This window comes from Punica granatum, chromosome 7 (genome assembly GCF_007655135.1).
Source record: "Punica granatum isolate Tunisia-2019 chromosome 7, ASM765513v2, whole genome shotgun sequence".
NCBI classification, from domain to species: domain Eukaryota; kingdom Viridiplantae; phylum Streptophyta; class Magnoliopsida; order Myrtales; family Lythraceae; genus Punica; species Punica granatum.
This window is the reverse complement of record NC_045133.1, coordinates 15,884,184-16,027,620: the sequence shown is the minus strand read 5'-3', so window position 1 is coordinate 16,027,620 and position 143,437 is coordinate 15,884,184. Positions and strand designations below refer to the sequence as shown.

Genomic DNA, 143,437 nt, shown 5'->3' with positions numbered 1-143,437 from the left:
ATAGAAACTTCTATCAATTCATTGCGTATAAGCCTTAAGGTAAAGTGTCCCTGTCTTTCTTTTGTTGGTTATTTTTAACCTGGAAGGATGATGATAATCGTTTCCTTGGGTTAACCTAAGAAGTCCTTTCTCTTAGGCTGTTCATGCATAATTTTATGCCATGAAATTTAGTGTACATGTAGCTAGTCTATCCGCTTCAGATTGCTTATTTGATGATGATGGACTTATTTGCACGATAGTGGACTTTTTTTCTCTCTGTTTTTTCTTGGAATAAGTATAAAAAAGTGTCACGATAATGGACTTAATACTGCAGTATCATTCAGATTGATGATGTTGCTGTGCTCTACCATAGTTTTTCAATTATGTAGGTTCTCAACTGATTTTCCTGTCGCTTACCAAATTTATGTCGACTATATTGTGAAGTAGAACCGATTAGGACTTTTAAGCGACTGAACCTTGTTTGGCCTGTGAAGCAGTGTTATGACCGATAGGATATTCCTCGTGCACAAAAAATTGCTTTTGTGGATTTGCAGTGGAATTTGTGCAAGAGGTTGCTAGAACAGTTATAAATTGTTATATTTGATAATTATCTACTCTCCTTGAGAGAACTGGAACAAAGTTTTACAGACAGAAATCTGATCACAGGGGGATATGAATGTACATGTGATGCAGCTAATAGATGCTAGAGTCTCTTGAGAGAATCTCAATTCATTCCCATATTCTCGTATTAAGTGATCCTCGGGGGTATCTAACTGGACTGTGAACGAACCTTAAAATATGAAGGGCTCAATTTTTATGTGGGCCCAGCTCACTCCTTTCTCCCTTACATGAGCTTTCAGTGATCTTCCATCGAAAGCAAAAGGATTTTTTTTTTATTGTTTTATCTTTGGGCACCACAAATGGTTCTGCTTTGGTTTGAATTGCAGACATAAATTTTTCACAGCACATGCTATGATATGTCCACAAACTTGAATCGTTTTCCCTTTTCATTCTGGAAAGAGAACAGCTATCTCAAATCATTGCAGTTTTTCTTTTTCTTCATATCTCTTAAATTGTTTTTCCTCTGTACAGGTAAGGCAGGCAGATGAACTTGAAAACATATTAACCAAAAAGTTTCTAAGATTCTTGTCTATGAGAGCAGAGGCATTTCAAGTGTTGAGGAGGAAGCCAGTCCCGGTATTTACACTGTCATCTAAATATGTTTTAATTGACTTTACGATTTTTAAGGAGAACATCTGTTGAGAGATGACTAGGTCTACATTAGTAGAACTTATAATTATCATTTAGTCCTTGGAAATAATTTAACTGTAAGATGGAACTTGATTTGTTCGAGCTATTTGCTTCTGGTGCAGGGTTACGACATAAGCTTCCTTATTACAAATTACCACTGCGAGGACATGCAGAAGAGCAAGCTGATAGATTTTATAGTGCAATTTATGGAGGCAAGTTTTCTTCACCGTCTCCTTCTGTATGGATTGGCTCACTTCTCTACTAGGGATATATGTTTCCAGGCTTCCCACTGTACTGCTTCAAGCCTTCAACGATACTCCGTGCTTGTGCTTTCGGATCTGTAGCTTTCTATGTTCTCGCTGCTGTTGGATTAACATTTGTCTTTTCCTATTGTGTGTGCACACTTTTTCCCCCCAAATTGCAGGATATCGATAAGGAGATAAGCGAGCTGAAAATGTCGGTGAATACACGTGGTAGACTGGTGGCTGCAGAGTTTCTGAAGCAATTCATCTAATGCTTTAAGGCCCTTAATTTTCATCAGTCAACATCGACTCGGTTGAGTTGATTGCCAGAGTTTTATACTCGGCTGTATAATCCCTCTCAGAGGAATAACTTCCGCCCTTTGTGTATATATACAAGAATGAACGGTGGTTGGAACTGCACCAACCGAGGATCTGAAAGCCCAAATTTCCCAGTTGACTGCTCTTTCAAATGAGTAGTCGACCGTTGGGCGGGTTCAAAATTCTAACCGACCATGGAATTGTATGGATTTCAATCCTTTTAATCCTACCATCCATCTCTTTGTAATAGCAAAGCTAAACACATCCAATTCCAGGGTGTAGTCAAGCCTCGAGCAGATAAGGGTAAACTAAGGTAGGTCAGGTTACATGTAGGGAAACCGAAACTATATCTCATAATGGAAGTCCTAAATCAATATATCTCCACGCGGAATTGTTCTGTTAGGCTTTCCACCGTTGTGGAAAATTTCTCGCAGCAGTGATTCTTAGACCCTTCAAACATTATTACTATGCTCTCTATGAGATAATAGGTGCAGAACACCATTTTATTCCTGAAGATTACAAATAGTCTACAAGAATTACATAAGTAACTTTCCTTAATCAGCAAGGTAAATATTCGAAACATCGAAACCCAGATCTGATACCTGATTTGATTCTGGTAAAAGCTCTTCGTCGTAAACGATTCTTGTTGTGGGAATTGCCCAAAGATCGAGTATGGGCCGAACTTTCCGGGAAAGTTGATCAAATGAGTGGCTTGATAAAGAATTTGGCCGTCTAAACAGGTTGCTTAAAGATGGGGCCAACTGCGACTATCACCTGGACAAAATGAACAATGTGAAAGCAGTTTATGGCGATTTTATCGTTCCTGCAGATGTTATCACTCTTGCAAATATCTAGTTGATAAATTTGCCTCCTAAAATGAGGGAGCTTTTGTCCATGCAATGAGAGTTTTCCAAGTAAGCATCATCAGCGACAGCATATCTTCTCAATTCATTATCGACCAACTTTTCACATCTCTACTAATTAATATTCACGTAAACTAGTTGATCCCCGCGCGTTAATTTTTTATCTTTTTTTACAAAATAGATAATCGACGCATGTAACTTACAAATGAAATAGATAAAAATATCTAAAAAGGGGCAGCCATAGAAGTAAAACTATGATCATAATAAAGAAACACGTATTCTAAACATGTAAAGCGAACAATATGCTTATATAGACACTCTAATCTTGTAATATATGCAAGCATTTAGGAAAAAGACATAGAAAATAGAAAGACGGTGGATAAAATAAATTTTGTTTGGTATTTATAGAGAATATAGCACATTAAACTTGAAGCATATCGCATATTTCGATGAGTTCTTTCCTTATTATTAAGGAAATATTTAATTTTTCAAAAATGATTTATTATATATTATTACAGGCAAATAATCTAGACAAATATTTAACATTCATTAAATATAACATCAATAAAAATATAGTATAAATTCATTTAACAAAAAATGAAATGTCAATTCACATAGAGTTTAAGGTTATCAAATGGGATGATTCGAGCAATCGAGAACATCTTACTAGGGGCTGATGGTTCTCAAATAGAGCTTACACGATTATGCTCTTCCGCTATTATATATAGATTATTCTAAATACCATCAATTATTTTTAGACTAAATACGCAATTTGCTCCCTGACCTTTTACGTTTATATCAATCCAATCCCTGACTTATTTCTTACATCAATTTGGTCCCGAATTTTTCAATTTGCATCAAACAGGTTCTTGTTACATCACTTAAGTCCCCTCGCCACATCAATTACATCCTCCACTGAAGGAAAGTTCATCAATTAGGTTATCGTTGCATCGGTTTGGTCCTTTTTTGACACAAAAAACATCAAGTAGGTTCTTTTGCCACATCAATCAGGTCATTCTATCCAAATTAGCCTTTCGATGTTAACTTGGGTGAACTTAGTGATGAAGAAAAAAACTTGCTTTGCTCCAAAATTCCTGTTCTCATGAAGACATTAGGAATTCCTGCTTTTTTTCTGAATTAAGTTCATTAATTGGTGTAGAAACCTAATTCCCATATAACCTGGATTTATCACCCCTGTCTCATCTCTGTAGGTAGTTGGCCAAAATACAAATGCACCGTCATGTTAGACCACTGTGGCTGAAGAATCAATGTGATATTACTGGATATCTGGGTGTATGTCAAATTGAATAATTTTGCTGATCTAGACTGGCTCCAACCTCAGCTGTGACATTGGAGGTACTTGTTGCCGTCTACTGTGATGGCTGCAGCCATGGCCAGTATTATATCTGATTTTCCTAGTTGCTGCAGTCAACTGTAATCGGAAAATGAATGATAGAACTTAAAACTGCGTTGTACTTTCCAGTATTATATTTGACCTTCCTAGTTGACTGAAAATGAATGTTCCTTGACCTGAGGAGCTCTGCTAGCGAAGTTTCAAAACGTACAGCCAGAAAAACTATTCCCCGGAATCACTGGAGTCTCGAGATTAAAAAGGTATTTTTTTGTTCTTGGAAGTATTTTTCTCATTTTTTTTTCCTGTGTTTCTGCAGGTTTTAAGTCGCAAATCTATACATTACTGCTTGGTGGACTCTAGCTACGAAGCTTCTCTTGTCGACTGGTCCCTTCCTTATGCTCAGCATTACATTTATCACACACTTCCAGAGGCATATCATTGGTTGAGGATGTCAAGATTTTCCAATGTGTGTCGGTTGCAAATTGTTGTTGTGGAGACCCTATTTTATTGGAATGTAGTAAAGAATTTGGATGTTGAATCCGAGAAGCGAACTGAGATCAGCTCACTTCTACAGGCATGATCTTCCCTCCATAATTTATTGTTCGATCTCTTAACTGAGTCAGTCTTTGATGCCTCAAGATTTAAAGCCAGTTTGATATTATGGATCAATAGTCCTTATGTAGCACAACAATTAAGCAACAATTGCGTAGTTCTGAGAACTGGACTGGACATCTAACTGTCGCGCTGCGCATTCGTGGATTCCACTGTGCTTTAGGTAAAAGCAGAAGCATGATCCTGCAAGAGTTATTAATCTTGAGTTTCAGATAAAAAAATTGATTCTTGTCGCTATTATTGTGGTCATCATCCTTCTGACAAGTGATTTTTCAAATTCTCCTGTATAACTTTTCTAGATTTTTAATGAGCAACTTGAAATTATGTTATGAAACATTAGAAGTTTATAAAATTCCAAAAAATTCTCTAATATTATTATTAAAAAATCTATACCATAAAGTGATTTACCTATCTATGTTGATATGTAGTCTCTACTCATCCAAATATATATAGTCCGAAATCAATATTGGGTTTTTAACATATTATGTTGGCTAAGTACATACTCTTTGCTGCTGCAAAAATCATCTCTTTTGGCTATTTCATAACCTAATAATTACCTGCATAAATTACGAAAAAAGGGAACTAGTTTTCTGATAATTTTTATATTGCTACCTAGTCATTTTATGGACACTAGATTTATTTGCATTCCTAGTAAATTTGTTCCTGCACGATCCTTCAGAAAGTGAGGATCCTGCAGCGATCCTGAGTTGCTGATTTATTGAATAAATCAGTATAAATAAGGACAAAAGGACTAGTCCAACACAAGACTAGTTTAAACCGGCGCATCTAACCAAGAACCTCTCTGTCTAATGGTTTCATATACCGATTTCGTTTTCACAAGGACCAGCTTAACTACCAATTTTAAATTAAAGTTCTTTGCAAGGCTGAGTGTTAGTTTCCAGTCTTGTTCGCATGTGCATCTGTTAATTGACATTGTTATTATGGTCCTATGTTCTTAGTAAAATTCCAGGAAATAAGCTTAGACTCTTTGATTAACAGAGCAACACGTTGTTTGTGACTCGGCAATGTGACACTCATGCCTTGTTCATGGAGCTCTCCCGGCTGTTCTTCACGGGGCTTCCGAGCTACACCTGGCGAATTTCCTGCACGTGATCATGACATTGATGGAATCAGGTTCCACAGAACAGCAGGTTGAGCTTTTCATCATGAACATCCAAAAGATACCTCAGCTTCCACTTGAAGAACCCTTTGGTCCATGCCTACTTCGGCTTCATTTGATGAGGATGATTGGTCACTTGTTACCAGCTACCCTTCATTAAAAATGAAACGGCAAAGTCCGTTTATCGCCAAGCAGAAGACAGCAGGGGTTCCTAGCTCAGATTGGCCGCCTTCAAATTGGATGAGTGAATCAGGTTTGGATATTATATATCCAAGTTCCTGTTCCCCTTCACTAAATGTTTCTAACAAAGCTGAGGATATTTCTGGCAATCTCATGGAATCAAGTACCACCATTGTTTCCGAAATCCCCAAGTTAAGTTTGTGTTTCTTTGAGGTGAAACAATAGCTTAAGATGGGCAAGCTTGAGGGAGAACTACCAGTTCAAATCGGGAGACAAGGAGAGCGCATTGCTTTCAAGCACTTATGCGAAAAGTACTGTAGGAAATCAGTGAAATGGGTCAATGAAGATTCTGAGACAGGAAATCCTTATGATATCACAGTAGCAGCCGAGGGAGGAATTCAGTATATTGAAGTTAAGGCCACTCGATCAATTGATAAAGACTGGTTCTTTATCTCGGTCCAAGAGTGGGAATTCGCTGCTCATGAAGGAGGATCTTTCAGCATCGCACGTGTGTTTTTACTCTAGAATGGTCCGAGAATCAGGATCTTCAACGACCCCGTTGAGATGTGCCGATTAGGGAGGTTGCAGTTGGCCGTTTTGGTGCCTAAAGAACAGCAACGGGGACAGGAGTTGGAGTCAGTGATGTAATTATTTTGCTCTGGTTGATTGTGTAAAGGCCTGAAGAGCACTCATTATTATCTTGAACGAGGTTTCTCACGCGTGTTGGTCGAAGTTTTATGCTCGTATGTACACAGGTTTCATTATTTACAAGCTTCAGAATTATTAACATCAATTTTTATCCGCTGATGATCTCTTGAAGATTAGTTTTCTTTTCCCTTATTTTTTGGTTGCCAGCTTCTCAAAACATAAAACTTTGTTTTTGTCCTTGGAGTTTCACTTTTGTGTCAGTTTGCACTGTGAAGTTTGAGATTGTTCTCACTTTTCATTTTGCGCTCCGTTGGCCTCAAAGGTTTTCAAATCCGATATCAGGTGGATACATGAGCTCTTCCTTAACTATTAGGCCAAATCCTTTGGTATTTCTCACTTTTCCTTTGTAATACTAAACCTATCAAAACTTTAATACCTAATGAGTGTGCGGGCATTTGCAGTTTTTATTTTCGGTTATATATTGTAAATGAAGTTGGCTGAATTTTATAATAACGATGGTGATATATATAATACACATAAAAATGTTAAGAATGGTTTACGTGGATGAATTTTTATTATGAAATTTGAAGGCATGATGCAAAATCATAATATCTTTTATTTTCTAATATAAATACATATTTTGTATTATAACCGAGAAGCCAAAGCAGCGAAGCATCCATCTAGATCACTATTAGTATCTCGTTTGTGCATCATCCTTCTCCGTTCTTATATATAAGGTTTTCTTTTACATATTATTATAGCTTATAGATTATGGATTAAAAAGGAGTATATGTTGGACATTTCAAAAATTACAAGTAACGGAGTATTTCATGTTGATAGTGTATATACGTGTATTGTTACAGGAAAAGCCTATGAGTTTAGTTAAGGAAAGAGGCAAGGGATAAGAAAAGAAAAGTCATGTTGGTGAGAATGCAATCCATCTCCTCTTATTTTTAAGTCGAGGCGATAAACACCGCATCCCGATTTACACCCTTAAAGAGCCATTGTTTCTCTCTATTCTTCCTTATGTTCAGTAGGTGGATTATCGCTTAATAGAATTACATATCAATATTCTGGAATTGACCATTAATAGATCATTTTATATGTTTGCTCGTGGCTATGGGTTTCACTTCTCAATGACAATGATCCATCTCCACCAAACTATAACAAAAGGAGTGAAGGTCGATTTTGACTTTTCCATTGGATAAACTCGAATGAGCTACTAAACTTAGGTGGCGTCTGATAATTAATTAAGAAATGAAGTGTATAAGAAAATGAGAGGGTTGATGAGGATGATGAGATGTGTTTTAAGGAGTTAAAGATATCAATAAGTGAAAAATGACTTATTCCATTGAGTCAAACTTTTTTTATTGAACCCAGTAATTTTTGACTTAATGATTAAGTAGTTTAGACATTCGTCTCTCATCTTTTCCTCTTTCTCCCATTCATTTTCCTAACTTGTAACTAACTTTTAAGCATTTATTTGATTAAGTTGAAAGACACCCACCCTAAAATTTCTTGCTCTTAGTAAAAATTTGTGAGAAGCTAAAAAGACAAGTAAGACCATGCTTTCCATGTTTCCACTAAGAAATACCCCTTGGTTGGAGCAACCACTCCTCCACTCATGGTGTGTTCATCTTCACGCAAATACGTACTGTCAAAAAGAAAAAAAAATGGATACGTTAATATTTATTAATAATATTTCAATCTTAGAAACCTAAGAAACACGTGTATTTATCCTTATGAGGGCATAGCGGTAGAAAGGGCGGAAATCATCTGTCTTTATTGTTTTTGATCTCCAAAATTTGTTTGATCTCGGAAACCCGTGTCACATAAGAAACAAATCATGCATTATCTTTTCATATTCCGTTTGATCTCTAACAAATGACAATCCAAATCCAATTATCTCGATCACATGTGCGAATATAAATGAAAACACAATATGAGTATTTGAAGGCATATCACAGAATGTTGAGAAAGATAAAAGGATGAAAATGATTCGATCCGTATTCTTATGCAATTTAGTGAAGGATGAAATAATGAAACTGTAAAGGGCATGGGATTCCGAGAAATCCAACGTAGACAAAGATGTGATCTTGCAAATGAGTTGCAGATTATTGTAAGTTAAACTGGTCAAATTTCTTCCTGGTTTATTCACCAAAAAAAGTACTTCTCATTTATCTTATTGGTTTCCACTAATATATATTGCCTGAAAAAGAAAGGAAGAGAAAATTGGAATATTGACAACGGAATCCTTTAGAGAAGGTCCTAGTTGGATATATAGCCTCAAGTGAGAAATCATCAGTCTAATGTCATGCTAGCATATTCTCAGGCTTGTAGGCATCAAAATCTTTCCGTTTAGTTTTCACTCTACTCAATTCAACTCTATTCTTTCATAAATTCAGTAATATAATCATTATTGTTTTGTCTTTTCCTTTCATTTAATAATAATTTCTCATTTATATGTTTTGATAATTTTTATAATCAATTTTTTAATAATAAATTTCACATTTACTTTCACATATATATATACATATATATATATATATATTATCACACATCAATATATTTATTGACACCTGCAATCATTACATGAAATCAAATTGAGTTGGACCATTATCCAACTCGAAAACCAAACACAAGCTATAATATTCCATATATATAAATTATATATTTGCCATCAAAGGAGAGTCTCACCTGCAGCAACTCATTACTCACTGAATATGTATATATTGGAAGGTATCATAGCGGCTGGGATAGTTTTTGTTTTTGCGAATTCACTTCATTGCGTTGCAGTTGCCACCCTTAATTCTCTTCCTTAAAATTAACCTGATCTGAAATGGAGAAGTTGAGGATTGGAATTGCTTAAGGCAAAGATAATTAAAGGGACAAAGATCGACGGAAAGCCATGTCTAAAGAAGGAAGAGAGAGATTGGATTCACAACAGAGGAAGACATGACTAGAGTGATATAAAGAAAATCATATATAGAGATATGGGGATAGAGAAGCCCGTATGTGACAAAAGAGGAAGAAATTCAAGTTGTACATATAAATAGCGAGAGAAAGGGAGAGATCAATGTACATAACATCTAAATTCATTGTAAGAAGTCTATGTATTAATAATGGGACTCCAAAAACCAGAAGCAATTATGAAAACTTCTTTGGAAAAGATCCAAAAAAAGTTACAAGTATATTACGAAGATGTATTTACGAAGTGTCAAATATAAAAATGGACAAATGCATGAATCTTCATATCAAGAGTTAAATTCTTTAAGCAGTTCAAAGACTATGAGCTAAGGGCTTTTAAATAATGATTTCTCATAAGAACTTATTAACTTTTATAATAGATTAGGTGCAAGCCTGCGCGTTGTGCGGGTATGTAAAAATATTTATTGATTGGGTTTTGGCCCCATATCTTGTGAAAAAAAATTAATTTATTGAAAAATCTTCTAAGTTATGGATTTTTTTTAATATAAATTTTATTCAAGAAATTTTTTATCTTTAAAGAGATAGTCTACTTAGGAAGTATCAAGGAGAAAGAATGGACAAATACATGATCTATCACGATGAATTAAATACTCCGAGAAGTCGAAAAGACAATCAACCGTGAGCTAAAGGTTTTCAAATAACGACTTCTCGTAGGCATTTGTCGGCTTTTATATCTTATAATAAACAAGACAAATGGCCCATCCGTATACATTGATTAGAATTATTAAAAAGTTGAAATGCTCGATAATGCATAATAGGAACAACAAATACAATTATAATAACTTGTGACCTCAATTCAAAAGGTATTAATTCTTATTATTGGGTAGAGAGTTTTTTCCTTCCCTTTCTCATGAAGATTGAGATTAGGGTATTGAGTGTTCTCCATGTCTCCCTAGACTTGTACATTGATGAGATTATATAATTATCTCTCTCTCTATATATATAAACTTGACTACAAGCTAATAAATGGGGATAAATTCGTAAAATAAGTAATATGGGCAAAATATGAAATGATTGAAGTTTAATGTAAAAATGTATACAATTAATTCATGTAAACATGATTACATCTTTTTCAATATGTATACAATTAATTATAAATATCTTAATTATATACAATAAGTAGGTAAGTATCTACTCAATTAATTAATATAAGTTTCTTTTATATTGAAAATTTTCAGTATGATAAATAAGTGTAATATAAATAAATAATTTTACTTATAATAAAGTCATTATTTTGCCTAATAATGTAATTAAGAGATAACATATACTTATAAATTAATATTATTAAACTTACTTCATTCTTAATTTATTTTAATTGACTAAGCTATATTAAAAACTTTTAGGAGTACTATAGTGCTAACCCTATTAAACTTGATTAAGTAAATATTCCATCGAAGTGATTGGATCATTTCATTTAAAATTATTCGAATTTATGAAATTTGATTTATGTAATGTGAGACGTATAAAGTACAAGTAAATACTCAAATTATGAAATTTTAAACATTCTACAATTAAAAGAATTTATATCTCAACGTTAGAAAAGAAAATTTATATAATTCATATAAAATAAAACTGAAGATTTAGAATTTTTAGAATTTTAAAATTATTTTCAATGCGATAAGAGTGATAATTGAAATGATGTATATGAATTCATCGAATAGATTCTTTGCTTACGAATTGAATATATATTCAACATCATATTAAAATATTTATCGTATTAAAGTAATAATATAAAAAATAAATTTTTAACCTAAATACTACATTTTACTTTTTTATTAATTAATTGATCAAAATTGCACATTCAGATAATTATACTCTAATTTTGTTTCACTTTTATGATATATATAGTGGAACTACTCAAAGTTCTTAATCAAATATATGCCTTGCATGTACCTTTTATTTTACTTATATATAATAATAAATTGAAAACTAATTAAAGCATATTTAATGTACCAATTCTCCTTTACTATATGTATTATATGTTAGGAAGAATATTGAATTAAAGGAATTCAATCAAGATATAACGCGGTAAAACTCTCAAATCGATGAAAACATCAACGGAGAAAATAGAGAGATTTCACTAGATTGATAAACATAGAGTCATACTCATATTTCTCAATTCTTGTTACAAGACCTAATATGAGAAGTGCCTCACAATCCTCTAAATTCCACAATTTTCTCACCCTAATAAACAGAGTCAACCCAAAAATACTCAAAAAAAAAACACGTGATTCCCACGTGTTTTCCACGACTCATTCCTCTCGTGTAAATATGGATATAATACATGACCCTAATGTTTCTTTGAATATATTCAAAATATTCTTGAGTATTCTTGAAAAACACCCTCGTTTAAACATATTGAGCCAATTACAAAGATGAGACTTGTCCCACATTGATTTAATGTGCAATTGATGTGGGGTTCATTGTCGCGAGAAACTTGCCATTACTGTGACAATTTGAAAATTGTTGTGGCGAATATCATGATTGTTGCGGAAATATGTCCTTCAAGCTCTTTTTTTCGTTTCACCCGATTTCATTCTCATTTTGGGGTCTTAAGGGCTTTCGAGGTTCCCGTTGAATACTAGACACACCTTAACAAATCAAAAAATAACTAAATACTAAGGATTAAAAGCGGACTTTTTCTTAATTGAAAATTGAAGAAAACGATGAATATATTAAGATACACGGCGAAAAAAAAAAGTTATTAAACTTAGAGTAGTAGGAGGAGGTAAAAAGAAAAAAAAAAGAGTAAAAGGAGAAGCCATGAAAATAAATAATAATAATAATAATAACAATAATTGACTAAAACATAAAATAATTAAAGATAGCGAATTAAAATAGAAAAAAGATAAGAAATGGAAAAAAAAAAAAAACAGCAATAGAAAATGAACTACATCAACCAAAAAGAAACAGAAGGGTGTGATGGGAATGAGGTCATCGCAATCGGAGGCTCACTTGCTCAGGGCAGACCGTGAATCCGGAAACTACCTCCCGTCGGCCGATTGGCCCATCCGCATCGACGTTGCTGATGAAATCAGCTGAAGGTGCGTGTAATGGCTTCTCCTCTGTAACTGAAGGTGCTTGCTGCTGCTGCTGCAGCAGAAATTCCAAATTTTGAGCCCATGCATTATCTGCTGATTCTAGCTAGCCCTAATCCGGCAACCAGCACGTTTTTACTATCAATGTATAGATTCCCTCTACTGGAAGCGGGAAGTGTTTGTTGTTCGTGCATGATCTTGATCTTCAACCCAATTTTTGTCTGTCTAGCTGCTAGTTAGGCAGAAGAACATGTAAAATACAAAAGTCTCGGTTTCCTCATGAGTTAGCTTACCACTCCTGAATTAGCAATCTTCTATGTATGCGTGCGTCGATGATGATGCTAATAAACATCACTGCCCCGGTTTCTCGATCGATCTCTGCAGCTTCTAATATGCAATTAGGATCGGAATCTAACGGGATGAGGTCACAGGAAGAGGTACTTTTTCTTGCTGTCTTTAAGTTACCCCCTTTGTTCTTTCACCACCAGTAAATGATAACATTGCAGTCCAGGCACACATAATGTAATGTGTTCTCAAACTCCTCCTGTATTTGGGCAGGCTGAAGCAGGATGTCCTTTGAAGGTTCATGAGAAGAGATCTCTACCAGATTGCACTAATAATGCGGGTTCTGGCTGTGAAGATCAACTCAGGGATCGTGTTGAACAGCAATTTGAATCCCCTGCCAGTAAGAAGCTGCTCGTTCAGCCAAAGTCTGATAAATCTCAAATAGAAGTAGGGGGTCGACTTGCCGGGGAGAATATGGATCAAAGCAAGGATGCCGCTGATTGTGCAAGTCAGTTATGTAATTTGCCTGATGATCTTCTTCTCCGAATCCTCTGTTTCCTTCCACTAAAGGATGCTGTGAAGACGAGTGTCTTATGTAAAAGGTGGGGCCACCTGTGGGCCTTGGTTCCTGACCTTCGGTTCAGCTGTTATTTCTTCCCTATGCACCAGAGGCCGCTCTTCATGGAGTTGGTGAGAAGAGCCTGTGCTCTTCGCAGAGGATCTTTTATCAGATCGTTTTCTCTCTCATATTACGAAATGTCGGATGTTGTATCCGAGATCAAGGAAATGATTACTTCTTTTGTAACAACATGCGGCATGCAGGATCTCCGTCTGGATCTCCTCAACTGTGGAAATGCTTATACGTTACCTTCCTCCATATTTAGCTGTGGAACCTTGGAAATGCTTCGGGTGCGATCGCGTTGCATCATCAAAATCCCTTATCCAATTTCTCTTTCCAACCTCAAGGTCTTGATTCTCCAGGATGTTATATTTGAGGACGATGATTCGGTGGAGAAGTTGTTCTCCTCTCCATTACTTGAAACTCTAGAAATCTCGTACTGCAATTGGATGAAATGCAAAAGCATAAACATCTTTGCCCCCAAGCTTCAACATTTAACTATCTATAGTGATATTGAGCCAGGAGATGATATTTCAAATGAACGCCAAGTACAGATCGATGCAGCTGGTCTGAAATCCTTTCACTGTGAGGGTATGATCAATGATGAATATTGCATATTGGGAGACACAACACGGCTAGTCGAGGCCAAGCTGCTTTATGCTCCATCTGATATAAGAGAGGAAGTTATTGCTGATATTGTTGTGGCCCGTAATGTTAAGCTCCTGTGGTTCGTCTCTAACGTGAAGGAGTTAACTCTACACATTGAACTTATCAAGGCATGCTTGCTTTCGTACATTTTCATCTCAATTATCGTGATTTAACTTTGCTTCCTCTCTGAGATTCACTTATTTTTTGCTTCATCCGAAGGTCCTTGCCAACAGGGATGATGTGCCCCTTTTCGGGAGTTTGATCAAGTTACGAATGGTTGGTGAAATAGATTCTGTGGCTGTTGAGGGTCTTTTTGCAGTACTTAGAGGATCTCCTCGACTTCGAAGTCTCTACTTTACACGGGTAATTAATAGAAGTGATTTTGGGCAAATATTTATGCTCTAGTTTGCTGCAAACATATAAGGTCCTGATAAATGGTTGCACTGTCGTAATGATTAGGAATTCTTCTATTATCCAGTGAACGGAAGGCATGGATTGCTAGACCCAATGCCTTCGTGTTTCCTGTCGGATCTCAAAGAGATCTCAGTCATGATTGCCGGCAGTGTTTATAATCAGAAGCAGCTTTTCATGGTAGGGCTTTTCCTTGAGACAGTAGTGGCATTGGAGGAAATGACTATCCGATTCTTGGAGGATCATGTGGATTGTGAGGTTCTGCTGGAGGATTTAAGCAAGTTCCCGTTAGCTTCTGAAAAATGTCGAATCACATTCCAACCGCAACAATGGTGTTGAGATTGGATATCCTGGAGAGTTGATTTAGGCCATTTCAATGTTTGACTCGATAATATATACATACATACATATATATATATACATACACACATATACATATACATATATGTGTGTGTGTATATGAGGATATTTCATCTTTTTGTTGTCAAAACTGTGTCCTATTGTAATTCTGGTCTCCTCTCTAGCAATTTCATGGATCAGGCTAACGTTTGATTGTTACTTTGATGTGATCTTTTTTTTTTTTGCCCTTAAAGACACTGTTGAGAAAATACACAATGAAATTGGCAAAGAAATTTCGAAAATCACATTGGAGGAGGTTTTTGGAGAAGATGGATTCAAATCAAACTATCGAGGCTGATATTTGCTTTCCTTTGGGGAATTAAGAACGGATAAAACAAAATTCTAGAGGGATGTGAACGAAGGAGGATTTGAAACTTGGTGGAAGGAAACTAGTTTAAAAAAAACTTAGGACAGCTCGTGATATCCAATCCAATTTCCTCCCAATAGGTTTGGTAGAAGATCCCCGGGAAGCCATCCGGTTTGAATTCAAAAAAATGAAATGAAAAAAAAAAGTAAAATCTCACTATCTAATGGTATTAATTATAAATAAACATCTACACTAGTAAAAACACTGGGAATACGGAGGGAATTATCGAAGGATTGCGTCCCTCGGTAATCCCTCAAAAAATTTATTGAGGGATTTTTGAGGGATTACCGGGGAAAAACTCCTCGGTAATTCCATTGATAAAATAAAAAAAATAATTAAAAAAATAAATTATTGAGGGATTATTGGGAGAAAATCCCTTGGTAAAATTAAATAAATATTTTTAAAATAATTTACCGAGGGAAAAATCCCTCAGTAATTCCTCGATAATATTACTGAGGGATTTTTTCTTAGGTAAAATTAAAAGAGAAATTATTTTCTTAAAAAATAATTTATCGAGGAAAAATTCCTGGGTAAATAAAAAAGTATAAATTTTTCTAATCAAAAGTTAAAAAAATAAAATATTCGAATGAGAAAATTAATATTTGTTTTACGATAATAATTGTAGAGATACATATCACATATAAATTATATTTCTTGAACATAATATTATATTGTAAGTTAAAAATAAAATTAATTTAATTTAGGATTGAAAGTGTTTAAATATTTATAGTAAATATGAAATTAATTAATTTGAATATTTAAAATTATGAGTTTTTGAAAAAATGTATATAGATATTAGTATACAAATATAATATTTACACTCGGAGCGCGAGTCATAAATAGATGTATTTTATAGTTACTTACAATTTTAATATTGTACATGAATTTTTTTTAAAAAATAAAATAAATAGTATTAGAAATAAAACCTCAAAATAGATAGTAGCGGAATGCATGTTCGAAAAACCTCAAAAGAATCAATATTATCCTCATCTTGGGCCTCTCCCAGGAAAACTTTGCAGCATCAACCGGCCTTCTCCTTCGCTCCAAATCCTCAAGTCTTGTTGTGATCTGCATACTGACTCCAGAGGAAATATCCTCTATGCCTGGGCTTTTCTTTCAAGCATCTCTGACCCTTCCCTAGCTGAAGCGGAGGCAGCACATAATTAAGCAATCAGATGTGCACAATCCTTGCAACTCAACCACTTGCAGCTTTTTGGAGATGCAAAGGATATCATCGACAGCCTCAACTCAACTCCTCTTTGGCACCTCTACCAGCAGGGTCTTCTCTTATGTTCGTAAATACGACTCATCTAGCGTTATGACTTGGTCCGCTATGTATATTCCCAGAGCCAAAAACTTTCTTGCTCATAACCTGGCCAAATGGGCATCCTTTTGTAACTTTGATGGGCCCATCGCCATCTCCTCAATCCCCCAATTTGTCTATGTAAGGGATCATGAGATGTAGTTTGGGCACATTAAGCTTTTGTTCATCTCATATTGAAATGTCTTTCCTAGCAGAAAAAAAAATATAAACTTATTTAGAGTTAGTTTTACTAAATTTGGGTGTGTGTAATATTCATAAAAGATCCTCTATTTTACCAAAATTTAATTATTCAAGTTTATTGGTAACCATGTCAGTGAAATAACTTTTTGATAAGGATAAGCTCAATATCTTAAAAATAAAATTAACATAACTACCAAGGTGGGTTGGTTCAAGCGGTTCGAAACTTATTCCGTTTAAATAAAGTCTCGAGTTCGATCCTTTATGAATGTAAAAAATCCATGCTATGAGAGTTTTATCCTTTAATGGGCCAACTTGGTTCGACTGGGTTAGTCGGGGCTCAATTAGGCTTTCGGATATCAAAGTCACACCGAAAAAAATTAACATAACTTATTTTTAAAATTAAAATATTACAGATGTCCGCGCAACGTGTGAATCACATGATTAGTTTTTCCCTTATTTTACACTGCGACGTCTTTTGGGCAGACACTCTCTCAACAAATTCTTAATGGTCTTTGCGATCTCTCGAACGATGCTACTAAGCTATGAGTTCCATAGGGGTAAATTTACATACACAACCGAACGACATGGATTAAAGTCAATTAACAAGAATCACAGGGAGCAACCTTAGTCTCAACGCTAAAATGAGGGGCAAAATTGAAATTAATCCATTTTCCAGTATCCCATTCTTTGACCCAAGACGGTTAAAGAAAAAAAAAACAAAGAAAGTCAAACCCAATGATTCTCCCCGCAATATCCGGGACAAGCTTTGTCTCCTCCTCCGAGTCCGAAGAAGAAGCAGAGATATTAGATTCTTCAAATCTTCTTCAATGGCGACGCACGCAATCTTGGGAAGATTCCTCCTCTGACCTCAAAGCGTTGATGGGTTCTTGCTGCCGTTGAAGATTGGATTGGATTGTGGTTCGTGTACGCTAAGCTGACTTGGTCTTGAGATTTTTAGGGCTTCTTGAATTGGTGATTGATTGAAGCGATGGAGCCGGCGGCCGCTGGCGGGGGTGGCGGCGGGCCGGCGCCGTTCCTGCTGAAGACGTACGAGATGGTAGACGATTCGGCGACGGACGAGATAGTGTCGTGGAGCCCTCGCAAGAACAGCTTCGTCGTGTGGAACCCTCCCGAGTTCGCCCGTGTCCTCCTCCCCACCTATTTCAAGCACAACAACTTCTCCAGCTTCATTCGCCAGCTCAACACTTATGTGAGTGATCATCTCTGCTCCTCTCTGCTCGTAATCCTCCATTGATTCTGTGCCCCTTATAGTCTTTGAAGTCATCTGGGCTTTCAAGTTGTGATTTTCCGGTTAAGTGCTCTTAGCTTCAATCTGCTGGGTGCAAGATGATTAATGATTATGGCCGAATTGCTATGTTAGAGAACCCAATGACGCAATCAGATGGGATCTTTATGGTCCAAAATGAATTTGACTTAGCAGACAAGGTACACCGAAGAAAGCAATGGTAACTCCATGCGAATGTGCAAAAGGTAGAGATTTAATGAACAAGAACCAGAGGATGCGATAGCAAGTGGTTTTTCCTCTTTAGCAGATGATTCTTCACACGAATCTATGCATATCCTAGAGGTGAGAGGAATAATCTAGCAAGAATACAAGCGAAAGGATAGGAATGGAGTTGGAAGGAGATTATTTGCTGTTATGATAGCTGGAACAGTTGCGTGACATATTCCTTTTTCGTCATATTAGAATTATGATATGTGGATGTTGGTTAAGAGCAATATAATGGAAGAAGATTATGAATGGAGTCAAGGGAAAATTGTTTGATATCTCCGAGAGCTGAAAGCATTACGACATCTTCCTTTTTCGTGTTGGGTCAAGCGCAATAAACTTGTAACATCTCATGAAGTCATCATGGTACCTTTTAAATTTGTCAATCCCATGAAAAACACTTCGTATAAGACACTTATCCAATGTTTTGTTGTGCGTTACTAACACTGGAACATGAGGTTTTAAAAGAGCCAGACATGCAGTCAGAACCCCATTTGAGCTTCGACTCTCTTGTCTGACTAGGTTTCTGTTTAACTGCTACTGTCTCTATCTTGCTCGCTCAACTTCGCTATCTCAGCTGGAAGTTGAAAAAGGTGCGATCCAACCATACCTTCAGTGACTCAGTTGTATTTTATTTGTCAATAAGTTGGAATTCAAGGGGTAGCATCTCATTGGATTAGGTTAAACATGTTTGATTATAATTTGGTATTACCTGTCAGATAGCTGCATGTGATAAAACTCCCTGGATGTGGTCTATGTGGCCATAGAGCCTTTCTTCCAGTATTTCAGGGTACGATAGATTGCTTTTTAGGAATCATCTTTAGGACACTGTTTACCAGGTGCAGTTTTCTTTGTGCATTTCTCGGTTAGTCTGTAACTTCACTGTTAAATTTGTTCCGGTAATTGTTTATACATTTTTCAATCCTTGAAATGTGGTTTGTGAGGCTTGCCTGAAATGGATTTACCATCAAGTACTTGCTAAATTGTTGAAGTACAGATCTGCATCATTAAGGACTTGCTTGTTAGGGGATAAAATCTACCATCTTCTGTGATGTCTTGTTTAATTGAAATGAAATCATGGCCCATAAGCATGAGCATCCAAATTGGAGTTCCCAGAGATGAGTTTTCTATAACAAGAAGGGAATCATAGAAACCACTGATAGCAGTAGGTGTCAGAACAAGAACTGGTCTGTCAAGCTCTTTATTTATTAATTTGTCAAAATCCTTTCTAACGTTCCTGCATTCCTTGTGATTTTTTCCTCATTTTTAGGCCATTATACCATCACCTTCTCTTTCCTAGTATGAAACCTGATGCATGCTTTATGTTTGTCTCTCCATTGGATTTATTTTTCCTCCTTTTGTCACCTATTCCCCTGAATTCCGGCATCTCCTTCTATACATGCGCAGCTCACATTATTGTTTTTCCTAGGGAGCTCCTTTAGGGGAAAATGGTAGATTGTCTAGGGCCTCCACCTCCCTTTGGTGTCCAGTCTCTCCTCCACCTCATACCACACAATGACTGCAACCCTCTCTTTAGTCAAAATTGCACCCCTAAGGACAAGTTATGGATCGTCAATCATGTCTTGAGTCAATGGTGAAACTTGAATAGGAATTTTCTCCTCATATTTGTATGTGTTAAAATCTTTGATGCGGGACTGGAAAGTGGATGTGATGTTTCCATGTTGATGGAGTTTAGGAGGGATATTAGCTTCTTCTGCTATTTTTTAAAGCTTGTAATTTTGCAGTTCTTAATCCTTAGGGTCTTTCTGTTTCAATTGAACTTGGAAATGAGTGGCTCGTTTATGTTATCAAGTAGCCAAGAAAGAAAAGAATTTATTCGATTATCTCAAATGGAAAAGAATGCACTCTTCTGCATCCGAACTGAAGCATTCAATGTTGGTTCTGGTTTTCTGTTATAATACCCATTTTACTTGCTAACCTGCCCAATGCATACTACATGTGAATGCACTCCATTTCCCAAAACTATGCAACGCCTCTTGAGCGAAACAAATGCTGTTGGGAATTCACGCTGATTCTTAATAAACATTTGGGGTCAGGGATTTCGGAAGATTGATCCTGAGAGGTGGGAGTTTGCAAATGAAGACTTTGTTAAAGATCAGAAGCATCTTCTCAAGAACATCCACCGCAGGAAGCCCATTCACAGCCACAGTCAACCTCAGGGCACCACCTTGGACTCAGAAAGAGCTACCTGCGATGAGGAAATAGACAGACTAACGCATGAGAAATCCACCCTTCAGGCAAAGCTCTCGAAGTTAAAAAATCAGCAGTCCATGGGAAAGGTACAGATTGAAGAATTGACTGATCGAGTGGGGAAAATGGAGCAGAGGCAGGATGAGCTGCTGGCTTTCATAGAGAAAGCTATCCAAAATCCGACGTTTATTGAACATCTTGCTCGCAGAATCGAGTCTTTTGACTTGTCTGCTTATAATAAGAAGAGAAGACTACCTCGGATTGAAAATACTCTGCAGCCTGCGGTGGAGAATAGTGTTGACAATCTCAGTAGCTCGAGACCTGAATCCGGGAATATTTACCACCAAGATTTCACGGACAAGCTGAGGCTTGAACTTTCACCAGCAGTGTCAGATATTAACTTGGTCTCTCATAGCACGCAGAGTTCCAATGAGGGGGGAAGCCCTCAGAGGATAATTTTGGAAGGGGACCCAAGAGAAACCCAAACTCCCCAGAGACAAGGAGGCATTCTATTCACGCCCGAGCCACTAGAACTGTCTGACACAGGGACTTCTTTCACATTCAAGATGGACTCATCTTTACATCAGAAATCACCGATTGGTGAAGGCCCGAGAAACTTGAGTCCTCGTGAGGAGGGCGAGAATAGCATTTCATGCCATTTGAATCTTACACTGGCATCTTCCCCGCTACAAGTTGAGAAGCCCACCCCTGTGAAAGAATCAGGTCTTGGTGTTTCTTCAAAGAGTCGGAATCATGCTGGAAACGAGTGTCCGAAGAATAATAACCAAGGTTCAGGTCCTCCTCGGGGTAGAGTAAATGATGTCTTCTGGGAGCAGTTCCTGACAGAAAGGCCAGGATCCTTGGACAACGAGGAGGCAAGCTCTAATTACCGGACAAACCCGTATGATGAACAAGATGATCGAAGGTCAGGACAAGGAGTATCGAAGAATGCTAAGAATATGGAGCGGCTCTCTCTCTAGAAAACCAAAATTGATGGGTGGTGGAGCGAGTTATTCACAAGCTCATCTGAGGTTGGTCCGACCTTTTTCTCTCTCTTTTTTTACCTTGGGCTGCCTATATTTCAACCTGACAATACATGCCATCTAGGAAATTTTTGGATGGGTGAAAAACCATGTTTTGAATAAAATATGAAGAGAATGTATAGACTGTTATATGTAACATAGGGTGCTAGCTGATTGCACTGATGAGTTAAGACTGGCTTTCTTCCCCGAGACCCTTTTAAAACGAAGGTTCATCATGTACGGTACAAACGTAAATTATGAAACTCTGAATGAATGTGCTATTCAAATATTTGCTCAGCATATAAGATTTATCGTGAATGAATTTCCTGGGAAACTCACTTTCGTACTTATTTACTTAATGATGACTGTTCTGTTTGTTTTGCATTTGCATAGCTTCTGGTTTTTCTTAGAGATGATTCCTTTTATGGGAGCAGTATTATATGTTGTGGTTTTATCTTGTTTGCAGTTTTGATTATTGTTTGTGTTTGTTGGTGTCGATAGAAGCAAATTTTGACTGAATGGAAACAATGGTTTTGGTTTGGTTTTAGTGGATTATCCGGGAAAATTTTACTGTCCATTGCATCTATGGTTAATGAACCCCCGAGGCCATTAGATCAATACGGGGGCCTAACCCTCCACGGGTACTAATCCAACGGCCATTTGTGCCTCATGAATACGGAACTTAGCATTTTGTGAATCATTGGCGTTGTGACTTAGCAATTTTAAAGGTTGATAATTGATTTTTATAATTTAAAATTGCACAAAAAACAATTGCAGCACACTGGTTGGTGAATAGGCTTATTATTACATGTGTTATTGACATGTAATAATAACTTCATGAACCTTTCTCACTTCGACATCTTAAAGGAGGATCACTCAGGATTTTCTCATTTGGTTTCATTATAACTAGTCGTGTAATCCTTGCTTTGCATGGGCATTATTCCTCTATGAGGAAGTTTTGTCTGCCGGTGAGGCTGCCATCCCTCAAATCAGTGATTTTTTTTTTTTTGAGATTTGATTTTTAGGGTGGTCGTTGGTTCGCGAGGTCGTTTGAGACCATAAAGGCTACCAGGACTTGCCATGTCGGGTAGTGGCACAGGCGAGAACCGCCGCTCTCTCTCTCTCTCTCTCTCTATATCTCTCGTTCCTCTCTGTTTCTATCCGATCATCTCCGTCCAGCATTGCTGTAGTTGCTAACTGGCTAGCATCGCTGCCGTTGGGACTCCAAAACATTGAATGCCTTTAGCGCCTCTAGCGATATAAGTGGCTTCTATACATACCGAAATGGTCCTTCTTAGTCGTAGTCATGGCCGAATATGTTGGCAGGCAATGCTTGTGAGGAGTTGTGTGAGGTGGCGGTGAGAACTAAATCTTGATAGAGCCCTGACTGCACCTCCCGGAAAAGAGGTTCTCCACTGAGCATTACAAATCATACAATCCTGTTTTTTTTTTTAAAAAAAATTTGCTCCTGACCTCTGTACAATGAACCCTTCCATGTAAGTCTTGGGCCACTACATCCGAGGTCCATCAGTCCGCAAGCCTCCATATTATTGCAGAAGCGAGTAGCCTCCGTTGGATTAAAGGGAGCTCCCCCGTGTTTCTCGTCTTCAGAACATATATAATTGAAATCCTCGGCAACAAGCCAAGGCTCCGAAATTGAAGTAGACAGAGAATGAAGAAAACTCCAAGGCTCTTTTCTTATAGAATATATAGGGCTGCCATATACAGAAGTGAACAGCCACGACTTGCACCACCACCACGACGGTTTAGTGGTTAAGTATCAAGCGCTCCACTTGAACATCACGAGTTCGAACCTCATTGAGGACGTAGAGCTCGCTACTATGTGGGTGTATTATGGGATGGCGGTGGTTGGCTCGCTACTATGTGGGTGTATTATGGGATGGCGGTGGTTGGCCTATAATTCTTGATCCAGTGGGACTTGGACTTAATTTATTAGTGTGTTAGTGGGGTTGCAGTGATCAAGTTGGGTTAAAGTCTTAGCGAGCTATGACGAAAGGAACATTCGGTGGCGGTTAGGTTTCCTTAGTTGGGACAACCACAGCGGGCTAATAATCCGACCTAACCTTTTTATTCAGCAAAAAAAAAAAAAAAACAGCCACGACTTGCATCCTATAGTAACACATAGATGAAAGGCTTGAGGATGCTAAGCACAGACATTATCCGTAACCTGGTCCTCTCTCCACCAGACCTGGATACCTCCTGAAAATCCTTGAGCCTCAATAAGAATTTCCTGGAAGTTACGAAATAAGCGATGAACTTTATCAACACGTCTCCCCCGCTTATTCGTGACTCGACGATAACAATCACATCAGGATTCTCTGTTCGAATCAACTCCCTCATAGAATGAGGAAAATCATCAGCACCCGCACTCCTGCAATTCTATGAAAGTAAACGCATAAAAACAATGTGTAGAAAAAGGGGGCAAAGCCTCAAATAATCCCACGGGCAGGACCCGTCTCGCCCACTCCAATAGAGCCGCACACTAGAAACCGCCACAACTCCATCCATGCCGGAAGAATGATTATTTCCACAATCGGCACCAGCTATTGAGTCAGTAGCCTCCGTCTTCCCATCCTCTACCATCATGTCTTGTGCCTCCTTCACCATCGTTTCATTAGAAGCATCATTAGGGTCAGGATCAATCGGGGGCGATAACATGGTAGCCGACGCCACTGCAGTATTTTCCGATAAATCGCTAGTATCTCCCCCTCCTTTGTTTGCAACAGTAGGAATTAGAGTAGGCGAACTAGTTCACTTCTGTCCTTCTTCTAAAGTAAGCTTCAGTTGGGCATGAAAAGGCTGCGAGATGGGCATGGTCTGCAGACCCGCAGCATTCACTTGGCAGGATTGGCAGATGGGTTTCACATGCTTCTTAGGCTAGTTTGCAGGAATTTTACTCGGGCCAGCACTAGAAGCTTCCCCCAATCCACCAGCTTGGAAAATCATTGCCGGAGTAGCTGATCGGGGTCGGCCCAGAGTTACTAGACGGACCAATGTCCACACCTTTACCCTTAGACTTCGCTACATCCAACCTTTCCTCAAACGCTTCCTAGTGGTATCTTTCTCCACATCCTTTACCGCATTATTTCCCATAATTTCCATAACATCTTCCCCCTCAATTGAGTCTCCCATATCCTCTAGGATTGAAAACCGCGATCCACCATCAAATTTCTTACCACGATTAACTCCACCCTTACCTTCCTTCCCATTCAGGATCTGCCGACGATCACGGGATCTCCTACCCAGCTTGGTAACGAGCATCCATGGCCCAAACTTTCCTGAACGAGTTTTATCTCCTCCCCCCGCCATGGAAGCAGGTTGCTGATCCTTGGCCAAGGTATCCGACTAATTCTGGGCGTGTGAAACTTCATTAGTGTGCTGACCAGTCTCCACATTAGCTTTAGTTTGTTCATGAAATAGCGTACAATCTTCCTTTTTATGACCATAACGGCCACAATGGAAGCAGACTAAATGAATACCTTCATAAACCACATCGAAGTTAAAGCCCATTACATCGAAATTCAATCGAAGCGGCTTCAACAAATCAATCTCCATGCACAACCTAGCAAAGTTACCTTATGTATGCTCATCCGTGTCAATGTCAATTCTGATAGTTTGCACGATAACGTTGCCAATCTCCCGAAGACATACCTCAGTATAATACTCCAAGGGAAATTCCAGGATCCTCACCCAAACTGCTGCCTTGTCGTGGCCTTCGATGGGAAAAAATGCAGTGTCCATGCTCTTACAGAGAGATAATGGCCAAGCACCGTCCGGGGACCAACCCGAAGAACAACCTCTCTGTCTTCATCAAGATCAAAGTTTGCAATATGAAATTCATTCCCCACACTGATCAGCTTAAAGTGGCCCTTAGGTTTCCATAACTGCACCAAACGGCGACGTAGATAGAGATACTCCACCCGTCTGCCGAGGACTTTCACGATAAGTGACTTTCGCCAAGGGGCACGAAATTGACGAAGTTGTTCTTCTGTGAAACGAATCTCCTAACGTTGGTCAGCTTCAGGCATACCTGTAGGAACCTCTTCCTCAAGATCATCATCTAGCCATTCTTTTTCATCCACCAAGATATCTTTAGCCTGCTGGCCAACAACCATGTCTTTGAAGGAAAACTTCCTCTTCCCCCCATCCTTAACAACCTCCATATCAGTACTGTCATCCTTTGCATCACACGGAGTCAGATCCCCCTCCGATCACGCTGAATCCGAACCTTCTTTGTTCTCTTCGTGCTCCGGTGCCTTTGATCAACCTCTTCCGACGTCGATGGGACATCGTCCTCCGTGGACGCAGCCACAAACGCCAACATGGAAGGTCCGATCCCAATCCTTTCTCTCGCTCTCTCTCTCTCTCTTTTCCGAAGTCTTGATTTTGGGGGTGAAGGCCTCGCTGACGGCCAACACCCTTGACGAGGTCACTAAAGATTGCAAAGGCCTTCAGCAACCTCTTCGAGGAATTTGTGTTCGTTGGTGAGGCCGCCATCCCTAAAATCGATGGAAAAGATAACGGCGGGATAGATTTGAAACAAAATGTAAACTGACAAAAATAAAACATATGATAGATTTGACAAAACGCGTAAACCATGGGCCATTTTAGGTAAAAACCCCAGACAATTAAAAACAAGGACTTGATCTACTATGAGTATGCTTAGTATAAAGGGGTTTTTACCTAAAATGGCCCAAGGTTTGTCCGTTTTGTCAAATCTATCATATGTTTTTTTTTTCAAATCTATCACACGGTTTACTTTTTGCATCAAATCTATCCCAGCATTATCTTTTCCGTCAACATCTAACGGCCGTGCTGACGTGGCACGTGGAGAGATAGTGGGTCACACTTGCCACATAGGCGCCACGTCAGCACGGCCGTTAGATATCGACAGAAAAGATAACGCCGGGATAGATTTGATGCAAAAAGTAAACAATGGGATAGATTTGACAAAAAAACATAGGATAGATTTGATAAAACGGGCAAACCATAGGTCATTTTAGGTAAATACCCCTGGTATAAATGTTAGCAAAAATATTATAAATCAATTCCCCGGCAACGGCGCCAAAAACTTAGTCTCCCGCAAGTATACGGGTTGTGCAAGTAATAAAGAGATGAGTCGAGTATCGTTCTGACGTGGAATTGATCTAATAATTTTGCTAATCACTAAGATTATCACACTCCAGTAATAGTCAAGTGAATCGATTAAGGAGATATAAAGTTAAAAGCCAACAAACTAACAAGATACTATCTAATTCAACTATCGGAAATCATTGATGAGGAAACCTAGGGTCTCGATTTCTCTTGATGTTGTCTTAACTTCACTCACACTGTCCTTATCATATTCTTGAATGATTGGATATACTATCCAGAGATTCGAAGTTCTCTCCTAGGTATCTTCCGAATGGCCTAGGGGATATATCTATTATACAAAGTCTCTATATTTTTATGAGAATCAAAGTCTAAATAAATTCATTAAGTTTCAATCCCAACCATGGGTGCCTAAGGCGAGCACGTAAATTTTTATTGATACTCGCGAAACAACCTGACTATCAACTAATCACAGTCAAACAAAGGCTACTTAAATCCCCATCTAAACCATACCTTACTCCATTGAGTTCAGATTATTCAGTCAATGTCAATGATGGCCAAGTCCGAGCAACCACGAGCATTAAGAACGAGAGGAAATAAGCACATATATTCATTCAACAATACAATCGAGAGTAGGAGTGTTCAGGTTCCGGTATCCCTTTTTTTCACGATACCCGGACCCTACCCGATAAGGGACAAGTTCCAAGATTTTGGCACCGGACACTATCATGTTGAATCTTGGAATCGAAACCTACTCGGATACCTGTATTATATCACAAGTTCCAAGTATCCTGTTGGAACCTGTAAATTTTTTTGTCTCGCTGAATAAAACCTAAAATGTCTCATTTATAATTAGTAATCACACAAACAAAATGTCGACATATATTTAAATTAATCCACAATATATCTACAATAAAGAATAATATGTCTCATCAATCCATCCACAAAACTAAGCATCCGTAATATGATCTCCCACAACAAAGCATAATATGTTCTTACAAGACGTCCATGAACCAAACATTGAAAACGAAATTAGCAAAACACAAACATAATCTTCAAGAATAAACCCTGTAGTTGCTCCATACATTAATCCACCATAATCTTTATCGTGACGCCTCTGAGTTTTACAAAAAGAAAGCCACATGAAAATAAAAAGTTAAAAGAGTGCAAGTGAAAATTAGATGAAAATAATAACCGCGAAATAAAGATAAAATTACATTTCTTATACTTTTTCGCATCCTCCAAATACTGCTAAATGGTGATCGGAGTTGGAGAAGAACGCAACCAATCAGAACACAACCAATCTTGTGCGCATATCAAAGCTTCCACAAATTTTGGAGTGAGTGAGCTACAAAATTGATTGAGGACTCGACCAGATATGCTGAAAGCCGACTCTGAGGCTACCGTGGACACTAGAATGGCTAAGATGTCTTTTTCCATACAACTTAGTACCTTGCAGGTTGATTTCTTATCATTCCACCACCTCAATACATCAAAGGAATCACCTTTCGGTTCGGTGGAACTTCCAAGGTCAAGGTTGTCAGAATCGCGATTCTAACTAGAATCGATCGAGGGTCGTGAAATCGTAGAATCGAATCGTGAATCGTAAGATTCTACCTATAATTAAAAAAAAGATATATATATAAACGAGATCATAGTTCATAACTCAAAGTCTTGAAATAGAAATAAAAAACTAACAACATAACATAGGATGAACAAACATATCAAATGTCATATAAATCTTCATCGCCAACACCAACATCATCAATGCACAACAGAGCAGCAGTGGAGAGCTCGAAGCAGACAACGGCACATAGCAATGCTCAAAGGACAACTATTACAATCAGCAATTTCAACCAAGGGAGGATGAACGACGATTATCATGGGCAATTTGAGCGGGGAATGAAGGCAATTTCAACATGAGAAAGCAAGATTTGAGCAATGAGAGAAGCTAGGGTTGAAGTCTTTTATTTCTTCGAGACTTCGACAGAGCATAGAAGTCATGAGTTGATTCTCCATTCATTCGTGGATCAGTAGAAGAGGAAAAAAAATCCAGTCGGACTGCTCTGTGGGCCGAACAACTGTACTTGGTTTGGTCCAATTTTTTGTTTTGAACCTAATGTAGAATCGGTAGAATCACACCGATTCTATGATTCTACGACTTTGGTCGCGATTCTACCACGATTCTAAGATTTTGATTCTCGGGATGAAATCAGAATCACTAGTCCCCTGTGAATCGTAGAATCGTGCGATTCTATGATTCAACTCGCGAGTCTGACAACCATGACCAAGGTATTGCCCCAATTTAGACTTAGACCTCATTTCTTGAACATCTTCATCATCTTCACGCTAACCTTTCACTAGCTTCTTTAGATTCATAATTTTGGCACAACTATTAGCCTCAAGAGGTGAATGAGTGATAGACTCAGCCGTAGAAGTACAATGTTCACTCACTGAAGAAGAATAAACATTCTCATAGAATGAAAAAAGACACTCCATGGCATCCGTTATATGTTGAATCATCTTCTCTGCTCTACTAGAATCATCACAAATTCTCCGATAACATTACTTTAGAAACCTCAATTTATACTGAGGATCCAACACCACAACTATCAATACTATCATATTTGTTCGCTCCACACTTTCCATAGTATTTGTCGAATTTCTCCCTCATTTTTCTAGCCATAAATCGAAGACACGAATTGGAATCTCTTGCACACACAGTCAAAGTAGAAAGCATACTAACAATTTCAAGAAAATAACTATTAGACGTCACATAGAAACTCTCACACATTCTCTTGGTAGCTTTATAGAAGTTTCCCGAGAACAAACACAACATAGATGCATTGTCCCGATCTTCACTAATTGGAACTCCACCATCAAGTTCATGGATAAAAGCAATATCATCTTCAAGTCTAATAAAGGCATGCTTGAACTTAAGTGCAGTCTCCAACATCGGATAAGTAGAATTCCACCGAGTTGAGATATCAAGACAAATAGAGCCATTATAAGTTATTCCCTCCTCAACAATACAATGCTGGAACAACTGAGCTCTAGCTCGAAAGCTTCTTACATATTTCACTACACCTCGAATTCAATTAATATAATCACGAATCTCACTCAACCCATCTTTCACAATCAAATTCAACATACCTCATATGAAAAAAATTTCCATCTAAAGCAAGCACATTCTTCCACTTATCCTTCAAATAATCCACAACAACATCACTAGAGCTAGCATTATTCACTGTAATAGATAAAATACAATCTCTAATACCCCACTCATTGATGCATTTCTCAACCATTTTACCAATCTCCTTATCCTTATGGCTAAGTATAACAACAAAGTTAATAACTCTTTTGTGCAACTTCTAATCATCATCAATAAAATGAGCAGTGAAATACAAATAACTCAAATTCTGAATAGAAGTTCAAATATCCGTAGTGGGAGCAATCATTGATTTTAGAGATGTTAGCTTATCTTTTAGGCTCATTTGCTCACAAACATAGAGTTTCATGCAATCCCTAGTAACTATAAACCTCGAGACATGCTTAAACAAAGGCTGCAATGCTGCCACAAAACCCCTAAAGCCTTCTTTCTATATAACAGAAAATGGTTGCTCATCAACAATAACCATCCGAGCTAACATGTGCCTATAATAATCTTCATCATATTTTCAAGTGGTGATTGATTTGACACTTACTCCATCTACTCCAAATTAAGAAAATGATGATATCAACTTTAGCTTTTTTATCAAGATTTTGAGAATATTTGGAGCAAGTTTTCTAATGCCTCCACATTGATGAACTACCATAATCAACACAATAAGCAAGAGGCGAATTGCAGTAATTACAAATGGAAACATCATTTCCATTTTTCTCATCTTTGCCCTTATGAAAATGTTTCCAAACCTCAAACATTGACTTCTTAGAGCCCACTTTGGTCGATGATACCCCACGTGCAGACTCATTATCAGCGGTGATCTTGTTAGTCGAATTTTACATCAGCAATAAATATTTAAGCAAATAATCATGTTGATCATCAATTAATATATTAAAACCAACACATAAAAAAGATAAGCCAAAGTGTAATCTCTTCTACAATTTGACTTTAAGAATGTTGACTAAAACCAACACATAAAAGACAAGCCAAAGTGCAATCTCTTATGTAATTTGTTTCTTCTCTAATCACAAACTATGTCGTTGAGAAAATCCCTGCGTTGCAAGAAGTCGTGGCGATTTTAATGATGCATGGCTTCCTTGGCTTTCTTCAATGGCCCAAAAAATCCTATCAAGTTGCTCGCCAACCATCTTTTTTTTTCCCCCCTTTCAAATTATGCACTTCAAGGGAACTCCAACAGTAATAGTAACATTCAAAAGAAATTGCCGTACAAAATGAAAGATCTTCATAATATTAACTTTAACAACATACAGAGCACTAATCCCTTGTCTTTTATAGACTACTACTTATTCATAAGCTAAAAGAATATTCTCATCAATATATCTTCCATTAACAAAGGCATATTAAATAGGACAGATAAAATCAAGTACAAAAAGAATTTAATTTTTTCATAAAGAACCTTTACAATACCTTTATACACAACATTGCAAGAAGATATATGTTGAAATTCGACCATCCCTCTGGGATTAAGAGGCTTAGGAATCAAAGCAACATATGTACTATCAATGTTTCTTCCTTTTCAAAGAAGAGACTCTTGTTAGTCAATTACCTATCTACTGTCGATGAGGCAGTAGCGGCTTCCGATTGGAGGGGGCAACAGTGGCTCGCAACAGGAGGAGGTAGCGGCTACTTGTGGTAGGAGGAGGCGACAAGGCGTGACTGTCGGCAAGGTGGGAAAGAGAGAGAAGGAGAGAGACCGATTGACCGAGACTCAGTGATCGCCTAGGTTAGAGCTCAGATTAGAATTCGAGAAAGGGGGAATGGAGACAAGACTCAACGATCGCCTGGGTTGGAGCTCAGATCAGAATTCGAGAAAAGGGGAATGGAGAAGAGACATAGAGAAGAGAATGATCGGGCTTACTGGTTAGGTTTGGTTTCAGTAGTTTATTGTTTTAATTAGTGACTATTATTCGAGTTCGGGTATCGGTTCCGGTTTCGGTTATGGGTAAACCTATATGCAAGAACCGGAACTGATACTCGAACCCGGATAATAGTCACTAACTTAAAAAAAACTATTGAATGCAAGAACCGGAACTTGAACCGGTTTTCACGGGTTCCTTATTTTAATACCCGGACCCTACCTATTTTCAATACGAGTTACTTGGACCCTACCGTAACCGGTAGATTTCGACCGGTACCAGGTATACCTGGTATCCGTGCACACCCATAATCGAGAGTTTCATGGAGTTAGCTCAACATTAAGTTTCATCAAAACCCTAGCAATAACTTAGCTCATGATCATGGGTCCAAAATACCTCATTTCAAAAGTATTTAACATGCTAAATAAGAGAATAGAAGATTGGAAAGGAAAGAAGAAACTTCAAAAAGTCGATGTCCCGACTCGTTGCTCGGTTCCCTTCTTCCTTGGCTTGGCTCGACTGTTCTTCTATTATACTCTATTCAGCTTTGTTCAGGACTGTTCTTTGTTTTCTTCTCTTTCTCCCACGTTTCTCTTGTTCCAGCCCTCTTCTCCCTCTTTTTAAAGGCAGCTCCAACTTTCTTTGTGTGGAGATGAAGTTATCTACTTGTCTCTTCTTCTTCTCCAAGTTGTCAAGTTGAGGAAGACAAGTTTGAATATAACATTTTTTCCTCATTCCAAGTTGGTTTATGTATTAATTACTAACTCATTTCTTGTTTCTTCTCCTTAATTAAGGCTTCAACTTAGACAAGATATGCCCACTTGTGCTTGGAAGGGTCCCATTCTTGATAATTTTTGTCTTTAAAGTCGGTTCTTGGGAAGGAAGTTGACAGAGCACTCAAAGTTGCAATTGCTGAACCAAATAGTCGCAACTTCAAAACGTTTTGCTCTTGCCATCCAGACCTGAGTTGCAACTTCCCGATTGTTGGATTTGCAATTTCGGCAAGTGCAACCACAATCTATCCTTCCGATGCCCCTAACAAATACGAAAGCACTTCACCATGAGTACCAAAACTATTAAAATACGAGCTAAAAATTAAAAACTCTCTAAACCACTGGATGTGTTTGGCAAGTGAAAAATATTCAACTCAACTCAACTCATTTATAAAAAAGACCAAAACATGTACTTTTTGTTTGCCATGGTGGGCCCCATAATTGAATTTCCTTCCAAGGCCACGACAAATACTTTGTCGTGCAGTGTGAGGCCTTTTTATTTTGATTTTTTTCCCCTTTGCCTTTTGCCAATGAAGGTGCCGCAAGAAAGCAAAGGATATTTGCATTGCATCACATTTTTATGAAGTAAATTACCTGCGTTTAAGACATACAGATGTAGATGTATGAATTAATTAATTTCATTTAATACAAATTGGACACTTTCAATGTCAAAGTAGTGTAATAATTGTCATTAAATTCAAATACAAATTAAACAGTACATGTCATCGCCCTCCTTTCTCTGCGTGCCATAAGCAATTAGCGATACGGTCGCGTACATCATTCATTTTGCCGCTACTCATATCCACATCAATTATAATTCCTTGTTGTTGTGGTGGATTTCGAAATTCATCGTAATCTGCCCACGCATCACCGTACTCCATAAATAATCTGTCGTGGTAATCATTACGGCGTACGAAATTATGCAAAACAAAACATGCAAGGATAATATGTCCTTGTGTATGAGGTTAGAAGTTCGTTGTTAATCTCAGTATAGCCAATCTCCTCTTCAATATACCGAAACAACGTTCGATGTTATTACGCACTAACGCGTGGCGCTGATTGAACAGCTCTTTCTTTGTTATTAGTAGATGGTGCTGAGGAAAATCACTCCGGTGATACCGTTCCCCCTTGTACGAAGCCAAATGTCCCGGTATATTTGGAAACCCTACATCGACAACATAATATTATTCTGCAAAGAACATAATGAAAATTAAAGTTAATCATTTTAGGGTTGCAATTTCATGGAAAATTGTACATGTATAAGCAACCACTCACCACCATGCGGGTGCTAGAAAACCTTCCACTGTGATAGCTTCGAAAAATATTCTTCAATTGTGTGCGAAACTCTCACAACCCATAATCACATATGTAAACATCATATCGTGTGAGCATGCGGCCAGTACATTTTGCAATATCTTAGCATTCTGATCGCGATAAGGTATTATGTTCGCCTAAAGAACGCATGCAGCCACATGGGTTCCATCGATAACTCCGATACAATGCTGCGTGCAAATGCATAATTATATGTACCTTACATAGTATAATGAAATGAATTATGACAGTATGAAATTATCAGAAAAATACTTTAAGGAAATGCCACTTTTCATCATTTTCAATTTCCGACTGCACAACGACGTTTTTCTGTGTTATAAAAACGTGTGATAATTCTTGTATACCTCAAACAATTTTTTTGATTAATCGGGACACCGTCTCCTTCGAATGCTGGAATCTTACCGCCACTACTACAAATTGAGTACTGTGTGAAATAACCAATAAGAACATTCTGAGCTGCTCTTCGACAGTAATATCATTCCTAGTATCAGTTATGCTACAACGCAACCGAAGTGTGTCACTGTGATTTCTAAACACGTACGGTGTCATTTTGAAACTCTCGAAGCATCGAACTTCACTCCTTAGAACTTCAACAATGTACTGTCTTCCTTGAAGCACTAAATTTCTACACGGCCTGTTCCGTGGAACAAGATCTTCGGTCTGATCAAATTGTATCATCAAGTAGAAGAACGCATGTTGCTTACTTTGAAGCTTGTTATCAAGAGAGATATCATCATAGCGCGAAAACATGCTATTCTGTGACATACTGTTTACCAACTGTGCGCCTAGTAAAAATAAGTTCATGAACATAAAACACATTAATTATAACTATAGGACATTAACATTCAACGCGCACATAAAACATAACAGCGTCAACTTAAGCGAACACACATAGCAAATATAACAGTACGAGTTAGGTCATAACAAAGAAAAATCAACGGTGCCATTCGAAAATAAAATAAATAAATATAAAGATGGGTCCCTCGTTGATTTAAGATTGAGCCAGCTGCATTATCCATTCCAATCGGTCGTCCTCCGCGAATCACATAAAAAGCCTCCTCACTGCTGGATCAAGGAGGGCTACACCAACTTTCACATATAGGGGATGAAGGATTCTCGTTTTGAATTTAGCCAACTCCTCCATGGCTTCCTCGATGCTATTCTTTTCAAGCCTCTCAAGGCTCGTTACCGACTTGCTTTTCTTTGCCGACGGTGGGGTTTACTGTGACTTCTTTGAGAAACTCTCCCCGAACAGGTCCATACACTCCTACATTTGTGAGCTCTTAGATAGAGATCTTTTCGGCAATCGACGTCGAGACTCAATTGGAATGGGTTCTGCAATATGGACGGGTTCGTTACTCTCGTCGGAGCCATCTTCGAGGTTGACATGTTGTTTGTGCTTTCCCTTCGATCTATATAAGAATTCCTCATTCAGTCGTCGTTCTTCTTGTAAAGTCGACGAAAGATTGGTTGAGGAGATGCAAAGAGCATCGGAAGCCATTGAAGAACTGAAGTATTCCTTTTGCAAATAGTAGTGCTTGCAGCCCTTGCTTCGAAATGTCTTGTACGCCCTGTGCTTTTGCACGTTGAAATACGGATGAATCCAAGGGACACTTTCAATTCATTCAAAACAACCACAAAAGCCGAATGTAAAAATACAGGATAATGTACCTTCATAAATATAAACCTATCCCAAACATCTGGTCCGGCTGTGATGGTGTTTGTGTCTGCATCCTACCTGACGCCAGTATGCCTGACTAGTTCACTGAATCTGGTGAAATTTGTCTTCATTCTCTAATGCTTGTCCTTTACTTTCTGCACGCACAGTTGCTGATCGGGAAATAGGTTTATCATCTCAGCTGTCATCTCATCCTAAATATTTCCCTTCCATGACGTGGTGTGGGTTATTCTCAATTTCTCAAGCATTATATTGATGAAAGCAAACTCCATCTAATCATTCCAGTTGATGATATTCTCGCCCTTGGGAGCCATGGTGCATGCACTTGGTGGAGCATAACTTCCACACATAACAGACAAACAAAATGAATAAACATAACAAAAAAAGTTGCAGCTGCAACAAAATGCAATTACACAAAGAAAATACGATATAATGGATACTCAACTAAATCCATATATTAGCAGCAATCCACAACAACATAAAACATCGACAATTAGCCATCATTTTCTTGAATTACAAAGAAAATGCATATGCCTATCCCACAGAATGCACAGTAGGATGGCAATGGCCAGATGCCAAACATTGCTACACGGGCATGCCTTATACTCAGAGTTTTGCAGCCAGATAACAAGTAATCAAATTCAGTGAGTAGACAAGGAAGAAAAGCACCAATTGGCTGAAGCATAACACAGCAACACGGGCATTCTGTTAACTGATAAAAAAGAACAGGCTCACAACTTCGGCCTGTTTTGGAAGGAGAATAGACAAGGCTTATATTGATGAAAAACAGAACGATGAAATTGACACAGAAATGCCACCTTTCACTGAGGAAGCAATGACACCAGATAACCAAGGGAGGTCTCACTAAGCAAATAAGGAAGAAATTCAACCAAGTTTTGCAACCCAGAAGCTTTAATCAAGATAGAGGCCATACGATGTTACCTCACTGCCGATGCCTCTCCAAATCAATCTTTATGCGGTTCTTAAACCCTAACCCGGAAGGAGAACAATGCATTGGAGGGGCCCCCTGACAACGACCAAAGTCGGGAATCTCTGGCAGCCGGTGACAGATAGGACGTCCTTCGCGAATCACTCCTAAAAAGCTCGTGCTTTTCTCTGTTCTTCGCACTAGCTTTGCCCCCACTCTCCTCATGGACGAACAACACTCTATATATAACGCAATGATAATGTCAGTAATAAGTGAAATTGACAAATCCGAGTAAGTAACCGGGAAGTTTCCGACCTCGATTACAAAGAAATTGTGTCGATTTCGGCCAAAATTATGCCGTGAATGCCCTAAAGAAGATGACGGAATATGCAGGAATGAGGAGATGAATAGGGCTTCTGTTGTGTTTTCGGGCCCTTACCCAACTCTATGCTTAAGCACCGACAGCGAGAGCCGGGGGGGGGGGGCGCAATTATAACGACTAGTCAAACAAAGCCACCGGGGCCCCTTGATTCTTCAAAAGTTGTGGTCTTATTTGTCATTTTGCGGGTTAAATTGAGTTGAGTTGAACAATTTTCACTTGCCAAACAGACTCAACTCGACCTAAAGTCTATGGAAAATGCCAATAATATTGAAGACTAAGAAATGAATTCGTGCTCATTTAGGAGTATAATAACTCTAATCTAGACAGTTATCACTTATTTGCGATATATTTTTTAGATGGTATTACATATAGTTTATTTTTAAAAAGTTATGATTGATAAGTAATTCTCATATATTGGTAGAATGTGCTATATATATAAATAAATTTAGATGATAGATATACTAATATACGTAAATCTATTTACGGATTATTTATATATATATAGAGAGAGAGAGATGTTTGTGTAAGTATGTATCTTCTACTTAATTACATCAATTTTATTCAAGAATATATGAATATATGTAGTTGAGAGACATTTATGTGAGGATATATCTTCTACTTAATTACGTTAATAAAGTTAGAAAATTTAACATCAACAAAAAAAAAAAAATCAGTTTAGATGATATCATATACACAGGGTAATAAACCCGAATGTAAAGGAAATGTAGTCTACTTAATTACCTAAATTGATGTTGAACTATCTATATACAAAAAAATTTCTTTAATGAAAATATATACGAAGTTGAATGAGGTAAAACATGAAGTTAAATCTCTTCGAATTATTATTTAATTTTATAATTACTTTTGAAAACTATAATGAATTTCCTTTATGCTCAAAATTAATTTACTGATTTATATTTTCAATTTATGAATTTGTGACTTTTTGGACATTTACCCCATTCATTTTTTTTTGTGGAATTTAAATTTAAAAACCGTTGGTGGAGGCAATAGTATAGGAGATTATGGAGGCATGGTGGTAGTGAAGGCTATTTTTTTCCCCTATGTTCTTAATTTCCAATCCTAATTATTTGTTAATATCACATGCTTTTTTACTAATTATATGTATGAAAAATCAATTTGATCCCTGAAATTTTAAATTTTTATTTATTTATGATTTAATTATCCATAATAAGATTTTAGTAACCAATTTTTTTTTAATCTCAAAAAAATTTACCACAAACATTTTAGGTACTTAATAATAATATTATTTTATGAATGAGGATAAGAGGATATATTATCTTTTTTTGCTCGGGAGGAGAAATATATGTTATCTTGATCCATGTAATTGCATGATTTTGAAATTGTCATCCCAAATAGTCAATTACATCGCCTTTTTCATCCCGTGGCAACACATCAATTTCGTTAAATCTTAACTTTTGTCTCACTTTCATTACATCAATTTCATTCGTTAATGACCGTTAAATCTAGGTTTAGATAGTGAATTCAATGTAATAGTAACACCTCACTCTTTTTTTTCCCATTAATTGTAACATACCTCATTCTTTGTTCAATGTCACAACAATTTATAAAGTTATTGGGTCATTATGTTAACATCCAACAACTTTTTGTACCAATATATTACATTACATGATAGAATTTATATCGACTTGTTACGCATTTGAGGAAGAAGGGAAGAGGGAAAGAACTTTAAAAAATAAATCCAATTCTATTCTTTGGATTAAGAGAAATATAAGAATTGAGTGAAATTAAAAAAGAAAAAAATTCGATAATGAATAATAAGATCTTTTAAGATGCTTAAATTTTTTTTTTGTTCTTTCGTAACTATTTCAATCAAACTATTATGCCGTACCATTATCGAAGAAGGATCCTCGTCCATGGTGAATATTGAATAACCAAATTCTGCTTGCTGACTCCTCTTGATTCAACACACTTCCACTGTAGTGGCTCCTTATTTCAACTAGTCCCCATGTTCGTCAAATGGATCTTATGTTGGCTGCTCCCATTTCGAGTCAAGAGATAGATATTCGAGTCCCCCCACGCAGAGGAGAAGAGAGAGAGAGATGTCGTGGGGTGATTTAAAAACAACAACAACTTTTGGGTCATTCCGTGAATTTTGGAAAAATTGGGAGTGAGATGAGTGGAGTGGAAGTTAAGCCCAGATGAGATGAGCCCACAGCAGCTCTGAACCCTCCCAAAACCCTTCTCATGCCCTCTCCCTTATTCTGAATCTTCTTCTACCTGTTCCCATGTACGGACACCCCGACCAATTCCGCCCTCCCGGCGGCGGGGGTCGCCGTGGCCAACCGCCGTCTCTGACCCCTAACCCAAACTTCTACCACCATAACCCTGCCTTCCAGTACTTCCACCATAACCTCAGTCCCTCTTTGCAGCCCTGCGGTTACCCTGTACAGGACCCTAATTTCTTCGTCCAAAACCCTAATCTCCCCGTCCAGAACCTTAACTTCACGTTTGAAGGCCCTATATCGGCTCAAAACCCGAATTTTTCTCTCCGACCACGACTTGAGGCGTCCCCGCAAAGCCCCGGGTTGTCTCTTGAGAGGATCGAACGGGCGGTGGTCCGGGCCCGCTGGGACCTTCATGCTTCCGGGGAGAGCGTTTCGGCATGGAAAGTGTCCCAGGCGGTGGTTTCCGCCCTGCGGGTTGATTCGTGGAGCTCTCTGGGGTTTCAGATGCAGGAGATTCCCTCCCTTCACCGCCTCATGCTCATCGAAGGGAAGGTCAGTGATCACAAAACTAAAACTTTCACTTTCTTGCTTTGAAAATTTTTCAGTTTTTTAAGTTCACCTTGTTTCGACCACTCTCATAGCGAGTTCTGGACTACTAATTGGAAGGACTTAGCCTTTTGTTCTGGTTTATGTGTGCGAATCTTGGTCTTCCGTAGATTGTCGAAGCAAAATTTGGCTTAAAGTAGGTCGTTGAAATTTGAGGTAGTGCGCAAGTTTTCCTCAAGAAACTGCCTAAGATTTGGTAGATAACAATCTTAACTGGTGCTGGAAATGAGAACATATGTCATTGTTTAGTGATTAGGGCAATTTTGATATAGAGGTGCCTTCTTCCTTCCAATGCGGCATTGATTTTTTCTTAATTTGGGGGGACTTCTTGAAATGTAACAAAAGAGCAGGACTTGGTTATCGTTATTGTTACTTTCCTTCTTGTTTTTATATCAATAATATATATGCCGACTCTCCTGCGACAGGACACTCCTAAAACTGCTCTGTGTATGCTAGACAAAACATATGTGATCAAGCAGACTTTTGTCTCTTGAAAAGAAAGTGGTGAAATTATAGTAAATAAAGATGCATATGTCTAGTTGATATTTCTATTTGCATTTTGTTATTACAGAGGAATGCTGAGAGATTTAACACTTTGAATTGCAGCGTAGACAATATTATAAATTATTGCTAACCGAATAGAACTTTTTCATTCAATTGGGATCAGTGCACTATGGAGATGCTACTAATTTTTGCAGTGTGTTTTGTATCATTGTATTTGCATTGTTAAGGCTGTTCTTTTTGGTTCATTTTGCAAGGGATAAACAAACTTTTGGCTTACCTTTTGGTGCTATATGGTTCCACGCTTCTTCAATAAATAAAATTTTTAGTAAAATTTTGCAGATCCCTAATTTATGATTTTTATCTCATATAAATGGAGAATATCTGTAAACGGAAGGAATAGTGGTTAATGATTGATTTATATGGACATTTGGAACTTAAAGGGAACCGATATGGACCAATTTTTTTTTTTTGAATCAGTATGATGATAGGTCCATAGGCCTCGTCGATAGTTAATATTTGCATATTTTGTGTGACATTATTGCATATGACATTGTTCTAAATCCTTTTATGACTATTGGCTTTGTGAACAACAGATAAATGCATTTATCCATTGCTTTGTTGGGGTTTGGGGAATCACTACTTTGCATGACTTGCAAGCGGCGATTTGCAGAAATGAAGGTGTGGAGAATTTTGAAGATCTGGAGTTGGGTCCCTTATTGCGGCATCCACTTGTGTTGCATTACTTTTCTGTGAACACTGACAAAGTATTTAAGATAACTAGTGCCGAGATAATATCATACCTTTGTGAATTCCTGGATGCTTTCCCGAAGAATGATGTTAAGGTTGAGGAATTTCTGGATTTTATTGCCATGAAAAGATCCATGTCGAACAAAGAAATGCTTATGGTGCGAATTCAGAGTCTGGGGTATGTTACTTCCTACCTTTTCTCTTTCCAGTGCTTATGCATGTTGTTCGTAACTGCAATGCTTTTTCTGAGGGTAGTTATCTGATCCATGTGCTACTCTAAAGAACAAATATTCACACATTCTTGAACTTTTAACGAAAGTAGATGATGTCAGCACCTGTTTATCCAAAAACTTTTGGGAAATTCTCCCTGTAGAGACTCATTTGCTGGCTGCCATTCCCTATGAAATTTAAGAATGACGGGAGATTAGGGGAATACTGGATGCTGCACAAGGTTATAGAGTTTGTGACATGAAGCAATGCGAAATATTGGTGAATTTTTATTTCTAAACCGCTCGATAATCTATTATAGATAGCCATAATTCATTTTATCGCTTTGTGAAACCATCTCTGAAGTTCTAACCAAGAACAATAATGTTTTGCTCAGGATGGTTCATTCTTCTGCATTTTCAACGTATTTTTCTAATCATTTGCTCTGAGAATTACTCACATACTTGTTTTTGATGCTTGCTTTGTAAAACGAGCTTTTGATTAAATATTGGGGTACATAAGTGGTGGATGCGGGTTATAGATTTGTAATTGCCAATAGACCAACGAGGTTGTCGTGCCATGGGATTGATGTGCTTTGTGCTTGAACTCCTTGTGAACTAGTTAGCAATTCACATCGCTTTGAATTGGATTTAGAAGGTTTCAGTTGCTGTGATTTCATGATGGTGGTGCTGGTTGGTGGATGTGGCTATTGCCAAAAAAAAAAAAATCAAAATAACTGTTGTATTTGACTTGTAAGTGAGTAATTCTTCGGATGTTATACTGAAGAAAAATGCTTTCTGCTCAACAAGTCCTTCATTTTTAAATTTTTAGCACAAGGAGCTTTAGAATCGTTTTGTTGTGAAAACTGTGTATACTGTTAGCGATTTCCCTGTCTTTGCAGATGAAGCTTTTTTTACTGAAATGTTATGTCTTGAGAGCTGCTCCATCATTGCCTGCTGAATAAATTGGGGTTGTTCCCCCTGGGTAGAAGCAAATTTGAGAAGTAAATTTGCGAATGGGGGAAATCCTCTAGTCACAGACTCAAAGAGCTGAGTACCCCTTTGCTAGGCCGTTACTATTGTTTGCTTGCGGAAAAAGTGAAACAGTGAACTCAGAAATTTGTCTTGAAATACTGGAAAATCTATTGTGCTCTCCTCAATGTGTTCTATGCCTCCCTCTAGCCACGCTTCGTGTAATGTGTCAAATTGAATGTTCGGTTGATTTTACTTTCTCATTTTATTCTAAATTTTATAAACTCCCAAATTTCAGGATGCACATTTTTGCTATACGGGAAGCCAAGAGGTTGGAAGATAACCCTTTGAAGAAATTCTTGCAGTCAATGAAACAGAAAGCGAACAAAAAAATCCAGAAGCGGCCTCTTCTTTCTTCAGAGAAGAAGCTGTTGGATGAACGCTTTAGTGTTATATCTGAACGTATCAAATTATTCTCATCAGCTCATGAGGATTTTAGTGGCAAGCATACAAGGTTCCTTTCGTCTAGCTCAGAAGATGAAGATAGCGATGAAGATAGAGGCAAAGATATAAAAACTGAAGTCAAAGTGAATAGCAACATGAAGCATTCAGAGAAAAATGATCGGGTAAGTAGCTGTCCATATCCATCAGTAACTGAAGAGATGGAGAGGCTGGGTTTGAAATCGGAAGTGGGTACGCCCTCATCTGTCAGTGGCCTCAAAACTAAAAGTGAGGCCAAGCACAATTTGTCTTCTCTGCTTAAACCTCGTGGAAGAGGAAAGAAGAAAAAATCTGCAAATGCTAATTGCAGTATGTCTGCTCCTACTACAATTCCTCAAAAAGGAAAGAAAAGAAAAGCTGAAAATGCTATTCGTGGGAGTTGTACTCCTAAAAAGAAACCAAAGAAAGAGGACAAGCCTGCAGTGTATAGTGGCATGCTGGTCAGAGATGAAGATACCGTCAGTGAAGATGAACTCATACTTGATGCGAGTTCAATGAGAATGTTCATTGGAACCTGGAAAGAGACTTGTCGGGACCTGGATGTAGCTAAGGTATGCCTTTATTAATGTTACTTATACATTTATTGTCTGCTTTGAAGATGGCTATTTCGAAAGCTGTTATAATGCACATGCACGCGGATAAAGGTAATGATCTCCATCTTGTTATCAAAGATGCACTGGTGGCGGTATTTTATCCAACTGGGTGGTAGAGCTGCATGTGATGTGGGCATTTGTGGTTGTGCGGCTGATCTGGTTCTTCGTGATCGTTTTTGGTAAATAAAGATATTAGTTGGAGCATCACCTTAAAAGAACTTAATTAGGAACTCAGAAAAGCAGAGTCATTATGTGACAGAACTGAGAACTCCTAAATATTTAGCTTTTGCCTTCCAAATCTGCTTCTTTGTAAGGTCAAGCAATGTTAATAAAAGTCGATAAATAGAAAGTGCCGAACTAGCACTGCAGAACCAGTCTTGTCATCCAATAAATACCATTCCTACGGGAACTGGCACTTGTATCATAAGGTGTATTCTAGGAAATCAAACTGCTTATTGATTGAATTTCTAGATGCTTATACTGCTAAGCAATCTCAAACTGTTAGTTGTACTTTGAAAGTTTTATAGTGCTATACAGTGTTTATTTAGCACTCATTCTTCTGTTTATTTTAGGCCCTCATGAGGATGCTTCAGTCATATAACATCAGATCTCGAGAAAGGAGAAGACTTACATCTCTATTTGCTATGTATCCCTTTATAGGGTTACTAAATGTTGCTGTAAGTTCATTGTCTTTCTTCTTTTAGATGCTGGTATGGTATCTATTAGTGCTGCATGACTAAATAAACTGCGTTTTGTTCCAATTAATGCAATTGTCGAACTTTTGAGGAGCTATGGTTGCGGCTGCTGTAATTTTAGATGGGTATATAAGCATTTGTCCTATTAATTTTATGTGAAATGTCTAGCAGTGAAAATGAAAATTAAAAACAAAAATTTAAAATCTCGTCATCCAGTTGGTTTTTTTCTATATGCTTTTCTTGCGAGTTTTGATATTTGTCAAGTAAGATGTCAAGCCGTGTCGTGAAGTATTGGGTGACTATGGGGTTGGGCATTAATCTATACTATAGAGTCTTAGTAATAACCATATATTGGAGTATGTCTGATGCCAACATTTTAGAGAAATTATTTGCAGATAAGTCTCCACCTTTTGAGCTAGTAAGAGCACATAAGAGCTCAAATTGGCACCTTCAAGGTTAATGAGCAAGAACTCATTTCTAACTTGGTCCATCTGACTAGTGTGCTGAATCACTATAGTGGGTTCTGCTTCACTAATAGAAGTCAAGTATATTCTGTTTGGATTCCCAAACAATTGATTTTAACTTTCAATACACTACACAACAAAAACACACGTTTCCCAATTCAAATTTATAATCACACCTCATTTGTCATTTTCCACAATCAAAATCAAAATCAAAATCAAAATCAAAGTTATTTTGGCCCTGTTTGGACTCGGGAACAAAAACTTTAACTTTAACTCAACACACTACGCAAGAAAAACACACATTTCCCAAGTGAAATTTTTTTTTTGACTTTAACTTTAACTCAACACACTACACAATAAAAACACACGTTTCCCAAGTCAAATTTATAATCACATCTCATTTGTCCTTTTCCACAATCAAAATCAAAATCAAAATCAAAGTTACTTTAACTCTGAATCCAAACGCACCCTTTAACTCTGAATCCAAACGCACCATTAGGTTCTGTAACTAAAGGTGATTGCTGTAGGTTGTTTCTGTAAAGTAGCAGTGGTTCCTTCAGTTGTATGAGCTCACAAAAACCTTATCCTGGCCTCTTTCTCCTTTCAAATTCTCAAAGTGCTTAATATATTCAGGCATTCTCTTAGGCGTATTGGCATCTCTTCTTTACCTTTGACAGTCTGATTGTGACCTTTAGGTGATATCTATCAAAAATGGAATGTGGGACAACATCTATGATGCTTTACAAGCCATAGATCAAGGTGAAGTAGGGAACACAGTTAATGAGGCAAATACTGAGTATGAAACTATAGATGTACAACCAGATGAAAGAATCTCCACGGCAATTCAAACAGAAATTGCAGACCGGATGCCAAGTAAGTAAACCCAGTTGAGTTCATTTTATTTTGCTTGGTGTCTGCTTCCAAAACAAGACTCATCTGTTATTAGCTGAACTCTGCAGCTAGCTTGTCTGATTTGAGAATTCCATTTTTCCTCCTAATTTTGGCTTTGTATTAAATTTTGAAGGTGTTCCTGCCGAAGATATTATCAGCAAAATTGCTGCATTCTTCAAGGTTGATTATCAATCCTTAAGCAAGGGCAGATCACTTTTTGAAAAGAAATATACTATATTTAAGAAGCTTTATGACTGTGAGGCGTGGCTAGTGGAGCAATTATCAGTGAAAAATTTTAGCTCTCTTGGTTTCGGGGGATTCTCTACATTTATTGAGAAGCATTTCTCCTCATTTCCTAAACAGTTCTGTGACCTCTTGCACATGGAGAGTTGTAAAAATACCCCTTTGGAAGCTTGCATGCGCCAGCATCAATTGGTCATGTTAGTTTCGCAAGCATCATCCAGTTTATGGGAGGATGAAGCTGTAACGAAGCAAATGATTTTGACTCTTCTTCGAAAGCAATTTCCATTGCTTGATTTCAGAATAACAGAGAATGGTAGCATGGAGGATTTCTTAGATGCTGTGAAGGATTATAGGAACAACTTAATGTCTAAATGCGTAATTTATTCTGCTGCATTGTTTGGATCGAGTTGTAAGGGACAAGTTATTGCTGATGTTGTGAAGTTATCAGAGGACAAAGTGGGAACCAGTATTTCTTCTGAAATATTGGCACCGGTGACGAGTAAAGAAGCAGCTTCCGTCCTACTGAAAGCACCAATGCTGGCAGATCTTATATCATGGTCAAACTGGGACCAGGTGTTTGCTCCTTCCCTTGGTCCTCTGATGGAGTTTTTGTTGAATGAAATCAACTCAAAAGAGCTGTTATGTTTGGCTACTAGAGATGGGAAAGTCCTTCGAGTTGACCAGTCAGCTACAGTTGATTCATTCTTGGCAGCTGCACTTATTGGTTCCTCTTTCCTAACAGCACTGCAACTTGTGTCATTGATTTCAGTAGTAGGAGGAGAAAAGCATGTGCCATTGTCACTACTCAAATGCCACTCATGTCGAGCATTTGAAGTCATCAAGTTGAATTTCCAGGGTGCGAAGGTTTCTGGTAACACGAAAGAGAAAGTACTTTCTCCGTCGAGATTTTTTCTTGAATCTCTTGGTTATATACCTGCAGATTTTCGTGCTTTTGCAGCCGATGTTTTCTTCAAGGGGCTTCGTTCTGTTGTGAAAGATGCTCCTTCAGCTGTTCTGGAAGAATGCGACCAATTGGAGCATCGAATTATGCTTCATGGAGTAGGATTATCTCTTGGCATAGTGGAGTGGATCCATGACTATAATTCATTTACTTCTGATGCTGAAAGTGTCTCTTCTGCGACTGATTGCCGATATAAGAAAGTAGAGGGATCAGACTATGAGATAAACATTAAGCATATAGAAGGTCCTGTTGATAAGAAATCTTCTGTTGACGATGAAAATGTACGACGAGGGAAAGTAGAGGGTATATGCAGTGCATTTGACGGTGCAGTTGATGTTAAAGGACAAACTGGTGGTGTTGTCAGTGTAGAGACAGATGCACCATTGCTTATTGAATCGATCAGGCAAGACGAGTTTGGTCTGAACCCGACTTTTTCTGCCACAGAGAGTAGTATGTTGAAGAAGCAACATGCTCGCTTGGGAAGAGCCCTCCACTGTCTTTCACGTGAATTGTATTCTCAAGATTCTCATTTTCTTCTTGAGCTTGTAAGTTCACTATCTCATTTTAAATTTATAACAATCAGTGGTTTAAAAATCATTTGGCAGTAATATTGTAGAAGGGCATTTCATTTGATTGATAATCTTCAGCTTTGTTTGTTTTTGAAGTTGTTTATGTACATGTTTAATCCGTTCAATTGCATGATCTAGGATTCTCTGTGAACATTGTTTAACTAAGAAGAAACTATTTGTGAAATTGACATTTACAATATACATTGTTTATACGTTATGTATAACAGAGATAACAATATTTGCATCGTATTTCCTTCATGTGTGAAGTATGGAGGAGGTGATGTGCTGTTACATATTTATTTTTATTTTTTCATCATTTAAAGTTATTTTTATGGGTTAAAACTCTGATGGTTTGATATCAATACAGCTAATTATTTTATTATCTTTCAGGTTCAAAATGCTGATGATAATACTTATCCAGAGAATGTGGAACCAACACTAATTTTAATTCTTCAAGGATCGGGAATTATTGTTCTAAATAATGAGCGAGGATTTTCTGCAGCAAACATAAGAGCTCTTTGCGATGTTGGAAATTCAACAAAAAAAAGATCTACTGGCGGATACATAGGGCAGAAAGGCATAGGGTTCAAATCAGTTTTCCGGGTAAATAGCTTCATTTTTTTCTCTTATGATTTCCCTATCATTACAAGATCTCTCTTTTCTCTTATCAGTATTTTGAGACTTCCAGGTTGTATGACGTATAACCAAGTTCATTGTTAATTTTCTCTTTCGCTGTTTAATTCATCGGCTAAAATTTCTAAACTGCTGTATTCCTAAAAGAAACTGCCACAAAATGAATCATTGTATTTTAGATCGACATAAGCTTCCCATGAACTTTGATGAATTCAATATACTCAAATTGAAACTATTCTACTGCTGCAGGTGACAGATGCCCCAGAGATACATTCTAATGGATTTCACATCAAATTTGATATAAGTGAAGGGCAAATTGGATTTGTCCTGCCAACTCTTGTGCCTGCTTGCAATATTGACTTCTACTGTAAATTGGCTTCTGGTGACGACAATCCATTGGATCATAGCTCCTGGAACACTTGTATTGTACTTCCTTTCAAGTCTCAACTGCTGGAAGGAAATGCAATGAGCGGTGTTATGACAAAGTTTTCTGATCTTCACCCATCATTACTCCTCTTCCTCCACCGCCTGAAATGCATAAAGTTCAGAAACATGCTTGATGATTCTCTAGTTACTATGAGGAAAGAGGTCCTAGAGAATGGTCTTGTTAGGGTGTCTCATGGGAAGGAGAGAATGACTTGGTTGGTAGTTTCTGAGAAGCTGCAGGCAGATTTTATTCGCCATGATGTGCAATTAACGGAGATTGCATTGGCTTTTACCCTTAAGGAATCAGAAGATGGCTATTACATCCCTTCTCTGGAGCAACAGCCTGTGTTTGCTTTTCTTCCTCTTAGAACCTATGGTCTAAAATTTATCCTCCAGGGTGATTTCGTCCTTCCGTCATCAAGAGAGGAAGTAGACGGGGACAGCCCATGGAACCAGTGGCTACTGTCTGAGTTTCCCAGTCTATTTGTGAGGGCCGAAGAGTCTTTCTGTGCTCTCCCTTGCTTTAGAGAAAATAAAGGGAGAGCTGTGTCGGCATATATGAGCTTCGTCCCACTTATTGGTGAAGTTCATGGCTTCTTTTCGTGTCTTCCTCGAATGATAATATCTAAGTTGCGAATGTCTAATTGCTTGCTTTTAGATGGAGAGAATTGGGAGTGGATCCCTCCCTGCAAGGCCCTTAGGGGCTGGGACGAACAAGCTCAAAAACTTTTTTCCAATTCTCTGCTCCGAGACCACCTTGGTATTGGATTCCTCAATAAAGATATAATCTTGTCCGATCAATTAGCGAGGGCTCTTGGAGTTGAGGAATATGGCCTGAAAACTTTAGTTCGAGTAATTTCCTCATTGTGTGAGAAGGGTAATGGAGTTCAGTTGATGGGTTTGGATTGGCTCTTTCATTGGCTAAATGCTTTGTATTCCATGTCCTTAAAGTCATCTTCTGGTGAGAATTCTGAAATAGAGAATGATCTGATAAAGAACCTTAAGAAAATTGCATTTATTCCGCTCTCAGACGGCACATTTAGCTCGCTGCTTGAAGGTACGATTTGGTTGCACACTAACTCCATGAATTCTAGCATTAATGGTGACTACGGATCAGAAGCATCTCATAATATCTGCTGTAAGCTCAGGATAGTAAACCCATCACTGTTTTCATCCTCGGATATGCACTTGGTTGATAATGTGACTAAGATTCTCCAGAGGATTGGGGTCCAGCGGCTCTCTGCTCATGAAATCATTAGAGGACACATCTTGCCTGCACTATGTGATGAGAGAAATGGGAACGAGGATCAAAACCTGATGATAGAATGCATTTGCTTTGTGATGGTCCACCTACAGTCTAACTGCCCCTCCTGTCGCACTGAAAGGGAAAGCATTATCTATGAGTTACGAAATAAAGCTCTTATCTTGACGAATTATGGTTTTAAACGCCCAGTTGAGGTGCCTATTCATTTCAGTGAAGAGTACGGAAATCCTATCAAGATAGATAGGTTGGTCAATCCTGAAGACATGAGGTGGCACGAGGTGGATAAATCGTACTTGGTACATCCGATGAATGACTCGCACCTGTGTGGATTGAAGAACTGGAGAGACTTCTTTCAGGAATTGGGTATTACAGATTTTGTGCAGGTAGCTCAAGTTGAGAGGCATTTTACTGAAATTTCTCACATGCTTCCGGAAATAAGCCTCAAGGATATGCACCTTATTGGTCCTGGCTCTGTTGGGAAAGACTGGGAATCAAATGAGTTGGTTAATTTGTTGTCGCTGTTGGCCAAAAGTGGAAATCCTGAGAGCTGTAAATATCTGTTGGATATTCTAGACTTACACTGGGACAGTCTCTTCTGTGACAAAGTTATGGGTCACTTCCATCTTACGTCCACTATGAATGATCCGGTAGTTTTCGAATCTTCATTTTTAAGGCACTTACGCAATGTTCAATGGGTGGTATCAAGTATGGACAATGAACTTCACTATGCTAGTGATTTATTCCACGACTGTGATTCTGTGCGTTCGGTTTTAGGCCATTCTGCTCCATATGCTGTTCCACAGGTAGACATGTCCTTTTCTTCCCGAAACATGATTTATTTACTCCAAATTTTTTGCCCTTTTTCACTTTCACTGAGGAACTATTGTAGCAATGTGTTTTTTTATGCTAGGGATCAACATACCAGAAGCAGGAATTCTTTTATTGCATTTGTTACACGTTGCCTGCAATTTTAGCTGTTTGTTGTAGTTTTTTGGTTAAGGCTCTAGGTCTTTTTATCCCACAGAACAATGAACCGGTTTTGTGCGATTTTTTTCCTCCTCTTTACATAGGTGAGAAGTACAAAGTTGCGGAGCGGTATTGGGTTCAAAACAAAAGTCACCCTCAATGATGTTTTAGCAATTTTGGACCTTTGGAGGAGATCAGAAACTTCTTTCAATGCAAGGTATCGTAGAATACACATTTTTGCATCGTCATTATTGAGAGCTCACATACTAAAGCTATAGAGTTATTACAGCGATTTATTCTTATTCATAACCTAGACCTATTTTAAATTACAAAACTTAAGTCTTAGATTAGAACAGTACAGTACTTTTTGCGAGAACAATCTACTCAGATAACCAATGGCAAATAAATCATGGTAGCAGTAAAACTCTTTGTTGCTTTTTTGCTTGATTTCAGGTCCCTCATTGCCAAAGATGAGCAGTTTTGATAATTCTGAGCCTGCACCTAAAGTTGAAACTGTTTTAAAGTGGCATGTTAGTGACAATCACTTTAACTGAGTGCTCCTCTGGCCCCCCCCCAACATGGTTTAATTCGATTGAGCAGAATGGTTTTAAAACCATGGACCCTTGTGAATTCGGGTCCTCTGAGCTTGCGAGGCCCTTCTCCTCTTGATTTTGAATGGGAGGTGTCTTGGGAAGGGTTGCAGCTCCCATGGCGGGACCATTGGCCTACAGAGGTTCACATTTGCTCAGTTAAATATGGATTCTTAAAACTTAGAACTGCTTTTTCCATTTCTTCTTGCTTTGATTTTTTTTAAAGTGTTTGTATTTCAACAGTTTTTCTTTCTAATATTGTACATACCGAATCTATGGGCTTATATGCTATGTATATGAGCCTTTCTGTTCATAGTGCTTCCCTTACAAATATATCTTATAGGATGAAGGTTCTTTTGATGAACAGAATCAACAGATCCCTAAAATTCAATGTAGTGTAAGTTCACTGTGGTTTCGAGCCTGTGCCATACGACATTGAAGTCCTATTCACAAAATGAGTGCACATGTTCTGTCATGTTTGCCTTTTCATATATTTTGCTTCTGATTGCGTTGTTGATTTATTGGTTTTTCAGCATAGCACAAATGTCAAGATTGTACACATTCGTATGGAACAAATTGGCATATGCAAAAGGAAGTATTGCAAGCAAGTTCAAAGCACAGAAATTCATATTTGTTCCATCGGTCTCCGTATCTAGGCACGACAGCCTTGTGCCTGGTCTGTTTTGCTCTCCTGAGGAGGTGTATTGGCATGATTCGACTGGTGTGTTGGATCAGATGAATGAAGAATTCGCCTCAGATGTTCTGAACCATCACGTCCCTCTCAAGACAATACACAACATCTACTCAGGCCTTCATGACTTCTTTGTTATTGAGTGTGGAGTTCCTGAGAGCCCTCGTTTTGATGGTTATGTCATGATCTTGCAGCGGCTGTCCAAAACGGTTTTGCCCTCACAAGCAGCTCATGCTGTAAGCAACCTTAACTTGCTTTGAAAATGCTACAGTGTTGTTGAAAGTTTGATAGAAAAACTGAACTGAACCAGTTGATTAAGCCAGAAAAGGGTGAATCTCTTTATTCGGTCCAAAATGGACCCAGATTCCGACTGTTTCACTGGGCTGAACTGGTCGGACTAGGACATTTTCTCATAAAGCATGTTGCATTCATATATATTTAAAGCTCTGTTGGCTCTCGAGTGTAACTTTTCCGACTTTCCATTATTCTCCTCTCAAGAAACAACTAAAGTGAGGCAGCAAAGACATTAGAGTGCCATGGAATGGCTAATAAACAAACATATTTTATGAAATGGGATTTATTACATCATTTCATTACTTTTTTTTCTCTTAGTCTTTTCAGAAGAGAAAATGAAAGCCATCAATATTTTCATAAGCCTCTAGAGCCCAAAGGGGCCTACTTTGCTAAGTTTACAAGCAGACTTTACAGTCTCTTCAGTGGCTGCTGCACACCTTTACTAGGCTAAAAGTTCGTGGATAATAATGTTAATTTATTCAATTGATTGATTATGATCGTCTTGTTTTTTTACTATGTTTCAGGTGTATAAAATTTTCCAGAAGTGGAATGAGGAATTGAACTCTGGATCCTTGGATGCTGCAGCTATTGGGCACTTGAGAGAGAGCTTGACAAAAACACAATTTATGGTGCTGCCAACAGTACAGGACAAGTGGGTTTCTTTGCATCCATCCTTTGGTCTCATATGCTGGGTTGATGACAAGAAGCTATATAAGGAATTCAAGAATTTGATGGGAATCGACTTTCTGCGCTTCTGTGAGCCTAGTGAAGATGATGAACTGATGCTCCCTACCAGAATGTCTAACCTCCTGAGAGCCTTGGGGATTCCTGCTCTTTCCGAGGTAAGACCTTTTCAAGAGATTCATAGAAGCATTGTGAAACATATGACACATGTATACATAAACTATACATGCATAGAAGCATATGAACATATAGACAGAATCCGAAACCCTAAAAACCTAAATCCCAGGATTGGGAAATCTCTTAACTCGAAATATCTTGAGGTTTCTAGGTGTGGGACAAGCTTGTGGATTTGGTGAAGTGTGGGCCCCTCTAGGAAGCCCATGGGTACCGCTTGACTCACCAGCAAGTATCTGTAGTAACTTGAGAGCTATAACTGTCAAAGCATTGCTAAGTTGGTCTTTATTATTCTTATTTGCAGGTTATAACCCCTGAGGCAAAATATGAAGGTCCATCAGATAGTAGCTTGAAAGCTTCATTGATCAACTGGGCACTTCCTTATGCTCAACGTTACCTCTATTGCATGCATTCAGAGAAGTACTCAGAGTTAAAAGAATCTGGGTTCGACAATGTGAACAATTTACAGGTGTTAGTAGTCGAGAAGTTGTCCTATCGCAATCTCGTGAAATGCATCAAAGAGTCATCGAAGAAACTATACAATTGCAGCTCCATTCTGCAGGTATGAATTCGAATTCATACATGTACTGTTAAGGTATAAGAAAATACAGTTATAGTTAACCCTTTAAATAAATTAGCCTTTTTGTCCCTTGCATCCTTTGCAGCTTCTTGTCTAAAGTGATGCGAGAACTTGAGACGCCCGGAAAATTTTTGAAATGTGATGAGGGCTATCTTTGCCATCTTTTGTTTTGCTTTTTTCTGATATCTATGCGTGTAGCTGTTCTAATTGAGGGATAATCTCCTTGTTTTGGGACTTCAGTGCAAAGTCAAATAACTTTGAACTGCAGTAGATAGATTGGTAATCCTATTCCTCATGTATCTGGCAGTGGATTTCGATCTTCACATATGGAGGGTGCCACTATTTGGTGGTCTCTAGTTTCTGAAGCTGTTTATGCCAATGAGCTGATGATTAAGGTCATATTTGGTACAAAAGAGTGAAGTGCACCAGAACGAACTTTTTCTACATCGAATGATTTATCCATACACGGTGTTTCCATTCAGAACTGCTAATTTTTATGCCATGGCCTTAGTTCTACCTCTCGATGACCTGATTTGTATGGAGCTGGGGCTTCACTGGTCTCATTACATGCTCAACTGAAAGAGCACAAGAATTGTTGCAATTAATATGCTCTCATCTGATACCAGTTAGCATAATGAACAGAACTAATATTGTCATGTGCCCTTTTTTTTGTCACTTTGCAGGGTAATACCCTGTATGTCGCCCACGACTCAGAAATGCACGCTGTATTCTTGGAGCTCTCCCGACTGTTCTTCTGCGGAACTCCTAACCTCTACATGGCAAATTTCCTACACATGATCATGACAATGGCAGAATCAGGCTCTCCCAAGAGTCTGGTCGAAAAGTTTGTCCTCGATACCCAGAAAGTATCGGAACTTCCTGCTGAGGAGCCGGTTTGGTCCATTGAAATCCCACGAACCCCTCTTCCTAAAGGTCCAGATGAGTCTCTTCCTTCTGCTTCAGCTTCGACAGCTGAATCTGAGCAAACTGCTGTAAAATCGAACAAGAGGAAGGCTTCTTGGCCACCCATAGATTGGAAAACAGCCCCTGATTTTAAATATGCCCGTCAAAATGGGTTAAGGTCTCGGGCTGCTTCTTCAGGCGAAGTGCTGCACCAGGAAAGTAAGGATGAAGATTCTGAAGTCATCATTGCTGAGGTGGAAAATGCAATTCCTGATGATATTAATGTAACACTGAAGGTCATGGCAGACTCAGAATCACCTGCTGCTGAATGGATCCCATTGGAATCCAATATCCTCGAAGATGAGCTTGCTGTTGATTCAAATCATGCTTCTGATGGACCTGGGCCTAGTTCAGGGCCCGGGTCTTTGAAATTTTATCACAGAGACCAGCTCAACACTGGAGCACCCGACCCAGCACAGGCAATATTAACGGGGAGGCTTGGTGAGCTTGCTGCATACAAGTATTTCTCTGAGAGTTTTGGCAGTCAGAGAAAAGTGAACTGGGTGAATGAGGTGAGTGAGACAGGACTGCCTTATGATATCCTCATCGGGGATCACCAGTATAATAGAGAGTACATAGAGGTGAAGGCGACAACGTCTTCCAGGAAAGACTGGTTCAAAATAACCCTGAGGGAGTGGCAATTCGCCATCGAGATGGGGGATTTGTTCAGCGTGGCCCACGTGGTCCTGAAGGATAAGAAGGCTGCCAGGGTCTCGGTGTTCAGAAACCCCCTAAAGCTTTGCCAGCAGGGGAAGCTTCAGCTGGTGCTACTGATGCCGAAGGAGTCGAAGAAGGAGTTCTCTGTCGCTGCTTCTTAATTAAGACCTAGCAGCTTTTGTGTCTGATAGTTCTAACCTCTTGAAATCATGTTAGTCTCGAACATAAAATTATGGGTAGTCTGGGAATAGATGGGGGCGGTTAGGACTTATTAATGGTCGGTCCTGATTAATTGATGGCGGCCTCGAACATTATTTTTTACAGAAATAGGAACACATGTTATACAAAAAAAGCTAGTGAAAGATGGAAAGATGACAGGACATGTATCAAGTCATCTTATTCTTTGTAGTCTTCTCGATGGTCAAAATCGCATTAGGATTGAATTTGGTAATGCTTATAATGATGATTTTCCAGCTTTCTGTACATTTTTGTTTTCTTGTTGAGATTTATTGTACTTTTATGATGTGGATACAACAGAGTAGCCAAGCAAGCGGAAAGAGGCTGCTGTTGCTTGCTAGATTTTATCCTTTTTATCTTGCGGTGTTGTGCAGGAGAAGTTCCTTGTAGATTGATGAAAACGAGCTGGAGAGGATACCTCGAAGCTATCATTGATACGGGACCCCTCCGAGTTCTTTCGAAACAAGTGTGCCACTGGAAAGACTCGGAGTGGAGCATAACTGTAAAATCTATTTCCAATCAAATGTGAAGCAAATTTCACAAGAAATAAGTGTTATGGGCTCCATATCTAGTGTGCTAGCCTCTGATCGGAAAGTTGCTCATCATACCGTTAATTATATATGGTATGTAGATATGGATCGATATTATTTCACATTTTCTCGTGCAGTAATGTGTTGGGTATGATTTAGGACGTACTTTTTATCAGTACTTAATTCTGCTTGTAGCTAGAAACTTTGTTATCGACTCATCTGAGCTACTGCTTTTCAGCGATTACGGATAATATCGTCTTTAATTTGTAGTTATGCTGAAAGCAGAAGCAGTAGCTTAATAGCAGTGCCCTGAAGAGAGAGTCCCAGCAAGAAAAGCAGTGCCCTGAAGAATTCTTGTGAAAGTCTATGTTAAGTCATGGTTGGTTTAATCAAAGGACGAATCTCAGTATAGCTTTTCAGCTGTTATTTATTTCAATGGTTTCCCCTAATATGTTGCTGCATTGAAGATTTCAATTCAATGGGAGTTTTCTACTTGGATCGACTCCAAGAGCGCTAAGTAATATCCGAGCTATATCTCGAGTGCGATTTTTGCAGATCCTGTCAAATCGAGTCCAAATGAGGGAAAGTATCGTGACCCGAATATCAGGAAGAGTTCCTCTATTTTTTTTTTTGGGTAAATTACGGAACCAAAGTCCGGAATGTGATTAGAAAACTTAAACAATATAGAGGCAAGGCATGGAGGCCCTCATTACATCAACAAATAGTAAAGGACTCAATCGAGGCGGGCACACAATCTATGAACCCCAACAGGAAACGAGAAAGCAAAATTAGTGAATCAATCCGCACAGATATTTCCTTCTTGGTGTATGCTGTGTTGTAACCCTCCACTCTCGAGCCAATAGGTGTCGGATCTCCTTCAGAATAGCACTGACCCAGCCACCTTCAACATATGTTGAGGTTAGCCAACGAACCAAAGTCTCAGAATCAAGTTCGAGAATGATGAGGGAGCATGTGCCATGATATGGTGGATTAGTCCAACAAATAAGATCAAGTCCAAGACATGGTCATTTCCATTCATGGAGATGCTGTATCATAACAATGATTCTTATTTCTTTTATTAGTTTTCTAGAAAGAGAATATATTGATTACAATTGAGTTTAGGAAGAGAATTTCATAGTTTCTTATTTTGTGTTGGGAGAAACTATCTTAAATGTCATATTCCTATTTTATATTAGGAAAGTTCTTTACTTACCAGTTTTCTATCTAAGAGTCTCAATAGTTGTATTGAATCTATAAATAGGAATTCTCATTGTACGAGAAGACTTGGTTGATTAATAATATTGCAGTTCGCTTTGTGCAATCTTTACGTTCTATATATCTCAGGTTTCTCTAGAGTGATGAACATTATTTCTGTATCCTTGGATTGCCTCCCAAGGTGGTGATTCGGCTACATGATTCTGAGAGTGGTGATATCTGTATCTCTAAATTAATATTTTATCCCGTCTTTCTTTCTCTAAGGCGAAGATATCTGTATCCTTAGAATTTGAAGTCTCGACCCTCTATCTACATCTATCATCCCATATCGTCCCGGGATCAAAGCCTGGTATCAGAGAATCACTCTCCTATAGCTGCACTCCCAAGCCAACTCAAGACTCGATTTAACAACCCAAAGTTCAGCAATTATAGCAGAAGAACAGCCAACGTTCTGCACAAAACCACCAAGCCATTGCCCCTAGCTATCCTGCAGTAACCTCCCGCAGCCACGGACCGTCCCAGGATTCCCTTAGAAGCACCATCCATATTGAGCTTAATCTAGTGAAGCTCCGGCAAAGTCCATCTAACATTTTTCTACATCCGCTGCTGCTGCATTTGCTTAACTTCCGAGTCATGCAATCTAGCATTAAAACACAGCGAGCAACCACGAGACAAGTCTTGGGAAGAGTTCCATAGAATTCTCACTAATTTTTTTTTTTAAATCAAGGTGCTATATAATTCCACAGGACGTCCCATATAAACAACTGTTTAATAATTTACTATCCATTTGGTTCCCGAAAGATTAGTGGACCAACATATATTGGTCCCTAAAAGATTTTTGCCAATGATCTGATCGCTGAAAGATGATTTTGTCTACTGATGTGGTGTCCAGCCGTTAAATTAGGTAAAGGAAAGCATATATAGACACACACATGATTAACGCCGTCACTGAATAACATAAAATAATCAAAACGGTGTTGTTTTGGTATTTCGATATTAAAATAATACAAAAAGAAAAAAATAAACAAAAAAGAAGAAAAATACTGATTGATGAACAGTAGCTCGAGTCTAGCTTAGGGACTCACAAGCCTCTTGATCCATGGCTCCCGAGCAACTGAGGGCTCATACGCCTCGTGTTTGGAATTCTTTACGTACGATCCGAGGGCTCCAGAGCTTGGGTTTGTCAAGAACGAGGGCTCGCAACCCCGTAACTAGATATCTCCTTCCATGCTCAGGGGCGAGGGGGGATAAACACCAAGCTAGCCTTGAGCTCCACCCTCGGGCCTAACTAGAGGTTTTCATTTAGCTAACTCAAAACTAGACTGGATTACTTTCTAGCCTGACTAACATGAGGCGCACTCTTAGTTGCTTCGAAACTGAATCTAGCATGGTGTAAACCTACATGTACGCGCGAAAGCATAACCCGCTATGATACTATCTAAAATTTTCACTTTGATCTACACGGATTTGAGCCTATACGCAACCCTAAAGCTTAAGCTTATATGTTACTGGACCAAAACCTCATATATTCTCAATTTTATCGTGTGGGACAACATATTTCAATAGAGTTAGGTTCGCGAGCCTAGCGCGAACCCAAACACAGGGTTTTCGAGCTTTCAGTGGCTCGAGAAACATGGGCTCCCCCTAGCTATCCTCTTCATCGAAGAAGATAAACAATTATTTATTTTAATATATCGAAATCTCAAAACGACGTCGTTTTGATTATTTTATATTATTCAATAGCGGCGGTGTTCGTGCATGCATCCATGTCAACTTTTCGTTACCTCATTTAATAGTTAGACCAAATCGGTAGACGAAATCGTCTTTTGAGGCGAGCAAAGAAATGGAAAATATATGAAAAATGTAACATCCCGAATTTTTCAATAAAATACAATACATACATTTCCGAAAAATTTTCGAAATATTCGATGATTACAAATTGGATTTGAATAACTGAAAATCATGATAAAAAAATTTCTTTTTTTCACTGCCACTCGACTTGTAAAACAACTAGAAGAATATGTTTTGAAGGTGCGGTTGATGCCCAATAAATAATAACAACCTAAACTAGCATGCTCATGCGCAGATTCAATAATATCACAGTCAATCATATAAAATACAAGCATGATCCGTAAGATTGATATGACCATTACAACGTAGTTAAAAAAAGGGTAAATTGCATTGATGGTCCAAAATGTTTTACAAATGTTTCATTATGTTCAAAATTTTTTTTTCGCTACATGATGGTACAAAACGCTTCAAAATTGTTTCATGATGGTACAAACCGTCAACTCGAGCTTGACGCAGTCAAGCCGACGCTGACGTGGCTACTACGTGTCACCTCCTTGCTGACGTGGCCGAAAAATTTTAAAATTTTAAACTTTTAATTTAAAATTTAAATTTAAAATTTAAAATAATTTTAATATTAAATTTAAAATAATTTTAATATTAAATATTAAATATTTTATAAAATTATTTAAAATTATTTTTAAAAATAAAAAATTATTTAAAAAATTTAAAAAAATTAAAAAAATTTTAATTTTTTTTTTTTTTTCTAAATTTTTACACTTTTTTGTATATTTTTATATTTTTTAAAAAAATTTAAAAAATTTTATATTTTTAAAAAATAATTTTCAAAATTTTCAAAATTTTAAAATATATATTTTATTTTTTTTGAAAATTTTTACTCTTTTTTTTGTATTTTTTTTAATTTTTTTTTGTATTTTTTTGGACTTTTTAAAATTTTATTTTCTCATAAATGACGTGGCGCACTATGATTGATTCCACGTAACAAAAGTGACACATAGGACGCGCCATGTCAGTAAAATGTTAACGGCGTCAGGGTCAATTGACGGTTTATTCCATCATGAAACAACTTTGAAACATTTTGTACCATCATGTAGCGAAAAAAACTTTTTGGACCATAATGAAACATTTGTAAAACATTTTGGACCACTAGTGCAATTTACCCTTAAAAAAATATGAACATGACGATAATGAAAAGACTAATTTAGGAATTAATTACTCGCTAACCCCCAACGAAGAACGATGGATTTTCGATTTTTCAATGACTTTTCTCAGTTTGCTTCTCTCTCAATCCCGCTGTCCCCTCTCAATCATTGTTAATTTGGCCGAGTAAAATGAAATGCCAAGATCAGTGCAAACAAATTTATAGGGAAACACTTAGGGCGGTGGAAAATGAAAGAAACTAGCCAATGGATCCGCACGTTGCGTGAATTTATTATATGTGAAATTTTTTCCATTTGATTGAAAATATGCTTACGAAATAATATTATTCCATTTGATACTGGACTTTCGAAGAAGAAGTAGTAGTATTAATTATTATTTGATAATAATAATATGATAATATAAGAAATTATCTATTTTATAGTAATAATAATAAATAATATTTTCCTATCAATTATCCCATTTGATTGATAATGGGCTTATGAATAAATAATAGTAATAGTAGTAGTTATAATAATAATAATAATAGTAGTAGTAGTGGATTCATTAGGTAAGAGAAAATAAGGGTAAATTAGGCATTAAAATTTGAGAGTCCTTGTATTCATGATTTACAGCTTCAATTTGATAATTTATGTTTGTTTGGGCATAGGATAGCAAAACCCTATTGGAAAAGCAGTTACAACACGAATTTCTCCTTTAAATAATAGTATAGAATATAGATAGGAAAAAAAAAAAAACACTCTTGGTCCTCAATTTTTTGCGTTTTTGCCACTTTGATTCCAACGTCAACTTGTCGTTTAACGGAAGCTGTGGTGGATTTTCAATTTCATTTTTAACATTTTCTTTAATAAGAATTACCTTTTCAGATTAAAAAAAAAGAGTGGCACTGTTTTCGCTCAAGAGAAGAATCGACCAAGAAGGGGGTAGGGGCGTTAGTCGGCAACTCGACCCCACCTCCAAAGTCGCCGGCATACACAGAGGATGCATACGACCTCAAAGAGGAGTGGGGAGCCTTCATCCGACACCCCCAAGGATGGAACTGATCGAATCTCAAGTCAGGGAGTCAGCCAGTGACTTCTAGGTCTCCTCCGAGATTGTTGGCGTCTTCTGTGTATAACGGCGACCTCGAAGGTGGGTCGAGATCTTAATTTGAAATCTCGATTGATGGGACACCGGCCACCTTTCCAGCACCTTCTTTTTTAGTTAGGCAACGATTTTTATTTTTTTAATTTTATTTTTAATTTTTAAGTCAAGTTTTTTATAAATGCTATGCAGCTCAATCTATGTTAGCATATATTGATGAAAAAGTTGACGTTTGGACCAAAGCAGTAGAAACCTGAAAGGTTGAGAACGAGAGTGGAAAAAGAAATTTACGACTAAAGTAAGAAAAACATGAATGATTGATGATTAAAACTATCTTTTTCCTATAAATAGATATATAGGGAGAGGAAAAAGAAATTAGAAAATGAAAAAAGAAGAGTAGAGAAGAGTGAAGGCCCATTTGCTTTTAGAAAATTGATTTTTACTTTTCTTTTCTATTTTTTTCTCCTTCTCTAAATTTATTTCTTCATGAAAAATGTAAAAATATGTTTACTAATGCTAAACTAAAAAATTTTCTAATATGAGAATAGTTGGAGTAATTACCATACAAAGATGATATGAAGTAAATTTATAGATGAAAAAAGTCAACAGGAAAGGAAAGCTATTAATTATAATTGAGAAAAGAAAATAATAGACAAATAAAAAATTAGAGAACTAAAAAAAGACCTTCTCTAATTTACATACAATTTGGAATAATGAAGAAAAAATTTTTCTTAGAAAAATTAATTCAATTCAATATGAGTAAGCATATTTTTTACAATTTTCCATTTTTTAGAAAATTTTCTTGTAAAATTGAAAAATTCTCTAAATGGAAACCGGCTTGCAATCCCCTCATTTCTCTCGTTTCATTCCTCAACGACTTCAATCCCCTGCTAAAACCCTAGCCAACGACTCGCATCATTGACACTGTCCGCTCTGAACTGAAGAAGAATCATGGTGAAGAAGAAGCAGCAGAAGCATTCGCAGACAGAGGAGCTCCTCGAGACCCTGACAGACTTCACCAGCAAGGAGAACTGGGACAAGTTCTTCACCATCAGAGGCAGCGATGACTCGTTCGAGTGGTACGCCGAGTGGCCGGAGCTCCGGGACTCGATGCTCTCGGAGCTCCGTTCCATGAAAGACGCTGGTCCTGATTCCCTGCAGATTCTTGTTCCCGGTTGTGGCAACTCCAAGCTCTCGGAGCACTTGTATGATGCCGGATTTCACTGCATTACAAACATTGATTTCTCTAAGGTTGTGATCTCCGATATGCTCCGGCGGAACGTCCGTGAACGGCCGTCTATGCGGTGGCGCGTGATGGACATGACCCGTATGCAGGTGCCTCTCCCGTAGTCCCTCTCTCATGTCTGTAGTACTTTTGGGATCGATGAAATTGGCTAATCAGAGGATGGAAATGGCCTTTGAACGTGTAATCTTGCAATCTTTCCTTCACGGAATCTTGCATATCCAGTAGGAGCGTCGGTACCTGTTTGAAAGAATACATCAAGATGGTGATTAAGCAACTGCTGAGATTCGAATGTAGATCGGATTTCGTTTTCTCGAAGTGGCCAAGTTCTTGAATGCCTGATGTTTTCCAATGCAGTTCTTGACCAATGTTAATTATGTCTACCTCGCAGTTCACGGAAAACATATTTGATGTTGTTGTCGATAAAGGCGGATTGGATGCTTTAATGGAGCCAGAGCATGGAGAAAACCTCGGGAACGAATATCTGACAGAGGTGATTTTGCAGCAAGAGTGCATATGAGTCTATGCTTAAGCTGTTCAATAAAGTCCATACTGATCTCCTGATTCACAATCGCTATGTCTCTCACCAGGCAAAGAGAGTTTTGAAGACAGGCGGGAAATTTGTTTGCCTCACCCTCGCAGAATATCATGTCCTTGGTAATGCCTTCTGGAACTTTCAGTTTAGAACTAATGCACTTCACATTCTGTTGTTTCTTCTTTTTGGAGATTTTCTTCCAATACCTTGGATGCAGGACTCATTTGTTCATCTTGTTAAGATCGATCTATGGATGCCCTTCTCAAAAAGCTACATTCTTGTTTTGACATCAAGATTTGTTTTCGCAGGATTGCTTCTCCCTAAGTTCCGCTTTGGTTGGAAAATGGTTATTCATGCCGTACCTCAGAAATCATCTGGGAAACCTGGTCTTCGGACATTTATGGTGGTTGCCGAAAAAGAGAATTCTTCTATGGTTCACCAAATAACATCATCCTTCAGTCAATCCTCCCTTGACCGGAGTGATAAGCAGGTAAAAAAGTTCATCCTTAGAGACTTAAGATATATCTGTTCTGCTTATTTATATGTTGGGGCAAAACAGAATTCTTCCATTTCAAGCTTATGATAGTCGAGCTATGACCTTGACTGAGACTGCTCCCTCTATTTTCAGGTTAATGGGTTGTTTGAAGAACTTAACAATGAAAACAACATTCGGACGCAGTACTCAGACGGATCTGATATATTGCTATCACTGAAAGATCTACAACTTGGAGCTAAAGGTGACCTCAATAATCTTAGTCCGGGTCGGCGGTTCCCGCTCATCTTAGGTGATGAGAGCTCTCGCTTCAGTTACAGAGCCGTCCTTCTCGATGCGCGTCAAGATTCCAGAATGACCGTCATGTACCATTGTGGAATCATGCTCATTCCCAGGTCCCGAGCTAATGGGTGGCTGTACTCAGAAGAAGAAGGGCAGTGGACAGTAGTCCAGAGTGCAAAGGCAGCTCGCTTGATAATGGTTTACTTGGACAACATTCATATGGGTGTTGGCATAGAGGACATACAAGAGGATTTATCTCCCCTTGTTAAACAGTTGGCTCCTGCTGTTACCGATTATGGGTCTCAGATTCCCTTCATGATGGTTGAGGATGCACTCAAAGAGAGGAAAATTATACATCAGGTCTCGTCGGCCTTGACAGGACCAATTATCATAGATGATGTAGTCTATGATAATGCAGATAATGATATTAGTCAAATCTTGCCTAGTAATCGAGACTTGAGATTTCGCCGCCTTATTTTCCAAAGAAATGTGTATTTGGTCCAGTCTGAAGCTCTGCTAACAATAGACGGAATGGCATCAGCTGCGAACAATCCCAGTAGAGCAGATAAGAAGAGCAAGTCCAAAAAATGGGGCAGCCAGAGATCTAATGAATCCAAAAGGAGCCTGACGATTTTTCATGACTATCTAGCTAGCACGTATCATTCAGGTATCTTATCTGGCTTTATGCTTATCTCATCTTATCTCGAGACCATGGCATCAGCGGGAAATGGAGTCAGAACAGTAGTTATTGGTCTTGGGGCTGGTATGATTCCAATGTTTCTTCATGGATGTTTACCTTTCACTCTGGTTGAGGCAGTGGAGTTGGACCCCATTATCGTGAGCCTTGCAAAGGATTACTTTGGTTTTCGCGAGGATGGTCGCTTAAGGGTTCATACAACTGACGGACTTGAGTTCGTTAAAAAAGTTGCAGAAAGTGCCCATGGCGGAAAAGAGGATGATGAGCTTCTCTCTTCCTCCTCTTTGGAGAAAGTGATTGATGTATTGATCGTAGATGTTGACTCTGATGACCCGAGCTCGGGTTTATCGTGTCCTGCCTCAAGTTTTGTGGAAGAAACCTTCTTAAATGATGCAAGGGCCTCGATGTCTGATCAAGGTCTCTTTGTTGTTAACTTGGTCTCTCGGTCTGCCTCGATTAAAGAAGCAGTCATTTCAAGGATGAAGAAGGTATTCAACCACCTCTACTCCCTTCAACTCGAGCAGGATGTAAACGAGATTATATTTGCTCTCAAGACAAATGATTGTATAGCAGAGGATAAGTTCCCCGAAGCTGCTCGTCAGCTTGAGAAGCTGTTGAATTGCAGAGAACCTAAGATGAGGGAAGCCATTATTGATGCCTCGAAGAAAATCAGATACGCGAGATGAGATCCGGCCTTATGTGGGATGGAGGCACCCTTATTTTTTTTTCTCCCTGACATTTTATGATCGTTTTAGGGTTTCTATATGGTGCGTGTTGATGAAGGTAAACCTTGCGATGTTGGAAGAGAAGCGAGAGGAAGGATATTGTAAAGCAATTGACTAGGGAGCACATAACCTGTATTCTTTTCTGCTCTGGTAGGGTAATATCATTGCATCGCAATACATGGTCGTGGATTTCGGCTTGATTTAGGAGTGTCGATGATGTGAAAATTGTTGAAAAATAAGTGTTGATCTTAGAATGAATTTATCTAACTTAAACTAATTTAAGAATGTTGAAATTTAACTCGATATTTAAAATAGAGAATAAATTGCAACAGTTTTCGTAATTCATTAAGATGCCGAATAAAATTATATTTGCAGTCACTAAAATTAATGAAAATTATGATTTTGAATATTATTTCATCTAACGCTGACCTTGCTTAAAAGATAGTGAGAAAACACTTTTTTTGCTTTCCACCATATTTCAAAACGAACTAGATACTCAAGTCCTTTTAAAGGATAAACACGATCGAACAAAATTTAATTAGTTAAAGAAAATACTAATAAAAGATATTTTCCACGGCAACTTTATCCCCCTTTCATTTTACAGGTTCAGATCTTTGGATATGAATTGAGATGATTGACATAAAAGTGGAAATGAGGGATCAAAATTAAGATAAATTACTCAATAAAATTTTAATTTTCATATTCGTCTCAGATACATCATATAACCATTTCTAATTTATGTACGATGTGGACGTGATTTTTTTTTTTATGTTATTGCTAATGTGACGGCAAGTACATGAAAAGAAATGCAGAAAAAAGTACTAAAATTAAAATTCAAAAAACAAAAAAATAAAACCCTTATTGGGCTCGGTGGTTACGGCGCGGGTGCCTCCCACCGTTGACACCAACGGACCCCCTCCGCCAATATTTTATTTGTTCTTTGAAATACTTTTTTGATAACTTCTATTGCACGGTGCCTTTTTTTCCCCCAAGATTGCGTAGTGCCTATTGGGTACTGGCAACTTTAATATTATTATTATTTTTTGGTTTCATTAAATGAGTAGTTGGAAAATATCTTTTTTTTTTCCTGAGTAGTTGGAAAAGATGTGTGCCTTTCTTTTTGTTTTTTTGTTTTTTATATTACGTGGGTAGTTATAGGGGATATGGGTGATTTTTCTTTCCTCAAGGATTGTCAATAAAGTTTTTCTTTTCTTTATTTTTTCAGTTCAAACCTTGGTTAATTCTTTTGTGCATCTTGAGATTTTTTAAGGTATCCTTATAAATTCACTTTGTGGAGAGACTTTCTCTTTATTATCGTAACTAATCGTGGAAAATAAACGTTATATAATTTATGTTTTTTTATTGTTTAAAAATCATAATAATTCACCATCAAGAAAAATATATTATTAAATATAAGGCTAATTGTAATTTAATTGAAAAATAAGATATAAAAAAAACCATATTAAATTAAAGAAGTATAAAACGACATCTTTTTAATGCACATACATAACGGTAACGTTAATTCTAAATTTTATCGTGATATACACATAAAATGAGAGAGTTGGAGAATTTCACAAAATTTGTTTTAGCAATCCAGACATTCTAAAGCTATTAGTCGTGCATAATCGGAAAAAGAAAAACAAATAATTTTAAAACTCACAATTCATGTCCAATGACGGAAGTACATTTTGAAAAACTCACCTTCTATTTTATATGTATCAAGAAAAAAAATTCAAAGCACAACTTGCTGCATATACCGGGCAAAGAATGAAATTTAATGAAAACGAATTTTTTTGTATGAACGTAGATGGATGTACACAAAAGATAAAAGGAAAAAAAAAGCTGAGAATGGTTTATCACGATTTTCATAATTTCGTGATCGAGAATTTGTTGTGAAACGGTAAAAAGTAAAATTATAACACATGGTAGACATAATTTTTAAGAGCTCATGTCTAGTGGTAAGCATATTTTTTTAGAGTTGAATAAGCCACTGTTTTATGTTAGTGGTGCTTCCTATTTTTAATGTATTATACAAAATCTAAAAAAATATAATATGATTTGTTTTTTGAAAATTAAATATGATTCATATATCTATAAAATATATGATGGAATCTATTTTTTGAAAAGCAAATATCATTTAATTTTGTTAAGGGTTAAATTGTACAACAATATTCCAAATATCATAATATCAATTCGTTATATCTATTATATTTAAGATTACTCACAAATATCTATATTATCTATAAAGATATTTTTATAGACTTTCTCTCACATGTACGTACATGTCACACCAAATCATTAAAGATGAATAATTTTAAAAATTATCATAGATAAAGATATTTCTAATTTATAAAAATTCATTATTAAAAAATTTAAAATAAAAAACTCAATAAGAGAAAATTTCATTCAGAAACTAAGCGTTCTAAGACATCTAGTTAGGCCCACCTTATTCTTGCTTTCATATAGATATATATAGATGTATATAGATCTTTTTTGCCTGTGCGATGCACGTGTTATTGATTAGAATGATTATTTTTAGATGGACTTTTAGAATTTTTGACAACATAAATGAAATGTTCATTAAGTTATATATATTCTTAAATTGAAATCATTGAAATATTAGAGCATACAATAACAAATTAAGGATAATTGAAAATAAATTATAATACCAAATATGGATGAAGAAAATGATATTACTTAAAAAACATGTTGTATTTTCTTTAATATCAAATTAAAAAAAATTGTAATAGATGACTTCCATGTGTTTTGTAAAAAAAAAAAAGAAGTGCAAATCATCTGTTGTTATAAATTCTTCCTGCAAATTCTAACTTATAAAAATTTATAAATAGATTTATCTTTTACTATTTTAAAAGTGTTCAATATTTAAAAATTGCATATCAGTAAATTTTACTTTTAGTTACTAATTATGTCAAAAAGGTTTTTTTTATAGATATGTTAATTTAAGAAACTGTATTTTTTCTAAATAAATTTTGAGATTACATTTTTTAAAAAAATTAAGAATGTACTTGTATAATAAAATTATTAAGTATGTAATGGTTTACATGCATTTATTAATTTAATCCTAATTGTATATACTTTCACAATTGTTTATTTATGTCGAAATTTTTTATATAGATATGTTATTTTAAGAAATTTTATTTTTTAAATAAATTTTGAAATTACATTTCTTAAAATCAAGAATGTGCTTGTATAATAAAATTGTTAAGTATGTAATCATTTATATGCATTTATTAATTTAATGCTAAATATATATTTATAATTTTTTTATTTATATATTTATCTTTATGACTTTATACAATATATAAAATTATACTTCTAACCCTATTGATTATGTGGGATACAACTTTATATATACAAATAGGTAGTACATAATAGATAATATATATTATATATATCAAAATATTAAATCCTTCTAAAAGAATGCCTAAATATATTTGTAATGCTCAAATTTATTAAAATGCCCTTGGATAATTATAAAAATCACACATGCCTCGTAAATATTTACGATGATAATTAGAAGTATTTACCAAAAGTCATATACACACACACATATAGTTCTTTTTTCTGATTTTTTGTGTTGATCTTGAATGTCACTTTATATTAGTAAAGTGAATATTTTTTTCCGCCCCCGTTAATATGCCAATGCCATCATACATATTGTCTATATGTCTATAATTTAATCAATCAAATATAAACTATATGTCTATAATTTAATCAATCAAATATAAAGAGAGCTACCAATAAGGGTTGATTCTAGTGGTTTGACCCTTGTTACCCTTAAGTAATGTCTCGGATTCGAGTCTTGTGAATGGAAAAAATCTTAATTAGGAGAGTTTTATCCTTTAATGGATCGATTTGGCTCGATTTGAATTAATCAGGGCCCATTAGGCTTTAGATACCATGATACACCCTGAAGAGAGAGGGAAAAAAGAAGAGAGAGAGAGAGAGAGAGAGAGCTGACATTGTCAAAATGAGGTGTGCGTGTGGTTTGCGTCAAAGAAAACTTCGAACACTCCGCGTAGCAGTAAGCAAGCAACAGAAAACAAACGGAGACCCGACCGACCCTGTCCTGTTTGTTCCAGTCTGTCTGTGGTGTGTCTCCCTCGCAGGCAGAGCGGGACAAGTTAAACATCCTACAAAGTCAACGCCTCTCCTCTCCATGGTAAACTTCCTCAATTCAGTATCCATTCCCCCTCCTCCTCTGGACATCTTAGGTGGACTTTGGCAATGGCAGTAAGTCTTCTTCTTCCACTATATGTAGCCGATCATATGTGAATATACACATATTCACTTACATTCATTTCGATGTCCGTTTTCAATCAGTTTCTGCATAGTATGCTTTAGATTAAACGAAACTGTGCGTGAAAGCTTAAGACTGCCTTTACATTGCATTCAATGTGAAATTTCACTTAGGATATGACCCAAACAGTTTATTTAGTATGCCTGAAATAGCGCTTATCCAGATGCTACGACGGAAATATTTAATTCTGTTTCTCTGAATTTTCTCGCTTATGAAGATGAAATGAACCACCTAGAAAGGTTATAGACGCTGTTTGGAATTGCTGCTTCTGATTTTGTGGGAATTCTCTAGTCTTTGTAAGTGATACCTTGAAACTCGACCTTGTTTGGGTGTTTGAGACAACATGGGCAAGAAGACTTATTCACTCTTACGACCAAGAGTTTCTGTACTCGCAGCTTTTCTGCGGTTACTCACTTTAAGTCGAGATGACTTGTCGAGATCAGTCCCATGTTTTATAAATCCTTCCGGCTTTGTGTCATGTTTTGAGTGTGGTCACCCAATAATGTCCTAAGATAATATTATGCACAATTATGAAAAGATATCTGACTAAAATGACTGATCCAGAAAATTCGTTGTTTTGGAAAATGTCGAGGCATTTTGTGTATAGCAATTGTTCAGCACTTTTGTTCATAATGCTTGCCTCGATTGATCATACTTTCGGTTGATATTGCAGCGAAAAGACCCTGTCCCAGAGTTCGGCAAATGGGAGAAGGATGTTCTCTACACGGCCTACTTTGAGAGGGCAAGAAAGGCTGACACAAGCGGCTCAGACAACAGACAAATGGCCCCTCCGGCGAATGCCCATCATCACATTCACAAGAGTAGCAGACCGCATACTATATTGGACCCAACTGCAGTCGTTCGCAGAACCTGCCGTCAAGAAGTACCAAAGGCCACAAAGGGTCAACATCCTGCAAGGATAGAACGCCAAACAAGAGCAGCAGTCAGCAATCCAAGGAGAATGACTAGTAATCCATCCCATCCTCATCGAGACACTGTCTATCAGGGAGTTGGCACTAATAGGCCCGACTATGTCTATGATATTCAATCCAGCTCTAGTCAGCCTCGGGGTGGAGGTGGTGCGGGGCGTCCCCCTCCATGGGAGAGAAACAGTTCAACTGAAAGTGGCAGTGGTACTGGCAGCATTCCTCCCTCGGCAAGGGGAAGATCCCGTCTAAGACCTCTCGCTGAAGGAGAGAGAACGGTAATGACATTCCCGCGGTATATTTGAGTTGATTCGCCTGCACAGATAAGAGGCAGTTACCCCACAAATACTTGTGACATATGTGTTCCAAGTTTTTTATGTTTGTTTTTATCGAAATTCGAGCGACTATATGTAAATTTCCTTAAGGCATAAAAATTTTACCCCGATTGGCTGCTCTTCTTCGTACATAGATTCTCACATAATTCTTCTATTCGAATTTAATTGCTGTCCTGTTTAATCCCTAGAAGTCATCTCGATGTTGCAGCCAGGTCACAGAACAGGGGTTCCGAAATTCGGGGATTGGAACGTTGACGGCCCTTCTGCAGATTATGGCTTCACTCGGGTTTTCGGTCAATTGAGAGACGAAAAGAAGACCAGCACCTCCTCTGTGGCTGCAACGGAGACAGCCCCGACGCCTTCTTTAAGCGGTGAGAAGTTAAATGCCAAGAGCGAGCCTAAGGTACGCGGCCCTTTTTTTCGTTTTTCCTTTTCTTTTTTCGAGTTATTGATGCCATTGCTAAAACGAATGCCTAATAATGCTACCACTTAAGCCTTTTTATGTCAGTCAGCTAGTGCTATCTGGAACTTGTTTATCGCGCGTCAAATATTCAATCAAATGATACTGATCGTACTCATAATCACGAGTTAAATCTCAGTGTTGGGTTTCTCTCAAGGGATGCTGGCCTTGGCGGTGCAGCTCACGGAGAGGCACAGAACGAAGCAAGCAGTAGGTCAGTTTGTAAAAGACGCTTGGAAGGCAGCAACCACTCGGACGTCTCTCTGCTACGAATCATCATACCTTGCAAATGACTTAAACACGACTTCAAGTGATTTCTGAAATTGTATTACCTCACTCTCAGTGTTGTAGAGCCATTTCCTTTTATTGATCACACGACACGTTAAAAATCCAGGGCATGTATGTATCTATATAAATATAGCATGGAAAAGGGTAGCAAATTTATGCTCTCTCTGGTCTCTTTTTTACACAACTATCCAATATCGTGCGAATACCGGCCCCTCTCTCTTTTTCTTTGTATGTATAGTTAGGATATCTGGATCGAGGTTCAGCCTGATTTCTCCTTGGATCGGTCCAAGTGGAACATCCATGCGATGGGAGCATTCATACTGGATATACTTCCAGTACCCTCCTAACAACTTTCGAGCCTGAAACCTCAAAAAATGGAGTAAATAACTAAGATTTGGGTGGAGTCATAATTGAGCTTCACTGGAATTACACAGTATATGACAACATATCTGCAAAGCACTGCGTTGGCCAACAGAGGACATCTTCCCAACAGGTGCTAAGAACAAGATCTGCCCGGTTTCATCTTGCCGGCAGAGTACATTTACCGTAATAGGACATAAAGATGCAGAGTCAGTAGATACCCGTAACTACTCAAGCCACCACAAAGCAAGTCGACCTGAAAAACCCCTTAACATCACACACACACCATACCTCAGTTCGGGAAAGGAGAAATAAGACTCTCAACATAATCCCGGTAATTGTATAGGAAAAGCTTGGCAATCTTAATGCCATCCCCTGTACCTTTATCTGGGTCGTATATGAGTACAGTGGTATCCTCCTGCCCCAAATGAAAGAGAACTTTCCCATCCTTCCTAAACCAGACTGGGTGCCAAAAGTACCGCAGAGGACGACATTCCTCGATCAAGAAGCTGCAAATATTAGTCCAAGATGATTTCATCCGATAGTCGCTCAGTACCCAACCCTCTAGAGTGAAGCCATTGATTCCGGTCTTCAAACCCTGATATACGAAGAGACAATCTTCTGCAATCATTAAACCTTTGAATAATACGCCTCGATCATGCGATAGAGGAGATACCAGCCCCCCAAATTTCTCATTTGTCACGTCGAACGAGACGATCATACCGTCGTTATCAGTAAGATCCGTTTCCACTAGCCAGTGCAGAGACCCATTCAGGAAAAGCCCTCTTCCAGTAACATAAGGAACGCGATCATACTTCATCCTCCTCCACGTATTGGTCCTGCAGGAGTATATCTCGGCGATAGTATCAACAGATTGAGAACCATAGCTGGGAGTTGAACCCTTGAGCAACTTGTAGTCATCCGTAGAGCAATCATAACCGAAGCCATAGAAGAATTGACGTCCTGCAGTGTCGGGGCAAGGGCTAGGGCTGGGCAGCTCATTATATGCACCAGTCGTCGGATTCCACAGGATGAAACATTCAAAATTAGCGACCAAACATAACAGGCCATTACACGAGCCACCGACCTGCTTGAATGATCTCGGGTCAGAGATTATTGATGGAGGCTTGATAACTCTAATTGCAGTACCTGTTGAATACAAATCAAATCAATCAATCAATCAAATCATTATAGACTAAACTGGAAATCCTGGCTGCCTAATAGAGCATCCTATGAGGTAAGGAGAAGAGAACCCATTCAGTCTATAACACATACAGGATTTCTATTGTCCTGGATTTATAAAAAAAAAAATAAAAAATCAACTGCAAAATATTTTAAACCAAGAACAATGAAGAATCGATAAAGTAACAACCTGCAGAGGAGCAGCTTAAGTTCTCGCAGTCTATGGACCGGATGGGATTGTTGAGCCAGAGAAGCCTGCGGCAGGAGCTAGGGTTTTGCTCCATCGATCTCCTGAGCTGCGATTTGGCGAAATCGGGATCGGAGATGAAGGAACGCCATTGCTTACAGACGCACTTGAATCGGAGGAGAGATTTGACGGGCAATCGCGAGAGGATGTCGATCAGTATCCCCTCTTCCCTTACCATCTCCATTTGACAGAGATTTGGCACGAGGATCGATATTTCTTACGTTCTTCTGTTTTTTTGTTAAATTTTTCTCCAAGGTAGGGTTTGTTTGAAATTGCTCCTCAAATTTACGGATTTCACAATTTAATCCCTCTAGTTTTTTGCAGTATCGACATGCCCTCTTTTTTAGTACAGTTAACTGGTGCGCGAGCCTGAACAACAGGTCTAGCAAGCTGGTTTGGAGCATCGATGATGAGGGTCTTTCTAGCACGACCCGAAATCATGGTAATACAAATTTGTACTTTTAGTTCAGGTGTTTAGTATTTCAGTTCAAGTATTGATACTGAGGAATTTTGGATCACGCAAGTCGCAAGACGGTGAAGTTGAAATAAGCCGATTATGGATAAATTAAGGCAGGATTCTCTTCAAGTGAAAAGGAAAGACGAAGAGTCTACACGATACAAAGGCAATGAGTCTTGTTCGTGAAAATCCCAAACCCAAGCTCAAGTTAAAAAGCCCGATCCGGAGCACTGAAGGTCCAAATAATAAACTGATATGGTTGAAAGGAGAAGTCAAGTTTTATTAATCAAGTAGGTGGAATAGTTGTTGAATCATTAATTATGATTTTGGAAGAGCAAATTCGGATTTTGAGGGTGTGTAATATTTCGAGCTACTTTTTAGTTTGCAATATTGAATTTAATGGTCTTAGTTGGCATTGGGTGGTAGTTGGATTTAATTTGCGGTTTCTTGGACATGTTTATATATATATATTGATGTGCTCTGGAGATTGAATACAAGAATGAATATATGTTATTCTCTCCCCTTAATGGAGTCTCTCACGTACGAACTTTGTGTCAAGTTCGTGTTCTTATAGTCGTGTTCTTCACCGACTTGCTTGTCATCAGTTCAGTGATGTGGAGTCATTTCCTTCTATTGGTAGGACACGTGAAAAGATTTGAAATTAATTTGGGGATAAAATCAATTTTCTTTCACAAAGTTGAGGTATATCTATATCCATATATAAATTAATTTGGAGTACTCCCACAAAATCCTTTTATCCTGGGGATGAAGACCTTCCACATAAGCTTTTCTGGTAAATCCTCAGCTCTTGGTCATCCCTATTATTAATACAACAAATAGACTGTGCATTCATCTTCTTTTCGCTTTTTGGAAAAACAATTTTTTTATTATAAATCCTTCTTATTTATTGATATGTGTGTTGATTAAATACATCTCGATATGCATATTGACTAATTTTGATTACAATTTCATTATTATGAACATATTATTTTTAAACATAGCATTATTGATCTTCTTTATTTTCCAATGTTTATCTATATCAAAGACCATTTTTTTTAAATGAGTAAAACAAAACTTTGAACAATTTTGGTTTCTCGCTAAAGCCACAAATAAAAACCATTTGAAAAAAAACAATCATTTCTTAAATATACATATTTAAGCTCATATATTATCTTGCAAAAATCCATAATTTAAGCAGTAAAATCAATAATATATCTTTCAACCTTCTTATATAATTCAATACTAACATTTCGAAATTTAATTTACAAATTTATTACTGAATTTTTGTTGTTGAACATAATTACTAAAATTTCAAAATGTGGATGCTCGTATAATGTGCGGATCGTGTGACTTGTACATATAAACAATATCTAACCCGAGCTACGTGCAAAGTGAATATGATTTAAACTTGTAAAATTAAATATCAGAATCAAATACGGTTTTTATATTCTATACTGCTTGTATTTATTTTTTGAAATGTAAGTATATTCATTTTTGAATTTACAAAACTACTTAAATATTAGTATCTAACAAGGAGAATGAGCTGCCAAAAAAAAAAAGTAGCAGGACTTGTAGGAAGAGAGAGGGAGAGAGAAGAAAAATACGAGAAGTGGAAAAGGAGGAGTTTGTGGTTAGAAAAATGCATGAATTGACGATTTTATTCATATTTTAGTGGCTCACAATTTTAAATTTTATTTTTAAATGGCAATTTTGTAAAAGCAAACTTACACCATTAAAGGTCTTTCCAGTATATGTAATATAGATATAGCATGGAAAAGTCTAGCATTTTTTGAGTACTCTCTTTGGTCTCTTTTTTACTTTATCCAATACTAGGGAATTGCCCAGGCGATGCCGCGTAGGTCAAGAGATTTAGTTGTTAGATTGGTATAAAATTAAAGTAATTTAGTAACTATTTTAAATCATTTTTAAATAAAAATAAGTTGTTATATAAATTAAAATATAATATATTTTATATTTTTCAAATGAAAAAATATTTTTAAATGCAATTTTCTTTTAATTTGAAAGTATTCCATATATCAATATTTAATAAAAAATAAATCAAAATATTAGTAATGTAATTAACATAGATTGATTCAAGCGGTTTGATATTTATTTTCCTCAAGTAAGGTCTTGGGTTCGAGTCTTGTGAATGAAGAAAATTCATACTTGGAGAGTTTTACCCATTTGTGGGCTAACCTAACTCGAATTGAATTAGTTGAGGCCTATTGGAATTCTAGATACAATGGTTCACAATGAAAAAAATATTCTATATATGAAAAAATATGAAATAATAAAATATATTTTTAAGAGGAAGGTTCTTGTAACTAGTAGGAAATAATTTTGTATATATAACAGTCGACAAGCTCATACCACCAAAGGTGATGGCTTAGTAGTTTCAAGCTTACTCCCATGTGATTTGGTAACTTCAAGGTCCCGAGTCCCTTTTATACATTTCTATAAAAATTTTGCTAGTAGTGTGCTCTTTGCTTGAGCTTGGGGTACAACGGCTTCTGTGAACTATACTATGCATTTGGTGGTACAAAGGTGGCACGGCCAGTGTAAGTATTGATTGTTCAATTTGTTTGATGTTCGCAGTTAAACACGAGAGCCCGAACATTGTGTAGCAGGAGACGACAATGTTGCCATCATTGCTGCCCATCAATTTACTTAGTATGTAAAAGTTTTCTCTCTTATTTTAATTAAAATTGGGATGTTAAAATAAGAAATGGTAAGAAAAAGAGTGAAAATTGAGTGATACTTTTAGAGATTTTTTTTATTTGTGTAACATATATAAGTATTTGTAATTTCTCATTTAGTAGTCTTTATACATTGTACTTATATGAAACTAGATAATCACCGGCGCGTGCATAGGAATAATGAAATTTATCATTACAATAAGGTTTAAGTAGGCCTAAATTCAATGAAAGAAGTAAAGAAAAAAAATTAAAATTTGCATAAATTAAAATGAAAGCAAGTAAAAAAAGGCAAATGTGCATAAAAAAGAATATTTAATACGTTAATAACACCTAATGATTTCGTATTGGACTACGAGATTCTCCAATAATTTTCATAATAAATGAAATTAAAAAAAAGGACCAAAGTAGAAGGGATAGTGTGAAAGTAGACTTACAATCATAGGATTACAAAGTTGAGCAAGCCTTCAACCGTGAAGAATTTATACTCATAAACCAATTACATATTTGACAAAATGGAAAAAAAAAACTTTCATATTTCATAATTAGCTCACCTTCAATCTTTTCTCAAATCACGTCTTGCATTTGTATTTCAAACAATATAGATTTAAATAGGATAAATATCCAAAAAAAAAACTTTATATTTTTTTACATTTTATCACAAACTATATTTTTTCACTAAGAAATACACAACTTTTACATTTTTTTTTATCTTTTATCAAATACTATATTTTTTGCTAAGAAATACGCGAATTTTGATTTTTTGTCCCATTTAGCATCCATCCTAACTTCCGTCACTTTTGCTGACTTAACTATTAACAGATGACATGTGGCAAACGGTCACTAATGGTGATTGTTGTGGTGAGCCATGTTATAAAAAAATATATTTAAAAAATTTGAAGCTTAGGCAAGGTAGGGAGGAAAGTTGTGGCCTCCATAACTGTCGCCCATGAAGCTTCATCAGAGAAGCCATCAAACCCTCTATGTGCTTCGATCAAAGCATAGAGGCTTCGATGAAACTTCTCAATCAAGTCCTCTAGGATTCAATCAAAGCTTTGAAGCCATAGCGGGCTTGATCGAGGGTTCGATGGCTTCTCTGATGAAGCTTCATAGCTATGTAGGCCACTGCCTTCCTTCCTACGTCTGGCTGCCCCAACTTCAAATTTTTTAATTTTTTTTTTACAACGTGGCCCGCCACATCACACCGTTAGTGACCGTTTGCAAGTCATCTCTTAACGGCCCTCACTAAAACTGACGGAAATTTGGACTGGTATTAAATGAAATGAAAAATGAAAATTCGTGTATTTCTTAATAAAAAAATATAGTTTGTGATAAAATGTAAAAAAAATGTAAAGTTCGTGTATTTCTTAACCAAAATATAGTTTGTGATAAAAATGTAAAAAGAATTGTAAAATTTGTGATTTTTTGGACATTTACCCATTTAAATATACATAATCAAACAAAACATTATCTAAAAATAGAAGAACTTTAAACCGTCTACTCTTTAATGTAAGCATGCTACACGTCAAAATAAAATGAATAAGTTTGCCATGGACTGAACAATCAACAGAGCTCGGATGTTAGGGAAGAACCTTTTGAGTCTGGAGAACCAAGAGGAAGGAGAAGAACATTTACATGAAGTAGGAGTTTTATATATAGCTATATATATCATCTGTAATTAATATATTTTTATGTTATAATTTCGAAAATACACTTAGATATAATTTCGTAATGTAATATATTTCTTATCTAAAAGTTTGTTAGATAATATTGAGATTCCATGAATATATATTAGCTATATATAATCAAACTTCATATTCTTGGAACTTTTAATGAAGTTAAAGAAGGTATTTAAGATAAATTTGTATACATACGCAAAAGATATCCAATCCATGATATATAATGCATATACATCGTAAATATATAAATATTATATTAATGCATATACATCGTAAATTATATTTCCATATGCAACCTATATATACTTTGGTGGGGCAACTACATCTTATTTATATATATATATATATATACATCTAATGCAAACGCATTGCAAATTATCGAAATCAAATGTAATATACAGATAGAGAGATGCTTGAAGAGGCAGCCGTTACAGATAGATGAATGTTTAAGGAGGCAATCATTATAGATAAATGGATGCATGAAGAGGCAACCATAATATAGAGATAGATACCTGAAGAGGCATCTATTAGCACAAGATGGGTGACTATAGAGTCATCCATTATTGAAAACAAATAGACAGTAACAAATTTACACACAACCGACTCCCATCCTTTCCGACTCGACTGAATATACGCCAGAACTACAAACACGAATAAGCGAGACTGAGGGACCCTTATTACGAACACCACAGGGAACCACAAAACGAATGAAAAAAAGGTGCTAGCCTACGTTGGTATTGACAGTCAAAGCCCGAGCAACCATTGATGTTTAATCTGTAAAAATAGGAGAGGTGCTAATAAAAGTTATCCAACTTGAGTCTTTGTCAAGACGTGGTGAAGAGCCACCGATTTACCGTTAACTTTTCCTCTTGACATTCCCTGACGATTAGATTTCATTTAAGTGCTTGTATAGTTGTATCTGATTGTTTCTGCTCTTCGTTGCTAGATTCTGGTATATCATGCTGGGTCTTGAGTACATCTGCCAGAGCTATGAATCTTTTACAAAGACTTAAGAAATGTGAGAATCTCATTTATCAGTCTCTTCTTACGCTTAAGGGAAAAGAACTTGTTCTAACTATCGGTTTTGACTTGGACCTTCCAAAACGGGTCATAGGTCTTCTTATCAAAATAATATTAGCTGCCAGAGTAGAAGTAGATCCGTTAGGACCAGTTATACTTCAGACCTTTCAATCGCAGGTTAGAATGAGAGCTTTGTGTCCTCCTTCTGCTTTCGTGCCTTTTTCTCTATTTTTGTACAAGTAATTCAAACACAGCAAAGTTCGATGACAAGATTTGGCCCTTACGGGGAAAGCATTGTGAGGTTTGATGGCAAAGCTTTCTTGCTTCTTGTTTTAGATAATCTAATCTTCCCTGTTTCGTCTCTATCCCCTGTTTTAGCAGTTCCCCAAGAAACAGATGCTCTGCATTTTTTTCTTTCTTCATGTGGCTGGGGGGGGGGGAGGAGGTGAAATAAATGTTGTCTTTGTTAAGAGTCGTGTTCTTAGCTTGTACATCAGAGAATCACTATTATGCTGCGGCCATGGATGTCAAAGGCAAGAAAGTTTCGGTTATTATTTTCAATGTGCATTGGGTGTCGATCGTATTATAAGAAATGAAGCATATATATGAGCATTTGGTATAGGCAGAAGAAAAGAATAATTATCTCTGTCAAGGAAGAGAAAGCAAAGGGAGGGAAGAATGAGTTGAAAAGATGCTTCTATGATAATAATTCTATCGCAAGAGCATGAGGAACACATTTTTTTAGGCTAGTTCGTTATTACAGTCGGAAATGTAAGATTAGATACATAGGAAACTGACAGATTGTAAAGCATTGCTAATTTAGGTCCCTGAGACAACCCAACATGACATTTCCAGGGAGAAACAGGACTCAAATATCAACATTGCATTAAAAATGGCACGGTTTGCCATGTACCGGAATTCTATTGTATAATTCATCCTCCACAACATATATAAGTAAATTTAACTTACCATCATAAAGAAGTCTTCCCGTCTCAGTTAAAACAACATCAGTTTCAGCGGGAGCTTCCCAGCAGGGTCTCTTGAGAAGTTACAAAACTTTAGTCCAAGATGAGATCCCCCCCATCCTCAAGTCACCAAACCTTGATAAGATGAGTCCCATCTCCTTTGATATGAAACAACGCAACCTTCCTTAGTGGCCACGCCATAAAATATCATGCTTGGGTCCCACGTCTTGCAAGATCGTCGCCAAATTTGTCAAACTTCTTGAAATATATAGGAGACTCCCCTGATAGTTGGATTCCATAAGATGATGTTTTGCGAATTGTTTTGCGAATGCTGCATCTCTTCCTTCTTTCTTTTCTTTTTTGATAGGCACACTGAGCTCAGTTTTAACAATTTGCGTTACACAAAATAGAGGCCAGCTTTTTTAGATATGTCCGCAGCAACTAGCAAAGCAGATTTTACCTTAAAGACATCTTGGCATTGCTGCAATTTCACAGCTAAAGGTGTACGGAAGTATGTAGGCAGTAAGACAATGTTCAAAAACAGAGTAGGCATAAGGGAAGGCAGCTAAATAGGTAATTTCTGATGGACAGTTTTGCATGAACAGAAGAAATTTAGCCCGCACAATGCTTAATTCAAATATTCACACTGACACAGACCAAATTCTTTACATCGATGAAATTGCGCAATGTAACACTAACTTTGTAGTCAATTTTCTCCTGATGAAAAGTTCTTCTTTTTACAACTGGAAACAGAGTACTTCCTCCCAACAGATGGAAAGTACCAAAAATCAAGAAAGTAATAGAGTAGAATAACAGAATTTAATTTCACCAGCAGAGGACATTTATTATCATCGAACATAATAGCAAGTTAGCCTGATAATATGTCTTTTAGCATCTTCTGCTGCTCCAACTTATCCTTCTTCTTGATCTTTCAAGATTCCGACTTCCCATTATAACTGCAGCAAACTTCGAAGACTGTTCATCTTGCAAACCATGACCTTTTCCTTGCCCCTACCCCTGCCCCTCTGGTGGCAGTACAGCAAAACGGGGTTGGTCCTCCAAAGCTTGGGGCAGAGCACGGGGTCGATAGGTCATTACGTTGTCTTCTTGTGACAAATTGACCATGCTAGGATGGGCTCTAGAAGTCCCAATAGTTTGGTTCACAGATAACTTTGAATTCACACGCACTAACCAAAATATGTGATACTCATTGGTGAATGATGTCCAGGCAATAACGAAGCCGTGACCAACCACTAAAGCCTTTAATAGGCTTCCTTGGATCTCCTGACTTGACAGCTTGTAAAAGGAGATATTAGACTCTCAACATAATCCTCGTAATCAAATTGCAGGGAAACTCGCCGATCTTAAGGCAATCCCTTGTACCTTTGTCTGGATCAAATATAGTTAGCTCCACATGCCCTAAATGAAAGAGAACTTTCCCATCCTTCCGAAACCAAAGTGGGTCTCATAAATAGTGCTGAGCAGGGGACTCCTCGATCAAAAAGCTGCAATACCTAGTCCAAGATGATTTTACTGGATAGTCTCTCAGTATCCAACCCTCAAAAGTGAAACTCTTGAATCCAGTCCAGTTATCTGGATATACAAAGAGACAATCTTCTAAAATCATTATACCTTCAAGAACTGTATCCAGATCGAGCAACAGTGGGGACACCAGCCTCCCAAATGTCTCGTCCGCAACATTGAAAGAGACGATCATACTGTCCAAATCACTACGATCTCTTCCTACTAGCCAATGCAGAGATCCATTCAGAAAAAGTCCTCTAGAGGTAACATAAGGAATGAATTCATACTTCGTCCTCCTCCAGGAATTTGTCTTGCAGGAGTATATCTCGACAATAGTATTATCCGATAGAAAACCATAGCAGGCTGATGAACCCTTGAACAACTTCTAGTCATTTGTCGAGGAATCATAACCGAACCCATAGAAGTATTCACGTCCCGAGATATCAGGGCCAGGGCTGGGTAGCTCATTTCAAGCACCAGTTGTCGGACTCCACAGGATGAAACTTTTAAAATCAACAAGCAAACATACCAGGCCATTACACGAACCCACGATCTCTATGAACTATTCCAGGCTTGAAACTATTGATGGATGCTTGATATCCCTAACTGTAGTACCTGTTGAAACAAAAGAAGTATAGAATAATGAATTAAACCACTGAGCTCAACCGAAAAGACTAGCCTATATAAGGTGAGAGTAGTCCATTTAGTCTGTAAAGTCTGCCCACACCTTGCAACTTGTTTCAGTTCAAAACATTCGTTCCTAGTCCACCACTTCGCGGAGAATTCCCTCCATTGTTGGGTTTGTTACAAATTTCCCCCCAATTTTATTACTCTTACAATTTAATCCCTGTGATTTTTTGCCGTTGTCCCAATTTATCTGCATTTTCCTTGCAAAGAGGCAGAACTAGAAGCCCCTGCCAATACCGCCGAGCTACCCGACTTTCATCTATAAAAAAAAAAAACAGAGAGAGAGAGAGAGAGAGAGAGAGAGAGAGAGAGAGAGAGAGAGCTATCTGACTTTCGTGCAACCAATGAAGCTCAAGTGTGTCAACAAAGTTCGGGAGCAAGTATCTCCTTTTGATAATCCCGTGGCTCCGAGTCAGGCCTCTGGTAGAGTATGGTTGTAGAGAGTTCGGATGTTTCCTGTCAACTAGGGTGCAAAGCTAGTGTTAAATCTGTTCTTGTTAGTGGATGCTGGCATTGGCCAAGATCATATGATCCTCGAGCTGATGTATCCATGATTTAGCTTCTGAGTATTTATTTTATTTATTATTTATTTTTACTGCAAGTGATCAGTTAGTTTGTCCGACTCTTCATGGGACTAGTAAGTACACTACTATTAGTGCCTAGAGATGTCTCAGGTCACGAGGACCAAAGGTGGTGTGGAGTGGTGCTGTGTGTGCCGGATAGATTAAGCACCAAAAGCAAACTGGTTAAGTGGAGGGTCGCACTTGATGCTGAAGAATTTGAGTTTTGCAGGGCATGAAGCAAGGAATATAAGCAATTGCGTCAATCTCCAAACTAAACGAACCATGAGTTCCACACTCGGTCTTGACTTGAGATGCGCTTTTAGCTACCTCAAAATTGGACGGGACCACTCTCGAACCTAACTAAAATGAGGCGAACTTTTGGCAACCTTGAAACTGCACATGGCGTGGTATGAGCCTACATGTACCGATGTACGTACTGAAACTTAACTCGTTCTAATATCATATAAAATTTCCACTATGAACGTAAGCGATTGAGCCCATCTACTACTCAAAAATTCGAGCTGAGAGGTTGTGGTATCCAATCAAAACTCAATTCAACTCTAAAACCAAACGCAATTTAACTTCTGAGTTTTTATTTATTTATTTATTTTTGCTGCAAGTGATCAGTTAGTTTGTCTGACTCTTCACGGGACTAGTAAGTACACTACTGTTAGTGCTTGGAGATGACTCTTCAAAGGTGGCATATAGTGGTGCTGTTTGTGCCGGATAGATTAAGCACCAAAAGCAAAATGGTTAAGTGGAGGGTCGCACTTGATGCTGAAGAATTTGAGTTTTGCAGTGCGTGAAGCAAGGAATATAAGCAATTGCGTCAATCTCCAAACTAAACGAACCGCGAGTTCCACACTCGGTCCTAACTTGAGATGCGCTTTTAGCTACCTCAAAACTGGACGGGAGCACTCTCGAGCCTAACTAAAATGAGGTGAACTTTTTTGCAACATCGAAACTGTACATGGCGTGGTATGAGCCTAGATGTACGTATGGAAGCTTAATTCGCTCTGATATCATATAAAATTTCCACTATGAATATAAGCGATTGAGAACATCTCCTACTCAAAAACTCGACCTGATAGGTTGTGGTACCCAATTTCCTATAAACTACTGAGTTCTCTTTAACTTTTTCACGTGGGATTTAGTCTCTATACTCATGATAACCTCTTCTTTGTAGAGTTACTTACGGAATTTGGAGAAGTCTATCAGTTCAAGTTGGTCTACATAGGCTGCAAGAGGGATTGGGACACAGAGCTGCAATGGATTTCCTTGCTTAAAGGCAGTAGATTGGATATAATATGCTTGAAACTATTGTGGACACAATATGGAAGGAATGTAATGTTAGGATTTTCAAAATATGTGTCGTCTCCTTTTTGTATTAGTGCAAAAAATTTTGGATGAGGTGAGAGTGAGAGTTTTGTTTTACCAAATGTCTCTTTTAAGCTGGTACAGTTGGTTATAATTCAGAGATTGGCTGTTGTTATAATGGTTCCTTAATTGGGCTGAATTGAGTTTTTATGCCGTGGGTTTGGGCTTATTCGGGTAGATTGCTTGTGGTGCTTTTGTAAATATCTTTTTTTTTTTTTGTGAGGGGGGGGGGGGGGGGGGGGGTGTGGCTGGCGGAGGAGAGTTCGAGCGCTTCAATTGGATGAGGGAAAATTGCATAGACTAGGCATCCAATTGTGCGGGGGCGAGGTCACCTCAAGTTTTCAATGCCATTTTTAAAATGAGTAAATTAATGATTTGGTCCTCTAAAGTTGCATATTACATTAAATTTGACATCAAGAAATTTTTACATTAAATTGAACTTCGAGAGATTAAGTATAGATCAAATTGAATCTTGAGAGATTAAGTGTACATCAAATTCGACTTTAAGAAATTTTTTACATTAAATTGAATCTTGAGAGATTAACTGTTCATCAAATCCAACCTTCAGTCAGAATGCCGTACATCAAGACATACATCTCTTATGTATAAAAATATGCATGTGCTCTGCCAACTCTTTTTTTCCTTTTTCTTTTCTCCTTCTCTCTTGATGTCTAGGTCTTCTTTTATGGTGGGTAGGTATCAATATTTGGGGCTTTGTCTCAATTTGGAAAAATGCTCTCAGTTTATGTAGTAGCCTTTTCTATTGTTCCAGTGATGATGAATCCCATGTTAATTCATTAACAGCACTGTTGTTTCCCTAGGAGATGCAAGCGAGAGACGGTTTTTCTATTCCTTTAAATGCAAATGTTTTAAACGAGTTTTGCCTCAATTGCTAGTGCGATTTTTTTCTTTGGTGTCCAATTTTGATTCTAATGAGAAAATAGAAAATATTTTCTTGTTTAGTTTTGCTTTTGCAAATCTTTATGCTTACTAGTTGGTTTGTAAATACATTTGATAACTGGGTTTAGAAAGCTCAATCAAACTGTTCTATTGATTCGTAGTACTTTTAAGCTTTAATTTAGTTTTGTTGGAAAATATGATTGCGCGGGGGTAAGATGAGTAATAAGAGAGGGAATGATTAAAATTGAAATTAAATAAATATATAATATCATAAAGCAATGGGAAGGGGCAATATGATGGAAGAAAACAATCAAACAATGCCACATTAGCTGTTGAATACCATATCATATTTTTCCATCCAGTTTTGGATTGTATTATGACGGAAGGTCGGATTTGATATACACTTAACTCTCAAGGTTTAATTTGATGTAAAAAAATTTTGAGATCGGATTTGATGTACACCGAATCTCTCAAGATTCAATTTGATGTACACTTAATATCTCAAAATTCAATTTGATATAAAAATTTCTTGAGGTCGATTTGATGCATACTTAATCTCTCAAGGTTCAATTTGATGTAAAAAATTTATTGAGGTTAGATTTGATGTAACATGCATCTCTCGAGGATCAAATCATTAATTTACTCTTTTTAAAAGTCTGGTCACGACATGCTACATTTGACAGAAAACTTCAGCTTTTATGCGATGATGTATTAAATTTAAAACGCGTGTTAAAAGGTGAAATTATTGAAAAATATTGTTGTGTGGTGCAATTTTCCCACAAAATTAATGACACGGAGGACAATGATTTTGGCATGCCCTGTTGACGTTAGTAACAATAGCATCCAGTCATCCAAAAACCCGGATGGTGGAAGTTGCCATTGTTGACTGGCCGATGGTGAACACCAAAGGCAATGGTGGACATTGTCATCGACGAGAACTGGCTGTCATGCTCGTGGTCGGTGCCACTCAACCAGGCAACGTAATAGACTGCCAATTTTTAATCCATTCAGTACAGCGGTATAGTTTTATGCTGAGAAAAAGAGAGTTTTGGTCCTAAACCTTTGGAGCTATTGCCACTTTTGTCCTAAACCTATTCCTTTTTTGTTTTTATCCTCAACCTTTCAACTTGTAGTCATCTGTCAAGAAATTACTAATCTGATTTACGGCCTCTGCTGAGGTAAAGTTGTCGGTTTGACTTCCCCTCTCCTTGCTGCCATGCAATGAGGCGCCTGCCGTCGTAAACCACGTTGTAGGGGCTCATTACGACCTGGTTCTTTGCCTCCTCTCGAATCAATCGCTTGATGTCGGTGAGTACAACATAGGACATACTCGTTGGATTGTTCTAGTAGTTGATAATGATCGTTGGTTGTTGAGACGCGGTCCTTGTCCAGGCTATCGACCCACCACACTTGACCACGTAACTGCCATGAGAGTTAGGCTTGGCCAGGAATTGCCGTGTGGATCTAATTCGAAGCTTGCCCTTCAAGCCACATGGAGACTTTCTTTGTCCCATCGATCAGAGAAAAAAACCACAACCGCCCATCATTACAATAATTTGCATTGCCATGTGTATAGCTCAATATTGACCGGTGCGCAATCATGATCAATTTACGCGAATAAAATGAAAATTGGTGTAATTATATATAGCTCTTTTTGGACATATAGTAATATATATAATAAAAAATCAAATTTTCACTTCATAAGAAGCTTTCATTCCGTGTTATGTGCGGCTTTTTTTTCGATTAACTATCATTATTTTTTCATAATTTTGGAACATATATAGATTTTCTCATATAGATAAATGAGATTTTTTATTAGTTAAATTCTAATAAATAGTATTAGTAATAGAGAAAAAGTTATATAAAAGTCAATCAAGAATTGAATGTGCGGCAAAAAGAAAAAAAAGGAAGAAAAAGAATGAAGCTATTATATACATACATATATATATATATATATAAAAGATGTAGTTGCCACAGCAAAGTATATATAAATTGCATATATATATATATATATATATACTTGCCGCACCAAATTAAATATATATAGATTATAATGGTTATATATATAATATATTAAAAGAATGAAGATATTATATACATATATATAAGATGTAGTTGCCGCAGCAAAGTATATAGAGATTGCATATATATATATATATATATATATATATATAGTTGCGGCACCAAATTAAATATATATAGATTATAATGGTTAGTATATATATATATATATATATATAAAGTATATATATATATATTAAATATATAGTTTCTGTTTTTTGATAATTCAACTTCTTTGTATATAGCTCCCTACCTAGCCAATTATCATTTAAAGTAGAACCCATATTCTATATATAATTTAAACTCTTTTTCCTTTCTTCCCAAAATTTTTCTTTTTCTTAATTCAATTTTGATTTGTTAAACGAATTTTTTATTTGTAAATTCAAAATTGATTATTTCGATATTGATCGTCTTGGCAGGATCTCCACTTCACTTCCATTATGAGTATCGCTTCAGAAGCTATAAGACTTTTATGATTTCTATGCCTTATATATATCTTTTTTATTCTTATTTCATAATTTAATGAAAACCATTTCTCCATAAACTTCGAGTTCGATAGTTTTATTTGTTTATTATTATTCTTTGATTGAGTTTTCATTCGTAGAATGAAATTTTCAATGCAAATTTCAAACCAACTGCTTCGATATTGATCATTTAAGTATCTTCTCCAATCTTTTTTCTTGGTTGAACTTCGATTTGTTGAATGATTTTAAATGCAAAATTGAAATTTATTATTTCGATATTGATTGTTTTGATATGATCTCTATTCCAATTCCATTATTGGTGTTGCTCAACAACTGTAAGACTTTTCTAATTTTTATACTTTGGATATTTCTTTTTCTAGGGCTGGAGGTGATTTGAGAAACCAATCCGCTTGTCAGCACCCAATTTCGGTCCATCGGCTCCAGGGGGGGCAAAATTGTCATTTTTCTATTTATCACCTTTTTTTAAAAAAAAAAATTAATTAATTAATTAATAATAATAAAAATAAATAAATAAATAAGAAAGAGGAAAGGAAAAAAAAAAGAAAGAAGGAAAGAAAAGAAAAAATCTCGGGCAGGGCCGGGCAAGGCCGGGCAGCATTGACCGACTGCCCGTGACCCGCCGGCCCTAATTTGAAAAAAAAAAAAAAGAGAGAGCGATTCGGGCAGTTCGGGCAGGCCGGGCAGGGGCCGGGCAGCTCTCGCCGGCTGCCCGCGATTCCCGCCGGCCCAGAGCGCCCAAATCGCTATTTTCGCGATTTTCGGCCGAATCGGTCGAAATCTTAACGGAAAAGGAAATGGAATCGCAATTAAATGGACAAAAATACAATTCAGGTGGGGAGGAACACGACCCAGCAAACGAAACCAGAAAATTGGATCTCGATTTGGCGAATTTTGAAGTCGGAGTTTCGGAGCTTTCGCCGGAAAACCGCAACCTTTTCCCCCGATTCCGACTGATTAAGCACCGGTGAGGTCCCGATCGACCACGGCGAAGCACCGGCGGCGCCCAGAGCTATCCCCCACGTCCATTCCGGCCGTCATCGAGGCATCCAGGGGGCGAGAACCGCCGGCCCCAGCCCCGTCGCCGCCGCTTTCCTCCCGATCCCGGCCGCCCTTCGGTTAACGGGCCTCGGCCCATTTCTCTTCCTTTGCAGGCTCGGCCCATTCAGGCCCAAGGTTCCCCAGTCCGGCCCAGCGCTCTTCCGGGCGGTTTTCCTTCGGGCGGTCCGGTCCGATCCGATCCGGTCCGATTCATCCGGCGATTTTTTTTTTATTTTTACAGAGAAGCCCTTCAACTTTCCGAACTAGGTAAATTTTCAACTTAGTGGCATGATTAGGGCTCCTTTCTTGAATATTATTGCTTGCTTGATGGATATAATGTGAAATGAGTATTCTTGGGTCGCGTGGGTGATCGAATTTGTCCCGAACTCGATTTTACGAACTTTCCATTTTGTCACATTTCAGCCCAGAAGACTCATTTTATTTTTTTCAGATCTGCACCGAACTCTAAAATTTATTTTCAACCAAGTCCCGGTCATTTTACTATTTTTCAATCAGTCCTTGGATTTTTCAGAATTTCTCAAGCACCCCAAAGGACTTTTCAAGTTGTTTCAGTTTAGTCCCTAGGCCATTTTTCACCCTTTTCAGATCTACCCCGAATTTCAAAATTTATTTTCAATCAAGTCCCAGTCATTTTACTATTTTCCAATCAGCCTTGGAATTCCCAGAATTTTCAAGAAACCCAAGGAACTTTTCGAGTTATTTCAGTTTAGTCCTGGGGCCATTTCTTTGTTTTCAGATCAGTCCCGATTTTCAATTTCATTTCAAATAAGTCCTAGGACATTTTCAGTAATTTTTTTTACAGTCCCCATTTTTTAGAATTTTCAAATCAGTCCCCAATATTTTCAGAATTTTCAAGTCAGTCCCTACTCTTTTAAAATCATTCAATTCAGTCTCCTGGACATTTTCTAAAATATCCGGCCCCTTTTTTACTTGGATCACCCACCGACAATGTATGTGCCCCATTTAAATACTTCATATTTGTAATTATGTGACCATGTCGGAAATTAGGGTTTATCGGGCGGTCAACTAATGGCCATCTCGACGGCCCGAAATCCGTAGACTAAAACATTCGGCAAGTTTTTTTAATTAACCTAAAATTTTACACACGGGATAATCGGGACGTTAAATTTGGCTAAATTAAATCACTTGATTTCTTTAAATGGATTGCATGAATTGATTAATAATTTGTAATCGCGTCGACAGTTTAAGAACTGTTAGTTATGCTCTTTTCAAAATTTACAATTTCAAAAGCACCGAGATACGTACAACGTAATCTTGATTTTCATGTACACATATTTACCGATTCAAGGGTATGATTACCGGTTCTTGTCCTGCCGTAATCCTAGCGTAGGTTTGTGCATAGAATTGGTCAAAACATGGAAAAACGGATTAATCACAAACTCGGCTTAAATCAAACATGGGCAATAGTCAAATAGAGGGTTAGGTTTTGGATTTTTAGGTGAAAATACTTTTAATCTGTAAAAACCATATTGTCGCGATACAAAATAATCTAAAAACAACCCACACATTCGAGACTTGACTATGGACATCACGTCTGTCGGGTCCGTTTAAATAATGCTGAATGCTACATACCCTATCCATCACCCCTTTTATTTGTTTTAAGGTAGGATTTGTATGCCAATATACCCGGTTAATAATCATATAATCCACGTAAATTCGGCGATAACAAAACCCCATTGATTGTTTATTTGAGCTTGCTTGTTACATCTTTTGCACTTGATTGTTATGCGGATCGAGCCTGATCCCTTAGGACTCGATTCACACTGGGTCCAACGCCCATAACCGTCGATCACGGGATCCAATACCCCCATACACCGAGTGCGCATTTAATTTAATTTTCGGTCTTTTTCAAACTATACGGTGAGCATGAGTGAAATCATGGCCGAATGCGAACCGACCGGGATTTAGTCATTGTAGTTTGTCTTTTATTTATTTGAGAGAACAATGTAAGGTTTTACATTATACATTTATTCATGTAAAATCCCGGTCGGAGAGTGGACGGTCAGAGTGTTTCTTCGAATTTACGGTGTCAAAACGCATAAGATGAGCGAAACTTAATAAAGTGGTAATTAAATTAAAATGGCAAGCCTAGACAAGCTAGAGTACCGAAAGGGCGTGTGGGATATAGGTCCACACGTAATAGAACCCCCGAATTCGGAATTTTCGGTTCCGTACAGACCATTGCCTTAGCATCTTAGGTGTACCCCGTACCCCTAGACCCGGGTAACTCGTCGGCCCTCGACTTTCGGGTCGTAAAATGGCAAGTGGCGACTCCTTCTCACGTGCGTCCGTCGCGCGTCCCCGGGAAGGTGGACACTCCCAAGCCGCGTTGCATTTAGGCGCGCGCATGCGTACCCCGACGAGACGAAATTCGGGTGGGCACACCGCTCCGACAGAAAAGAATCAATTTAGATAGTCCTTTGTGGCTTCAGTGGCGACTAGATCAACACGTTATTGCTTCAAGAGAAGTTCCCATCGAGGTTCACTATGAATTTTTGGGTATCTATCATGAGATTTATGAGCACTATCTAATAGTAAGAAGTGTAAAAAAAGAAATTCTTCGAATGTATTCTTATTTCATAATTTAATGGAAATGTTTTCTTCATGAACTATCAGTTCAATAGCTTTATTTATCTATTCTTATTCATTGGCTGAATTTTGATTTGTAGAGTACATTTTTTAATGCAAAAATTTCAAAATAATTATTATGGGTGTTGCTTAATAATTGAAAATCCTTCAGTATTTCCTTTTTATTATTATTATTTTATAATTCAATAAAGATCTTTCTTTCATCAACTTGGAATTCAATATTTTAATTAATTAATTTATTTTCATAAAGTTTGATTGAATAGTCATAACAATGATACTAAATTAATTTCTATAGTTTTAGATTCTTATTCATCAATTTCTAACTTTACATAAAATTCAATAATTTATATACATATATAATTTTACATTATTTACCGATACAAATAAGTTTTGATATTTCTAGTTATCTATCTTTAAGTTTTTCAATCCGTCTGCGTAACGCGCAGGTCTTCATCTAGTATATATATAATAAGAAGGGATTTTCCCTTCTCTTGTGCAGCCACATCGTCAAATTACAGTCCCTCTTGCGAAGCTACGTTGTTGTTTAAATTATGTAAATATTAAATATACCTCCTTTGTTATTAAGAGAAAGGAATATTCGATTATTAACCTTATTAGGAAGGGCAAATTACACAAGAAAACCTAAGTTTTGTAAAACGTCTCAGTTTTGTTCTAAATTTTATTTTGTAACGAAACAAACCATAAGTTTTCTAAATTGTCTCAAAAATGACATTCATTATAAATTCTTTCAATTTTGCATAGGTGGACTGTTAACTTCAGACATAAATTAATAAACAAATAAGATAGGTTAAATAAAAAAATTCAAATTTTCAAAAAATTCTCAATTTCATCATAAATTTGGTATGTAATAAAAAAAATCAGATGGTTTATCAGATGATGTGTAAATTTTGTGGGTCCCGTGAAGTCCACGTAAGCAAATAGACGGCAAACTTAACATAATGGAATTGGGAGGTCAAATCTGAGACGATTCTCAAAACATATAGTTTTTTTGTTATAAAATAAAATTTAGAACAAAACTGAGACGTTTTATAAAATTTAAGTTTTTTGTATAATTTTCCCTATTAGGAAAGCAACAAAAGGATTATTTAAAATACAGAAATTGAGCAACAAAATGACAACCAATATTATTAATAACATTCTTTTGATAGCATACATAACGGGCCAAAATACCACCTTTATATATATTTGATTTGATATCTATGAACTATATAATAGAATCTAAAGATGAGACACAATCTTGCATTATGGGAATACATATATGTTTTGATACTATGAAATATGTATTGTCATTTTTATTTGGCAGCTATTAATATATATATATATATATATATATTTGTTTGATATATTATAGGAATGTGTATATCTATAATTCAAGACATATATTGCACATACAAATTTAACATTATATCTTGGAGCTATATAAATAGGCGCCGTTTACACGGAATTTTTACTATTATATTTCTGTTTGCAAAGACGTGTTGGTATCTTTGCGGACTTTATATGTACATTATGTGCGTATCCACTACCAACACCAATCTATGTCAATTTGATCGTTTCAAAAAGGCTTCATTAGGTTTTCTTTTCACTTACTTTATTATGATATTTTGCTTGGAGAGATTATTATTTTCTTTTGGGTGATATATTTGCTCACAATTTTCCATTAAATTCATCTTTTCACACATTTGCATGAGAATTTTTTATTTTCTTTTGGTTAATATATTTGCTCACATGGCTTATATCTCAATTTTCTGTAATGAGTTTTTAATTCGCTTATATATTTATAACATTTTTCTCTACCAAAATAGTTTTTAATTCGCGTCTATATCTATAACATTTTTCTCTACCAAAATAATTAAAACATTATTTGTACGGTCTTCGTGCAACGTACGGCTATTCAACTAGTTTGTTTTGGAGAAACGAAACACATGATTGCTATCATTCCACTTGAAACCGACACAATGGTCGTAAACGCTGTCAGAATTCTCACCAGCTCAATGTCCATCCCTTTCATGACCACTTCAATGGAATCGTCATAGTTGTTCTCACCTATATATTTTAAGCCACCTTTCTCTTCGTTCTTCATGGCTTTCAGATTGGCAATGTATCAAACCGGCAATGGACCATGAAACTTGTTGTTGGAGATGCCGAAAATGCGCAGTTGTGGGAAGGAAAGATTAGTTCTCTTGGAACTCTCCAATGGAACATGGAACTTGTCGGATCTAAGAACAAGTACTTGCAAATCCAGAAGAGCGTCCAACCAATAAGGGAAGCGGCCCTCCAATTCATTTTCACCGAGATCCAAAACTTCCAAATTCTTGCAATGCACAAAAGATTGTGGCACTGTACCCCCAAGTTGATTTAGACTTAAGCGGATAGTCCTCAAGCTGTTTCCGGGGAAAAATATATCGGGTACCTGACCCACGAACTTATTTGTTCGGAGATCCAATACTAATAGGGAGGCCGACGAAATAGTGAGGAATGGAGCCAATCAAGCTATTATTTGACAGGTTGATTATCTCTAGCTGAGTGTCATTGCAGAGCTGATGAGGAATGTTTCCATTAAATTTTTTGTTTGAAATGGAATAGACTGACTAGTGGGTGGTGGAATCGCAAGTGGTCCTTCGAATTTGTTATTGGCTAAGTCAATGTTACGAGCACTTGAATTTGGAAGGAAGTCTATTGGCAACCATCCAGAAAAACTGTTCTTGGAGAGGCTCAAGTATGAAATTTGCGGAAGGAGGGGAATCCAGTGGATCCATTTGACTGCAAATCTAAAGTTTCCAAACTGTGGATGGCTCTTATAAACTAGTGTGGAAAAGTGCCATATATTTCATTGTAACTAGCATTTAAATAATATAAGCCAGTACAATTTGCTAGACATTGTGGTAGTGGGCCTTGCAGTAGATTGTCACTCAATTCCAATAGGGAGAGGTTGCTTAAATTTCCCAAACATGTCGGACTGATGCTGCTCAGCTTGTTATTTGAAAGCTGCAGAGATTTTAGGGAACTCACTTGGCGGATTGAAGATGGTAGCTCGCCAGAAAAATTGTTTGCTTGATGCATAAAATCGTGAGAGGTTGCTTAAATTTCCCAAGCATCTCGGAATGCTGCCATTGAGTTTATTATTTGAGAGGTCTAGATCTGTTAGTGAACTTAGTTGGCAAATTGAGGATGAGATCTCTCCCATGATATTGTTTGAACAAAGATACACTCTCTCCAGAACCATTCAGGGATCCGTCCACTAATCATCTTTCAGCAAGCTCCAAACCTACCAGCTCAGAGGAAGAGCTCAAGAAATATGGGACTTTAGTCAAGTTGCAACTCGGCAGTATCAAAATTTTCAGCTTCGGGAAGGAACAATTGCCATAGTTCTGCAACAATACATTCAGCTGAAAGAAAAATCGAATTAAACGCAGAAGAATCGTAATAACGATAAATAAAATTTTTTCATCTCATGAACATCGGATCGTAACTAGAAATCATATTTCGGGCGTGATATCACCTTTTATTCGAATTAAACAATGCGACCTATAGTTTCTACAAGGATAATCGAATTATACCTTTCGAGATCGAATCCTTTGTAGAAGATTGTAGCTGACCACTCGTGCGGCCTCTAGTCTCGCCCACACGAACTTGTTCATCTCCAAGGAATTGCGGCGGTCTTGGACGTCCTTTTGCAACCAAGAGAAAACCTTCTTTCTTTTTCTTTTTCTTTTTCTTTTGGTCTCAATCGGCTAGCTTGGAAAGAGTGGCAGCGGGCGCCCTTTTTTATTTTATTTTTTGCCGTGTGCCTTTCTTTCTTCTTTTTCTCTTTCGGTTCGTGCGTGTATTTAATGCCCCGCATTAATATATAAAACATATCCATATATATTTTACATAACGCCTCTAGGAATCAATTTGCAATTAATTAATTCACAATTAATTAATTTATTGCCAATATAATACCATTATACACGTAAATCATCTTACGACCAAAACTTGGAGAGAGAAAGACTATTACGTCCTCGATATAAGTTTTCACTCTATACTTTCTAATTATGAAAACTTTCCAAATAAGAAAGCTTTCGTATTTCCTTATAAGGATTCACTTCGTTATTGAATTTGACTCGGAATGTACTAGCAATCCTACAACTATATTGCAAGTCTAATCCGTGAATTAATTCCTAATTAACTGTCTTAATTATGCTCAATTCATCCTTGATTAAAACACATCATATTATGTATAACTAACTAGGTTCATCACTAAGTGGCGGTGAGATTATAATGCCAAACTCCTTTGACATTACCGGAAACTCTTTTCCATGACCAAAAGCATAAATCCAATATGCTCTTGGCTCCCAAAAATCATGAGTGACACCTAACGGCATGTCATGATAATCCAAATAGTGACGAATGTGCAATTTGAACCAATGATCATATATGCCATGCACTCGAGTCCCTTCATTGCAGATCTCGATCTAGTCAGGGCTATGATAAATGTCAAACCCTATAACTGACCATATGGAATCTCTCAGCTTCCATTCATAGACTATCAGGACTTAAATTAAAAACTCCTTCCTATTTAAGTCCAACCACCTTGGCCAATATGAACCAATGATCGTAGTTACTACTTTAGGATGCACGGAAAATCAATGTGACCAATCTAACTAACAGATGGTCCTAATTATACTAACGATATAGGATGCATGGTAATTCAATGTGATTAAGCTCGATAATACATGTAGAATTTACTCAATTCCGAGCTAACTGATAACTGGAAGACTGTAGATGAATTATTAATGAGTAGTATAGGACAGTGAAAGGTTAATATATATAAATTTGTGGTGGTGGATTGCTGTGGAGTCAGTCAACCCCAGTCTTCTTGAGAAAACGATCTTCAATTTTTCATTTTTCCTTCTTTGAAATTTTTTGGCTGTGGAAGCCTATTCAATTTGGTGTGTAGACTAAGGCAACTGACCAAATTCATCATATGTTCTAGTCTGAATTGCTATAACTAATAGATTCATATGACTTCACATAAACAGTTTGTTCAACGGGATACTTTTCCCGCTCTGTTAATTTGGAGAGATTATAGTTGCGTAAGTTGCATTTGTCATCAATCTTTCTGCTGACCTGAAGCAAACCGCGCATATAACCCGTTCTCTTTTGTTAAATTCAACACTTGATATGGCTCAGGACGTCCAATAAAGTTTCGGTTAAGTATTAGAACGTATTAAGTGCTCTGGACTTTATTAGGATGGACCTTTCTAGGTTTAAGTAAGAAATTTTGAGGTCGAAATTCCAACAAAGAGGGGAGACCATAAAATCATGACTTTTTGTGGTATGCGTTTATGAATTTGATCACTAGATGGGGAAGTTTAACTGAGTTGCTGAGTTTCCAGAGAGGTCTCGAAACTGCACATGATGTAATCTGAATTATTTACGTTGCCTCGGTTAGTTGAGTAGATGTATTGAGACAAGCAGGGGATCAGCCTAAAAATCTGCACTGATAGTCTGGAAAGGTGTGAGCTCGGCCAGAAGATCAGTGCTCCTGTCTTACGTACAAAGGAAAACTCATTATTCCAATTGAGTTACTTAGACTTTCCCAAGAGCGGAGCATCAAAGGTACAAAACCATCTTCGTATTCTTTCCTAATTGTTAACACTTGACTTGAAACATGAATTAAGCTTTTACATTTGTATTGTGCTTGTTGTAGGTGATAACATGAATTTTTCCTCGACCTATATCATTTTGATTTGGAATGTTGTTACCAGGCTGCACACAAAGGCAGGAACAGGGGTCTGTGGGAATGTTGAATTCCAGATACTCTGAACAACTTATGATTATTAACGGAATTGTAGGACAATGAGGCTCCAGTCGTCGCTCAAAATTTTGGAGTTATGAAATCTGCATGCATAATGCGAGTCTGGCTGACACACGGAGCCAGTAATCTTCACTTTGTTAGATTTGGCTCCAAAAATTTATAACTGGTGGAAGTGAGTCCAGCTAAGTCTAAAAAATCAAAACGGACTCTGATAAGATGGCTTTGATTAAATCAGACTCTTCAATATATATTATGGAGGCAAAAGGAATATTCCATATTATGATTAAGACTCGGCTGAGAGCACACATTATTATTGCCAGTTCACTTCAAACAAAAAAAAAATTAAAATCAAAGACTCCATGTACCATCTTTTGCTTCGTCCCCCTTCTCATTGGCCTCTGGTGCTCCTCCTGAATATTTCACAATTTTGCATATGGAGAAAACTAAGTTATTGCAAAATCTGTCATTAAACCGTGTATGTTAATGATTGATCTGTCATGAAATAAGTACCGCATGACTTCTAGGAGCCGCTTTTTGCTTTTTCTTTTTTCTGTTTGTCATTCTGTATATTTTCCTCTCAACCATTCTTGCCAACCACCTTGGTCTCATGGTTTCCTGCATAATGTACCACGCTGATATCCCGAGTGCAAGTCCGCATCCGTAGCCCATTGGCACTGCCCTCCATTCAATCCAACGTCCCGATTTAGCCTCCTCATCTCCTTTTCCTGGGGGAGTTAAAGGCGGTGACTGCTGTGTGTCAGTCCCGCATGCTTTCGGCAGGGGATGCCCGCACAGGTTGGGATTCCCGTCAAAGGAGTGGTCGAAGGTGTCAAATTGTGTGCTTCGAGGAATCTGTCCCACGAGCTGGTTATTCGAGAGATTCAAGTACGACAGTGACGAAAGATCTGCCAAATCTCTAGGGATCTCCCCGTTGAGTTTGTTCGAGGAGAGGTCCAACCATTCAAGATTAGTTAGACTGCCTACGGAGGAAGGGATGTTGTTGGTCAGATTGTTGTGAGAAAAGTTGAGTCCCTTGAGTGCCTTCAGATCTCCGATTATTTCAGGGATCTCTCCTTCGAAGAAGTTCCTTGAGAAGTCGATGGTCGTAAACACATTTAGAATTTTCACCAGCTCAATCTCGAACCCTTTCATGACCACCGCAATGGAATCTTGATAGTATCCATGTTTCTTCTCCATATATTGTGAACCGCTTATCTCATCATTCTTCATGGCTTTAAGTTTGGCAATGTATTCAGCAGGCAGTTGACCGGAAAAGCTATTGCCAGAGAGGTCTAAAATGCGTAAGTTTGGGAAGGGAGGACTGATTCCCTTTGCATTATCCACTGCACCATGAAACTTGTTGGATCTAAGAACAAGTACTTGCAAATTCGGAAGAGTTTCCAACCAATAAGGGAAGGGGCCCTTCAACTCATTTTCGCTCAGATCCAAAACCTCCAAGTTCGTGCAATGTGCCAAAGATCGCATCAATGTACCTCCGAGTTGATTTTGACTTAAATGGATTGTTGTCAAGTTGTTTCCCGGAACAAATATCTCTGGTATCTGACCAACAAGCTGATTTGCTCGGAGATCCAATACTGACAGAGAGGCAGTGAGATTGATGAAACAGTGAGGAATGGAGCCGGTCAAGCTATTATTCGACAGGTTGATGATCTCCAGTCCAGTGGCATTGCATAGCTGATGAGGAATGTCTCCACTAAAATTATTGTTTGAAGTGAAGTAGTAATTGATGGTGGGTGGTGGAGTCGGAAGTGGTCCTTCAAAATCATTGTCGGAGAGGCTTAAGTATGAAAGCTGCGGAAGGGGAATTTCAATGACTCCGTGGAACTTGTTCGACTGCAAATCTAGATAATTCAAGCTGTACATGGTAGTAGTTAACCAGTGTGGGAAAGTGTCATACATTCTGTTGAAGCTAACATTTAGGTCAAGCAAGAACGTACAATTTGCTAAAGATTGCGGCAGTGGACCTTGTAATAGATTGTTGCCCAAGGCCAACTGAAAGAGGCTGCTTAAATTTCCCAAACATGCTGGAATGGTGCCGTCAAATCTGTTATTCGAGAGCTGTAGAAACCTTAGTGAACTTACTTGACAGATTGATGACTGGATCTCTCCACTGAGATTATTTGATGAGAGATCCAACTCTGTCAACGCGTCCCATCTTACTCTCCAGAACCATTCAGGAATCCGTCCTCTGATCATATTCTCAAAGAGGTACAATACTACCAAATTTTTGGAAGAGCTCAAGAAATATGGGAACTCAGTCAAGTTGCAACCAGTCAGTGCCAACACTTTGAGACTCGGGAAGGAACAGTTGCCTTTGTTTTGCAACAATACGCTGAGGTTCCGCGAAAGCCAAAGGAGCTGGAGATTTTTGAGGGGTTCAAACATTTCGAAGTCCACGGTACCGCTATGGTTGATACCACCGAGGTCCAAGTGGGTGAGGCGGTCAAGGTTTCCAAGTGTCGGTGGGATGGGACCGGTAAATTCACTTAAAGACAGGCTCAAAAAGTTCAAGGAGGTCAGGTTCCCCAACAAAGCTGGAATCGACCCGTGGAACTTTGTCGATGATACCTCCAAGGAGATGAGCTGACCCGTCCAGTTCGTCTGGGGAAGAGTTCCCATGAGATAATTATTATTAGAAAGAGAGAGATTGCGAAGGTTTGGGAGATGGAAGATGTCAATTGGGAATATGCCTTGCAGATTGCAGGCACGAAGACTCAAAGAAGTCAGAGTGGAAGAGAGGTTTGTTAAGGAAGTAGGAGAAATTCTAGACATGTCGACACCATCAAGAGCAAGTACCCTCAGCTGAGTGAGATTACTGGTAAGCCTTTTGAAGCTATGATCATCTTCTATTGTTAGATTACTTTTATAGGGGTAGACAGAGCCAGAAAGATCGAGTGCATTTAGTTTGGAAAGGTGAGAGATTTCTACAGGAACAGGCCCTGAGAATCTAGAAGAAGAGAGACTGAGATGCTCCATTCCACTAAAAGTACCGAACCTGGGTGAAATTTCTGAGCCCAGGAAATCATTACCAGCTAGGTTGAGCCCCTGAAGATTGGGGAGCGAGAAGAGGGTGCTGTTAGAGTCGAGGGCTCCTCGGAGCCAACTGCAACTGAGGTCGAGGCCAATCACGTAATTTGTTGCCATGTGGCATGTGACACCATCCCATGAGCAGCAGTTAGTTCCGTTCTTCTTCCACGAGGCCGTCTTCGGATATGAATTCGAAGTGCCACAATGGCTCATAGAGGCATCCCTTGCTATGATGAATGAGTTGCTGAACTGAAGCAGGGCATCGCACTCACCGATATGGCTCGGGTGATGTTGGGACGAATAATGGGATGACATGATGGGATCAGCGACAACTCTGGAGTATAACGGCAAAGAGAGGAAGAGGACAAGGAAGAGAGAAATATTCATCGTCCTCATCTTTTAACCTTTGTGATGGAATACTGAATGAGGATGGCGAAGGGAATATATATTATCTATTACTTCTATAAAAGAAACATTGACAGCTGAGATAATACATATACAGTCAATTCCCATTATTCCACGAGGTCGTCGTTTTCAGAGAAGAAACGGTGGGTTCTGTACACGCACTACACTTCAGAGTCATTTGAATCAAATTAGCGTTCTTCCCGGCAAGAAGCAATTGACACCTGAGGAATTTCTCTTTTCCTTTTTCGACTTTTTGGCTATGGAAGAATGTTCAACGCCTATCTTTTCTGACGGGTTATAAGAAGACTTTAATGGACACTTTTTTGGTTTACGTTGTCTCTATGGATGTTTGACTATTCTACATTAAATATTGCCATTCACAACATATACATTTGTTACCTTGTTATCTTTGTACACTTCAAAAAATTGATTAGCGAATTTCTTCGCGTCCATAAAAAATTATATTTGGTTTTAGAATTAAGTAAAGTTAAGTTTTGATTTTAATTGGGTTGTAATGATTGTATTGTTGAATTATGAGAAAAAGTGTGAAAAAGTAATGAATAGTTGAGAAAATGTAATGATTGTATTGTTGAATTATAGAAAAAGTAATAGATAGTTGAAAGAATTTAATATTAAAAATTAAATTGAATGGTTAAAAAATTGAAGAAAAAGAAAAATGTAATAATTGTGTGGTTGATTTTTATTGTATAGTGAGTAGAGTTAAAGTTAGAGTTAAAATTTTAAAAACGTGATTGTAAAACCAAGCGGAGCACTTAGTTTCAGTCTGATGGAACTCCTTTAGTATTGCACGTTCATACGAACTGCTGCAGTGTAAACTTGCTGTATAAATTATTAGTTTCCTTTCCTCAGGCCGTATAACTCTGAGAGGAATGTAGGGCATTGCTATGGTCTGGGTCTGATAAATTGTCTGGAAATGCTAAGGTAAAATGAGAGGTTGTGTGTCTCCCAAAACATGAGAGGGATTGGGTGTTAATTTAGGAAGTAGGAACAAGGTGGGAGGGTTGAAGCGTGTTTGGTTGCTGGTAACCAAAGAATGATCTCTTTGGGTAGCTTGGGTGCAAGCTCATTTGATAACGGGGAGATGCTTTTGGTCGTTAAAGATTACGGGAGATTGCTTGTGGAGTTGGAAGATTTTTTTTTTCAGCGTGAACCCTGGTATCTGTAAGCCCAATTGAGCCATGATTAAGCAAATCATGTCGTGTTGGGCTAATAAAGAATAAAACTCTTCGAGCGTAGATTTTTTACATTCACAAGTACTCGAACCTGAGACCTTATTTAAGTAGAATAAGCGCTAAACCGCATGAACTAGCCCATGTTGATGAGTTAGAGGAAGATTTTGAAACTTCGAGCAATTGCAAGCCCGTCATTGTGAATAGCTTAGAAAATGATACTGGCTAACACCTCTTCCTGGTATGACTCATTGCTCCCGGTAGGTCCGCTTATAGATTTTTGCACTAATGGTATGTTGTGTCTCCCTACCATCTCAAAGCAGGCCGCAGTTTTTCAGTGCCTAGAGGGGGATCATGGCGATTGCCAAGAAGCTCGGACCCTCGTGCTGTTGGAATCTGATTAATGGCTTCTCACCTGACTTTTGCTACAAAAGATCCAATCATTTGGAAAGCTTGTACATCAGGCAACTTAAGAGCTTTCAGTGCGTGGGAGCAGATACGGCATAAAGGGACTAAGTGCAATGGAACAAAGCCATTTGGTTCTCTGAAAGCATACCTAGAGTTTCTTTTATTAGTTGGCTCGCATGGCAGGACAAACTTGCTACAAAGGAGAAATTCTCGAAGTGGCAGATCTTGCAGAGCTCGGATTGTGAATACTGTGTATTGATAATCCATTTAGCTTATACGGATCTGAGTTTATATCCATTTAAAAATTCAAACTGATAGGATACAAGGTTGAAATCTCTTATAACTCATTTTATTCCTCAACACTGTGAACAGGTAGAAGAAAGTAGGAGTCATCAGTTTTTCACTTGCTCGTTCTCAAGAGGAGTTTGGCTAAGTGTTTTAAACAGAGTTGGTATCAACAGAAAGCCGAGGGACTAGGATTCTGAAGCTGTATGTCTCCTTGCTTTAAGAGGAAGAAGTCTAGATGTTGTCATTTTGAAATTACTTTGGTCTATCTATGTGAATATTATATACAGAGATAGGAATTTGAGAGTTTTTTTGAAGGATTTAACTTCCCCGGGGCTCCTTAGAGAGTGTTTACGGAGGTCAATCATAGTATATCACGTAATGGATTGTCGCAGATGAAATAATAAAAGAAACTTGTTGAATAGAAAGAATTTTATTATTTAACAATAAACCTATTATTTTGAAAATAATAAGATAAGCAAGGACGAGATGGGCTTGGCCAGATGTCCTCCGTTTCTTAATGAAATTTTTTTCTTTTTTTTTAGATTTTAAAACTTTCAATGTAATTATTTTCTGTTATAAAAGCATCAACAAAATCTTCCAAAAATTTTTAAAAAAAATTCCAAAATTAATAATATCTTCTGAAATTTAAAAAATATTCCAGAATTAATTAATTTCAGTTATAAAATTATCAACAAAATATTTCGAAATTATTTACCCAAAAATCTTTTGGAAATAAAATCTTATGGAATTTTCAAAGAAGTCAAATTATATAATTAATTATGCTCTGTTTCTTGAATAGAATATTATGGAGCGTTTTTGAAATTTAGAAGATTTTATTATCTCTATAATACTTGACCTCTAATTACATAAATATTAGTATTTATATATATATATAAAAGATATGTTTATATATTATAAATGTCTTTATATATATTTCTTATGGTAATACATAGTCTTGCGATTATCTCTCATATAAGAATTGTTATTGTTGTTATTCATTTCCTATTCCTAATCACATCTGAAAGAAATTTCCTATTTCTAATTGATATATTACGATCTCTTAGGAGGATCATTCTTATACCTTTGATATCTCAAATTCCGGTAAGATTATTATTATTATTATTATTATTATTATTCCCACTATGTTTGGTCTCAACTTCATTATTTACATTATATTATATAAAGATAAAGATGAGCAGCAGCTTTGACAAACAATTGACAAGTGGCAGTTGTTTTATCCAATCCATGAAGTCGGCATGGGACAATTCAGGAGGCTGTGGTTGGACAAGTCAGTAAAAGGGGGCGAATTTCCTCACTTTTCTTTCTTCGAGGTTGAAGTCCGGGATAGGGCAGATGAGAAGCAACAGAGCCGATCGAAAGAAGCTGGAGTCCACACGGGATAACTCAGATAAGAAATAGTTCTTCCTCCATTATGTTCTTCCTCCTTTAGGATGCACGGAAAATCAATGTGAATATTTAACCTCAATAACGCATTGTACAATAAATTAATTCCTAGCTAACTAACGACTCGAAGACTATAGATGAATTATTAATGAGTAATATAGGACAACGAAAGAATATAATATATAAATTTGTGATGATCGATGAATTGCAGTAGAGTCAGTCAATCCCATTCTTTCTTGAGCAAACGCTCTTCAATTTTCTTTTCCTTTCTTGACTTTTTTGGCCACGGAAGTCCGTTCAATTATAGACTAAGGCAACGGTCTAATTACAAGTGATATTAATCAACCCCAGTCTCCTTGAGCAAACGCTCTTCAATTTTCTTTTAATTTTTTTGACTTTTTCGGCTACGGAAGTCTGTTCAATTATAGACTAAGGCAACTGTCTAATTACAAGTGATATCATACAGTGAACGCCCAAATTATCATCAAAGTGACGAAGTATAATTACAAAAAGATAAGTGCCTATTTTAAAATAAGTAAAAGTATTTGAGAAGTAATAATTTGAATTTGTTGAATTTAAAATTTAACGCTTAAAATAGAGAATAAAAATAAATAATTTTCATGAACACCTATCAACTTATTAGAGAAAATCACGTTTCTAGCATTAGAAATTAGATAAACCATGTTTTTGAAAGAATTCATGTAACACTGCTTCTACTTAAAACTCAACAAAAAAAGTACTTATTCAACCATCATTGCACTCCCAAACGAAGCTCTCTAAATTGCTATAACGAATAGAATCATGTGTCGTGACATAAACAGTTTTGTTTAACATATGGGATATTTTTCCTACTCTGTAAATTTGGACAGATTATAGTTGCGCGAGTTGCCTGTAGCCATCAATCATTCTGCTGACCCGGAGCGTGGTGTCTGAGCTCGTTCCTTTTTTATCCAAATCAATGCTTCCACGAGTTTTGTTCACACCAATCAATTTATAGGTTAAGTATTATGACGTAGTAAGTGCTCTGGACTTTATGAGGATGGATCGTTTTAGGTTTAAGTACGAAATTTTTAGGACGCAATTCCAATAAAGAGGGGAGATCTTAAAATCCTGAATTTTATGTCGTATACGTTTATGAATTTGATCCTGAATTTTTGTATTGGGCTTGTTGTAGGCGATAACATGGATTTTTTCTTCGAGCTGTATCATTTTGATCTGGAAAGTTGTTGCCAGACCAACAAATGCGGGAACAGAGGCAGGGCAGGAGTTTGTGGGGACGGGGAGGTCCAGATACTCTGAACAACTTATTGATTGTTGATGGAACTCGTAGGACAATGAGGCTCCAGTCCTGGCTCAAAATTTTCGAGTTATGAAATCTGCATGTATAACGTGAGTCTGGCTGACACACTGAACCTGTAATCTACAGTTTGTTAGTTTGGCTCCAGAAATTTATCTTTCCCATGCACAGAGGGGATTGGTGAGAAGTGAATTCTGCCATGTCTAAAAAGCTCAGATAGACTCGGATCAGATTGCTTTGATTGGAATCAGACTCTTCAGTATATTGTTAACAAAAGGGACATTACATATTGCGACTAAGACTCGACTGAGAGCACACATTATTTTTTTCGATCCCGTAGACACCTCATTTTGGCCCGGGAGCCTGTGCGTAGAGACTGTATCACGATGAGAGCACGAGACCGACAATATTTGCGTATTTTCTAAACATGACAATGGTCTCGGAATATTTTTTGGATATATGATCGTTAAAGTAAGAATTTCGAAAATAATCAAGAAATTACGATCGACGCTTTTTGAGGACTCGATATCGATTCTTGTGGAGAGTCAACCTCTCTTGGTGCAAATTGAATTCTTTGTGGAGCCGATTATTTTTAGGATTTTCCGATTTTGAAATTCCGTTTGAAAACGCTTGAACGAATGTCGAGAAATCGAATTTTGCTTGAAAGAAGCCTGTACGAATAAATGAAATAATAAAATAATAAAATAAAAATGTATGTGTGACGCAGCGTACAACGCGAGTAACCGTCACAGACCTGTTGATTCGCGCACGAATACCAGAACTACGACCTTCTATACCTGTTGATTCTATGAATACCAGGAAATAGGCATCAAACTTAAATCAATTCGAGATTGGACAAAGCACGAAAGCTCTGAATTTTATTGACAATCCAAAAGACGACTCCCTCAGCCCTAGGACTTACACTAAACATAAATAGGGTTTAAGAAAACCTAAATTGCATAAAAAGAACTAAACTTTTCTAAAATTGCAAAAACACCCTAATTAACATAAATTGCCTGTTTGAGGCCCTAAACGATGAAATTTGCCTTAAATATAAAAAAATCACAGCAGAGCGGTGAATTTTGCTCCGGATGCCATTTCCTTCAAAATAGGGTCGTTACAACCTAATTTTCTTCAAGTACCAACTTGCCAGGTCTTCTGCCGCATCATTCTCTCCTGGATTGAGAGAATTCGCCCTCGAATCGTCATCGTCTAAGCTATCACCTGTGTAAGGAATCAGGTGCTTGACATTAAACACATCGGCAGTACGAATGCGGCTGGGAAGTCTAAGCCGATAGGCGTTCGAATTAATCTTCTCAACGACCTCCACAGGACCAATCTTTCTAACAGCGAGCTTGTGGTAGTCACTAGCAAAAAATCGATCCTTCGTAAGGATAGCCCAAACAAAATCGCCAACTTCAAACTCCACGTGCATTTTCCTTCGGTCAGTAACAGCCTTGTATTTCATGGCCGCATTCTTCAAATTATTCTGCACAACTTCATGAATCTCTTGCAGCCTGTGAACGAAGTCAGCCGCCTTACCATGAACCCTGGTTTTATCCAGCACAGGTAACAGATCAAGGGGACCCCGGGGAGTAACAGAATATACCACTTAGAAGGGATTGAAACCAGTGCTGCGCTTAACAGCGTGGTTGTGCGCAAACTCCGCCGGACTTAACTTCTGATCCCAGCTCTTCACGTGCTCCCCTACTAAACCTCTCAACAGATTGCCCAATGACCTGTTAACCACTTCTGTGTTGTCCATCTGTCTACGGGTGATACGCCGTACTGAAGTTCAACTGGGTGTTTACCATCTTTCAAAGGCTCCGCCAGAAATGACTCAAGAAGCGGGTGTCCCTATCGGACACAATAGAGACTGGCAGACCATGTAGATGGTATACCTCCCAAAAATACAACTGAGCAACTCGCACAGCATCAGTGGTCTTCTTGCACGGAATAAAGTGTGCCATCTTGGAGAACCTATCGACGACCACATATATAGAATCATTTCCCCTTTGGGTACGGGGCAAGCCGAGGACAAAATCCATACTGATATCCACCCATGGCTACGAGGGAATTTGCAGGGGCATGTACAACCCCATGTTAGTTGCTGTACCCTTGGACACTTGACAAACCTTACAGCGCTGCACGTACTTCTCCACTTCTTTACGAATTGTAGGCCAGAAATACGATGACTGGACCAGCTGCAAGGTCCTGTCTCTCCTCACATGACCCTCGCAATGTAGTTGCTGAATAATGTGGGCTCGCAAACTACAATAAGGAATACATAGTTGATTTCCCCTGAAAAAAAAACCATTATGCAACACGTATTATGTTCTTTCTCTAGCCCGAACTTTAGCTAGCGTCACAGAAAAATAGGGGTCGACTTCAAGCAACTCAGCAAAAGAACTAAAACCAGGTACCTCAACCGTCATCCTGCTCAGAATGCTACGCCTCTGACTGAGAGCATCTACAACGCGATTAGTGACTCCGCTCTTGTGCTTTACCACGAAAGTAAAACGCTCCAGGTAAGCCACCCATGATGCATAACGAGCTGACACCTTATCTTGGCTATGGAGGTGCTTCAGGGCCTCGTGGTTGGTATACAAAATGAACTCCTTGTGAAAAAGGTAATGTCGCCAATGCTTCACCGCCTGCACTACAACATAGAATTCCACATCGTAGGTGCTGTATCTCACCTTCGCCCCCGTCAGCTTCTCGCTGAAGAAAGCAATTGGCCTTCTGTTTTGGCTCAAGACTGCTCCAATCCCCACCTTCGATGCATCATAATACAACTCAAAGGGCTGCTGAAAATTAGGCAGGACAAGAATCGGGGCAGTCGTCAAACGCTCCTTAATCTTCTAGAATGCCGTTTCTGTCCCCTTAGTCCACTCGAATTTGCCTCCCCTCATGCAGTTAGTTAAGGAAGCCATAATACTGCTGAAATGAGGAATAAACCGCCTGTAGAAGGAGGCTAACCCATGGAAGCTCTTGACTTCAGTAATGCTCGTTGGTCTAGGCCACTGCCTGATTGCCTCGACCTTGGATGAGTCAACCCTCAAACCATCAGCAGCAACAACATAACCAAGAAAAAGAACTTCTGAACTCATAAAAACACATTTCTTCAATGCCACATATAGTTTCTCGCGTCGAAGGACAGAGAGGACTTCTCGCAAGTGGGCCAGGTGTTGCTCGGGGTCGGCGCTGTAGATCAAGATATCATCAAAATACACAACCACACACTGACTAATTAAAAGGCCACAGAATCTGGTTCATCACTCTCATGAACGTACTCGGCGCATTCGACAGCCCAAATGGTATTACCAGCCATTCATATAATCCCTCCCTAGTCTTGAATGTGATCTTCCATTCATCTCCAACACGAATCTGAATCTGGTGATAGCCGCTTTTCAAGTCCAACTTCGTAAAAATCCTGGCACTACTCAGCTGGTCAAGTAGATCATCCAAGCGAGGAATGAGAAAACGATACCTGACCGTTATCTTATTGATGGCTCGACTGTCTACACACATACGCCATGATCCATCCTTTTTAGGCACTAGAAGTGCCGGGACAGCACACGGGCTCATACTTTCCCGAATAAACCCTTTCGATATCAGCTCCTCCACTTGTCTCCTTAACTCTTCATGTTCAGCCGGGCTCATCCTGTATTGTGGTCTGTTTGGAAGGGCCGCACCAGGCTGTAGGTCGATAAGGTGCTGGATGTCCCGCAAGGGTGGTAGACCATTTGGCAACTCTTCAGGAAAGACATCCTGAAATTCTTTCAAGATCGATAAGGACTCACAAGACGTAAGACCCTCCTCCACAACCTCCCTGCCTACGAGAGCAAACATAAACTCTGCATCATGCAACTCCTCCTGAAATCGGGCAAGGGACAGCAAGTTGGTTGCGGTAACCGGATTCGCAGGTTCGGGCTCGATAGTGTCCCGACCTCTGTTCGGTACCAGTACAATCTTTAATCCCTTATGCGTGAAGCTGTATTTATTGATCCGTCCATCATGGCTCACGCTCCTATCAAACTGCCAGGGCCTTCCCAACAACAAGTGACACACGTCCATCATGACAACATCACACCACACAAAGTCCCTATACCGAGGGCCAATAGAGAAGGCAACTAGCGCGCGCTTCAACACATTCACTTCACCTCCTTTCTTCAGCCATGCCAGCTTATACGGTTTGGGATGTGACTCACTTCGCAGGCTCAACTTCTACACGACCTCAGCAGATACGATGTTCTCGCAGCTACCCGAGTCTATCATGAAACGACAGACTTTATTCCCGATGGTGCAGGTGGATTGGAAGATGTTGTTACGCAGCCAGTCTTTGTCCGCAGCTCTCGGGGTCATACAAGACCTCCTTACCACCAGATTGGGCACTCCATCTCCAGTCACAATTTCTTCCTCCTCGTCAAACTCGACCTCTCCATCGCCTCCAACTACATAAACTGCGTCATTAGACAATTCCTCTTCAATAAACGTCGCCCTTTTTCCCCTTTTCTGCACTCAGATTGCCGATGCCCGGGCTCTCCACACTTGAAGCACTTCGCCCCGCTACTGCTCGGCCCAATGTTGGCAAGCCTCATCGGACGTCCAGGAACAGCACTGCGACCGCCAGCTCGGACGGCCCCACCGGTTCCTACAACGGCAACACCTCCACCGAATACCCCACTGGCCGCTCGCTTCTGTTGTCTTTCAATAATTAGGCCATTTGATGGGTGGAAGACACGTTAACAGTGTCGAACAAATTAACCGTGTCCTGTAACTGCACTCTCAGCCCGCCAATATATCTCGCCACCAACTGATCCTCGGTTTCCCGAAGCTTGTTACGAGCAACCAATTGGTAGAACTCGTTGTGTAATCATCCACCGACCTACTGCCCTGCCTCAAGTTCTGCAGGCGTTGGTACATGATCCTCTGAAAATTATAGGGCAGAAAGGTAGCCCTCATCTTTTTTTTCATCTTTTCCCACGACGTGATCTTCGGTTTGGCTATCCTACTAATGGTAAGCTTCACTTGCTGCCACCATGCCGACACCCTACCACGCAACCGAGTCGCCACAAGCTATACCCACTTGGTCTCAAGTACCCCCTTGAACTCCAAAACCTCTTCTATCGTTGCTAGCCAATCTAGAAACTCTTCTGGCTGCAAACCCCTTTGGAATTCAGGAATATCGGTCCGAATGCCCGTCTCCCATTGCTGCCTGTATTCCTCGATTAGGCCTCTTTGCTGTCTTCGTGGAATATCAGCAAAACAATTCTCCATTTCCAACTCTGCTTCAATTTCCTCTCGATCAAGGTCAAAATTCGGATTGGGGTTTCTCCGATTCTGATTCTCCATAAGTGCAGCCATTTGCTGTGTTAGCTGCTCCACCATACGATCTAGCATCTGATCCCTCTGTTGATCCCTCTGATCCAGCTGATCCAGCATCTGCTCTAGATGTCGCAGATTTTCACGGTCATGAACATCTTCCACACGATCCCTCTTCCTGGGCGGCATCGTTGATTTAAGAACGAACGCAGCTCTGATACCAACTGACGCAGTGTACAACGCGAGTAACCGTCACAGACCCGTTGATTCGTGCACGAATACCAGAACTACGACCTTCTATACCTGTTGATTCTACGAATATCAGGAAATAGGCATCAAACTTGAATCGATCCGAGATTGGACAAAGCACGGAAGCTCTGAATTTTATTGATAATCCAAAAGACGACTCCCTCAGCCCTAGGGCTTACACAAAACTTAAATAGGGTTTAAGAAAACCTAAATTGCATAAAAAGAACTAAACTTTCCTAAAATTGTAAAAACACCCTAATTAACATAAATTGCCTCTTTGAGGCCCTAAATTAATATCACGGCGAAGCGGTGAGTTTTGCTCCGGATGTCATTTCCTTCAAAATAGGGTCATCAGAACCTAATTTTCTCCAAGTACCGACTTGCAAGGTCTTCCGCCGCATCAATGTGGCAAGGGTGTCGGCCCCAAATGGCCAACTTGGCCAACATCCCATGCACGTCTCTCTCATCTCTTCTTTCTTCTCCTTCTTCTTTCTCTTTCTTCTACAGCTCTCCCTGCTACCAAAACTTCCGACTGCCCCCCTATCATCCTTCCTCTATCCTCTGCATCCCATATACCCCGCCCACCCTGCTAATCCTCTTCCTCATGCCTCCCTTCACCATCACCAGTTTCTTCTTCTCCATTGCTGCTTTTTCTTCATTAGCTTCCCACCCAATCGCAACCCCCCCACCGCCGAGGTTCTCTCTCTCGCGGTCAAGAGCAACGGTAGCAAGCAACTCCATCATCATGCTCATCCCCTACAAAATCCATTTTTCACGCCACCCATCCAATCTTTCTTTTCCTTCCTTCTATTGTTTCTTTTCCTTCTCTCCTCTTCTGCTCTCTCTCTCTCTCTTAGTCACTCTCTCTCTGGACAGAGGACCATCTGCTGCTTCTTCCTTCCTCCATAGTCACCAACTCCCTCCATTTTTCTTCCTCTCATTCCATCCTCATCTCTCTCTTTCCCTTTTCTTTCTCACCGTGACCATCACCATCACCAACACCATCCCTAACTCCCTCTTCTCCTCTGCCATCACCGTCACCTTCACCATCACCTTCCATCCTTCCTCCTTACCACACATACAGCCACACACACATACACCAGCTCCATTACCTCTCGGCCTCCCTCATCTCACAACCATCCTTACCTTCTCTCTTTTCTTTGTTCCTTCCTGATCGCCACCAAGACCAGCTACCATCACCATCTTCATCCTCTGGCCATCACCTCAACCTCCTGCCATCCCCTTCCCTCTTCTTCAGTGAAAAAATTAGATTTGTTTTTCTTGAAAAGAAAATATAATTCATATAAATCTATAAATATTATCTAATCTATTTTTTTAAATAGATATATGAAAAAAAAATATAATTCATATATACTTTTTCTTATTATATATACTAAAGTTATCCTCATAACCATCTATTAACATATTGTATATTATGTATAAATATATACTAATATGTATACTTATTTTTATTGTTATCAGAACTAGACTGGACCGGCTAGTTTGATCGATCGGATCGGGAAACGGCACAATGATCGGTCCAGTTCCACTTTCAGTTCAAACCGACCAATTTTATGGGTTAACGGTTGAACAAGTATATAAACAAAATTAGTTGACAATTGGTGATTTTGAACCTCTGCCCTCACACTCTATATGCACAACTATAGCCAACACACTAACCAACTAGGCAACATATGTTTGCTGTCTTATTTCTTCATCAATTAGCTTTGGTCCCTAGATATTATGCATTTTTTAATGAAATATATTTTGCATTTAATTATCATTAATATTACTTTAAATAATAAGATATTATGATTAATTAAATCTGCGGTCCGACTAATTGAATCCCTGATTAAACCCACAAACCCATGAGGCCATACCCTATCCGGTTCGACATCCGGTCTGATTCTAATAACACTATTTTATTTTGATGTTAATATATAAAATATTAATTTTTATTTAAAAAATTCAAGATTATTAAATAATATCTATAAATATAATAAAACATTCTCAATTTTTTCAAATACATTATGCTATATAGATCATAAAAATTAAAGAAATCAAAAAATTGAATTTCCTGATGATATATCTTTAAAAAATATTTTTATTAAAAATAATTTCAAAAATAAAAAATTCAAAAATTTAGAAAATTCCATATGTAACTAAAAAATATTATCTAATTCACTTTTAATAAATAAAAATCTATAAAACAATTCATATATACTTTTTCTTATTATGTATACTAAAAGTTATCTACATAACCATATATTAATGTATCTACGTTGTATATGAATATATAATAATATATACTGATTATATTGATTTTGATGTTAATATTTATGTGATCAAATATTATTTTTTGTTTTAAAAATTCAAGATTATTAAATAATATATATATTATAAATTAAAAAAATCAAGAATTTGTATTTTATGATGAGATATCTCTTAAAAAAAATTTATAAAAAAATTCCAAAATTTTAAAAATTTTAAAAACCTAGAAAGTTCCATTAGAAAATTCATATTGCATTCACTTGAGATCACTTATCCAAAGATTTTATGGTATTTTTGATTTTATTAAAGGAAATATTATTTTATAAGATTTTGTTGTTAATTTTATGATCAAAGATAATTTAAAATTTTTAAAGTTCAAAAAATAGAGAAAAATTTATTGAGAAGCGAAACGTTTTAAGGTCATTTGACCGAGTCCACCTCGTACATTACTTTTATATATATATATATATAGATACCATTTCAGGGGGTAAAAGTGCCCTTAGCATATAGGGGCAAAAAACTAGCTAAAAGGTTATTAATTTAAGGGTAATAAATTATGGGGCCTTTGGCTAGGGTTTTAGTGGCCTTGCCGTTGGGCCGGCCTCTTAATTCCTCATTAAGGAATTTTATGTGCAGTTTGGGCAAAAAGCATCTTAGTTAATTCTTGAAGGTACTTATTTGGGCACTCGTATTTTCTGTAATTATTTTTTCTGGTGGCCATCTCATTCCATTTGTCCTGGACTTCCTTGGGAGTGGTGACTGATCAGATTCTTATGGGAAACGGTTGAAGCTTGCTGTGATATATTTTCAGAACATTTTTACACAATCCAACTCTATGGCAAAGGTGTCTGCATCTTTTTAATCCCAGCCTATCATGATAGGAGATCTCCACATTCAATGGGAATTCATATATATCAGGCCATGCTCATGTCTTCAGCCTGAAAACTGTGTCCAGTTTTGAGCAATCCATCTACAACTTTGTGTTGCCTTGTGTAGTTGTTTCCCGTGGGCAACCAACGGATATTATACCAGTGCTAACATCGTATGTCCTCTTGCCTTTAACAGATGGATGCAGGAACAGAGGCAGGGCAGGAGCTTGTGGTGACACTAAGTCCCCGTACTCAGAACAGCTTATCTTTGTTGATTGAATTCATGCAAAAATGTGGCTCCTGTCCCTTGTTCCATTAAAAAGTAACATATTGATCGGCAAACAGGCATCATTTCGTTCAGGGAGACCAATTACGAGTTCATAGAGATATTAAAAATGCATGATATTAGTGTGACTGACACACCAAACCTGTAATCTTTGGTGTCGATTCCTAAGCTATTTGGTAGAGTTGCAATCTCTGACCTCGATTCATTTTTAGTGGCGAGAAAGCACAGTATTGGCTATAAACTCAACAGAGATGCATTATATAGTTTTGATCTCATTCAGACACTTCAATTTATTATGGAGAACGAAACACATGATTGCCGTCTTTCCACTTAAAGCCGACACAAAGAAAGAAAAAGCATGCTTCTGGAATAAAGTTGTTGAGGTTTCCACTTTGTTGATGAACTGCCATTCCCCTCTGTCGATAAAAGCCTTTGTACCAAATTCCACCTGCTCTTGCATCTCATTGGCCTCTTGTGCTCCTCCTGATTAATTTATATATTTGGCAAGGAAAAAAACATTTAGAGTTAGAAAAAGTACTTTTATGTTATTGAACCGTGTATTTATGCAACTCTGCCACGAATAAGTACCATGCTTGATTCCTCGGAGCTGTGTTTCTCTTTTTCTTGTTTGTCATTCTGTGTATATTCTTCTCAATCATTCTCACCAACCATCTCGTTCTCCCAGTGTCCAGCATGATGTACCCTGCTGAAATCCCGAGTGCAAGTCCACATCCATAGCCCATTAGCACTGCCCTCCATTCAATCCAATGCACTGCTGCTTCTTCAGGGAAAGTTAATTTCGATGGTGACTGCTCCACAGTGTCAGTCCCACATGCATTTGGCAATGGATGACCACAAAGGCCGGGATTCCCATCAAAGGAGTGCTCGAATGTATCGATTTGCGAGCCCTGAGGAATCAGTCCCATGAGCAGGTTATTTGAGAGATTCAAAGTGGTGAGTGACGTAAGATCCGCCAATCGTCGAGGAATCTCCCCACTGAGTTCGTTCAAGGATAGGTCCAACCACTCAAGATTAGTTAGATTCCCAATGGATGAAGGGATGTCGCCGGTCAGATTGTTGTGAGAAAGGTTCAGCCCCTTTAGTGCCCTTAGATCTCCTATTGATTCTGGAATCTCTCCTTCGAAGAAGTTCCTTGAGAAGTCGATGGCTGTAAATACAGTCAGAATCTTCGCCAGCTCAATCTCTAACCCTTTCATGACTATCACAATGGAATCTTGATAGTAATACGACCCACCAGCACCAAACTCCACATCCATTTATTGTAAACCGCTTCTCTATTTATTCTTCATGGCTTTAAATTTGGCAAAGTACTTTGCTGGCAGTCAACCAGTAAAGCTGTTGCCGGAGAGGTCTAAGATGCGCAACTTAGGGAAGGGATGACTAGTGCGCCTGAAATAATTCACCGGACCAAGGAATTTGTTCGATCTCAGATCAAGTACTTGCAACTTCAGAAGAGTGTCCAATCAAAAAGGGAAGCTGCCCTGCAACTCATTTTCACTGAGATCTAAAACCTCCAAATTCTGGCAATGTGCCAAAGATCGCGGCAATGTACCTCCTAGTCGATTTTGACTGAAGCGTATTGTCATCAAGGAGACTCCTGGGGAAAACATATCTGGTATCTCACCAACGAACTTATTCGCTCGGAGATCCAATACTAATAGAGAGAAATTAAGATTTATGAAACACCGAGGAATGGAGCCTGTCAAGCGGTTGTTGGACAGGTTGATCATCTCTAGCTTAGTGGCATTGCACAGCTGATAAGGAATGTCTCCGCTGAATTTATTGTTTGAAATGAAATAACCCCAAATACTGGATGGTGGAATGGGTAGTGGTCCTTCAAAATTGTTATTGGCTAAGTCAATGAGAAGAGCACTTGAATTAAGAGAGAAATTTGTTGGCAATGGTCCAGCAAAATCGTTGTTGGAGAGGCACAAGTATGAAATTTGCGGAGGAAGGGAAATTTCAATGGCTCCATGAAACAAGTTTGACCTCATATCTAGATACCGTAACCTGTGGGTAGCATTTAACCAGTGCGGAAAAGTGTCATATATTCCATTGCGACTAACAATTAAATCCTCTAAGCTCGTACAATGTGCTAGAGATCGTGGCAGTGGACCTTGTAATAGATTGTAGCTCAAATCCAACCAATTGATGCTGCTTAAATTTCCCAAACATCCTGGAATGGTACCGTTGAGACTGTCATCTGAGAGGGATAGAGTATATAGTGAAGTCATTTTGCAGATTGAAGATGAGATCTCTCCAGTGAAATTGTTATTCGAGGCATCTAGTCCCGAGAGGAGGGTTAAGTTTTCCAAGCATATCGGAATGCTTCCATTGAGTTTATTATTTAAGAGTCTTAAAGTACTCATCGATTTCACTTGGCAGATTGATGATGGGATCTGTCATGTGATACTGTTAAAAGAGAGATCCAAGTCTGCCAATGTGTCCCTCCACACTCTCCAAAAAAATTCAGGAATCCTTCCTTCAATCTTGTTTCTAGAGAGTTGCAATGTGTCCAGCTCAGCTGAAGAAGTCAAGAAATACGGGAATTTGGTCAAGTTGCAACTTGGCAGCATCAAAGCTTTTAGCCTCGGGAAGGTACAGTTCCCCTTGCTTTGCAACGATATGGTGAGGAAGTTCTCTCCAAGGGAAAGGTACTGGAGATTTTTGACCCTCGCAAACATTTCAAAGTTCACGGTGCCACTGAGCTGGTTTAATCCAAGGAGCAACTCAGCGAGGCGGTCAAGGTCCCCAAGTGTCTGTGGAATGGGACCATTAAATCTGGCGCCATAGAGGTTCAAAATCTTCATGGATGTCAGGTTCCCCATCGAAGCGGGGATTGACCCGTGGAACTTAGTATTATATGATACATCTAATGAGACAAGCGGACTGGTCCAGTTTGAGTCAACCCCGAGTCCACACTTTATAATTTCCACCATTCATTCAAATATTGATCTCTGATTATGTTGGTGGAAAAATGTTTGCTAGCTAGACTCATGTAGACACTATATAATCTCAATCAATTAATTCAGATATTGATTAAAATAGTCGTACTGAATTATTCCACTAAGGCAAATGTACAAGACTACCACTAAGGCAGGCAAGCAGGCAAAAGCAAAATAATTTGGGAGGTGTCCATATCGTTTCCTCCTTTCACCGAAAGATCGATTAGCACTAAGACTGAGCAATGCCTTCTACCCACTTTGACAAACTCACTAGCTCAAAAAAGCATATCAACTACCTAGCTCGTTCAATTTCCTTCCTGCACTTTTAACAGATTCACGTATCATCTTCAGAGACCAACGTAAATCACACGATGGCTAGATAACCTTTGCCGCAATTGACTGGAATAGCTCAGTTGTGATTGTAACAGCATACGTATCATAACTCGGTAAGAGCAAACAGAGAAATATTCCTTTACTCACTTCTGCACCGAGTATATAACTGAGTTGCTAAGTTTGCAGATGTTTTGGAACTGCATATGTATACACGATGAAATCTTAATCACTTGTGAAATTTACCCTGGGGACATCTTAAGGTAATCATCCAACTTTATCGGGAGAGAAGCAGAGGATCATCCGGCACCTCTGCTGTAGAAGCGCGAGTTTCACCAAAAAGTGTTTCACTAATCAATAACGAGACAATTTATGGCTTCTTGGGAAAAGATCCATCTGCCCATCTTTTATGGTTGATGAGAGAAACGGCATGCTAGTTCATCTTCCGTCTTTGATGGAAATCCTGCACTCACTAAGATTCACTTCGTGAGATGGACAAATATGCAAGAAGCTGCATAGCCCTCTTATCTGGTCATGAATTTGACCGATTAATTAACTAATTCCGCGATCCAGTTGGGTTAATTAGTTTATTCATTTGACGCGATTATGTTATGCTACAGCAGTTCGGCCTCCGGGAAATCCACCCTGCAGGGATATATCAAGGCCTTACGAACTCAAAACAGTTATGAAATTGATTTCAGGTTTGTATTTCAGGTATACAAGTTATGCACATACAGAAGAAAAAAATCAGTCACCCTTACACAAATATGAACTATCATCTACATATACTGCAGATTCTACGTCGGCCTCAGGTTGGCCTCGATGTTTCCCTTGGAAGCATCTGATATAAGTGATGAAAAAGTGGGTACTTTCTCATCACAAGCTTTTCTCAATGTCTTTGGTGTATGCCTCACGAGATTACCGCTAAGACAAAAGAATTCGCTCTGCGCATCGATGGGCAAAGTGTTCTTAGTTTAATGATAATTGCATTGGTTCTTTCTCTGCAAGTAACACAAAGACGAGAACTTTTTTCTCATCTTCATGATAAGTCATCCAAAGCGTCCCGATTTATTTTATTCCCTGTCTTCTTTTTGACTGCAAAAGCCTAAGAATGGTGGATTTTCCTTTCATCTTTATTTAAATCTCCAATCGGCTGTTACCTGAATTTTGCTATCTGAAACATTTACAGCTACTAGCAGGACACGCAAACATTCCTAAATACAAATAATAGCAATCGCTACGACCTAAAAATAAAATATTCTAATATTTGTTTTTCATCAGTAAGATTTGTTGTGTCCTTAACTTCCTTTTCCCTTAACTCTGATCAAAATCAACCATGAGCCTTACTTATCCTAATAATAATTAAAGAGAAAGAAAAATCTTGACATCTAATACTCTACTCATGCAAGTATCTATCTATCTATATATATATATATACACACATGTATATCAAAGCAATGCACGAGGTGGGCTTGACCAGATGACTTCAGAACGCTCCATTTTTTAATGAATTTTCTCAATTTTTTGAATTTTTAAAAGTTTAAATTATCTCAGAAAGTAAGTTCATTTATCACTAAATGTGAATTGTTTATTTATTTTATTATTTTTGTTTCACTTTTGACTCTCGAAGGAATTTTTCTTTTAAATTTTTAATTATAATTTCTGCTTAGATTTGTGTACTATCCCATGCAACGCACGGGCTCCACGACTAGTGAAATTTATAGCAATAAAAGCTAACACGTACTTTAAAGAGCACTAGAGAAAACAGTGTAGTGCTGGTAATAATGCTTTCAATTTTTTCTTTTCCTTCAATTTCTTTTATTATGGATTAAATTTCAATTTAGAATCACCAAATTCAGGCAATATATTGTAGCAATTGCAATTGTACATAGGATCTTCTTAAATTTTCATATCACAAGTTGAATGAATATGGAACTCTAATCAAAATGTAATCATGAGCAACACTCAGATTATGAATATTGAAAACATAGCAAATGTTGTAATTTTAGTAAAACAAACTTATAGACGAAAATAGGTCAATAACACTGAAAATGGCTCGCGAAAATTTATTAAATGATGGTAATAGGATTGAAAATTTGGATATAACAGAAGGTGCGTGATTTTAACTAAAAAATATGATATATTAAAGCTAGGGGAAAATCCATTAAACAAGTAAAAATAAATATTTTGGACTATGCATGTAAATTTTTATATAAAAGGAATAGTAGAGAGAGAGGGGACCAAAGACAGAGTGATAAGGAGTGTTAATTTTTTAATCGAAATGACCCATCCAATTGTATTCATCTGGTTTTTTGTTGCCTATTGTTATTACATTAAATTCACAACCCCGGAACTTGAGTCAAACATTGGCAAGAAGGGTTTATGAAATAAGTTCTCAACAATCACGCCACGATTCGAGTACAGAAAATGATCTTTTCAAACTTCGGAATGAAGAGGTTATGTATCTTGGTCGATAATTGTAATTCCCGGGGCTAACATGCATGAGGTCATGAGTGGCACGAGAATGAGTTGATCGGATGAGTTTGATCATATGAGGTGGCCCATCTCAAATAAACTGGTTAGTTGTAGGTTAATTCATTTGACTTTTAAGAAAAAATTGATAAAAAAGAAACATGTACTTTAGGTTGCATATTTAATCGGTAGGATAGATTTCATGTCATGAAAAATAAAAAAATACACATCGTTGAATTTATTGATGTATTTGCATAAATAATTGGTAGAATTTATTATTAGAAAATCACATAAAAAAGGAGGAAAACAAAAGACAAAAAGTGGATAGGTTTATCATGCATTTGGATCACTCCTATACGATCAGAATCATCCCTTCAATTCAAGTGTTGCTAGTTTCTTCCAATGTATTGTAGGGTTTGTTTCAAATTGTCCGTCAATTTTGAGGCTCTAACAATCTAATCCCTGTTGTTTTTCGCATTATCCCAGTCCCCCCTCCTTTGACTCTTTGAAATCCAACACAACACTTGATCCCTCTGAACGTTTTGATTTATCTATACTAGTCAATAGGTCTGAGCTATGCAAAGGCTACTGCCTTTAAGCGAGGAAATCCATTGCAGCTGTTTGTCCCAATCCCACTTAAAGCCTAATGCAGACCAACTCAACTAATAGAATTCTCCAAATTCCGCGAGTAAATCTACAAAGAAGAGGTTATCATGAGTGTAGAGAGTCTAAATCTCACATGAAAAATTTAAGAGAATTCAGTAGTTTATAAGAGATTGGGTACCACAACCTATCAGGTCGAGTTTTTTAGTAGGAGATGTTCTCAATCGCTTATATTCATAGTAGAAATTTTATATGATATCAGAGCGAATTAAGCTTCCATACGTAGATGTATGCTCATACCACGCCATGTACAATTTCAAGGTTGCAAAAAAGTTCAACTCATTTTAGTTAGGCTCGAGAGTGCTCCCGTCCAATTTTAAGGTAGCTAAAAGTACATCTCAAGTTAGGATCAAATGTGGAACTCGTGGTTCGTTCAGTTTGGAGATTGACGCAATTGCTTATATTCCTTGCTTCACGCACTGCAAAACTCAAATTCTTCAGCATCAAGTGCGACCCTCCACTTAACCATTTTGCTTTTGATGCTTAATCTATCGGGCACAAACAACACCACTACACGCCACCTTTGGTCCTCGTGACCTGAGACATCTCCAGGCACTAACAGTAGTGTACTTACTAGTCTCGTGAAGAGTCAGACAAACGAACTGATCACTTGCAGTAAAAAATAAAATAAAATAAAAAATAAATAAAAATAAAAATAAAAACTCAGAAGCTAAATTGTGTTTGATTTTAGAGTTGAGTTAAGTTTTGATTTTAATTGGTTTGTAATAATTGTGTTGTTAAATTATGAGAAAAAAGTGTGAAAAAGTAATGAATAGTTGAGAGAAAGTAATAATTGTATAATTGAATTGTAAAAAAAATAATAAATAGTTAAAAGAAAGTAATGATTGTGTTGTTGAATTGTAATAAAAGTTATGAATAGTTGAGAGAATTTAGTATTAAAAATTAAATTGAATTATTAAAAAAATTAAAGAAAAAGGGAAAAGTAATAATTGTGTTGTTGAATTGAAGATAAATAGAGTTAAATGAATAGTTAAAAAAATTTTAAAAACCAATCAGGCCCAAATGGACACATCAGCTTGAGGGTCATATGATCTTGGCCAATGCCAACATCCACTAACAAGAACAGATTTAACACTAGCTTCGCACCCCAGTTGACAGGAAACATCCGAACCCTCTATCACCATACTCTACTAGAGGCCCGACTCGGAGCCACGGGATTACCAAAAGTCGGGTAGCTCAGCGGTGTTGGCGGAGGCTTCTAGTTCTGCCTTTTAGCATGGAAAATGCAGATAAATTGGGACAACGGCAAAAAATCACAGGGATTAAATTGAAAGAGTCATAAAATTGGGGGGCAATTTGCAACAAACCCAACAATGGAGGGAATCAGCAAAAACAGAAAGCAAAGGCCGAAAGGGAAATAAATGAGAAGTCAAATTTCAACCCTTCTGTCAAAATCTCGCCTTTGGGGGGATCGACCGAGCAATGGAGAAGGTAGGAGAAGAGGGGATACTGATCGACATCCTCTCAAGATTGCCCGTCAAATCTCTTCTTCGATCCAAATGCGTCTGCAAGCAATGGCGTTCCCTCATCTCCGATCCCGAATTCGCCGAATTACAGCTCGGGAGATCGAAGGAGCATAACCCCAACGCCTGCCGCAGGGTCCTCTGGCTCAACAATCCCATCCGGTCGATAGACTGCGAAAGTTTAAGCTGCTCCAACGAAGGTGAGGCTACGATCATTCTTCTTGCTTGGTTTAATTTTTTACAGATGATATTTTTAATGTAAGGAAGAAAGAAATACTCTGTGTTATAAACCGTAGTGCGAGAAATGCGATATATCGATCTTATGGGCAATTGTTGTGGGGTTTTACAGACTAAATGGTTCGGCATAGTCTTTTGGGTCAGACTCTCCGGTTTCGTTTATGATAATTGGTATTAGATTCAAAGTGATTCTCCGCGAAGTGGTCGACTAGGAAAGCCATTTGTCGTTCATCCTTACTGGGGGGGAACGAATGTTATGAACTGAAACAAGTTGCAAGGTGTTGGCAGACTTTACAGACTAAATGGACTACTTTCACCTTATATAGGCTAGTCTTTTCGGTTGAGCTCAATGGTTTAATTCATTATTCTATACTTCTTTGTTTCAACAGGCACTACAGTTAGAGATATCAAGCATCCATCAATAGTTTCTAGCCTGGAATCGTTCATAGAGATCGTGGGTTCGTGTAATGGCCTGGTATGTTTGCTTGTTGATTTTAAAAGTTTCATCCTGTGGAATCCGACAACCGGTGCTTGTAATGAGCTGCCCAGCCCTAGCTCCGATATCTCGGGACGTGAATACTTCTATGGGTTCGGTTATGATTCCTCAACAAATCACTACAAGTTGTTCAAGGGTTCATCAGCCTGCTATGGTTTTCTATCGGATAATACTATTGTCGAGATATACTCCTGCAAGACTAATTCCTGGAGGAGGATGAAGTATGAATTCATTCCTTATGTTACCTCAAGAGGACTTTTTCTGAATGGATCTCTGCATTGGCTAGTAGGAAGAGATTGTAGTGATTTGGACAGTATGATCGTCTCATTCGATGTAGCGGACGAGACATTTGGGAGGCTGGTGTCCCCATTGTTGCTCGATCTGGATACAGTTCTTGAAGGTTTAATGATTTTAGAAGATTGTCTCTTTGTATATCAAGATAACTGGACTGGATTCAATAGTTTCACTTTTGAGGGTTGGATACTGAGAGACTATCCAGTAAAATCATCCTGGACCAAGTATTGCAGCTTTTTGATCGAGGAGTCCCCTGCTCAGCACTATTTATGGGACCCACTTTGGTTTCGGAAGGATGGGAAAGTTCTCTTTCATTTAGGGCATGTGGCTAACTATTTTTGATCCAGACAAAGGTACAAGGGATTGCCTTAAGATCGGCGAGTATTCCCTGCAATTTGATTACGAGGATTATGTTGAGAGTCTAATATCTCCTTTCGCAAACTGTCAAGTCAGGTGATCCAAGGAAGCCTATTAAAGGATTTAGTGGTTGGTCACGGCTTTGTTATTGCCTGCACGTCATCAACCAATGAGTATCACATATTTTGGTTATTCCATGCTTAATGCGTATGAATTCAAAGTTATCTGTGAACCAAACTATTGGGACTTCTAAAGCCCATCCTAGCATGGTCAATTTGTCACAAGAAGACAACATAATGACCTGTCAGCCCCGTGCTCTGCCCTAAACTTTGGAGGACCAACCCCGTTTTGCTGTACTGCCACCAGAGGGGCAGGGCTAGGGGCAAGGAAAAGCTCATGTTTTGCAAGATGAACAGTCTTCAAAGTTTGCTGCGGTTATAATGGGAAGTCCGAATCTTAAAAGATCAAGAGAGAAGGATAAGTTGGAGCAGCAGAACATGCTAAAATACGTATATCAGGTTAACTTGCTTTTATGTTCTATGATAATAAATGTCCTCTGCTGGTGAAATTAAATTCTGTTATTCTACTCTATTACTTTCTCGATTTTTGGTACTTTCTCGATTGTTGGGAGGAAGTACTCTGTTTCCAGTTGTAAAAAGACTAATTTTTTTATCAGGAGAAAATTGACTACAAAGTTAGTGTTATATTGCGCAATTTCATTGATGTAAAGAATTTGGTCTGTGTCAACGTGAATATATGGATTAAGCATTGTGCGGGTTAATTTTCTTCTGTTCATGCAAAACTGTCCATTGAAAATGACCGGTACATGGCAAGACGCGCCATTTTTAATGCAATGCTGATATTAGAGTCCTGTTTCTCCCTGGAAATGTCATGTTGGGTTGTCTCAGGGACCTAAATTAGCAATGCTTTACAATCTATCAGTTTCCTATGTATCTAATCTTACATTTCCCACTGTAATAACGAAATAGCCTAAAAAAATATGTTCCTCATGCTCTTGTGATAGTATTATTATCATAGAAGCATCTTTTTCAACTCATTCTTCCCTTCCTTTGCTTTCTCTTCCTTGACAGAGATAATTTTTCTTTTCTTCTGCCTATACCAAATGCTCATCTATATGCTTCATTTCTTATAATACGACCGACACCCAAAATTCATAATCTGTTTGACTTAAAGCCAATGCACATTGAAAATAATAACCGAAACTTTCTTGGCTTTGACATCCATGGTGCAGCATAATGGTGATTCTCCGATGAACATGCTAAGAACACGACTCTTGACGAAGACAACATTTATTTTCCCCCTACATGAAGAAAGAAAAAAACGCAGAGCATCTGTTCCTTGGGGAACTACTAAAACAGGGGATAGAGACGAAACAATGAAGATTAGATTATCTAAAACAAGAAGCAAGAAAGCTTTGCCATCAAACCTCACATTGCTTTCCCCGTAAGGGCAAATCTTGTCATCAAACTTTGCTGTGTTTGAATTACTTATACAAAAATAGAGAAAAAGGCACGAAAGCAGAAGGAAGGAGGACAGAAAGCTCACATTCTAAGCCGCGATTGAAAGGTCTGAAGTATTACCGTTCCTAATGGATCTACTTCTACTCTGGCAGCTAATATTATTTTGATAAGAAGACCTATGACCCGTTTCGGAAGGTCCAAGTCAAAACCAATAGTTAGAACAAGTTCTTTTCCCTTAAGCGTAAGAAGAGACTGATAAATGAGATTCTCGCATCTCTTTAGTCTTTGTAAAAGATTCATAGCTCTGGCAGATGTACTTAAGACCCAGCATGATATACCAGAATCTAGCAACGAAGGGCAGAAACAATCAGATACAACTATACAAGCACTTAAATGAAATCTAATCGTCAGGGAATGTCAAGAGGAAAAGTTTACGGTAAGTCTGAACAGAAAACATGTCATAGCATTCATTAAAACAATTTGATCTCAAAAAAAAAAAACAAGGAAAAAGAAAAAAAGCCAACTACCAGTCTCGATCGAAAAAAGTTCCGGGACTTCTGCACTAAAACTGGGTCTAGCCCGCAACCAGAATCATAACATATAAAACTAACTGGGAGAGATGAGGCTCTCGACAAACATCTGGGTATCAAAATGATGATACTCCTCCTACCAACAAGACATATTTCATTGACGAACCTTATCCTCTTCTGGATCATACATAACCAGCTTCAACCCCGCCAACATCGAAAATCATCTTTCCGTCTCTTTGTAAAGCAGAGCAGCTTCACCAGATAACAACTTCTGAGCAGCCCTTGGGGCTTGAAGCTGTAAAGCCTGGTCCAGGAAGACTTCACCCCAAACTCTCTCATTACCCAGAACTCGAGTGCTGATCAAAGAAGCTACATCTGCATAGACAAACGAGGCTTTGAAGGGAGGAAATTACTGCTAACTAAAAACAACACTCTCCTAACCGGGAAAAAAAAAAACTCTAAAGTTGTTATGTTAATTATGATCTTCCATGGGAATTAATGAATTCTATGTCATGAAAGATAATATCTGGCATCAAAATCTACTATTATTATATGTCATGGGAAGATTCGACCGTCCCAAACCCTTCCCATGAACATCCCTACCTAAAGCCAAAATATTTATATGAGGTCTTAAATAAATATTTAATAAAAATATAAAAAATTTTCTCTATAAAATTAATTTTCAGCTTTTGAGATAAAAATTAACAACCAAACCTTTTAAATAAATTTCTCATGATATTTTGTTCGGACCATTTTAAACAAATTTTTTATTTCTCTGTTGCTTCCATGAAGAAAAGAGTAAAAATGTTAGAAAAAGTTGTTGGGTGAATATGATGACGTGAGAACAAAATTAATTTAATTCACATTACAACGGATGAATCATTCGAATCGAATAAAGAGGATGAGAACAATTGATTCAATTGAATTTAGATGATTGATGGGTAGAATATTTAGTGAGTCGAAAAAAAAAACAATAAATTGGGAAGGTGGATGGAGAGAAAACCAGAAATTATATGGAATTGATTATGTTAGCGCACGCTAATTAATACATATGAGGAAAAGTGAAATTGATTGGGAATTGTTTTGGCAATAAGAATTTTTTTTTTTGGCAAGTAAATTTATTAGAAACTAAGTTAGGCAAACTACAAGCGCTCTTAGTCTATTGTGAGTAAACTACATTTATATGGAATAAGGGTACATAAGCGTTTCTTTTCCTAATTTCTAAGTAGAAATAGTATTTGGTAAATTATTACAAAATTAAGGTTTGATAGATTTTAGTGATTGAAAATGTAATTTTTTCTACCAAGTTATTAGACGCTTATAAAAATTTATGCTTATTATCTATTTTGAGTATTAATTTTAGTTTTAACAGTTTTAAATTGTTAGACCATCTCCACTAGGAGAGACTCTATGGTCTTTAAAGTGGGCATAGTTTTTGCCGCATAGCCGACACGTCAAATAAAGACTCATCCAAGAAAAGAAGAGGCTCGAAACCCCAATGGTCGGTCTCTCATCGAGTCTATATTATGGTCCCATAGTTTTCAATTGTTTAAAAAATACTCTAAAATGTGTGGCCCACTGATCGCCACGTGACCTAAAGAGGTGGGCCCACAGAAAAAAGAGCCAACAGCTCTTTGCTCTCTTCATTTAAAAAAAATAAAAGGATGGCAATAGTGCGACAGCCCTGGATTGGCTTTGAAGCGTCTCTCTACAAAAAGACGGGTCTCCACACGCATGGAGACCGCTCCATTGCGGAGAGACGCACGATGTGCCTCTCCATACACCTTGTGGCGTGAAGAGATGCGCGTCTCTTGCTCGGCAGAGATCGTCTTACCTCCTAAATATTTTAACTTATTTTAAAGTGAATATTTATTTTTCAACAATTATATTTCATCACTTTTTTTATCAGTAGCAACACTTTGAAACCAAGCCTAAAATATTCCTTAATTATAGAGAAATTTTAAAATGTGAGTTTCATATTATATGACCTAAGATGGGAGCGTAAGGCAAAGGTTTTACTGGCCTTACCCTTAGGTTAGCCCTGCCAACCTACCACCAATTATACACAATAGTGTTTTGATGATCGGCAAGACCTTCACCTCTTATGATCGATATCTTCAACCAGGACCTTTAACCTAAGATCTCAGTCTTGGGAGCGGCGTCCTCATTGATAGCTACACCGGCTCTTTGGTAACCCTAAGCTCACAACTTCAAATCTCCTCTAGTGAATTTGTCCAAAATATTTGCCAGTTATTTGCTCTTTAGCTTAGGCTTGTGGGACACTGGCCGCCACTACTGTTGCCTGCCATTGTACTTAGGGTAAATTTCGACGACATCCTCTGTAGTTTGTTAAATGACCAATGACACCCTCTCTTTTCAAAATTAGTCACACACCATCCCTCCTTCCGCTACATGGCACCAAGAGTATTGGTTTTCGCTACATGGGGTGCGATTGTTCTACCACATGAGAAAGCCAGTGCAAAGAGGCTCATGGATGTAAACCACTTCGGAAGTGATGAATCCTTCCAATCGATTTTGAGTAGTTTTCCAGCCTTTTTCACCCCGGCTTTGATGTTTTCTTCGGAGAGATACCTCTAATCTGGACCCAAAAGTCAATGGTGTCAAATGGAATTTCTTCGGCCCAGTGAGCCTGGCGCATTTGTGCTCCCCTGACAGAACAAGCACCGCCATTTTCAACTGCTGGCAAGTCGTCTTGGTCTCTAAAAGGATAGACAAAAATCTCATCAGTATATCTATTAGGGACAATGGAAACTCCATGCTTTGTGTTCCAGTCACGGATTAGCTGCGGGATGATGAGCTTCGAGGGTGGGATCTTGAAGCAGAAAGGTTTCACCAACAAAGTGAGGGGGATGGAGTTGAGATCTGCTTCTTCGTTGGCGGCATTTTCTGCCATAGACATCTGGGCGGAGAACATGGAGGGGCAGCGAAATGTGGGGCTCGATCGGGATGTTTTCGTCTTGAGGGGGTCCATGGTGTTCGGTGGTGGGATATCTTGCGGAATATGTCTGACAGTGAGGGCAGTGGTGGGTGGAAGAGGCATGAGGGTGGGGTAGCAGAGAAGGGGAACAAATAAGATGGATATGAGGAATCATAGAGCAGTGGTTAGGGGAGAGTAAATGGGAGTAATTGAAGGATCTTAGATGGTGAGGGGGAAGGAGAAGTCAGTAGGTGGGGAGTTTAAGGGTGGAGTAATGGTTTGATCAGAAGCTTTAAAAATTGAAGATTCATTCGGAGTCTGGCGTTGATATTAGCAGGTTGAGGGGAGAAGGAGGAGGAGGAAGAAAGCTCCAACGAAGGGAAAAATTTATCTCTCTAGGAAGCATAGTGAGAGAATTTGTTAAATAGGTTCTGGCATTTGTATTGGATGTTTTTAGATGTACTAAGACTAGTTCAATTTCAGTAACTTCCCCTTTGTAGATCCCGCCGCATACTCTCCATTTATATTACCCTTTATTCTAACTCCTAGGTCGAGTCCGGGATAGCCCATTCATAAGATTTAGTCTCAACTAAGACTGATTCAGTTTCGATCAAGTCCAAGCTCATAACGACTGGCTAATATTGTTTCCAAAACTCGATGCCCGTTCACAAACTTGTCGGACTTCATTGAAACCAATAACGTCTACACTTCTTTCTCGCGATAACTGTAGGATAACCAGAATAAGCTTTTCTTCCTCTTTTTCGAGTTTTATTTTTTTAAATTCAATTTTTGAATTTTATCAATTTTTTTTAAAGTCACTATAAATTTCTCTCCCATTCGAACTTTAGTTTTCAATTTTTTTTCTGATTTATGTTTTTAATATTATTTTTTTATTAATTCTTTCTAATTTCTCTAAACTTTTAATTTAATTTAATTTAATTTTCTATCATTTTTATTTATTTTTCTTATTTCTTTCAAAATTTTCTCTTTTTCTTGAATTTTTCTTTTTAAATTATTTTGCATTTTATTTTTTATTTCTTTTATAATTATGATTCTTTTTATTTTTTTAGAATTTTTATTTAGCCTTTTAAATTTTTTTTATTTACGTTTTTATGAATTTATTTTATTTCTCTCAATTTTTTGAATTTTTCCTTATTTTTCTTTAATTTTTCTATATTACTTTTTAAAAAATTTATATGCGTTTTACGTTATTTTTTGAATGCTTCTATTGCCATGTCACTCACCATTTGCCATATCAGCGAAAATTAACACAAAAGTTCACAAATGGCAGATTTGGGGCTTAGATGATAGTTCATGTATTTTTATGTGAAAAATCAAATTTTCTGCTAATTTGTGAAAAAAAAAAGAGAAAAAGGGGGAGGGGAGGCAAAGTTCATGATAATGCAATGGGTGATTCTACCACGGACCAAGGTAGTACATAAATCTCAACCATTGGTAATTCAATCTAAAATTACCCTTTTTATTTATAAAGTGCTTTTGGTTTGAGGTAATCCATTTGGGTTATTGGGAATCTGAATTTGAATTCCCTTAGCCCACTAGATTAAGATGTTTAGTATGAGATAATCTAAATTTCCAAAACAATTCACACTACCACTCAGCTAGTAATCCACGTTACCAATGGGACGTATGTACATTCCCACCCAACTGGGAATCTTCGTTTTCTTTCTTCAACTAAAATGCCCCCTTAACCCTAGCCTCAGCTTTAACATTTCGTCCACCTCTCCCAACGCCACCTTCTCCTTTGCGGCTCCTCCTGCCTCTCATCGGCTCCCATCACCGCCTCCTGCCTTTCGCCGGCTCCCCCTCGTCGTGTGCTGCTCGCCGTCGCCACCTCTTGCCCGTTGGCCTCCTACTTCTCTCCAACTCCTGTCCTTCTCCTACTTCTTCCCGCTGCAAGACAGATTTTAGCATGATTGATTATAGTAAATGAATTTTCATATAATTTAGCAACAGCATAATCATCATCATTCAGACAGATTTTATTTCTGAGTGGAACTCCGTAATTTGTACCATTCATAGCTAATTTGCGGTAGAACCTTTGGACCTCAGTAGCTTAATTTGGAGGGTTGAAATTGTGCCATTGAATGGGGTTCGCCAGTTGCGGTCCCCAGTCATCAATCGTCAGATGCCAATAGCTGGTCGTGGATCATCAGCGTATGGGTGGATAATCGACTTGGGTGTCTTCAGTTTCCCGGGAATCCCTTGTTTATACCAGTAAACAAGATAATGTAGATTAGTAGCAAGATTACTATTCCATATCAAACACGGTAATGTGACGCTACCATTAATTTAAAAGGTGAAAATATATCTCAATAGGAATCCACATTATCAGTAATCTTAAATCGTAATGTACCAAACGCACTCTAATAGTTTTATTTGTACTCGTCGGAAAGACCTTTGGGCAACCAATCAATTTAGTGTGGTTATTACTTATATATATATATATTTCTACCACTTTTTACCTGAATAGAATGTTGTCATAGCACATGAAACACATAATTGAATACGTTTGAACTTTGACGGATACTTGAAAATTTGAAGTTCTTTCTCAACATACAGACCCAAATAACAATGTCTGTAATAAAGTGACTTATTAAATAAAGTTCACCGATGACTTTGTGATGACGTGCATGTCCCAAAACATGCCAAGACCTTTTCATAAGTGTGATATTGAAGCTATACAAAAGTAGAAAAGAAAAGCACAACCGTTTTCTTTTATCATCAACAAGTGATAGAATAGAAATGAAAGATGGTATACTATCTTGCATCAAGTTCAACTTTGAGCGGATGTATATCAAATCAAGCGATAGAGCTAGTAGGAGCCTTGGTCGAAGGGCACTGAGTTCACCAACACACTGGTAGTAGTTCTTAATTTCATTGCGAATCCCTTGATCCAGTTCCCATTATGATCTATAATCAATCCGCCTCCTCCCACTGCCTCCGGGTTACCCAAGCTGGATCCATCTGCGTTCAATTTGAAATAACCAAGTGTTGGGGCCTCCCAGCTTATGTCTTGGGATTATCCTTTTTTCCCCCCTGACAATAGTTCCTTATAATCGATCTATTTTGCAAAGTTTAGTCCTAATTTTTCTTATAATTATTACTAAAATTGCAGCAAATTTTAGTCAGAGCACACTGGGCTTCCGAATATCTAAGTTCACACCGAAAAAAATTGTAGCAAATTCTTATTGATTATCACCTTATCAACATGTTCTTGCCATGCCATACTGGGTGAAGTTTTCTTTTTGGGAACATATGTTGGGTCAATTATTAATTTAAAATTTTATTTTTATTAATATATTCATAAATCAGTTTAAATTTTTTAGATAACTGCAAAAGTAATTTCAACAATTTTTTTTCCAAAATTTACAATGAATTTTCAAGAGTTATCGTTGATGCCTTAAGCCAACTTGCTTGGGCTGTTGATAGGGAAATGGCACATTGGTTAATGGCTTGCTCCTCAGCTTAATAAACTATATCTATCTATATAAAATATTAAAAGTAGATAAAAAAAAACTCCTAATCGTGCCACCTAGGATAGATGAGGCCTTACATTGAGTGACCATTCTTATTCTAGCCATTTAATTAATTATAACTTAATATGATAATAATGACATATCGCAGTTCAATAAATACATTAAAGTATATATTATGAAGTAAGTCATAAGGTCTAAGCAATATATTTGGGATGACCCTTTGAATTTTTCTATCTACATAAACGTTGATTGTATAGAAATTCTAAAGAAAATTTGAATAACAAAATATATAAGAAGTATTATCTTCTTTCATATAGATTTTTTTTTCTCTATATTACTCTCTCAAAAGAAAAAAAAATGATCAACACGGAAGATCAAATTGAGAAAGTTAAATATTAACAAACGTTTTTGATTGGATATAATATGCTCGAAACTATTGTGGACACAATATGGAAGGAATGTAATGTTAGGATTTTCAAAAGATGTGTGGTCTCCTCTTTGGATTAGTGCAAAAAATTTTGGATGAGGTGAGAGTGAGAGTTTCTGTTTTACCAAATGTCTCTTTTAAGCTGGTACAGTTGGTTATAATTCGGAGATTGGCTGTCGTTGGGATGGTTCTTCAATTGGGCTGAATTGAGTTTTTATGCCGTGTGTTTGGGCTTATTCGGGTAGATGGCTTGTGATGCATTTGTAAATGTCTTTTGGTGATTTAATATAGCTTGTGCCACTTGCCCGGGGAAAAAAAAAAAAAGTTAGAGCGATTTCATTGGATGAGGCAAGATTGCATATACTAGGGCATCCAAGTGGGCGGGGGTGAGGTCACCTCAAGTTTTTGTTGCCATTTTAAAAGTCCGGTAAGGATGTGGTAGATTTGACAAAAAATTTCAGTTTTACGCTATGATGTGTCAGATTTAAAACGCATGTTAAAAGGTGAAAATATCAAAAAATAATGTTGTGTGGTGCAATTTTCCCACAAAATTAATGACAGCAGACAATGATATTGGCATGCCATGTTGACGTCAATAACAATAACATCCAGTCATCCGAAAACTCGGATGGTGGATGTTGCCATCGTTGATTGGCCGATGGTGAACACCAAAGGCTATTGTGGACATTGTCATCGACGCAACTGGCTGTCATGCTTGTGGTAGGTGCCACTCAATCACGCAACGTAATACACTGCCTATTTTTAATCTGTTCAGTACGGTGGTATAGTTTTTTGTTGGCCAAAAGACAGTTTTGGTCCCAAACTTTGGAGCTATTGCCACTTTTGTCCTAAACCTTTTCCTTTTTTTATAAAAAAAAATGTTTTCATCCTCATCCGTCAAGAAAATACTTATCCAATTTACGGTGACTGCTGAGGCAAAGTTGTCGGTTTGACTTCCCCTCTCCTTGCCGCCATCCAACGACGCGCTTGGCATCATAAATTGCGTTTTAGTGACTCGTTACTACCTGGTTCTTTGCCTCCTCTCGAATCAATCGCTTGATGTTGGTGAGTAATAGGAGGTATTTGAGTCCGAGTTCTCTGTTTTTACATTATACCCGGGCCCTATCTTATAAGAAACATATTTTAAGATTTTAAAACTGAACTCTACCCTATTAAGTCATGAAATCGAAACTTATCCGAAACCTTTATTATACCAGAGGTTTCGAATACCTTATTAGAACATGTAAAAAAATTTATCTCACTAAGTAAAATCGAAAATATTTTATCAATAATCAATAATTACGCAAAACAGAATATCGACATAGATTTGGATTAATCCACAATACATCTACAACAAAGAGGAATATATCTCATCAATCCATTCATAAAATTAAACATCCGTAATATGATCATGCCTCACAAGGACACACCTATTGTAGTTGAACCAAAGTTGTCAACGATAAGGAATACGAAGTTTCCACCGAGAGAGAGACAGAGGGGGAAGAGGATAAAGTAAAAGGAATAAATATATCTGAATATAATTGGGAAAAATTATTATTAAGTTCAGGTACCGGTTCCGATTCCGATTTTGAGTACCCTATATGCAGAAATCGAAACCGAAATCTGTTTTCATCAATTCTTAATTTTAATACCCAGATTATACTCTAATTTCAATACGAGCTACTCAGATCCTAACGGGTAAGTTTCGAATACACCCGGCATACGTGCACAGCCGTAGTGAGTAGTACAACATAGGACATAATCGTCTGATTGTTGTAGTAGCTGATAATGATCTTGTTGTCGTTGGTTTGAGATGCGGTCCTTATCAAGGCTATCGATCCTCCGTGAAATTCGATGCTCTTTGCCACGCTTGACTACGTAATCGCCATGAGAGTTACGCTTGGCCAGGAGTCGCTATGTGGATCTCCTCCGAAGCATTTCAAGCCACATGGAGACTTTCTTGGCCCCATCGATCATAGAAAAACACCACAACCACCCATAATTACAATAATTTGCAAAGCCATGTGTGTAGCTCAATATCAACCAGTGCGCAATCATGATCATTTTATGCGAATAAAATGAAAATTGATATTATAATATACAGCTCTTTTTGGCCATATAGTAATATTTATAATAAAAAAATCAATTTTTCACTTCCATAAGAAACTTCAGTTCCCCGTGTTATGTGCGGCTTTTTTTTTGAACTATCATTACTTTTTCATAATTTTGGAACATATATAGATTTTCTCGTATACATAAATGAGATTTTTTATTAGTTAAATTCTAAAAAATAGTATTAGTAATAGAGAAAAAGTTATATAAAAATCAATCAAGAATTAAATGTGCAGCAAAAAAAGAAGATGAAGATATTATATACATACATGTATATATATATATATAGTTCACCTTCCTGCTCGATCCCGTCACCCTAGGATCCTTCCTCATCCTCGAGCAATGGGTGCTCTAGCTGGATCATGTCATTCCTCCTCTTCTTAAAAGGATTCATCCTCGAATCTACACAGACATCAAGTGGAGAAAGATAAGAAACGTTTAGAGTTGAACTCACTTGGTATCACCTATGAGATCCGACTTATATGCTACTCAAATCCTTTTGATTGGTGGCTGTTCCAGAGGCATTTGGTCGGGAAAAACATTCTTGAATTCCTGCAAGAGATGTGTTGTAATTCAGGGCAACGAAGAATCATGGTCATTAATAAAAATATAGGCCTCTTTGTTAAAAAACAAGATCCTTGGCCTATCTTCCATAAATGCACTCTTGATCTCTTTCTCTTTCAAAAATAAAACTCATTTTATTTTCCTCTTTCCATATCATGACTACACTTACAATCTTTTCCTTTGCATCACTCTCTTTTTCACTCTCTCCAATTTCTTTTCTCTCTTATTCACACTCTTTTTTTTTCGGTTTCAACCACTAGTAGCAACCGACTTCTTGATCTAAATTTGTTCCTCATACACTTGGCTAGGTAGAAGCGGCACAAGTGTAACATTCCAACCATTTTTGCTGTGGAGTTGAGACTTGGCCATGAGTTTCTCTTCTTTTGGCTTCATGGTTACTGTCTCATCTTTCTTCGAAGAAGAACTCCACTTCCATTTTCAAGAGGATGAACCTAAAGCTTTATCATAGCCATCCACCGGGTTAACGAGAGGAACACAGGTGTAGTCTCCTGGTCTGCAACAAAGGTGCTCCTAGCAACTGTTCTAACCGCTTATCTCTACTTTCCAACCTATCATAAATCTCATCGAACGCAACATTCATACGCTCAAATTGTTGATGCATAGCCTGGATTAGCATGCTTTGATTAGCCTCTCCACCATTCTCTTGCGACATGGTGAAATCTTCAAGTGAAAATGTTAGAAATACAAATGGTCCTCACACACTGCCTCACATGTTTAAACTCAATTCATTGTCATACTTGTACTCGTGTTTCACTCAATTTTAAGCTTTTGTCCTCTTATATGCTCACCCACTCTTGCCTTTTCCCTCTCTTGATTTTCTACTCAAGAATTAACTAAGCAATTCAATTGCTAAGTTAATCACTTGATCAACCCAACCCCTTAAAATATCGATTTAGCAGCTGAGTTGAAATAGAAAGGAATTCAGGTCAAGGAGATTAATATGGTGAAGCAAAGGAATGCAAGACGGAATGAAGTAGGAAAGTGACTACAAGATCACCTCAAGATATGATATGAATGAAAAAAAACTTGTTGGACTTCCAAAGAAAACTTGATTCACCTAAGGAAATTAGACTGGAATAAGGAAGATGAAACAAGGATAATGGCAGATATAGAAGAAAATGATAGGAAATTTTCGAAATTCCCAACTTTGCTTGAGTAACAATCTTTTATCTAAAGAAGTCGCTTCCCCCCAAAAGTCAGGGAATCCAATCCAACAAATATTCTCTCCTTTCTTTCTATTTTTTGTCCTTTTTTTATTACTGTTCAACTTCTATTTTCTGCTTTTATTCTCTTTTCCTTTTCTTTATGTATCTTTGAGGACGAATTTCTTTCTTTTTATTATTATTTTGGATTTCTAATAAGATAATTGAAACTTTAGGGTTCTTGAGCACAATAAGAATAAACCAACAAGAACCACAACTTCTATAAACGATTTACGAACCCTAAGAACAATGGATAACAAGAACGAAATAGGATAGTTGAAACCTGGATTGGAGCCAAAACTCTGATGCCAATTGATGAGAAACCCAAGGAACCTATCCTGAGACCTAGCAATAATAGAATGAGATCAAACCCGAGATTGTCCAATAAAGGTTTCCAGAATAGAGAATATTGGCCTGATGACTATAATGAGCCACAAACCAATATTATAATATGAAATATGACCCACTAGCTCCTAGAAAACAATATTATAAATATCGAAAATCACAAGTTATCACACTTGCAACAACTACACAGTTGTTGAAAAACAACTAGGAGAAAACCTCTATCACAAGTAGAATGAAATCTGATCGATCCTTCTCTATGGAGGCCACATGCATATTTATAGAGAGATACTATCTATTAACCTAAAATGACTAACGGACTTAGCTAAAATAAATCATAAGCTTAATAAGCCCAAAATGGAATAGGCCCAACTTATTGAAAGCAACTAATTATGTCTTAGAACAACTAGCCCAAAATCAGTCTTTTGAACTTGGATCATCTTCTAGATAGACTTCTAGGATATTAATGGTTGTGGCTTCTTGTTCCACATGCATCTTGCCCAAGAGCTTGACTTCTCCTCTAAGGACAGGCAATACCAGTCTTTGCATGACTTCTTGGATTCGCTTGATTCGTGCTCTTGTACTTGTTCCAGCTGGCACATACATGTCCCAAAGCTCGCCTTCATGCCCGACCATATCATCGTGGGATCCTTCCTCATGTCCATGCAAAGGGTCCTCTAACTGGATCATATCACAAAGTGTGGCTCTAGTCCTCATTCGATGATATTTCATTCAGGGATTGATCAGTAAAGAGGTGATATTTCATTCAGGGAGGCGGATTCTCAGCTCCGAATTTTGAGTCATGAAAACTTCATAATATATGTAATCTCTTGTTTCCATTTCTTAAGTTGCTTTTTAGTGCTTCAATTCTCTGTTGTTTTTTTTTTTTGCCCCCAACTCTTCGAGAAAAATCAAATCTCTAGCTTCTATTCTTTTAAAGCGGCGAGAGAGCACATTCTTTGGCTATAAATGACATAAGAGAGACATGTCAAGAGTCTTTGTCCTGTGGATACATTAGGAATCTTCAGTTTCGTAGATTTGGTTTCTCAAAATTTCGATAGGTCCCACTCTCTCTAGGAACTCAAAAGAGATGCATCAGACGGTTTTCGTTTTATTCAGACACTTCAATTTATTACGGAGAATGACACTCATGATTATTTTCTTTTCTACTTGCACCGACAAAAGGAAAAAATAAAAATACTGAAGTTCCTCTTCATTGATAAATTGCCACCCCCTTCGATCGGTGGAATCCGCCATGTACCATTTTATACAGACACTTCAATTTATTTTTACTTTTTTATTTTTATGCACTTAATGATTATGTGAAACGGTTGAAGCTTGCTGTGGTATAATTCAAACATTTGGATAGAATTGTATTAGCATTTTTCAAAATCAATGTATATCGTGACAGGATTCTCTCCGCATTTAGGGGAACTTCTGGCAAGGTTATCAATATATATCACAGGCCAGGCTCAGGAATCATGTATTAAACCTGGGAACTGTGTCCAGCTTTGTGCAGTCGAACTATACCGCTTACAACTTGTGTCGCGTTGTGTAGTTGTGGCCATTAGACAAGCAACGGCTATTAGACCAGTACAACACGTCACATTTACTTACCATAAAAAGAAAAACCTGTTACGTTTTTCTCTCATGTCTTTTATTAACAAATAAGAAAAAAAAATCTTAGTCTGTTAATCTCCATGGAATGTGAGAGAATCTAAATTGTGTGACCTCTCGAGTTATGTGATTGTGCAGGTGAATGCAGGAACAAAGGCAGGGCAGGAGTCTGATGCTTAGTCGGGATAATGTGGCTCCAGTCTTTCTTCCATGAAAAAAACAAATAAATCAGTAAAGAGGCGTCATTTCATTCAGGAAGAGTGATCCTGAGTTCGAAATTTTGAGTTCTAAAAGTTGCATCACGATAGTGTGATTGACCCACCGATCTGTAATATTTGGTTTCGGTTGCAAAGCTGTTTTATAGAGCTGCCACCTGCAGCCTCGCATCATTTAGTGGCAAGAAAGCACAGTTTTGGCTATAACATTGATATGTCAAATTCGTAGATTTGGCTCCCTCAAATTTCACAGGTTCCAGTCTGTCTAGAAACTTAAAAGAGATGCATCAGATGGTAATGATCTCATTCAAACACTTGAATTTATTATGGAGAGCAAAACATATGATTGTTGTCATTCCACTTGAAAAAACCGACATCCAAAAAAAAAAAAAAGTTTATGGAATAAAGTCGTGGAAGTTTCCACTTCATCAATGTATTGCCATTTCCCTTTGTCGATGAAAGCTTTCATACTACCATTTTTTTGCCTTCTCTTCCCGTCTCATTGACCTCTTGGGCTCCTCCTGATTATTTTGTATTTTAGGCAAGGAGAAAATCAAGTTCAGAATAAAAAACACTTCGCTTTTATCAAACAATGTTTAAATGCGATAATTTATGTAACAAGTACCTCCTGCGATTCCTTGAAGCCACATTTCTCCTTTTACGTTTTGTCATTCTGTATATTTTCCTCTCGAGCATTCTCACCAACCATCTTGGTCTTCCAGTTTCCAGCATAATGTAGCATGATGATATCCCAAGGACGAGTCCGCATCCGTAGCCCATTGGCACTGCCCTCCATTCAATCCAATGCACTGTTTCTTCTTCAGAGAAAGTTGAATGTGGTGGTGAGTCCACCGTGTCAGTCCCACATGCATTTGGCAATGGATGACCACACAGGCCGAGATTCCGGTCAAAGGAGTGCTCAAATGTATCGATTTGCGGGCCCTTAGGAATCGGTCCAAAAAGCTGGTTATTTGAGAGATTTAGGGTGGTGAGCGACGTAAGATCTGCTAATTCTACAGGAATCTCCCCGTTGAGCTCGTTCGAGGATAGGTCCAACCACTCGAGATTAGTCAAATTCCTCAGAGAAGACGGGATCCTGCCAGTCAGATTGTTATGAGAAAGGTTGAGTCCCTTGAGTGCCTTCAGATCTCCGATTAGTTCTGGAATCTCTCCTTCGAAAAAGTTCCCTGAGAAGTCGATGGTTGTAAATACAATCAGAATTTTCACCAGCTCAATGTCCGATCCTTTCATGACCACTGTGATGGAATCTTGATAATGTCCATATTTCGAATCCATATATTGAAATCCACTGCTCGTTACATCCTTCATGGCAATCAAGTTGGTAATATACTTGGCTGGCAGTGGACCGGAAAAGCTGTTGGCAGAGATGTCAAAAATGCGCAATTTTGGGAAGGGACTATCAGCTTCACCAGAACTGTCCACTAAACCATGGAACTTGTTTGATCTCAGATTAAGAACTTGCAGACTTGGCAGAGCTTCCAACCAATAAGGAAAGTGGTCCTCCAACTCGTTTTCACTGAGATCTAGAACTTGCAAGTTCTTGCAATGTACCAAAGATCGTGATAGTGTGCCTCGAAGGCGATTCTGACTCAAGCGAATCGTCCTCAAGCTGGCCTTTGGGATGAATATATCTGGTATTTGACCAACAAAGTCATTTGCTCGGAGGTCCAATATTGATAGCGAGGCATTAAAATTACTGAAACAGTGAGGAATGGTGCCGGTCAAGTGATTAATGGATAGGTCGATGACCTGTAGTCTAGTGGCATTGCAGACCTGATAAGGAATGTCTCCGCTAAACTTATTGTTTGCAATGTAATAGGATTGAATGGTGGACGGTGGAATGGGAAGTGGTCCTTCGAAATTGTTATTTGCTAGGTCAATGAAATAAGCGTTTGAATCAAGAGAGAAGTTTATTGGCAACCGTCCAGCAAAATCATTGTCGGAGATGAGAAAGTATGAAATTTGCGGTGGGATGGGAATCTCAATGGCTCCATGAAACTTGTTTGACTGCAAATCTAAAACTAACAAGCTGTAGAGGGGAGCATTTAATAACCAGTGAGGGAAAGTGTCATACATTTCATTGTAACTAACATTTAAATGCTCCAAGCTCGTACAGTTTGCTAGAGATGCTGGCAGTGGGCCTTGCAATTGATTGTCGCTCAACTCCAACCAGGTAAGGCTGCTTAAATTTCCCAAGCAATTGGGAATGGTGCCGCTGAGTCTGTTGCCTAAGAGATATAGACTATATAGTGAACTCAATTGGCAGATTGAAGATGGGATCTCTCCGGTGAAGCTGTTATTTGAGGCATCAAGCTGCCAGAGGTTGCTTAAATTTCCTAAGCATCTCGGAATGTTGCCATTGAGTCTGTTATCTGAGAAGTGTAAAGAATATAGTGAACTTACTTGGCAGAATGAGGATGGGATCTCTCCTGTGAAATTGTTGTCTGAGAGATCCAAGGACGCCAATGTGTCCCTCCCTACTCTCCAAAACCATTCAGGAATCCCTCCGTGAATCTTGTTTCCAGAAAGGTCCAATTCTTCCAGCTCAGATGAAGAACTCAAGAAATGCGGGAATTCAGTCAACTTGCAATTGGGCAGTATCAAAACTTTGAGACTTGGGAAGGAACAGTTGCTATCGCTTTGCAACATCACAGTGAGGTTGTTCCTTGGAAAGGAAAGGTACTGGAGATTTTTGAGTCTTGCAAACATTTCAAAGTCCACGATGCCACTGAAGTTGTTAAACGCAAGGTCCAAATGGGTGAGGTGGTCAAGGTTTCCGAGTGCCGGTGGGATGGGACCGGTGAATCTGCTGTGAGAGAGGTCCAGATAATTCATGGACCTCAGATTCCCAACTGATGCCGGAAATGACCCGTGGAAGATTGTATTTGATAGATCCAAGGAGACCAACGGACCGATCCAGTTTGTCTGGGGGAGAGTGCCCACGAGATCAGAATTATGAGAAAGAGAGAGACTGCGGAGGTTTGAGAGATGGAAGATGGCAACTGGGAATATGCCTCGCAGATTGCAGTCCCGAAGACTCAAAGATGTCAGAGTGGAAGAGAGGTTAGTGAGGGAATTGGGAGAAACTGTAGACATGTCAATACCATCAAGAACAAGTTCTCTCAGCTGGGTGAGATTACCAACAAGCCTTCTGAAACTATGATCATCTTCTATTGTTAGATCACTGTTACCCGAGACATTGAATGTAACTAGGCTGGAAAGGTGAGAGATTTCTGGAGCAATGGGACCCGAGAAAGCAGAATGAGAGAGGTTGAGATGCTCCATTCCGGTAAAGATACCAAACCCGGGGGAAATTTGTGAGAAATAGAAATTGTTACCAGCGAGGTTGAGCCATCGAAGATTGTAGAGCGAAAAGAGGGTGCTGTTGGGATGGAGGGTACCATTGAGCCAACTGCAACTGAGGTCGATGCCAATCACGTACTTTGTGGATGGGTGGCATGTGACCCCATCCCACGAGCAGCAATCGCTGCCATTCTTCCATGAGGCTGTCTTCGGATATGAAGTGATAGAGGAGTCCTTGTCGCAGTAGTCTTCAGAGGCGTCCTTTGTGTTGATGAATGCGTTACTGAACTGAAGCAGAGCATCACACTCATGGCTATGGCTCAAATACTGTCGGGATGGTGCGGTGAGAGCAGCAGCAGCTACTGGTAAGATCATCAGGAAAGCTGAGAAGAGGAAGAGGAAGGGGTAGACGGATACAATATCCCTCATCCTCATCGCGTCTTGTTAGCAATACTGAGAGTGATCACCAGGTGGTCCTATTGCTTATTATATAATCGATGATGGAAATCAATCAATAATGCGTGCAACCTCAATAATACACAACCCATCTACCTGATTTGACGTTTCCACACCGAGATGCATGAGTGCAGCCGGTGCTGACTTTTTTCTGCCAGCTAGCTGACGTGTCAGAGGACACCCCGTCTTCTTGAGAAAATGCTCTTCAAAGTTCAAATTAGACTTACTAAGGGAACATAAAGAAATTATCATAAGGGGTGATAGCCTAGTGATTCCAAGCTCACTCCCATGTGATTTGGAGACCTCCAGGTCTCGAGTTCGAATCCCCCCGGGACATATGCTAGGGTGGGCTCTTTAACTTGGGCCTGGAGTCATTTCTAACTTCTGTGAATTATACTAGATCCTTGGTGGTGCTACGCTGACGGAGCCAGTGCTCACGCTGGTTGTTCAATTTGGATAAACTAACTCTATATTTGCTGATGGGATCAGTGCTTGCGCTGATTGTTCAGTTCGTCTGGTATAACCATTTTATTTAGCAAAAAGGGAACATAAAGAAATTGACAGTTGAGAGATTCGTCTCATCCTTTTTTGACTTTTTGGCCTATGGAAGTCGCTGTTCAATTTGGATGATAGACTAACTCTATGTTTGGTCTTGACATTATAAAGGAGGGTAAGAGGAATAGAAGTGAAACTTCCACCCTCTGTCCCCTATAGACTATATGTTTGGTGTTGACCCTATAAAGGAGGGTAAAGGGCATAGAAGTGAAACTTCCACCCTCTGTCCCCTCCAAGAGCTCATTTTCTTTCAACAACCCCGATTTGAGGTTGAATAGAGTTGAAAGAACATCAAACAAATCGTATTCGAATTCTATTATCTAATACACATATAAAATGGAAAAATGACACTGTGAGTCCTATATGTTTGGCTTTTTTTGACATTAAGTTCTAAATGTTTCACTTTGAAATAACAAGTTCTATAAGTTTTGGAAATGTGTCACAGTTGGTCCTTTCCGTCCGCAACCGTTACCAACCCGCCACCATGGACTTGACGCCGTCAAATCCATCCACGTGTCCGTTAAATGATGACGTGGCACCCTTGGCCCGAATAGAGAACCCGAAATCTCAGGTTGAAACCGTAAGTTTCGGGCTTGAAATTCCTAACCGAAACCCTAACTTGAAATCTCGGATTCCCGCCCTTCTCTTCGTTTCCCCAAACCTGCTTGAAATTCCTTCCAGATGTGGAGATCTCGGTGCAAAGCAAGCGATCTGTAGCTTCGAATTTCTTCTGTAGCTTCCAATTTCTTCCAGAGTTTGCAATTTCTTCCAGAGTTTCGAAATCGTGGAGGTTTGGGTGAACTTTTCGGTTGCGAATTTCCAGACTTTTCAGTTTCAAAATCGGCCAGACTTTCTGGTGAACTTCCAGACTTTCGGTTTCGAATTTATTCCA

The 143,437-nt window shown here is 38.0% G+C and overlaps 12 protein-coding genes across 17 annotated transcripts in view; 7 read left to right on the top strand and 5 right to left on the bottom strand.

Moving 5' to 3' along the window:
- The window catches only part of LOC116215679 (actin-related protein 2/3 complex subunit 4), a 4,071-nt gene extending 2,027 nt beyond the window's left edge, over window positions 1-2,044 (top strand). For both annotated transcript variants that reach the window (XM_031551488.1, XM_031551487.1), the window contains exons 5-8: window positions 1-39; window positions 1,072-1,176; window positions 1,353-1,442; window positions 1,655-2,044. The exon at window positions 1-39 is cut by the window's left edge and continues 36 nt beyond it. In XM_031551488.1, coding sequence (XP_031407348.1) covers window positions 1-39; window positions 1,072-1,176; window positions 1,353-1,442; window positions 1,655-1,744 — 324 coding nt within the window. In that variant the 3' untranslated portion in view covers window positions 1,745-2,044. The remainder of the gene's footprint in view (window positions 40-1,071; window positions 1,177-1,352; window positions 1,443-1,654) is intronic.
- A 10,394-nt stretch (window positions 2,045-12,438) lies between these two features.
- On the top strand, window positions 12,439-15,114 carry LOC116215294 (F-box/LRR-repeat protein At3g26922-like). 2 transcript variants are annotated; one of them, XM_031550943.1, is made up of 5 exons: window positions 12,439-12,599; window positions 12,978-13,030; window positions 13,152-14,273; window positions 14,365-14,508; window positions 14,624-15,114. In XM_031550943.1, exons 1-5 carry the CDS (start codon window positions 12,584-12,586, stop codon window positions 14,624-14,626), a joined length of 1,338 nt encoding a protein of 445 aa, XP_031406803.1. In that variant the 5' UTR covers window positions 12,439-12,583; the 3' UTR covers window positions 14,627-15,114. The 2 variants fall into 2 exon arrangements, with proteins under 2 accessions (XP_031406803.1, XP_031406802.1); XM_031550942.1 differs by having other exon boundaries at window positions 14,605-15,114.
- Window positions 15,115-17,544: 2,430 nt separating this feature from the next.
- On the top strand, window positions 17,545-21,903 carry LOC116214002 (heat stress transcription factor A-5). Its single transcript, XM_031549207.1, has 2 exons — window positions 17,545-18,036; window positions 20,394-21,903. The coding sequence occupies exons 1-2, from the start codon at window positions 17,815-17,817 to the stop codon at window positions 21,525-21,527; spliced, it is 1,356 nt and encodes a 451-aa protein (XP_031405067.1). The 5' UTR covers window positions 17,545-17,814; the 3' UTR covers window positions 21,528-21,903.
- A 17,106-nt stretch (window positions 21,904-39,009) lies between these two features.
- LOC116213104 (protein NO VEIN) lies at window positions 39,010-55,380 on the top strand. 2 transcript variants are annotated; one of them, XM_031547919.1, is made up of 13 exons: window positions 39,010-39,573; window positions 40,725-41,056; window positions 42,355-43,108; window positions 43,723-43,827; window positions 45,005-45,182; window positions 45,334-46,949; window positions 47,364-47,576; window positions 47,856-50,099; window positions 50,367-50,479; window positions 51,386-51,779; window positions 52,362-52,679; window positions 53,000-53,257; window positions 53,959-55,380. In XM_031547919.1, exons 1-13 carry the CDS (start codon window positions 39,082-39,084, stop codon window positions 55,054-55,056), a joined length of 8,115 nt encoding a protein of 2,704 aa, XP_031403779.1. In that variant the 5' UTR covers window positions 39,010-39,081; the 3' UTR covers window positions 55,057-55,380. The 2 variants fall into 2 exon arrangements, with proteins under 2 accessions (XP_031403779.1, XP_031403780.1); XM_031547920.1 differs by lacking the exon at window positions 40,725-41,056 and having other exon boundaries at window positions 39,075-39,573.
- Window positions 55,381-61,750: 6,370 nt separating this feature from the next.
- On the top strand, window positions 61,751-65,102 carry LOC116214973 (eEF1A lysine and N-terminal methyltransferase). Its single transcript, XM_031550513.1, has 5 exons — window positions 61,751-62,262; window positions 62,562-62,663; window positions 62,761-62,827; window positions 63,014-63,195; window positions 63,334-65,102. Exons 1-5 carry the CDS (start codon window positions 61,879-61,881, stop codon window positions 64,861-64,863), a joined length of 2,265 nt encoding a protein of 754 aa, XP_031406373.1. The 5' UTR covers window positions 61,751-61,878; the 3' UTR covers window positions 64,864-65,102.
- Window positions 65,103-68,856: 3,754 nt separating this feature from the next.
- Window positions 68,857-71,411, top strand: LOC116214847 (RPM1-interacting protein 4-like). 3 transcript variants are annotated; one of them, XM_031550327.1, is made up of 4 exons: window positions 68,857-69,085; window positions 69,897-70,427; window positions 70,693-70,887; window positions 71,102-71,411. In XM_031550327.1, the coding sequence occupies exons 1-4, from the start codon at window positions 68,894-68,896 to the stop codon at window positions 71,156-71,158; spliced, it is 975 nt and encodes a 324-aa protein (XP_031406187.1). In that variant the 5' UTR covers window positions 68,857-68,893; the 3' UTR covers window positions 71,159-71,411. The 3 variants fall into 3 exon arrangements, with proteins under 3 accessions (XP_031406187.1, XP_031406186.1, XP_031406189.1); XM_031550326.1 differs by having other exon boundaries at window positions 71,084-71,411; XM_031550329.1 differs by having other exon boundaries at window positions 68,901-69,156; window positions 71,084-71,411.
- A 196-nt stretch (window positions 71,412-71,607) lies between these two features.
- On the bottom strand, window positions 71,608-73,235 carry LOC116214846 (F-box/kelch-repeat protein At3g06240-like). Its single transcript, XM_031550325.1, has 2 exons — window positions 72,965-73,235; window positions 71,608-72,741 (listed from the first exon to the last, which is right to left on the bottom strand). The coding sequence occupies exons 1-2, from the start codon at window positions 73,203-73,205 to the stop codon at window positions 71,885-71,887; spliced, it is 1,098 nt and encodes a 365-aa protein (XP_031406185.1). The 5' UTR covers window positions 73,206-73,235; the 3' UTR covers window positions 71,608-71,884.
- A 7,621-nt stretch (window positions 73,236-80,856) lies between these two features.
- LOC116214428 lies at window positions 80,857-86,214 on the bottom strand. The gene is made up of 4 exons (XM_031549835.1): window positions 86,052-86,214; window positions 85,746-85,874; window positions 81,967-81,974; window positions 80,857-81,744 (listed from the first exon to the last, which is right to left on the bottom strand). Exons 1-4 carry the CDS (start codon window positions 86,212-86,214, stop codon window positions 81,301-81,303), a joined length of 744 nt encoding a protein of 247 aa, XP_031405695.1. The 3' UTR covers window positions 80,857-81,300.
- A 10,950-nt stretch (window positions 86,215-97,164) lies between these two features.
- On the bottom strand, window positions 97,165-100,359 carry LOC116213299 (receptor-like protein 6). The gene has a single exon (XM_031548179.1). The coding sequence runs from the start codon at window positions 100,286-100,288 to the stop codon at window positions 97,421-97,423; it is 2,868 nt and encodes a 955-aa protein (XP_031404039.1). The 5' UTR covers window positions 100,289-100,359; the 3' UTR covers window positions 97,165-97,420.
- Window positions 100,360-114,510: 14,151 nt separating this feature from the next.
- Window positions 114,511-115,242, bottom strand: LOC116214427 (putative receptor like protein 25). Its single transcript, XM_031549834.1, has one exon. It carries the CDS (start codon window positions 115,240-115,242, stop codon window positions 114,511-114,513), a length of 732 nt encoding a protein of 243 aa, XP_031405694.1.
- Window positions 115,243-121,791: 6,549 nt separating this feature from the next.
- Window positions 121,792-124,151, top strand: LOC116215675 (F-box protein CPR1-like). The gene is made up of 2 exons (XM_031551482.1): window positions 121,792-122,080; window positions 122,507-124,151. Exons 1-2 carry the CDS (start codon window positions 121,840-121,842, stop codon window positions 123,247-123,249), a joined length of 984 nt encoding a protein of 327 aa, XP_031407342.1. The 5' UTR covers window positions 121,792-121,839; the 3' UTR covers window positions 123,250-124,151.
- Window positions 124,152-138,493: 14,342 nt separating this feature from the next.
- Window positions 138,494-142,009, bottom strand: LOC116215144 (receptor-like protein Cf-9 homolog). Its single transcript, XM_031550741.1, has 2 exons — window positions 138,836-142,009; window positions 138,494-138,731 (listed from the first exon to the last, which is right to left on the bottom strand). The coding sequence occupies exons 1-2, from the start codon at window positions 141,967-141,969 to the stop codon at window positions 138,710-138,712; spliced, it is 3,156 nt and encodes a 1,051-aa protein (XP_031406601.1). The 5' UTR covers window positions 141,970-142,009; the 3' UTR covers window positions 138,494-138,709.
- Between the last annotated feature and the right edge of the window lie 1,428 nt (window positions 142,010-143,437).

Excerpts from the sequence above, each read along its gene's own strand:
- LOC116215294 (XM_031550942.1), top strand. Across the intron at positions 13,031-13,151 it reads GGATGAGGTCACAGGAAGAG|GCTGAAGCAGGATGTCCTTT; the intron begins GTACTTTTTCTT and ends GTATTTGGGCAG. Across the intron at positions 14,274-14,364 it reads TACACATTGAACTTATCAAG|GTCCTTGCCAACAGGGATGA; the intron begins GCATGCTTGCTT and ends CTTCATCCGAAG.
- LOC116214002 (XM_031549207.1), top strand. The coding sequence starts at position 17,815 with ATGGAGCCGGCGGCCGCTGGCGGGGGTGGCGGCGGGCCGGCGCCGTTC. Across the intron at positions 18,037-20,393 it reads TTCGCCAGCTCAACACTTAT|GGATTTCGGAAGATTGATCC; the intron begins GTGAGTGATCAT and ends ATTTGGGGTCAG.
- LOC116213104 (XM_031547919.1), top strand. The coding sequence starts at position 39,082 with ATGTACGGACACCCCGACCAATTCCGCCCTCCCGGCGGCGGGGGTCGC. Across the intron at positions 39,574-40,724 it reads TCATGCTCATCGAAGGGAAG|ATAAATGCATTTATCCATTG; the intron begins GTCAGTGATCAC and ends TGTGAACAACAG. Across the intron at positions 41,057-42,354 it reads GTGCGAATTCAGAGTCTGGG|GATGCACATTTTTGCTATAC; the intron begins GTATGTTACTTC and ends CCCAAATTTCAG.
- LOC116214973 (XM_031550513.1), top strand. The coding sequence starts at position 61,879 with ATGGTGAAGAAGAAGCAGCAGAAGCATTCGCAGACAGAGGAGCTCCTC. Across the intron at positions 62,263-62,561 it reads TGGACATGACCCGTATGCAG|TTCACGGAAAACATATTTGA; the intron begins GTGCCTCTCCCG and ends TCTACCTCGCAG. Across the intron at positions 63,196-63,333 it reads TTGACCGGAGTGATAAGCAG|GTTAATGGGTTGTTTGAAGA; the intron begins GTAAAAAAGTTC and ends CTCTATTTTCAG.
- LOC116214847 (XM_031550326.1), top strand. The coding sequence starts at position 68,894 with ATGAGGTGTGCGTGTGGTTTGCGTCAAAGAAAACTTCGAACACTCCGC. Across the intron at positions 70,428-70,692 it reads TCGCTGAAGGAGAGAGAACG|CCAGGTCACAGAACAGGGGT; the intron begins GTAATGACATTC and ends TCGATGTTGCAG. Across the intron at positions 70,888-71,083 it reads ATGCCAAGAGCGAGCCTAAG|TGTTGGGTTTCTCTCAAGGG; the intron begins GTACGCGGCCCT and ends GTTAAATCTCAG.
- LOC116214846 (XM_031550325.1), bottom strand. The coding sequence starts at position 73,205 with ATGGAGATGGTAAGGGAAGAGGGGATACTGATCGACATCCTCTCGCGA. Across the intron at positions 72,742-72,964 it reads CTTAAGCTGCTCCTCTGCAG|GTACTGCAATTAGAGTTATC; the intron begins GTTGTTACTTTA and ends TGTATTCAACAG.
- LOC116214428 (XM_031549835.1), bottom strand. The coding sequence starts at position 86,214 with ATGTCCTATGTTGTACTCACCGACATCAAGCGATTGATTCGAGAGGAG. Across the intron at positions 85,875-86,051 it reads ACTTTACCTCAGCAGAGGCC|TCTATTACGTTGCCTGGTTG; the intron begins GTAAATCAGATT and ends AAAAATTGGCAG.
- LOC116213299 (XM_031548179.1), bottom strand. The coding sequence starts at position 100,288 with ATGTCATCCCATTATTCGTCCCAACATCACCCGAGCCATATCGGTGAG.
- LOC116214427 (XM_031549834.1), bottom strand. The coding sequence starts at position 115,242 with ATGGATGTGGAGTTTGGTGCTGGTGGGTCGTATTACTATCAAGATTCC.
- LOC116215675 (XM_031551482.1), top strand. The coding sequence starts at position 121,840 with ATGGAGAAGGTAGGAGAAGAGGGGATACTGATCGACATCCTCTCAAGA. Across the intron at positions 122,081-122,506 it reads TTTAAGCTGCTCCAACGAAG|GCACTACAGTTAGAGATATC; the intron begins GTGAGGCTACGA and ends TTGTTTCAACAG.
- LOC116215144 (XM_031550741.1), bottom strand. The coding sequence starts at position 141,969 with ATGAGGATGAGGGATATTGTATCCGTCTACCCCTTCCTCTTCCTCTTC. Across the intron at positions 138,732-138,835 it reads GCTTCAAGGAATCGCAGGAG|GAGGAGCCCAAGAGGTCAAT; the intron begins GTACTTGTTACA and ends CAAAATAATCAG.